Genomic DNA, 115,176 nt, shown 5'->3' on the forward strand with positions numbered 1-115,176 from the left:
TTGTGGGACCACAAATGCTTTTCTGAATAAATGTTCTGCTTGAATGGAGGACAGATGGCAAATCCCAAACGGAGTATTTTTCTCAGTCAAACTTAGAAGATTATGCCGAAGTCTTACAAACAAACATCGGTTTCATTGCATTTTTGCATTCTCACCAAATATGAAGGAACTGCTGTCCAGAAAGCAGTATCCTTCTCAAGTGAAACAAAGTTGAAGCACACAACTATGTAATAAGAAATAAAGCTTTATTAAACTATACAAAGACAATAATTGGTGTGGCTCTTTGCCCTGTGCAATATACCCTCCTTTCTTCTGGGTTCAGTTCTAGACAAAGAATCCATCAGGGCTAGCAGAAGATGTGCAAAACTTTGCGGAAGTAATTCCTAAATTCAGTGTTGAAGATTGTGTAGATGATAGGGTTGAGGGCACTGTTGACGTAACCCAGCCATGTGACAATGCTGATTACTTGGCCAGACCTGATACATGACTCACAGAGAGCTCTGGTTATGTGCACCACAAAGAAAGGAGTCCAACAGAAAAGGAAAGCACCTTTGAAAAAGAGAGAGGGGAAAAAATGAGCCAGTTCTTCTCTGCATATGTCTTATTTTGTCAAAAGCAAACATGTTAATTTTGAACAGAGGCATATACATTTTTTTTGAAAAATGAGGAAGGAAACAATCCTGGGCCTAAAAAGTTTAGAACTAAGACGCCTTAAACATGATCTAAGTATTGCCCACAAGATCATATGCTGCAACATCCTGCCTGTCGGCGATTACTTCAGCTTCAACCACAACAACACAAGAGGACACAACAGATTTAAACTTAATATTAACTGCTCCAAACTTGACTGTAAAAAATATGACTTCAGTAACCGAGTTGTCGAAGCGTGGAACACATTACCGGACTCCATAGTGACATCCCCAAACCCCCAACACTTTACCCTTAGTTTATTTACGGTTGACCTATCCAGATTCCTAAGAGGTCACTAAGGGGCGAGTACAAGTACACTAGAGTGCCTTCTGTCCCCTGTCCTATTGCTCTCCTATATCTCCTATACCTTTCTTCTATTCCTATATCTCTTCTTCTATTCTTTCATTGATATGTTCTATTACTATATCTTCTTTTCTATTATTTCTTAGATATATTTTACTATGAGTATCTCTCTATAACCTTCATCATGTATTTTACTATGTGTATATAGATATATATATACCCACTAAAAGTGTCATTGTGTATAGAAGCTCAAGGACCCTTGGAATGCATATTTTTTTATTTATTAATTTATTAAAAATGGATACTTGCATATCCATTAACATATTAACTGATGCACTAAGACCTTAGGGATCCTGGGGTCAGGAAGACAGAGCGCAGCTAGTGCGTGTTGTGGTTCAGCCTGGGACCCCTCCGGGAATGGCTGATTTGCTGTCGGTGTTCAGCTCAGAGGCTGAGGACCAGGAGGGGCAGACTGATGAAGAAGCTGAATCCCAGGCTGAAGATGAAGGACAGCCAGAGTTCCACCAGGGGGAGCTCTCCCCAGCAAGCAGCCTGGATTCCCTGGGGGAAGATGCTAGTGACTTCATAGATATGCGACAGAGGAGAGCTAACGAGAGAAGAACGCAATTGGCCAGATATTTCCAGCATTAGAGGTCACAGCTGGGTTTGGGTGTGGTGCTTGGGAAAGGATAAAAGGCGGCCCCACCCTTCCTGGCTTGTGGAGTTTTATCTTGGAGATTCGTGAGACCTGTCTGTGAACTTTGGTGGCTACAATCCTGGTTTGTGCCTTGGACTCTTGAAACCTTGGGGGGGGGGGGTGCCAGCAAGAAGCTTTTGGAATTGACTGGACATCAGAACCCTGTTGTAAAGTATTGTAACCTGTCTGCTGTGAAGACAGGTTTTCCTTTGTGCTTATTTTTTCCTGCTATAAATTACTTTTGGATTTTACCAGAGTGTCTGGCTGTTTTTTCAGTGGGTGTGGAGGTCTGGGAAAACCCAGACAGAACAGTGCGTAAGCGCTGTCTGTGCAGGCTCCAATAGCATTTGCATTTTACCTCGCTGGAATAATAGAAAAATTCTGCAAAAGCTGAAAGTAGGCACACAAGGGGGTTGGTTAGGTTATTTTTTCTGCAATGCAAAAACATTTTGCCAAATTGGGCTACTAGAAACTATTTCTGGGACCCCAAAATGCAGAATGTACATTCAGACCTATTCTAGAATATAGTTCACCTGTGTGGAATCCACACTGCACATCAGATATTAATACAATTGAAGGAGTCAAGAAATACTACACAAGAAAAGTCCTTCACTCCTCTTCACGTAACAAATTACCCTACTCCTCCAGACTTCAAATACTAAATCTAGACAATTTACAACTAGAGTAATACCTCATCTTACGAACCTAATTGGTTCCCAGGGGAGGTTCGTAAGGCGAAAAGTTCGTAAGACGAAACATTGTTTCCCATAGGAAACAATGTAAAATGAATTAATGTGTGCAACGCAAAAACCCCCGCAAAAACAAGCCGCCGATCGGCTGTCACCTTTTGAAACAGCCGGGCGCTTCTCAGCGTTCTCCCAAACCCGGAAGTTCGGGTTTGGCGTTCGGGTTCAGGAGGACGCTGAGAAGCCCCCCGGCTGTTTCAAAAGGTGACAGCCGATCAGCGGCGGGGCTTCTCAGCGGCCACCCGAACCCGAACTTTTGCTGTCGTCTTTTGAAACAGCAGGGGGGCTTCTCGGCGGCCTCCCGAATGCCGAACCTTTGCCGAAGTTCTCGGCGGGCTCCCAAACCTGAACTTTTTCCATCTTACGAACCTACCGCCGCCGAGAAGCCCCGCCGCCCGGCTGTCGTCTTTTGGAACAGCCAGGGGGCTTCTCGGCGGCCTCCCGAACGCCAAACCCGGAAGTTCGGGTTTGGCGTTCGGGTTCAGGAGGACGCCGAGAAGCCCCCCGGCTGTTTCAAAAAGCGACAGCCGGGCGGCGGGGGGGGGGGAGTTCGTAAGACGGAAAAAGTTCGTAAGGAGAGGCAAAAAATTTCCGAACCCCGGGTTCGTATCTCGGGTTGTTCATATGGCGAGGGGTTTGTATCATGAGGTACCACTGTACGTGGTCTCCGAACTGATTTAACTGTTGTTCATAAAATCATATATCATAATGTACTCCCTGTCAGTGATTACTTCTCCTTTAACAACAACAACACAAGAGTACGTAATAGATACAAACTGAATGTAAATCGCTCCAAATTTGACTGCAGAAAATACGATTTCAGCAAGAGTGGTCAACGCTTGGAACTCATTACCTGACTCTGCAGCACTTTGTAGGAAATAGCACAAATCATTTTGAAATCTGCAGTAGCAAGCACATCCCTCAATTTATACAGAGCTCAGCAGAGCACTTCTTAAAACTGCAGAAAATACGATTTCAGCAATAGAGTGGTCAACGCTTGGAACTCATTACCTGACTCTGTTGTTGCTTCCCCCAACCTCAAAATCTTCAACCTTACATTATCTACAATTGACCTCTCCCCTTTTCTAAGAGGTCTGTAAGGGGCGTACATAAGTGCACTTATATGCCTAATGTCCCCTGTCCTACTGTCTTATTATCCTTTCTATTACTACGTTCAACGTATGTTATGTTATATTAATATGTACTATAATACTATACTTGTTTGACAAATAAATAAATAAATAAAAATAAATAAAATACCAAGAGAGTACTCTTAGTTTCACTATATTTTTCTGATCTTGAAGTGGACTTCATGGGTTAAAACCAGAAAGGTTGTCATATTCTACCACATGAGCCAAGTTAAATACAATTATCATTAAATAAAAGCCAATGAGAAGCAGAGGTGGGAATAAAGTTACCTCTTCTCTGACGGATGACTGGCTAAAGCGAGTTAGGCAGGCTGGCAAGGGACTGGGTAGAAAATGTATTTATGGCTCTCTGGTATCTATGAGCCTCTTCCTGTAATGACATGTAATAAGGAGGTGGATTCCCAGGGGAGAGGAAGTGCATTTTGCTGGAGTAAGAGGCAACTTGGGTCTGGATGTTGTATGTGAGAGAAAGAGGGTCAAGACATCTCCTCCCTAATAATTTACAGACTGTATTGTAGGTGCAGGTAGTAGAGCTCTCAATCTGGCAAGATTCTGTCTATAGGCCTGAAAACAACCCCCAACATTTTACCCTGAACATTTTACCCTGAGACTATCCACGATTGACCTCTACAGATTACTAAGAGTTCAGTAAGGGGCGTGCATAAGTGCACTAGCGTGCCTTCCGTCCCCTGTCCTATTGTCTTTCCTATATCTCCTATATCTTTTCTTCTATTCCTATATCTTTTATTTTATTCTTTCATTGATATATTGTATTTTATACCTTATCTTCTATTCTTTCTTTGATATATTTTGCTACGAACATATCCTCTATAACCTTCATTGTGTATTGGACAAAATAAATAAATAAATAAATAAATAAACAAACTCAGTTTACAAGAATCATTATGTGTCAATTTTAGGCATCACCCTTCCACTCTCAATAACTCTTGCTTGCTCTTTATCATCTGTTGTTCCATCTTTGCTTCACTTTCGGAGCATGTTCCGTCTTCACTGGGCAGTTTTGGTGGAAGGGAAGCATTTTATCGCTAAAGCAAAGTACTGTCTTGCTAAAGCCTCCAGGGATACCCCAAAATCAGCAGATAACTTTCCTCTTATGCATGCAATTCCCAGCGGAAGTCCTTAGTCTGTGAGAGATCTCAGGGAAATCTCAGTTCTTGAGCGTTCAAGAAGTGCTACCTCGTTGTCTTCCTGTAGTTGCTACAGGGCATGACAAGAGGGTAAGAAAGGAAGAGCCCAGCAGCCCTGTTGGAAAATCGACTTTCTTCCCTGGAGGGACATTGCAAAGCAGCTGGGGGCCCTTGCGTTGGCAGCACTTTGTAGGAAATAGCACAAATCATTTTGAAATCTGCAATAGCAAGCACATCCTTCAATTTATACAGAGCTCAGCAGAGCACTTCTTAAAACTCATTTGTTTCATTCTTCAGTTACCTTGTTTAATTAGATGTGGGTCCTCTTTTCTTGCTGGATAAATGACCCAGCCATCCTTGGGTAGTTTGGGGAGGATTAAAAAAAAAAATCAGTGAAAACCTTTTTTAAAAAGAAATAAATGAGTGTGTGTATGTATGGAGGATTTGGCCTTAAATCGAATGTTAGCTTTCATGGTATTTCTCTTTTTAATCTGTCTCTGTAGCTGGATGGGTGGGGAATTATTGTGTTGCCGATTCAGGGAAGCTGTAGACCCAGATCTCAATGTGGAAAGTACAAATCTGAAATCATAATATCTTGCATTAATATTGAGCCAAGGGGGAAAAGCTTGCATGGATATGCAAGCTATCCAGATTCCTAAGAGGTCAGTAAGGGGCGAGTACAAGTGCACTAGAGTGACTTCCGTCCTCTGTCCTATTGCTCTCCTATATCTCCTATTCCTTTCTTCTATTCCTATATCTCTTCTTCTATTCTTTCATTGATATGTTCTATTACTATATCTTCTATTCTTTCATAGATATATTTTACTATGAGTATCTCCTCTATAACCTTCATCATGTATTTTACTATGTGTATATATATATATATATATGTAGATTGTTCTGAGTTCGGGTTTTGCCCTGTGTAATGTTTTGCATGTCTATGCGACGTTTCGGTAAAATCACATTTACCATCATCAGGCTGGAGTTCCAATCTCTGTGTTTTTGCAAATGAATATTGGCAACTGACATTCCTTCTTAGCATGTAGTGTGGGGGTGGAGATTTGCTTTGAATGTAGCAAATAGATTGGGTGACTATGCTTCCGTGATCTGATTGGTTGGTGTAATCATGGTTATAGAAGGAATGGTATGAAGATTATGAAGTGTTTTGTTTAAGTCTGATTTCCAAATATAAAATTCTAAAATCATAATAATTAAAGGATTGACATATTGATTATAATGAAGTTTTTATTTTGTTTAAGGCTGGTTTCCAAATCTCTGGCAGACGTGAGGTATCATCCCGTTTATTTAAACAAAAAGATCTTTTTTCAATTTCAATAGCTTCTAGAGAGATTCTTTTATATAAATTCTCTGTTTTGTGGAGTAATTTAGTTTTTTCAAAGTCAATTTCGTGCCCTGTTCTTTTAATGTGCTGGACAAGGGAGGAGGTCTTCTCCTGTTTCTTGACTGCATTCATATGTTCTGCCATGCGCTGGCTCACTCTTCGGTTAGTTTGTCCAATGTATGTGGCTGCACATGTTTTGCAAGGGATTTCATAGATACCTTGGTATTCTAATTGGATTTTATCTTTGGGGCTCCTTAGGATATTAGATATTTTTTGGTTAGTGCAAAATGAGGTTTTGATGTTATGTTTTTGTAGAATTTTACTAATTTTATCCGTGGTGCCTTTGATGTAAGGAAGGATGGTGGTGCCATTGTCCTGTTCTTGATCTTGTTTTTTGGGGGGTGTCTCTTTATTGATTAGGTTTGTTATTGTTTTCTCTTTGAATCCATTAGAAATTAGTACATCTTTGAGTTTGTTCAATTCAGTTTTTAAGTGCTCATGGTCAGCTAAGCGTTTGGTTCTGGTGATGAGAGTTTTGGCCACTGAGGTGATTTGTGCGGGGTGGTGGTGTGAGTGTGCATTTAGATAACGGTTGGTATGGGTTTTCTTTTGGTAGATAGTATGTCCTAGGCTGCCATTGGGTTTTTTATAGACCAGTACATCTAGAAAGGGAAGTTGATCATTGATTTCTGTTTCCATAGTAAACTGTATTTTGGGGTGTAGGCTGTTGAGATGAGTGAGGAAATTGTCTAGTTTTTCTTTACCATGTGGCCAAATTACAAAGGTATCATCAACATATCTCAGCCAAAGTTTGGGTTTGTATTTGGCTTGCTCTAAAGCATTATTTTCGAAATATTCCATATAGAGGTTGGCTATGACAGGTGATAGAGGTGATCCCATGGGGGCTCCCTCTATTTGTTTATATCTTTGTTCATTATAGATGAAGTATGTATTGGTCAGGCAGTGGTTGGTAAGGTCTAGGATATATTTGGGGGGTTTGTGTTTGTCTTGGATAGCTGTCAAGGCTTCTGTAATAGGTATTTGTGTGAACAGGGACACGACATCGAAACTTACAAGTAGGTCATCGGGTTGTAGGTTTTGTTTTTTAATTATTTGTATAAAGTGGGATGAATTTTGAACATATGAGGTAATAGTTTCTGTATATGTATATATATATATACCCACTAAAACTCTCATTGTGTATTGGACAAAATAAATAAATAAATCACTTGTTGCACTTCTTATTGGTTTTTGTTTAAATGAAAAACATCTTTTCCTGTGATCCCAGGGTTGCTTCTTTGCAGAATTACCAAAAATGCAACATATGTATATACACTGGCAATCTGAGTATGCATAGGTACATAGGCTACTGGGGGGCTAAGTCATATTGACATCTCTCTCTCTCTCTCTCTCTCTCTCTCTCACACACACACACACACACACACACACACACACACACACCACTCTTTCATACAACCTACGTCATAGTTTCTGCATTATAATGCATGCTCCACTTCTCTATCTTCAACACTTACATTCACCCATGTGTACTCTAAATATCTTTTGCGTCTGGATTTCTGCAAGCCCTAAACAGTATATCCAGGGAAGACAGCCGAGCATTCTTCAAATGGAATTCTTCCAAAGGAAGGCTCCAGCGTGGAAGTGGTTGTAAGGAGCTGGAGACCTTTAATGTTGCTAATATTCGGCTGTAAAGTGGTTAATACATCATCTAATTTTCATTAAGATGCAAAGACAGGCTGGATGTACTCCGATCCACAACCACAAAGAGCTCACCCAGGCTTTTGTTGCAATGGAAAGATTGTGCAGTGAGCGAGCCACTACAAAGGAAGCTCTATTCATGGACCCGAGTGCAAAACACTGAAGAAAAGAACCAAAGCGTCTCCTTCTCCTAACGCTTCTCATATAGGTCCTTCCTCCTCCAGCATCACATCTCCAGGTCTGCAAAACCTAGCACGCTTTCCGACTGAGGAAAGCAAATTCTTGTAAGAAGCTCCATTGCCAAAGTCACAAAATTAAAATGGCATTTTCACATGCAGCAGATGCCCCTTTCCACTCATAGCTCTGCCCTTTCGTTGAACTGAATGTGGCTGATGAAATCTTGGCTGCATAAATCCAGACTACTACTAGATGGCAGTAGAACCCCCCCCCCCCCCCTGGAAACTGGTTATTCACTCTCTGTTGGTTGTCCAAGAGACAGGCAATCCTCAACTTAGGACTTAGTGCCAAAGCCCACTGCAACAATATCACCAAAAAGGCTTCTAGAGTTGTTAACCTGATCCTACGCAGCTTCTGCTCTGGCAATCTCACACTACTCACCAGAGCCTACAAAACTTTTGCCAGACCCATCCTTGAATACAGCTCATCTGTCTGGAATCCATACCGCATCTCGGACATCAACACCCTTGAAAATGTCCAAAGATACTTCACCAGAAGAGCCCTTCACTCCTCCACTTGAAACAGAATACCCTACGAAAATAGACTAACAATACTGGGTCTAGAAAGCTTACAACTACAACGCCTAAAACACGATCTAAGTATTGCCCACAAGATCATATGCCGCAATGTCCTGCCTGTCAATGACTACTTCAGCTTCAACCGCAACGACACAAGAGCACGCAACAGATTCAAACTTAATATTAACCGGTTCAAACTTGACTGTAAAAAATATGACTTTAGCAATCGAGTTGTCGAAGCGTGGAACTCATTAGCGGACTCAGTAGTGTCAACCCCCTAACCCCCAACATTTTCCCCTTAGACTATCCACGACTGACCTCTCCAGGTTCCTAAGAGGTCAGTAAGGGGCGTACATAAGTGCACCAGTGTGCCTTTCATCCCCTGTCCAATTGTCTCTCCTTTATCTCATATATCTTTTCTTCCTTTTCATATATCTTCTCCTCTATTTTTATATCTTTTCTTCTATCCTTTTCTTTATACTGTATATATATTACTACATGTCTATTCTCTTCAATATGTATTGTGTATTAAACAAACAAATAAAGTAAACAATGGAGCCCTCGGGAGGCCTCCATGTGGTGTGTTTGGTTGGCAGAGTGCTGCTGGAGGCTGAAAATGTGTCACTGGGGAAACATGCACAGCCCCCCGTGCCCCATTTTGGCCAATAAAGTGCTGCAGGAGGTGTCCATCCCATCTCCTCCCCCCACCCAGGCCAGCCCATGGAGAATTACAATGCTGATCTGCCCTCAAAGAAATCCAGTTTGACACCTCTGTATTACAGCATAAAGTCAGCTACATAAATGCGAAAATTAATATGACTCATTGTTCTCTTCTTTCATTTTAAAAAAGAGAGAGAAGGATCTAAAATTCATATTGTTTTCCCCTCGTCCATTCTTAGCAAATTCTTTGCCTGAACCAGTAGGATTACCTCACAGATCCGATTCAGTTGTTGCCAGTCTGTGGGTGCCGCCATCTTTTTTTTTTTTAAATGGGGGGATTTCTTTTGGGAGGGGGATTTTTTTCCAGTTTTTTTTCTTCTGCACATGCACAAAAGCTGAGTTTCCAGTGCTCTGTATGTGGTTGCTGTCTTGTTTCAGCATTTTTTTGCTGGGGGATTTGTTATTTTTTTAGACTTTTTTGGGGAGGGGGGGAGTTCTGAGTTTTCTTCTACGCATGTGCAGAAGCTGAGTTTCTGGCACTGTACATGTGGTCGCCATCTTGTTTTTGGCTTTTAAAATTATTTTGCCATTCCCCACAAGGCGTGCCCACGCAGCATGGCAGGAAGCGAATTGGCAGCAGGGTAAGTTAGAACCCACCCTGATTCAATCCCTGATACTATAATTGTTTCAGGAATTATTTGACAGCCTGGTAGGATGAGGCTACCTATCCAGATTCCTAAGAGGGCAGTAAGGAGCGAGTACAAGTGCACTAGAGTGCCTTCCGTCCCCTGTCCTATTGCTCTCCTATATCTCCTATACCTTTCTTCTATTCCTCTATCTCTTCTTCTATTCTTTCATTGATATGTTCTATCCCTATACTGTATCTTCTTTTCTATTCTTTCATAGATATATTTTACTATGAGTATCTCGTCTATAACCTTCATCATGTATTTTACCATGTGTATATATATATAATTCTCTGCCTTACAAGGCAAAGGTTGCAGGTTCAAGTCCCAGTGGGTATGGCTAGCTGATGAGGCCAAAATAAGGCCGAAATAGATCTATCCTAGTCTCCCTTAATTTTCAAATTCAGCTTAAACATGTGACATATATATATATATATATATATATATATATATATATATATATATATATACCCACTAAAACTCTCATTGTGTATTGGACTGACTAACTAACTAACTAACTAACTAACTAACTAACTAACTAACTAACTAACTAAAATAAAATAAATATTGTAGTCAATAGACTCACCCTACCAAGCTGCTGAACAATTCTTCCTACTGCCATTTTGAAGAACATTTCCGCCTCATTCTAAAGGTCTCCTAAAAACCACCATTTTGTTGGACTTTTCCCTATTAAACGCAGAGAATCTTTTTACTCTTCAATCCCTCCAAATCATTATGAAGCTGTAGCAAATATACAATGAAAGTCTTAGTGTGGGAATGTGGGAGTGGAACAGGATTTAATTGTTTAGATTCTGCCTGCCGCATGTCTGTGAAAGGCACAGGGTCTTTTAGCAGGGAAGCTGGCACTCAGCAGCCCAACTGCACAGGGGTGAGGAATGTGTGCTTGTCTATACTGTACAAACACACACGTATACTACGAGGGGAGTTTCAGAGGACTCAAGTCTTCCGAGGATGATCAGATGTGCAACACTTACTTTGGTCCTTTTGGAATTATCTCTCTAGTCAGCCACTAAAGTGCAATTGAGACAAAACAAGGAACAACAACAACAAAAAGCCAGTTTCTGTGTCATGCTGCACCTATCAGAATGCCAAATTCTGTCTCTCTATGCATCACTGTATCCTTTAAAAGAAATATCCTGGTTTTACAGCTGTCTGGACCTGAAATTGAACTGTCTGATGGTTTACAACCTTGAAAACCATTCAATGTTTTATACTCACCAACCACAACTGGAAGCACCTTCATGGCCTTCCTTTCCCTGCTATTAATTTTGGCTGGCTTCCTGCTGAGTTCTCCATTTGGTGCATATTTGATGTGTGGATAGGACATAGTTTGAATGCCATTGCTCTTGTAATCCCCGGATAAAGTGCAATTGGAGGCATGGGGGTTGAGTTCCTCTGCCTTGATGTCCTCCTGGTTCTTCTCAACGACAGGTGGCGAATCGTATACCTGCCTACTGCTCAGATAAATGCTACTCTTCAGCTTGGCTTTCCGAGCCTCTTCCCAGCGCCTAAGTCCTTGGAATATGCCGCAGTAGAGGACCAGCATGATAGGGCAAGGAATGAAGAAGGAACAGACGGAGGAATATACAATATAATTATGATCCTCCAGACGACAGAAAGACGGGTCCCGGTTTGGAACATTGTTGAGGCCAAAGATAATTGGGGATGCCACAGCCAAAGCGAAGATCCAAGTGGTGGAGAGGAGGATCAGTTGACGCAGGTCAATCTGTCTTCGGTTGTAGTTCAGTGGGACAGAGACAGCAATGAACCTGGAGGACAAAAAACAGGGTGTAACTATGGGGTTCCTTGTGGAACCAGTTAACTTCATGATGGTAAAACAGAAGAAACTCTAAGATCAGAATGCAATGTAAGATGTTTTAGGTGTTACTGGATTGAAATTCTGATTTTGCCTCTCATACGTCCCATTCACAATGCAAACACAACAGGTTCCTTTACTCCTATTTCTCCATTCTGATATATCAACATTTTCCTGTGCAAGTTCTTTGTTCATCCAATTACCCTTGCCAATTACCAATTACGCTTGCCTGCTCTATGGAACATTTATTCCCCTCATAATGGCTCCATGATGCTGCTTCTCTCCTTCAATCAATCCATAATGTGGGTAAAGGACAGTTGCAACTACACTGACAAACACATTCTAAAAACTGGGCTTCTCCAGAAGAAAACGGGTTTCTAATTTAATAGGTCTCAACCTTATTTATTTAGCATATACATTTGCATCTCTAAAAGTCAGCAGGGAATGTCAATATTAAGTGATGGGTTCTGACAATCAAAATATTCCTGTATGGCCACCCATTCTTTACAAAGCAGAATTAGAAAAAATAAAGCAGGATTTATGTCATTTTTCTTGGAAGAAAGGGAAAAAAGGGCTTAACTATTGAATACTTTTACAGATTAAAGCTGCATGAGCTGAATCGCTTTGACATGGTATAATACTTATAAATTCTGAGCTAATAAAAAAGAAAATTTGACCAAATAAGATGAAAACTTGATTAGAAATAAGTAAATATAATAAGTATAATAAGATGACTTCTACTTTGAGAGGAGTGATTGTTGCTCCACTAAATGTTACATGTAATGTATGTTTTGTCTGTCTTTGCAATTTAATAAAAAATATTTTTTTAAAAAAAGAAATAAGTAAATATATGGTAATCCCTAAAGTTTGAGCAGGAAAACCCTTTCTGTCCATTAAATATGTCTATCTTATTTTCCTGCTTTGTATTTCAATTTCTATTCAGAGTCAGTAACCTTGCATTTTGGTTTATTTTTCAAATCAAATGCAGCAAGCATTGCTATCAGCTGAAGGGCCTTGATGTGTAGCCGGGTGAAGCTGTAAATAATAGTTATAGTCCCCAATATCAGGGTAAAGTCATTTCTTTCAAATGCACAGTAAACTTTCTGCTAGTCCCAGGCAGTGCTCCTATTTTTATTCTTCTTTTTTCTTAATGCAGAGTGAATATTATATATGCAAAATGATTTAAAAGCATTTGTGCGTGTCATCAGCCCTCTTTCACAGTTAACATTCAAGATGTGAAATTTGGGGACAATGGAGCAGATGGTGGTATAAAGTGCAGGAGCAATGCACAAGTTTTTACCCAGAGCAGGACATTTTTAGCATGGAGAGGAATAAATTCAGAAGAGGTTTTGATTGAATTGATTGTCATGGACCCAAGTATTTTTATTCCTGTACTACAAATGAGTATATGAATCACAAATGGGAAGGAATTCATATCTCTATGCAAAGACCTAAATGATAATTAGGTGTCAGCAAGATGAAAACACTTTCATTTCATCTATAGCAGGAGTCTCCAACCTTAGCAACTTTAAGACTTGTGGACTTCAATTCCCAGAGTTCCAGGAAAGCTGGCTGAGGAACTCTGGGAATTGAAGTCCACAGGTCTTAAAGTTGCTAAGGTTGGAGACCCTTGATCTAGAGCACAGTTTGCTATCATATGATGTATTGCAATATTTTTTCCCTTCACAGAGCTGGGGTGGGCATGGCCTGTGCATGACACATCCAGCCTGCAGGCCGCCAGTTTGACACCCCTGGTCGAGAGATTATCTGGATTTTTGAAACTCGGATAACCCAAAGTAAAGTTTTCTTTAAGTCCAGCTCAACTCTTGATAATATCAAGAAATATATCTCTATGTGGCTTTCTTGGCAACAAAATAGAAATGTTTCCCCTGCCCTTATTTCTTCCAAAGCATGGTTCCATCTTCCCAGGTCTACAGGGTGACTTTTAATTTGTAGTCTACCGAGATTTCCTGGAGTTCTCTCATTCAAATACTAACTAGGCTCAGTTCTGTCCTCCTTTCTGAGATCATTGAAATGGGCATGAGTTTTTGTGTTCCTCAGAAGGCTTCATCAGAGAAGTGGTTACAAAAAGTAAAGGAAGTGGAAGGAACAGCAAAATCCAAAAATTAAGCCAGATATTTCAGGTCTGCAGGTTAAAATCACTCTCATAGAAACATAGAAGACTGATGACAGAAAAAGACCTCATGGTCCATCTAGTCTGCCCTTATACTATTTCCTGTATTTTATCTTACAATGGATATATGTTTATCCCAGGCATGTTTAAATTCAGTTACTGTGGATTTACCAACCATGTCTGCTGGAAGTTTGTTCCATGGATCTACTACTCTTTCAGTAAAATAATATTTTCTCACGTTGCTTTTGATCTTTCCCCCAACTAACTTCAGATTGTGTCCCCTTGTTCTTGTGTTCACTTTCCTATTAAAAACAGTTCCCTCCTGAACCTTATTTAACCCTTTAACATATTTAAATGTTTCGATCACGTCCCCCCCTTTCCCTTCTGTCCTCCAGACTATACAGATTGAGTTCATGAAGTCTTTCCTGATACGTTTTATGCTTAAGACCTTCCACCATTCTTGTAGCCCATCTTTGGACCTGTTCAATTTTGTCAATATCTGTCAATATCTCTCAAGAGAGACTGTGCAGTATGAATGCTTTAGTGAATTAATAAGTGTTATACCAAGCATTTGGAGACAAAAAATAGTCCCCCCTACAGGTTTGAAAACACAAAGGCCATTAATCCTAGACTTCTCTTTTGCCTTGGGCAAAGCAAACCCTACACATGACATGCTCTAGCTCCAAGCACAGGTCTAACCGATAGGCAGATGCATGGGGAAGGCAATGTGAAATTCCCATTTGAACGGGATATCGTCACCATTTAAAATGTCAATACAAATCGCAGTTCCTTGGTCGGTAGCCACAGAAAAAGAATCATCATTGCAGCTTTCTTAGTTTTAATTCATTTTAATTCAAAAATTATTTGAAAACAACCAACGTTGACTGTAATGATTACAATGGTCTTTGGTTGGTATGGGTAAGTTTATGTTCTGTTCTTTCAGCTACCATCCATAGTTCAAAGAAAAAGAAAAAAACCCACTTTCCCCCTTCTTTTGCTCAATGTTGACAATAGGAAAACATTAGAAGTGATGTTCAGATTTTCTTGGATTGGAAGCAGCTTTGCCCGATTAGCTGGACAATGGGAAAAAGTGGATGGAGAGCCTAGCGACTAATAGAATAAAACAAAATAGTCATAAGCAACGCTATAGACAATAAACCACTAATGTTTTCTAGAGTCCATTTGGAGATGGGCGGCTTATAAATCAAATAAATTACATTAAATTAATTCTCAGTATCCTTCTTGCCTTTATTAGGTAGGCCCTGAGTACTTTCCAATAAGAAAATCCCAAATGCAATTATTGGAAGAATTAATTCTTCAGCTTCTTCTGTTAGGATGTTGATCATGTCTGAATTCGCCTTTCCTGAATAGAATATTGCTTTATGGACTGCCAGAAAGCTTGCCTTTATAAAGTAGTGGGTGTTTTAGGGGAGAGCATTGTTCTCTCTACACTTTCAGTCAATAGACCTAAATTATATATTATCGACAAAAATGAGTTACTAGAACAAAGACATTCTTCAATCTGCAAAGTTTGAATTTTACAATTCAATTTACACTATCCCACATACATCTGCTAGAGAAATGGATGTTCAGATATATAACTAGTAAAGAAAATTGGTAAAAAATATGTATGTTGATTAGAGAAATCAACTTTTGTACAGTCTTAAGCCAGAATGTTCAAAACAAATACATAGTAAATTTTCAGAGTGGATCTATCCACACCGACTATAGATGCTGAATGAGATACAAATGAGAAGCTTGCAATCTTTATGGACAGCAGCATTAAACCTACATTTCCTCTATTTTTTTTCCTAGGGTTGCTTCAGTAGCTAAGGCAGCTAAAAAGCCGATTAAATAAATATTTATTTTATTATTTATTAATTGGATTTGTATGCCGCCCCTCTCTGATGTATGTATGTATGTATGTATGTATGTATGTATGTATGTATGTATGTATGTATGTACGTATGTACGTAGGCATGTAATGAGCAGAGTTTCTTACCGATCCACGCTGATAGCACAGAGATTGAAAATGGAGGCAGTGCATAGCATAACATCCATGGTCATCAAGGCATCGCATAGGACTGGGCCCAAAGACCAAACGCCTCCCTGGAACTGAAGAAAAATCAGTGAATGCATTTGAAGGAAAAATACATTGTGTATAAAATAGTTTATGTTTTATTTTGCGAAGATCAATGTCTGTTGTTTAAATTCTGTTTTAACAAGATAAATGTTTCCTGTTTAAGTTTTGTGTCTGTTGTTTAAATTCTTTTTTAAGGAGATTAGGCGTTGATTGCTTACCTGAACGCCTCTTCTCGTACGGTGAGCGGGTACAGCAGTCACATGGGGTTGCTCATGTCCAATCCGGTGGAACTGAGCCTAGTGTTAAAAAAGCTTGCCGGATCCGCCCCTTCCCCAGAATTCGCGAATCCATAGACTAGGCTCAGCTGTGAAGCTCTGTAGTGTTCAACTCTTATAGTTAAAGGAAGAAAGGTTATAGGAAGGTAAAGAAGACACATACAAGGGCGGGAAGTGACTGCTGTACCCGCTCACCGTACGAGAAGAGGCGTTCAGGTAAGCAATCAACGCCTATTCTCCGTACTGAAGGAGCGGGTCCAGCAGTCACATGGGACATACCCAATAGATGGTCCCTAGGGTGGGATTAGATTGCTATCGTGTGAGATAACGGATTGGAGTACCCTTCTGCCGAAGGCAGCGTCCGCTGAAGCGTAAGAATCAATCTTGTAGTGCCTGATGAAGGAGTTTGGCGAGGCCCAAGTGGCTGCTTTGCAGACCTCCTCCAACGGGGCTTGAGTCGCCCAAGCGGCCGAGGTGGCTGCGCTCCTGGTGGAATGCGCTGTGATGTTCCTTGGAACTGAGAGGGAGGCCGCCTCATAGGCCTTAGATATAGTCCCTCTGATCCAACGGCCTATTACTGTTGAAGACACTTTGGCACCCATGACTCTGGGGTGATAGGCTATAAAAAGTGCTTCTGACCTCCGAAAGGGTCCTGTGCGTTGGATATAGATTCTCAGCGCTCTAATGAGATCCAGGGTGTGCCATCTAATTGCCAAAGGATGGTCTCGTTGGAGGGAGAAAGAAGGTAGAACAATATCCTGAGTTCTGTGGAACATGGAACTGACCTTGGGTAAGAAGGTGGGGTCCAGTCGCAAGACTACCTTGTCTTGATGGAATTGACAAAGGTCCTGCCTGATTGAGAGGGCAGCCAGCTCCGAAATGCGTCGGGCAGAGGTAATAGCCACCAGGAATGCTACTTTAAAGGATAGGTACCTGAGGGACGCCGATTTTAAGGGTTCGTATGGTGCCTGCGTGAGGGAATGGAGAACCCGTGGCAAATCCCAGGATGGATACCTGTGGACCTTGGAAGGTCTGAGGTTGGCTATGCCCTTGAGGAATTCCTGAACTGCTGGGAAGGATCGGAGAGGCTGTCTGCGGGGGCCCCCTAGGACAGATGAAATGGCTGCCAGATGACGCCGGAGGGTGCTGGTGGAAAGTCCTTTATGGAAACCTTGCATAAGGAAGGAAATGATTCTGTGTATGGGAATGCACAGGGGAGAGAGGCCTTCCTGTAGACACCACTGGTGAAACTTGGACCACGTGTGGTCGTAGATTCGATTGGTCGAGGCCCTCCTGGCCTTCAAAATGACCTCCACTGTATCGGGGTCGTGACCACGCAGTTCTAAGTCTCTCCTGATAACAGCCAGGCGGTGAGGTGGAACCACTCCGGGTCTGGATGGAATGAGGCCCCCTGCCGCAGCATATCCGCCGAAACGGGGAGTCGCCAAGGGTCCTGGACGGACAACTGTTGGAGATCCGCGAACCAGGGCCGGCGGGGCCAATGAGGGGCGATTAAGATTACCCGGGCCCTCTCGGTGAGGACCTTGTGAATCACGTCCGGGAGAATTGGAATTGGAGGGAATGCGTAAAGTAGGCCTGGAGGCCAGGGGCTCCGGAGGGCATTGATTGCTTCCGCTCCCGGGGATGGAAATCTGGAAAAGAAGCGAGGGAGTTGGGCGTTCGCGTTGGTCGCGAAGAGATCCAGGATTGGTAGACCGAATCTGAGGCTGATTTGATGGAACAGGTCTTGATGGAGGTTCCACTCTCCTGGGTCTAACGTTGCTCGAGATAGCCAATCCGCCTGGACGTTGAGGCTCCCCGAGATGTGGTCGGCTAGGAGCGACCGAAGATGTTTTTCCGCCCAAAGGCCTAACTTGAGGGCCTCCCTCATGAGAGCCTTGGATCTCGTGCCCCCCTGTCTGCAGATATGGCTTTTCGTGGCAATGTTGTCGGTGAGAATGAGAACGTGCCGGTTGGGAATGCGAGGAGAAAATTGCTTCAGAGCCAGAGAAACGGCTCTTAACTCTAGCCAATTGATTGGCTTGGAAGCTTCCTCCGGGGACCACGTGCCCTGGGCTATCATCCCCTGGGCGTGGGCTCCCCATCCCGATAGACTGGCATCTGTGGTGATGACAAATTGATCCGGGCACCTGAACGGGGATCCTTTGTCCATGGCCGGAGACTTCCACCACTTGAAGGATCTGCGAACCATTGGTGGGATGACAATGCGACGATTTGAGTTGCTGTGCCCCGATCTCTGAAAGGGTAATAGGAGCCACTGAAGTTCCCTAGCATGAAGGCGAGCCCAGGGAATGATGCCTATGCATGACACCATCTTCCCCAAAAGGGAAGACAAGGTTACTATGGATACTGAAGGTTTAGATAAAATGCCAGAAATTAACTCCCCTATACTGAATTTTCTCTCGGGAGAGAGAAAAACCTGGGAGGATTCTGAATTAATAATGGATCCCAGGTGTAAAATGGATGTGGAAGGTTGGAGATGACTTTTATCAAAGTTGATGGAAAATCCATGGTCCTGAAGGACTGACATGGTGATAGAAAGGTCTGTTTTCACTTTCTCTAGGGAGTTCCCATGAATCAAAATATCATCAAGATAACATAAAATGTGGATGGGAGACGCCCGGATATAGGCCGCCAGGGATCCCAAGAGCTTTGTAAAGACCCGAGGGGCCGAGGAAAGGCCAAATGGCATCGCCCTATACTGGAAATGCCTGCCTTGAAAGGAAAAACGTAAAAATTTTCTGTGGCATTTGGCTATAGGAATGTGAAGGTAGGCCTCAGTAAGGTCTAAAGAGGCCATGAAATCTCCCGTGTGGATGGCGGCCAAAATAGAAGATAAGGAGTGCATCTTAAACTTTCTATATTTGATGAATAGGTTCAGCTTCTTTAAATCCAAAATAGCTCTCCAACCTCCGGAGGACTTTGGAACCATAAATAGAATGGAATAAAAACCTAGGCCCTTCTGACCGGCAGGAACCGGTTGAATGGCTCTGATGGACAATAAGTGAGAAATGGCCTCCTCCATACGGTTACAATCTGAGGAGGACCTGGGAAAAGGGCAAGAAATAAAACGTTTTGGGGGGGGAGAAATAAACTCTAAAAGAAGGCCAGTTTGAACCGTGTCAATGACCCAAGGGTCCTTGGAAGTGAGACGCCAATTAGAGGCGAAATGGGCTAGGCGACCCCCTATGGGAATAGAAGAAAAATTACCATCTAGGTTTCTTTGAAGCCCTGTTAGAGGACGCTCCCCTTTGGAAGCGAAAACCTCTGCCCCTGGGGTTCCTACTTTGGGAACGAAAGCGGGGGGAATACTGACCTGGAGATCTCTGATAGGAAGCCGCTTGGTCTTGCTGGCGCCCTGGGCGACGAAAGGACTGCGTTTTGGTAGCCTTTTTGGTGGTTGGACCCAAAACTTTCTTCTTGTCCGTGGTTTCCGTGAGGAGTGGATCCAGAAGATCACCGAAAAGAAGGTCGCGCTTTAAGGGTCCCTGGGATAACTGCCACTTCTGGCGTACTCCCGCTTGCCAAGGGCGAATCCATAGGAGTCTTCTTGCCGTTGTAGAAGCTGCAATAGACTTAGCAGAAAATCTAGTAGATTGCAAGGTGGCATCGGCCACGTACTGGGCAGCTGCAAAGACCTTGTTGAAGTCTTGTTGACCTCTCAAGTCATCGGGAGGAATATGCTGTTGAAGTTGGCGAAGCCACAGAAGCATGGCTCTGGAGAAAAAGGAAGCCGCTGCAGAACTTTTAATGGCCCAGGAATCTGCGGTGAATCCTCTTTTGAGCATTTGTTCAATCCGCTTGTCCTCTGGGCGAAGGACTTCCTCTGCTTCGCCTGGCACAGCCGCCGCCGAGTGAAGGATCTTGACAGGTTCATCCGGTTTAGGAAAGGATAGGAGCTCCTCATAGGAAGAGGAAAGTTTGTACAATTTTCTATCCTTGGTAGAGGGATTAAGGCCAGAGGCTGGGAAATCCCACTGTTTAAGTAAAGCATCTTTAAACAATTTAGGCATAGGAATTACCTCATTATCCTCCTGTTCCTCTGTGAAGTAAGGTAAATTTTCCTCCGGGGGATCAGTGGATGTGGAGGCCTGTTTCTCCTGGGCCGCTAATCCCGTAGAAATTCTAGCTTTGAGGAGGAGAGATTTGAACAATTGAGAAGGAAAAATAGTAATTGGAGAAGGAACCTTTATTTGGGATTCCTCATCATCTGAGAGGCCTTGAAAGGGATCCTCATCCTCCTCCATATCCTCATATTCGTCCTGAGAGGAATCTGAATCATCCTGAATAGGAGCTCTAACCGCTGGGGAAGAACCCAAGGGGCGGGAGGGACGAGGAGGAGGAGGAGGTAGGGAAAGCTCATTGATGGTAGAGAGTTTGGCATCAATGGCCTTGGACAACACAGAAAAAATAGATTGGAATTCAGGAGGTAAACTAGAAATATCAGCAGGAATGGCAGAAGAATCCCTGAAGGCCTGGGAGGATCCTGGCTGGGGGGAATCTTCAATAATATCTGGTTCCTCTGGACCTATTCCCCATAGGTTAGGCTGGGGTCTGTCTAGGTTTGGCTCATCCAGAGATAACACAGGGACCCCAGAAGGAGGCAGACTAGAAGCCTCTGGGGGGTCTTGACTACTGAGTACTTGGGCCTGTACTTTCAAACGTTTTGCTGATTTGTCATGGATTCTTTGTAGGGCTAGGTCCCTTCTCTTCTCAGCCCTGGTGACCTTGGTCGAGGGGCGGGCCCCTGGAGAAGAGGAGGAGGAGGCCTGGGGAATACTAGTAATCTCATCGCCTGTAGGCCTGGCCTCTCTGGGACCTTTAGTTGTGCCTCTCTTGGGAAAAGTAGCCATAGTCTGACAATTAACAGAAGACAAGGCTGAGCCAATAACTGAATAATTAGGGAGAAGAATTTCAAGGACTTCCCAAGAGGAATGGATCCTGCTCCGAGGCCTCGGAGCTGCTGAGACTTGAGGTCAATCTGGGCAAACCCAGAGTTCGTGTCCCCAAATCCAGCGGGGCCAGCCTCCCTAAACTTTTAAATTAAAGTAAACCAAGGCACTCTGGTTGGAGGCTTAGCCGGTGGAGAATTAAGCCTGAGCGTCCCAAAGCCCACTCCGGGATCCACGCGGTGGACTGAGGCCTACGCGGCTGGCAGGAGGCCAACACGAGAGGCCTAAATTTAAAAAGGGCGCGAAGGCCTTCGCGCCGAAAAAAATCGCTCCGTAATAGAATTCTTAAAGGGGAAGCGATCGACTAAGTCCAGGAGACTAGAAAGCGTCTCACTCCGCAGGAGGTATTATTTTAAGCCCTTTAATAGTAATACAATAAGGAATCAATAAATCAATACTTGCACCAAAACCTCCAGGCCAAAGGATTAAAAGAATCCACAAGCGGCAGCAGGAATCGTAACCGGCAAAACCGCCGGGGGAAAACGAAACCGCAACTTCTCCAAGGAAAAAAGCCGAGCCACAAACGGCTGGCGCTATTAGTGCAAGTAAATAATAAAGATAAAACAATTCTTACTACTCTTGAAGGAAAAGATCGAAGGGAAGGTGTTAGAATGTTGAACGAGCTATCACAATACAACCGCAGGATATGCGAACTGAGCGAATTCTGGGGAAGGGGCGGATCCGGCAAGGTTTTTTAACACTAGGCTCAGTTCCACCGGATTGGACATGAGCAACCCCATGTGACTGCTGGACCCGCTCCTTCAGTACGGAGAAACGTGTTTGCTGATAAGCGTCTGCTGCTCTTGCGGAAGGGACAGTTACCCAATTCATATCTGTTTAGGGCATATGATAAACCATATAACGTACTATTCATCTTTAGGAGAAATACAATGTAGACAGCAGTGGGCTACGAGCCGGAGCGCTAAATTGTGCTTGCGGTCGTAAGTTCTTGCGGGACCAGCGCAATTTTGCTGCTGCACTTGTGGAGGTAGCAAAATTGCGCCTGCGTTTCGGCGATGTTTTACCTATGGCTCCATGTGCGATTTTGCTATCTCCACAGGTGCAGCAGCAAAATCGCGATGGCCCCGCAAGAACTTACAAGCTGGGCCGCGAGCACAACTTACCATTCCGTCTCGTAGCCCACTGCTGGATGTAGACCATATTTAGGCAGGAATTGTATGTCACTTTGTGATAGGCTGTAACCCATCACACTAGATTAGCTAGCATAGGTTTGGGAGGTCTTGTAATAAGATATATTAACCTGCTCTTTAGTGTCCATTCGGTGTCTCTTCTTGTGAAGAATACCACGCTTTGCAAATCGTTCTTGGTATACCCAAAGAGAGCAAACATTTCTGTTCTCTTGTCCAAACGTCTCGTGTGAACTTCTTTTATCAAATATCAGCGTGCACATTCAAAGTTGTTGTTATTATTATTATTATTATTATTATTATTATTATTATTATTATTTATTGGATTTGTATGCCGCCCCTCTCTGCAGACTCGGGGCGGCTAACAACAGTAGCAAAACAGTATAATCCAATACTAAAAAACAGTTAAAACCCATTATATTAAAACCAATCATACATACAGACATACCATGCATAAAATTTTAAAGGCCTAGGGGGAGAGTGTATCTCAGTTCCCCCATGCCTGGCGGCAGAGGTGGGTTTTAAGCAGCTTACGAAAGGCAAGGAGGGTGGGGGGAGTTGGTCCCAGAGGGCCGGGGCCGCCACAGAGAAGGCTCTTCCCCGGGGTCTCGCCAAACGACATTGGTTGATTGACGGGACCTGGAGAAGACCCACTCTGTGGGACCTAACTGGTCGCTGGGATTCGTGCAGCAGAAGGCGGTCCCTGAGGTAATCTGGTCCGGTGCCATGAAGTTCATACTTGAGTGTCTATATTCTTTAGCTCCAATTCCAGTTGGATTCTCAAAGGTTGTGGCTCTGCTCCTTTTCTTTGAGAAGATCCTCTTCAATGGCTGACACTATCCAGAGGGTTGCCAGGTTGCCATCAGGCATTCAGAGTTGTAGCTCTAAAACCAGCAATGAAGTGGTAGTGGTGGGTGAAATAGCTGCCTCTCCTCCCACACATGCCTGTCTCAGTGCAATCATTCAGCCTTCTTTGTTACTATACATCATACTAGGAGGCTTACATACTGAAACAAGGGACGGGAGGAAAGAGATAGATGGGAGAAGCAGGGGGGAAAGAAACCTCACTAAACTTGAAAATTAAATAGACAGGATGTGGTATAAAACAATTTTATTCCTGGACCATGAACCACTACAGGTATCAAGTGTCGTGACTCAGAAGGAGAAAGATTTCTCCAGAGGAGACACATAAAAAGCCAGTACAGAAATAGCTAAAAACATTTGTGTTTTTTTTCCATCAGTAGCAACTGCAGCACACCTCTATAATCAATAGTACATACCTAATCACTTCACGATAAAACCATTATATACACTGATGGCTCCTCTATCTGTTTGGAAAATATTGGATTATATTACGAAGAAAGTAAATCACAAAGCCTTGTGCTAATATCACTTAATCCTCACCCTGTGTTGGTACTATAAATATCACCTAGGAATGATGTCAAGAGAGGCGGCTTATTTACACCTTGTAAACTGGAGCTTCGTCATTCCTTAACTTTCAATCTGATTGAGGGGTCAGGCTAGCATAGGGCAAGTGCCTCAGTATAAGCATTCATTAAGGAGCTGAAGATTATCCAGCTGTGACCTGGGATTCTCCAGAAGGCCAGGAACAACTTATCTTTTTTTTAAAAAAAGGACTTAAATAAAGTGAGATAGCTGTCAAAATTTGCTCCTTACTTCATTTCTGACAGCTTAAGCAAGCCGCAATGAGCTGTAATGATAATAACAGTGTCAAGCAATTTAACAATATATTGCAAAGAGGTGAAATTGAAGATTGGTTAACATCTGGCAATAGCTCCCGGGGGGCAACTATAGGCTAAGTACTTGCTTACCGACAACTTTCAAATTGCTAATTGGTTGGTGGCTGATGCAGTCCAACAGCATCTAGTTGATAAATACCGGTAATCTCTTTTAACTGAGCAGAAGGGAAACTGCCTGAACAGCAGATGAACAAAATATCAACTCCTAACTGATTAGACCAGTGATGGCGAACCTATGGCACGGGTGCCCCACGTGGCACATGGAGCCATATCTGCTGGCACGCAAGCCGTTGCCCTAGCTCAGCTCTAACGTGCATGTGTGTGTCGGCCATTGGATTTTTGGCTTGCACAGAGGCTCTGGAAGGGCGTTTTTGGCTTCCAGAGAGCCTCCAGGGAATGGAGGAGGGCATTTTTACCCTCTCCTGGCTCCAGGGAAGCCTTTGGAACCTGGGGAGGGTGAAACACGAGCCTACTGGGCCCATCAGAAGTTGGGAAACAGGCCATTTCCAGCTTCCAGAGAGCCTTGTGGGAGGAGCTGTTTTTGCCCTCCCCAGGCATTGAATTATGGGTATGGGCAATTGTGCTTGCGCGATAACACACGCACACACTCTTTCAGCACCCAAGGGAAAAAAAGTTCGCCATCACTGGACTAGATCATTTTGGAAAACTGCAAGGGAAGGAAGACCAACCTAAATGTAGGTTGGATCGATTATGAAAAGACATTCAGTTCTCTGCTACATGATTAGACAATTAAGGTGTAACAGGAGTCAATAATTATGTTAAATAACAGGAGTCAGTAGTTATGGAGTTTCTCAGTCAACCAGGTCATGGTTATCGCAAAGATGTTTTTTCAAAAAGCAACTGGACTTTCTGGATTTTCTTTGAAGATGTTTCGCTTCTCATCCAAGAAGCTTCTTCAGCTCTTACTGGATGGTGGCCAATGGATGAGTTGAAGAAGCTTCTTGGATGAGAAGTAAAATGTCTTCACAGAAAAAACTAGTGGCCTCTTGAGAAAGCATCTTTGGGATAGGAGTCAGTAGAAACATCACAAGCTTTGTGCAAAGATTGACGGCATAGTTGCTGTTCAATGATGATAGATTAGTAGAGGTTAATATCAAGAGAAGAATCTTTCAAGGAGACTCCCTGTCACTATTGTTTGTCACTGCATTGATTCCTCTTTCCACAATACTGAAGAAATTAAGGTAAGGCTATTAAACATCCTTTACATGGATGGTCTAAAGAAAAATATCATCTGAAATAGAATTGCTACTGCTCAATCCTGTTTGTATATACAGTCAAGATATTGCAGTGTAGTTTGAACTGGACAAATGTCCCTGTCTTACCATCAATCGTTCTCCGAGTCCTTGGAAAGGGGAGGCATATAAATCAATCAGACAGACAAACAAACAAACAAACAAACAAACAAATAGTGAAAAATAGTGAAAACAGAAGGATTCAAGATGCCATATAGAAATAACATCAAGAGTTTGAATGAAGGCGATCAAATACCTGGAAATTCTTCAAACTGAGAACAACCAGCTGACTGAAGTTGTGAAAAAGCATCATAAGAACTAAAAAAGATTCATTGAGTCCAAACTCAGTGAAAGAAATGCCATCAAGGCAATCAAACCTGTACAATCTAAATCATTAGATACACAGCTAAAATAATGAACTGGACTCAAGCAGAACTAAAGGTTTTGGATAGTAAAACCAGAAAAATAGTGACAATCAATGATGCCCTTCATCCATGAAGCAATGTTGACAGATTTTACTTAGCAAGGAAAATAGGTGGGCATGGAATCTTTCAAATACACAAAAGAGGTGAAGAAGAAAAAATATCTCAAATTAGAGTACCATGAAGGCTTATGAACAGAGGAAAGATCAAATAGTTGGTTTACAAGTAAGAAAATGAAGAATAATATAGAAATATTAGAAATAATATTTAATATTGTAATAGTACAAGTGCACTAGAGTGCCTTCTGTCCCCTGTCCTATTGCTCTCCTATATCTCCTATAAACCTTTCTTCTATTCCTATATCTCTTCTTCTATTCTTTCATTGATATGTTCTATTCCTATATCTTCTTTTCTATTTTTTCATATATATATTTTACTATGAGTATCTCCTCTATAACCTTAATCATGTATTTTACTATGTGTATATATATATATGTGTCACATGTTTTTTTGCTGAATTTGAAAATTAAGGGAGACTAGGATAGATCTATTTCGGCCTTATTTTGGCCTCATCAGCTAGCCATACCCACTGGGACTTGAACCTGCAAACCTTTGCCTTGTAAGGCAGAGAATAGGCGTTGATTGCTTACCTGAACGCCTCTTCTCGTACGGTGAGCGGGTACAGCAGTCACATGGGGTTGCTCATGTCCAATCCGGTGGAACTGAGCCTAGTGTTAAAAAAGCTTGCTGGATCCGCCCCTTCCCCAGAATTCGCGAATCCGTAGACTAGGCTCAGATGTGAAGCTCTTTAGTGTTCAACTCTCATTGTTAGAGGAAAGAAAGGTTATAGAAGATATAGAAGACACATACAAGGGCGGGAAGTGACTGCTGTACCCGCTCACCGTACGAGAAGAGGCGTTCAGGTAAGCAATCAACGCCTATTCTCCGTACTGAAGGAGCGGGTCCAGCAGTCACATGGGACATACCCAATAGATTGGTCCCTAGGGTGGGATTAGATTGCTATCGTGAGAGATAACGGATTGGAGTACCCTTCTGCCGAAGGCAGCGTCCGCTGAGGCATAAGAATCAATCTTGTAGTGCCTGATGAAGGAATTTGGCGAGGCCCAAGTGGCTGCTTTGCAGACCTCCTCCAACGGAGCTTGAGTCGCCCAAGTGGCCGAAGTGGCTGCGCTCCTGGTGGAATGCGCTGTGATGTTCTTTGGAACTGAGAGGGAGGCCGACTCGTAGGCCTTAGAGATAGTCCCTCTGATCCAACGGCCTATCACTGTTGAAGACACTTTGGCACCCATGACTCTGGGGTGATAGGCTACAAAAAGTGCTTCCGACCTCCGAAAGGGTCCTGTGCGTTGGATATAGATCCTCAGCGCCCTAGTGAGGTCCAGCGTGTGCCATCTAATTGCCAGAGGATGGTCCCGTTGGAGGCAGAAGGAAGGTAAGACAATATCTTGGGTTCTGTGGAACATGGAACTGACCTTAGGTAAGAAGGTGGGGTCCAGTCGTAAGACCACCTTGTCCTGATGGAATTGGCAGAGGTCCTGCCTGATTGAGAGGGCTGCCAACTCCGAAATGCGTCGGGCAGAGGTAATTGCCACCAGGAATGCTACCTTAAAGGATAGGTACCTGAGGGACGCAGATTTTAGGGGTTCGTAGGGTGCCTGCGTGAGGGAATGGAGAACCCATGGCAAATCCCAGGAAGGATATCTGTGGACCTTAGAAGGTCTGAGGTTGGCTATACCTTTGAGGAATTCCTGAACTTCTGGGAAGGAACGGAGAGGCTGTCTGCGAGGCCCTGCTAGGACAGAGGAAATGGCCGCCAGATGACGACGGAGAGTACTGGTGGAAAGGCCTTGATGGAAACCTTGCATAAGGAAGGATATGATCCTGTGTATGGGAATGCACAGGGGAGAAAGACCTTCCTGTAGACACCACTGGTGAAACTTGGACCATGTATGGTCGTAGATTCGATTGGTCGAACCTCTTCTGGCCTTTAAGATGACCTCCACTGTGTCGGGGTCGTGTCCACGCAGTTCTAAGTCTCTCCTGATAACAGCCAGGCGGTGAGGTGGAACCACTCCGGGTCTGGATGGAATGAGGCCCCCTGCCGTAGCATATCCCCCGAAACGGGGAGTCGCCAGGGGTCCTGAACGGACAGCTGTTGGAGGTCCGCGAACCAGGGCCGGCGGGGCCAATGAGGGGCGATTAGGATTACTCGGGCCCTCTCGATGAGGACCTTGTGAATCACGTCCGGTAGAATTGGAATTGGAGGGAATGCGTACAGGAGTCCTGGAGGCCAGGGGCTCCTGAGGGCATTGGTTGCTTCTGCTCCCGGGGATGGAAACCTGGAGAAGAATCGAGGGAGTTGGGCATTCGCTTCGGTCGCAAAAAGATCCAGCACTGGTAGGCCGAATCTGAGGCTGATTTGATGGAACAGTTCTTGATGGAGATTCCACTCTCCTGGGTCTATCATTGCTCGAGAGAGCCAATCCGCCTGGACGTTGAGGCTCCCCGAGATGTGATCGGCTAGGAGCGACTGAAGATGTTTTTCCGCCCAAAGGCCTAACTTGAGGGCCTCCCTCATGAGAGCCTTGGATCTCGTGCCCCCCTGTCTGCAGATGTGGCTTTTTGTGGCTATGTTGTCGGTGAGAATGAGAACATGCCGGTTGGGGATGCGAGACTTGAACTGTTTTAGAGCCAGGGAAACGGCTCTTAATTCTAACCAATTGATTGGCCTGGAAGCTTCCTCCGGTGACCACGTGCCCTGGGCTATCATCCCCTGGGCATGGGCGCCCCATCCTGATAGGCTGGCATCTGTGGTGATGACGAATTGATCCGGGCACCTGAAAGGAGATCCTTTGTCTATGGCCGGAGACATCCACCACTTGAGAGATCTGCGAACCATCGATGGAATGGCAATGCGACGACTTGAGTTGCTGAGCCCCGATCTCTGAAAGGGTAATAGAAGCCACTGTAGTTCCCTGGCGTGGAGACGAGCCCAGGGAATGATGCCTATGCACGACACCATTTTACCCAAAAGGGAGGACAAGGTGACTATGGAAACTGATTGCAGGGGTAAAATGCGAGAAATCAACTCCCCTATATTATGTTTCCTCTCAGGGGAGAGGAAAACTAGGGAGGATTCTGAATTAATGATAGATCCCAGATGCAATATGGAAGTAGAAGGCTGGAGGTGGCTTTTGTCAAAATTAATGGAGAAGCCATGGGTCTGTAAAACTGACATGGTGACAGAAAGGTTGACCTTTACTTCCTCTAGGGAATTTCCATGAACTAAAATGTCATCTAAATAACATAAAATGTGGATGGGTTTGGCCCGGATATAGGCCGCCAAGGACCCCAAAAGCTTTGTGAAGACTCTAGGGGCCGAGGAAAGACCAAATGGCATAGCCCTATACTGGAAATGTCTGCCCTGGAAGGAGAAGCGTAAGAATTTTCTGTGGCATTTGGCAATGGGAATATGGAGGTAGGCCTCAGTGAGGTCTAAGGAAGCCATGAAGTCCCCCGGATGAATAGCAGCTAAAATAGATGACAAGGAATGCATCTTGAACTTTCTATATTTGATGAATACATTCAGCCTTTTGAGGTCCAAGATAGCTCTCCAACCTCCGGAGGTCTTAGGGACCATAAAGAGGATGGAGTAAAAACCCCGGCCTCTCTGACCGGAGGGGACCGGCTGTATGGCTCTGATGGATAATAAATGGGAGATGGCTTCCTCCATCCGGCTATGAGCAGAGGGGGTTCTGGGAGATGGACAGGAAATAAAACGTTTAGGGGGGGAAGAAATAAACTCTAAAAGGAGACCGTTTTGAACTGTATCAATGACCCAGGGGTCCTTGGAAGATTGGCGCCAGCTAGAAGAGGAGTAAGCCAGGCGCCCCCCTATGGGGACCGAAGGGGAATTACCATCTAGGCTTTTTTGAAGCCCTGTTAGAGGACGCTCCTCTCTGGTAGCGGCATCCTTTACCCCTGGAGTTCCTACCCTGGGAACGAAAACGAGGGGAATACTGACCTGGATTCCTCTGGTAAGTGGGTGCCTGATCTTGTTGGCGCCCCGGGCGACGAAAGGACTGCGTTTTGGTGGTCTTTTTGGTAGTCGGGCCCAATACTTTTTTCTTGTCCGTGGTTTCAGTTAGGAGTGGATCTAGGAGATCTCCAAATAGGAGATCGCGTTTTAGTGGACCTAAGGCTAACTGCCACTTCTGACGTACTCCTGCCTGCCAGGGGCGAAGCCATAGGAGTCTTCTGGCCGTTGTGGAGGCCGCAATGGACTTGGCTGCGAATCTGGTGGATTGCAGTGTGGCATCAGCCACGTATTGGGCGGCCGCAAATACCTTGTTGAAGTCCTGTTGACCTCTTAAGTCATCGGGAGGAATATGTTGTTGAAGTTGACGAAGCCATAGGAGCATGGCTCTAGAAAAAAAGGAAGCAGATGCGGAGCTTTTGATAGCCCAGGAATCTGCGGTGAACCCTCTCTTGAGCATCTGTTCAATCCGCTTGTCCTCTGGACGGAGAACCTCTTCTGCTTCGCCTGGAACTGCAGCCGCAGAGTGTAGGGTTTTGACCGGTTCATCAGGTTTAGGGCAGGATAAGAGGTCTTCATAAGAAGGGGATAATTTATACAATCTTTTGTCTTTGGTGGTGGGGTTAAGGCCCGATGCAGGAAACTCCCACTGTTTAAGCAAAGCATCTTTAAACAATTTTGGCATAGGGATTACCTCATTATCCTCCTGTTCCTTTGTGAAGTAGGGTAAGTTTTCCTCCGGAGGGTCAGTGGATGTAGTGGCCTGCTTCTCTTGTGCCGTTAGCCCTGTGGAAACTCTAGCCTTGAGAAGGAGAGATTTGAACAATTGAGAGGGAAAAATGGTAACTGGAGACGGGGCCTTGATTTGGGATTCCTCATCGTCCGAGAGGCCTTGACATGGATCCTCATCCTCTTCCATCTCCTGATCATATTCATCCTGAGAAGAATCTGATTCTTCCTGAATAGGAACTCTGACAGCTGGAGGAGAATTCAAGGGACGGGAGGGACGAGGAGGAGGAAGAGGTAAAGAAGGCACATTGATGGCAGAGAGCTTGGCATCAATGGCCTTGGACAACACAGAGAAAATAGATTGGAACTCTGGAGGGAGGCTAGAAATATCAGTAGGAGTGGCAGAAGAATCTCTGATGGCCTGAGAAGTTCCTGGCTGGGAAGAATCTTCAACAATATCTGGTTCCTCTGGACCTAAGCCCCATAAGTTAGGTTGGGGTCTGTCTAGGTTTGGCTCATCCAGAGATAACACAGTGACACCAGAAAGAGGCAGGATAGGAGCCTCTGGGGGGTCAAGACTGCTGAGCACTTGGGCCTGCACTTTCAAACGTTTTGCTGATTTATCATGTATTTTTTGTAGGGCTTGGTCCCTTCTCTTCTCAGCCTTGGTGGTTCTGGTCAAGGGGCGGGCTTTTGAAGAAGAGGGGGCCGAGGCCTGGGGGATACTGGTTATCTCATCACCTGTAGGCCTGGCCTCTCTGGGACCCTGAATGGTGCCTCTCTTGGGAAAGGAAGCCATAGTCTGACAAACTACAGAAGACAAGGCTTGAGCCAAAAGAAATCTGAATTAGGGGGGGGGAGAAGAATTCCAATCTTTCCCAAGAGGAATGGGATCCTGCTCCTAGGCCTCGGAGCTGCTGCGACTTGAGGGCAATCTGGGCAAACCCAGAGTTCGTGTCCCCAAATACAGCGTGGCCAGCCTCCCTAAACTTCAATTAAAGTAACCAAGGCACCCTGGTTGGAGGTCTGGCCGGTGGAGAATTAAGCCTGAGCGTCTCAAAGCCCACTCCAGGATCCAAGCGGCGGACTGAAGCACCAACGACCGGCAGGAGGCCAACACGAGGTACTAAATTACAGGGCGCGAAGGCCTTCGCGCCAAAAACAAAACCGTTCCGTAAAAGTTTTTTTAAAAAGAAACGGTCGACTAAGTCCAGGAGACTGAGAGGGAGCGTCTCACACCGCGGGAGGTAAAGCCCCTTAAAGGTAATAAATATAAATAGACTTGCCTAATGACCTCCAGGTCGAAGGATTGCTGAATAATCCAAAACGGCAGCAGGAATAGCCAGCGGCGAGAGAAGCCGCGGGAGGCTAAACCGCTACTTCTCCCCTGAGAGAAAAGCCGAGCCGCAAATGGCTGGCGCTAATTAGGCAAAGTCCCGAAATTCAATAGAAGGATTTCTTACTGTTTTTGGAAGGATAGAACGAAGGGAAGGTGTTATGATGAACGAGCTATTCACAAACGTTCCGCTGGATGCGAGAACTGAGCGAATTCTGGGGAAGGGGCGGATCCAGCAAGCTTTTTTAACACTAGGCTCAGTTCCACCGGATTGGACATGAGCAACCCCATGTGACTGCTGGACCCGCTCCTTCAGTACGGAGAATTATCCTCTAGGCTACAGTATCCAATCCCTTCAGTTCTGCACCAGGGAAGGGTTACATATTTTTGTATCGAATCACCCTGGTGTATATAGATATACAGTATACCCACTGAAACTCTCATTGTGTATTGGACAAAATAAATAAATAAAAATAAATAAAATATGGAAAGACAAAGTATTACATGGTCAGTACATAGAAAAACTAACAGGCAAAGCAGATAACAACAAGAGCTGGCAATGACAAAGAACAAGAAAGTTGAAGAAAGAGACAAAGGGGCTAATTCTGGCTGCATAAGATCAAACCTTAAGAAATGCATACAAAGCCAGAATCAAGAAGACAACAAATGAAAACAAATGCTGCCTCTGCAAAGAAGCTGAATAAACAGTGTGCATCTAATTAGCTGCTGCAAGATCTCATAGACTGACTAGAAACAATGGCAAGAGAAAGTGGCATCAATGGCACATTGGAATATCTGCAAAAAATACCACTTGTCTGCAAACAAGAACTGGTGGGACCACAAAGTAATAGAATATGAAGAAGCTAAATTATTCTGGGACTTTACAATTCAAGCAGACAAGCACTGTCACATCACACTTCAGACTTAATAACAACCAATAAGAAAGACAATAAAACCTGCAGAATAGACATGGCAATACAGAGGTATTGAGAATGAAAGAAAATGAATTGCAGAAAATCACAAAATACAAAGACCTGCAAATAGAGGTAAAACCACGGTGGCAAATGAAAGGAAAAATAGCATCAATAGTAATAGGTGCCTTAGGTGCAACCCCAAAATATCTGGAGCACCACTTGAACACCATTGGCATCAACAAAATGACTTGCATCCTGTTGTTGCAGGATGAATAACTTACATCCTGCAACAATATCTATAACATATGCAACAACATCTGCCTAGTCTAGTTCATATATAGGCCATCTCCCCTGGCCTATATAGTTTATGCATGGTATGTTTGTGTGTATGTCTTACTTTTAAATAAGTTTTTTAGTTTTTTAATTATTAGATTTGTTACTATTGCTGTGAGCAGTCCCGAGTCTACGAAGAGGGGCAGCATACACATCTAATAAATAATAATAATAATAATAATAATAATAATAATAATAATAACAACAACAGATGAAACAATCAATCACATACTCAGCTGCTGCAAAAAGATCGCACAGACTGACTACAAGCATAGACATGATGCTGTGGCACAGATGATCCACTGGAACTTGTGCCGGAACTACCATTTACCAGTGGCAAAGAACTGGTGCGATCATAAGCCCGAAAAGTGGTCGAAAATGAGCAAGCAAAACTACTGTGAGACTTCCGACTTCAGACTGACCGAATTCTGAAGCACAACACACCAGACCTCCTGATTGTGGAGAAAAAGAAAGTATGGATCATCGACATTGCAATCCCAGGGGACAGCAGAATTGAGGAGAAGCAGCTAGAGAAATTAGTGAAATATGAAGATCTAAAAATCGAGCTGCAACGACTCTGGCATAAGCCAGTGAAAGTGGTCCCAGTGGTACTTGGCATGCTGGGCGCAGTGCCAAAGGATCTCAGCGGACATTTGAAAACCATCGGAATTGACAAAATCTCCATCTGTCAATTGCAAAAGGCCGCTTTACTGGGATCAGCAAACATAATTCGCCGCTACATCACGCAGTCCTAGGTGCTTGGGAAGCGCCTGACTAGTGATGAAATACGAAATCCAGCATAGTGATCTCATTTGCTGAGTCGTATTGACATAATAATAATAATAATAATAATAATAATAATAATAATAATAATAATAAATGGTGTAGGATAGGTAGATAAAAATGCCAAATCCAGACTAAAACAGCCGGCTAACAATAATAAATTGAAATGCCACCAGACCCCAATGGCTCTGGGAAGTTAGTGGATTTATCATCATCCTTAGGCAGAATATAATGGGCAGCAAATGTTTTTCAGCCCTTTTGATTGTGCGCAGCATCTTCAGCATTGCCCCAAAGGACATTAATAATCTCAAGGCTTTTCCTTAAGTTTGGAAGTTTGATGCCAAGTCTTCTAAGGCCGGCGCCGTTTCCTCTTTTCTCCAAGAGGTATCCAACAGTGCAATTTTGGGATGCTGGTCTTTAGCACATGTAATGTAAAAGTGTAATGATTAAAAATATAATATTCATTTCTTATACAAGCCTAACTATGACTTTGACTCATGAAGAATCACAGAGATTCAGTCTTCTTTCAGGAAATACAAAGTTTGAGATTTCCCATTTTAAACAACACACAAGCATGTGATTAAGCACACACCTTTCTATCAAATGTGATGAAGCTAAAACTAAAGGGTGTGTGTATTTAATTATTCTTCCTTATCTCACAGTGGAAATGATTATTAAAATAATTAGAAGTCAAAGTGAGATAGTGATCATATTAGGACCAATCTTATAACATTTTGAGATTTTCATATTCTCTTCATCTGTTAAGGTTCTCCCTTCCCTCTTCACCTCTCAAACAGAAAAAAATAATGAAGGCAGGAAAAGAAAGTGAAAAAAAGCTAATCACACCACCAGGTGCTTAACAATCTCGGAGCAAATGATAAAAGAATCGTGTGGATTTTTATTTAAATACAGATAAGATACTGGCGTATGTTTTGGGAGAATTTGGTCAAATTGCATAATTTTTTTCCAAACTGAATCCATTTCAGGTTAGCATATCTTTTCTAACAAATTTCAGCTTCTTTCCAATCTCCTTAATTTGAAGAAAAGAAACAAATGTATTTTCTTCCATCTTTCTATCCCTGCTGGTGAACAGCTGTAGTGAAATAGTCCTACTACTTATGCCCCTTTCAAAGGCACAGGAACAAAGTTTTCAGAGAAAATAGCATCATAAGGAGAGCAGCGTTAGATCATTCATACATTTATCAAGCAACGGATTATTTTTTAAAGTTCAGTTAGTCTGAATCACATTAATCATTAGCCACATGGTTGTGATAGCATCCTTCCCTCTGCAAATTTGCAGGATGTGTCTTCTAAAACAATTCAGCCTGTGCTGTTCTAATGTAATTTTTCATAGGGATATTTAGGTGGTTGTATCTTACTCCTGCTGTGATGGTACCCAGCGGGAATTGTTTATTGCCTGTAAAAACTTCTGAGTTACCGCAGTGAAAATGAGGCAGTGGTTCATACACTGAATACCCTTGCTTTTCTTTTGAATTATGTTTTTATGTAATTTTCTGATTGAAATAAGTTAAATGCTATGATGATTATGATGATTTTATTAACATGCTAGAAACAGGGCAGGGGAAAATTGAGCAAAGGTGACATTGCAAATCTGTGCTAGAGCCAGGTGCCATAAATGTTGACTGTGCTAATATGAGCAATTGTACACATTCTTAACAGATCATCTGTTCTAATATCCATATGACCTGCAATGCCTTATCCTTTAATACAGTGTTTCCCAACCTTGGCAACTTGAAGAAATCTGGACTTCAACTCCCAGAATTCTCCAGCCAGCATTCGCTGGCTGGGGAATTCTGGGAGTTGAAGTCTAAATCTCTTCAAGTTGCCAAGGTTGGGAAACGCTGCTTTAATACAGCAAGATGTAGCAGTGTCTGTATAGATCAACCAAATTTTAAGTTCAGCTTGGAAATATATAATTATAGAACTCTTTTGCCTCACTTCACACATTTGCTGAGTTTCTTCCTGTAAGGGTTAACTGTTCCTTTTTGTAGTGATAATTAGTTGAATAAGCCTCCAATAGCTACATCATACTCAAATGTATGGTTTTTATTAGTTGGAATGATTCGGTTTGCACAAAGTCAAAATCAATGAAATCATATCACGATTATCATGTGTCCTAGCCTTTTTGTTTACGCTCAGGACTTAGAGCAGTGTTTCCCAATCTTGGCAACTTGAAGATATTCGGTCTTCAACTCCCAGAAATCTTCAAATTGCCAAGATTGGGAAACACTGACTTAGAGAAACAGAATCTCATTACCTAGGCAGAGAATTTGCTTGTTGCTGCTTTTAGGACACACAACATTTCCCTACTAGCTTGTCCAACCACAGCTGAGTTACAAAAAACTAATCCTCACATAACTGTCTGCAAGGGAATTTGCAAAAGTGGAGCTAACAAGCATGATCAGTCCCTTTTAACATACATGAACATGATGCACATATACAAAGGGGAAATATTTTGGTCATGCCAGCCATCTTGAATTGTTTGATCCCTCTCACACAGAAGCCCTTGTTTTACATGTGTTACTTAGCAGTGCTGTGTGAATTGACATGCTACCAATCGCTAATGGGAATGGCCCACTGAATTCATTTTGAATTAGCTTTTAAACCTGTACATCTCCTGATAAGAAAGTTTAATGAAAGGATTCTCATTGTTAAATATGCAAAGTCTGATACACACACACACACAGCATTTTGCTACCAAACAGAGCCTAAGGATACAGTGTCAATACACACCCCAACCTCTTGCAAGTGTATTTGCTGTCTGTATGTGCACGTGTGTGCTCGCAGCTGAACCCAGTGCTTTTGGGGTTGAAGGGAAGAGCCAGGCAATGAATGTTTGTTTACCATCATCATACGACAAAACTTTCACTGAAACCTAGTACAATGCCGACAAAATGCCCCCCCCTCCTCGCCTTTTGCAAGACCCTTAAGACCCATCTATATCGCCAGGCATGGGGTAGCTAGACCATGCCCCCTTCTTCTCTGACCGTTAAATGTTATGTGTGGATGTGATTGATAGACTGACTGTTTTTTAATATAATGGGATTTTTAGCTTACTGTTTTAACTATTAGATTTGTATACATATTGTTTTGTATTGCATGTAATAATAATAATAATAATAAAATATATACCGATCTGTTTTTCTGAGGAATTTGGAAAAAAAAGAAGAGGAGGAAAGGCTAAAAAAAAATCACTGTGTTTGACTGAACATCATTAATTTTGATCTTCCCCTTGTTTCTTTTTCCAAAGCAAGTAACAGATCAACTATCCTGCACAATACTCATAATGGCATATCTAAAAAGTCATCTGCATGGTTGCCGATTCATTTGTACTGAACGTTATTGAAAAAGTACTCAACAAGGATAGATTTTCCAGTCTCATGAAACACAAATAGGCCCTCACTTGACCCGTGCCTAATCATTTTAGTCCATCCCAATAGGCTTACGTCAGCTTCTATAATTTGTTCTAATAGAATTTTGTGACCAAATTGGCACCTCCAGTCTCCGTTTCTTGCTAAATTACATATTACTTTCTGTTTAAAATACTAGTAGGCCATTGGGTTCAGAATTATTGCCCCAAATCAAGCTGAGATTCATTATTTCTGGTTTCTAGTCTCCTGGGTGACAGGCACAGCCTTTTAAAGTCCCAGTGTTGTTCTCCATGGATGACAGCATAGAGAGAGAATAGAGAATGTTTCTTTATTGGCCAAGTGTGATTCGACACACAAGGAATTTGTCTTCGTGCATATGCTCTCAGTATACATGAAAGAAAATATAGTCATATAGTCATTTGTGGGAAGAAATGGGTGATGAGAACAATGAGAAGATTAATAGTAGTGCAGGCATAGTAAATAGTTTGACAGCGTTGAGGGAATTATTTGTTTAGCAGAGTGATGGCGTTTGGAAAAAACCTGTTCTTGTGTGTCTAGTTGTTCTGGTGTGCAGTGTTCTGTAGCGACATTTCGCGAGTGGGAGTTGAAGCAGTTTGTGTTCAGGATGTAAGGTGTCTGTAAATATTTTTTTGACTTGTGCAGTATACAGGTCTTCAATGGACAGCAGGTTGGTAGCAATTTTTTTCCCCCCAGTTCTGATTATCCTCTGAAGTCTGTCTGTCTTGTTGGGTTGCAAAACCAAACCAGACAGTTATAGAGGTGCAGATGGGAGACTCAATTTGGAACGAAAAGAAAGAGGATTGGTTAGAAGGATTTAAAAAGTGGGGGGGGGGACACTGAAGTAAAATCAATGTACATATACTGTAGATACTATGTATAATAATAGTTGTAGTGGTAATAGGGATTGAGCACAATAAGAAATATAAGGCAGATATGTCACACGCTGTGACATGCTTGTTTGTGTTTGTATGTTTTGTGTTAAAATAAAGAAATATTTTAAATAAAGAAAAAATAATTCCTCTGTAGATCTATATCAGCAGTTCCTTGGGCAGTTTGAGTTGGCATAAAAAGAACATTCTTTGTTGTGCTTTTTTGATGACGTTTTTGATGTTAGGTGTGCATTTTAGATCTTGCAATATGGTAGAACCTAGACATTTGAAGGTCTCTACTGTTGATATTGGGTTGTCTAGTATTGTAAGAGATGGAAGCATGGGAGGGTTTCTCCAAAAGTCTACCACCATTTCTATGGTTTTGAGTGTATTCAGTTCCAGATTGTTCCAGTTGCACCACAAGGTTAGTTGTTCAGCCTCCCGTCTGTATGCAAATTCATCATTGTCTCAAATGAGGCTGATCACTGTTGTGTCATCTGCGAACTCCAGATGGATAATTAGAGGTGCAGTCATTCATTTGGAGAGACAAGAGAAGTGGAGAGAGAGCACACAGCCTTGGAGGGCCCCTGTACTAATTGTACAGGTGTCTGCTGTGATTCTGCTTAGCTTCACCTGCTGCTGCTTCTTGTTTGTTATTAAATACTGAACTAAAGCCTACAAAGAAGATCCTTGCGTAGGTCTTTGGAGATTCAAGATGTTGTAGGATGTAGTGCAGAGCCATGCAAACAGCATCATCTGTTGATCTGTTTGCTCAGTATGCAAATTGTAGGGGATCTAAGAGTGGATCTGTGATGGTTTTCAAGTGGCAGTAGCCTTTCATAACTACAGAGCAACTGGTCTGGAGTCATTCAGGTCCTTGGTAGCGGGCTTCTTCAGCACTGGGATGATAGTAGAGCATTTGAAGCAAAAAGGAGCATAGCACACCTCGAGCAATTTATTGAAGATTCAGGTGAAGATGGGGGCCAATTGGTCAGCACACACTTTTAAGCAAGGAGTTATCTTATCTGGGCCTGGAGCTTTTCTTGGCTTTTGTCTGTGAAATAGGTCTTGCACTTCCTTTTCTGTGATCACTAGGGATTGTGAACCCAATGGTATGGGGTCAGTTTTAGGAGGTTGTGGACATAGATGCCTGTAGTTCTCTTTCAAACCTGCGGTAAAACACGTTCAGGTCTTCTGCCAGTTGTCGATTTCCTTAAACCTGGGAAGGTGGTTTGCCATAACCAGTGATATTTTAAAGAGTTCTCCACATGTTTGCTGGTTCATTTGTTGAGGTCTGATTCTGTAGCTTTTCAGAGTAGCTTCTTTTTGCTGCTCTGATCTCCCTTGTTCTGGCCTGATTGTACAGCATTTTATCACCTTTTCTATAGGCTTCCTCTTTGGAATGATGTAGCTGCTTAAGTTTAGCTGTGAACCAAAGTTTGTCGTTGCTGTATATTTGCAAGTTCCTAGTCTTGACAGAAGTTGACATATGATGTTACAGTACCTGTGAGTTCATCTAGGTCTGCAGAGATATCTTCAAAAATATTCCAATCAGTGCAGTCAAAACAAGCCTATAGCTTTAACTTTGCCTTCACAGTCCAAGTCTTCACTGGTTTAATTGTTGGTTTTGTGGTTTTAAGTCTTTGCCTGTAAGCAGGTACAAGGTGACTCTTTGGAATACACCATAATTGAACTTACTCCCAAATTTCTTTTGAAATGGTAAATGAGTTAAGCAACATTTGGATGGCCACATAATCAGTGGGATCACATGGACAGGCTCAGTTTCCAGAGGTCTCTGCAGGACCTGCTTTGTTTTTCTAATGTGATAGACTTATTTTGCACTATGCAACATAATTTTCACCTATTTCCCAACCAAACTGGGGGTGGCAGACAGATATGCTTTTAGCAATCATATTTAGAAGGGAGTCTGATTGCAGTAAAAAAAAAAACCCAATTAGGTAATTTTAAAAAAATTAAAAGGCAAACAATAACCTGCAGGTTGCCTATCCCGTAGGTAACCTGCATTACTTCAGACTGCATTTGCGGATCGCATGCCTAAATCTTCTTTCATGTATGCTATTACAAAGCCTGGTTATTCAGTAATCTGCAGTTTTATTAAATATAGTTATTGTCACTGCGTAAAATACAAAATCCTCCCTATTATTATAAAAATAGAGTGAACAGAAATTGCAATGGAGAGATGAGGCTTCAGCCACCAGGGTTTCTCCTTGTTTTCAAATCCTAGTTTCCCTGTGAAGTATCTTCCCTGCATCCTTGTTATCTAGGAAATATTTCTATACTGGAGAATATATTTCCTGTGGAAGCCATAAAATACAGTTGCTTCTCAGTAAGTATATGTCAACCAATACATGATTGCTCCCCCCCCCTTTCTCTTTTGGAAGGTGAGCAAGAAGCACACGACGACATTCAGAACCTGAAAATAGCTCTACAGTTGCAGATCACAGTTGCTGCCATGGGTAACCTTTTAAAACCTTACATTCTTGGTACAAATGTGCATAGATTCAAACCATCATTTCACCTCCTCATGTTTTAGATACCTAAAAAGCCTGCGTGTTTTCCTACCCACAAAATTGTTAGTCTTTTCCAATTTTTCTAGCGAAGAGCACAGCCCATTCCTTCCAGAGAAATCAATTTCATAATGTTTTAGTGTCACTGTGCAAAAAGAAAATTGTACCACACTTTCCTTTAGCAGCTTCTCAAAACTGCAGCTTTAAACCAGTTGAGAAAACCAGATTTTTCAGAGAAAGTCGGGGTAGGGAGGATGTATCAGATCATGCATAATGTGTTCCTCATTTGCATCCAACCCACACTGATGAGATTTAATGTCCATGGAAATCTGCCATTGCAAATAAATTCATTTTGTGTCAGTTTTGGTTTATCACACAGGAAAATGAGATGGCACAATAGATCATTGTGGTTAAATGGTTAACTGGTTTTAAATTTAGGAACTTTGCATGTGGCAATGGCTTGAATAGGGCCAGAAAATGGATAATGAAGGAAGAATCAAAAGGAAATTGGAAATCCAAGCTGCTGTGGCTCTGAAATCAAAATAAAAGGAAGCCAGATGTCAAATGGCCAAATGCTATTAATGTTGACTATGCTAGTACAGGACATTGTACAAACTGAGGCTGAAAATATGATTGCCACATGCCAATCAGGCTCTTCCTTTTAACACTTTTAAGGAAATAGCATAGCTGAATTGGACATTATCACTATGTCTGTCTTATTTATATGCTTCCTTGAAAAAGGTAGCCATGGACTCCTTTCCTAAAGAAGTTATCCCTCATTTAAGCAAAGTTGAACAACTTGAGTCCTTTTTTCAACTTGGGGTTTTTAGGAAGTTTGTTGGAAAAGTAGCAGGGACTCAATGATTCTGGGTAAAGCAAATTGGCACGTTTTAAACAGGGGTGAAATTCAGCACGTTCTGACAGGTTCTGGAGAACCGGTAGCAGAAATTTTGAGTAGTTTGGAGAACCAGCAAATACCACCTCTGGCTGGCCCCAGGAGTGGGATGGAAATGTGAATTTTGCAGTATCCTTCCCTTGCTATGCCAACCAAGTCATGCCCACAGAACCGGTAGGGAAAAATGTTGAATTCCACCCCTGGGTGTTGAATGAAAACTACATTGCTCATACTTGCAGGAGCCTACAGTAGGGCTTGGAGGGAGGGAGGGTGATCCTTCTGATATTGCTTGACCTCTTAGCAAAATTTGGGATAATCGGTGAGTGTTGAACATTTGAGGGCCTGTTTTATCCTTCTTCTGACTGAGCAGTCTAAATTAAATTCCAACAAGATGTTACTCCTGTTTGGAAATATTATGATTCCAGTTCTATCACTGGAAGGCATCACATTCCCCTGTGAGAAGCAAGTCTGCCATCTGGGGTTTACTTGCACTTGCAGCTCCTGGTTGAAGAGCAAATGGAAGTGATGCCTAGAACTTTTAGCTAGTTTCAGGCAGCATCCCAGAGGCAGCCTTTCACGGAGCAGGATGCTCCTGTCACTCACCCTTTTCCATTAGCGCAATCAGGCATTTTCAGGATAGACTGAACTCATTTCAACAGGTGCACAAGAATCCAAGAATTTTGACAATTGTCTTTACAGTAGAAAGCCAAAAGAATTCCAGAGACTGTTGTATATCGAAAGGGAGTTCTATTTACCAAAAACCAAAGTCCAGATTCCTGCAGCTCTTTCTTTTACCCACATAAAGCAAACAACCAGATGTATCTCTCTTTAATGGAATGGATAGTGACTGTGTTATCTGCCAGATTTTGGTACTCTGGCTATTTGCCTCTGATTGTATGAAAATGTGTGTTAAAAGGTGGCTACATTCCAAAGAGTTTACAACATGTCTTGTACTTTAACAATTGCACAAAAAAGACAATTGGCTTGTGCTTAGGTTCACAAGGAAAACCTCAGTTCCTGCTTTATACAGTTATCAAAGATGTAGGAGCCCATTTCTCTCAATCCCTTTTTCTGTGTGCAGGTTCAAAAGAGGATCAAGCTCTATTTAGGCATGTGCTTACACAATAAAAATAACCCAGATAAATATATGTAACAAAAGAAGTATAACTCTTTAAAGTGAAAAAAAATCATTTAAAAATAAATTGAAGTTTAAATACCTCAGCCACAGACTTTGGTGGCTCTCTATTAAAAAATTCAAAACATAATATAATTAAAAATTCAATATTCTAGATAAAAACCACAAACAAACAAAAATAATTCAGATAAAGAGAGGCAGGAGGCTGTGCATGTCAATACCATTTCTCACATCTCCGATTTATCTTGTTTGAAAACAGGAACTTTGCTACTGAGGACTAAATTATAGGAACACAGACAAGAAAACAAATGGATGGATTCTTGAAAAAATCAGCTGAGAGTTCTCACTCAAGGCAAACATGACCAGGTGGAAATTATCTTATTTCAGACACGTTATGGGAAGATACATTATGGAAAAGGCTCTAATCCTGGGAAAGATGGGAGGAAAGAGAAGAAGATGGCCAGCAGCAAGGTGAATGGATTAAATTACAGTGTTGATAAATGCAACTGTTGGAAGATCTGAAGGGACAAGTCAGGAATAGATCATTATGGGGGAAATCATTCTATGCAGTTGCTAGGAGTAAAAAAACAACAATGAAGGGCACCAATAAATTGATGGATTAAATGTCCATTGTTTGTTGAGACCTCCTGGGATTAGCCCCTGAAACCCATTGAGGTATGTGAGTTCTCCAATTTCTCAATGCTGCCATTGAAGTCCTGCTATTCCAAAATAGTCACTTTGCATTTGCTAGTGTGTTCTATAATGTAAATAATGTACATGAAACTATTTCTACTCATTCTCTTACAAATGAAAGTAGAAGTCCTTTGCAGACTTCTTCATTCAACACCAAAAGATCAGATGTATTGTGAGAATGGCAGCACATCTAGTTCCATCTTTTTTTCATTTGCATTGTTTTTATACTATGCACATATAACACTGTATAATAAATAAATAAATAAACAAACAAATAAATAAATATCTGTGCAAAAATAAATATTGTGTCAGATGGTAAGAAAAAACATGAAACTGGTTATTCCTTTAAAAATTACACACATATCTATTTTCATAAATCACCTACTGTTTGTTACAGATTGGATTTAACCTACAGGGATTGTGCAGATGGCCACAACAAATAGAGCCTAGTACTCCAACTCACACAACTGAAATTGCACAAGTATAAAATATTCAATACTCTGGTTCTACTCCTGACTTTTATTTACTGTTAAATTCAACTGCTCTATTAAATAAAAATTAAGAATCTCCTAAAAAAAATTGGGGATGAAAGGTGTCAGACGTGATAAGTCTATTCACAATGTTTTTTCCAGAATTAAAATGAAACTTCAGATTTCCAAATTTTCCCACCAAATAAGCCCTTAAATATCAGACTGTCTACCCAGTTTGCTGCAAAAATATTCTGATGTTAAGAAAAACTATTTAATAGTTATTTTTAGCTAATTAGTGAGGAAAGAACTAAATTGGAAAGCTGAATATAAGCCAGGAAAGAAAGCATGGATTCCCAGAAAATTATGGGAATACGATGTTTAAAATTTGTCCCTTTTGCATGATTGTTTTATAATTTACTTTGTAGTCTATAGATTTTACTCCCATGCAATTGGAAATCAAAGAAACTGAAGGTCTATCCCTTTGGAGACTTGAAAATTCTATGATGGGTATTTGGTACAGTTAACACAGTGTGTTTGTGTCTTATGTTAGCAATGGGAAATCTATTTATCCATTTGGCAAAGAACAGTCCAAATATAATGTAAGCCAGGAAGGTGGAATCAAGGAAGAGTCTAGTTCTAGCCCAAAAGATGGCTAGTGCTCAGTCAAGATAAAGATTCCTAAAAACAGAGAAGGGGAATGCTCTGTGTATATACTGTACGTGTTGGAAGATAAAACTTTCAGGACCCTGGACAGAGCCCAGAATTCAAGGTGGAATTCAGTTAAAACCAAGGTTTTACTTATTTATTTAGTTTGACAAACCTAGACAATATAAAAGATATAAGTATAAATATGGACATGAACACAGGACATGAATATGAATAAATGGGGACAGTAGGCACGCCCCCTTAGGAATGGGGTGAGGTCCAGGGTAGATAGTTTTAAGGTTAAGGCTATGGGAGTTTGAGGATGTAACAACAGTCTAGTAGTGCATTCCTGGCATTGACCACTCTGTTGTTGAAGTTGTATTTTCTGCAATCGAGTTTGGAACATTTTTTGTTTTATTTTAAATATTCCATAAAATTTACTATGTTTCTACACAGAGGCTGATCTCAGAAGCTAATCCGTAGTTTATAGTTGGTTGTAAAACTTCCTGGGATTCTCAAAGCTCTTGACTATACTGAAAAGTTGGGGGGGAAATTCAGGAGGCAACCAATAGTAAAATACATATGCATCATCATCAAGAAAATCAAAAGATAGTGACCTCTTTATTAGTAAGAACCTTATTTGGAAAGTAATGTGACTACAGTGATTTTGATTTACCAAAAATGGAGTTTTTAAAAAATCCATATAGGGGTAAATAAATAATAGGGTGTGAGATATGAGTGCATTTTATTTCATAAAACCAGTAAATCCCTGCTGAGTAGATCAAACTTTCCCTTTGAATGACAAATTAAATCAGGTCCATTGCTTATTAGCAAGCAAAGATTTAAAAACTTCAAGAAGGGAATTACTTAGCCAATCACTGATGATTCACTCTCCTTTTTTTCCTAATGAACTGTATTAAAAATAACTTCCTAAATAGTTAACCCAAACTTGCCTCAATAGGCAGCAGCAGCCTAGCACAGAAAAGACTGTATTAAATTGACCACCCGCTGGCTTTACCTTTTATCCAATTCTAATAGAACTCACAGCACAGTAATAAAAAATTGCTACTAGGATCTTAATAGAGAAAACCATACCATGTTGTTCTACTTACTCAAAATTACTTGCAGTAGAAATTGTCTACTCTGGCATGAAGAAATAAATGAGACTTTGGGGATACCAGAAGAACTGTCAAGATAGATGGATCTGTAATGCCAATAATATTTGGTATTTAAAGGCCTGGAGTGATATGTAAGAAAAGAGACCGTCTTCTGCCACACGAATCCCAGCGACCGGTGAAGTCCCACAGAGTAGGCCTCCTTAGGGTCCCGTCGACCAAACAATGTCGGTTGGTGGGACCTAGGGGAAGAGCCTTCTCTGTGGGAGCCCCAGCCCTCTGGAATCAACTCCCCCCAGAGATTCGCACTGCCCCCTCCCTCCTTGCCTTCCAAAAGAGCTTAAAAACTCATCTTTGCCGCCAGGCTTGGGACTCTTAGATCTTCCCCTGACCACTGAATGCCTTAAGTATGATTGCTGAATGTTTGGTTAATAAGTTAATTTTTTAGGTTAATCTTCTCTTTCTAATTGTTTTTAATATTGTAGTACTAATTGGATTATATTACTGTTCTTTTTTTATATATGCTGTGAGCCGCCCTGAGTCCTCGGAGAGGGGCGGCATACAAATCCAATTAAATAAATAAAATAAAAAAATAAAATAAATAAAAGCACACACATCTACAGACAAAGCAAGCTGAGGTACCCAGTGTAAAGTCTACATTTTAGTTCTCACAGATGAGAGGAAAACAATATACTTTTAAAAGAGTCTGAAATTGGAATATGCTGAATACCGACACTCTTAACCATGGTAACTGCATTAAAGGCAGTGGGATTTGCACAATGCACAAATGACTTCTCGGTGTGGGCCTTACAGTGTCACATATACACCAACATTATCTGGGGCAATCAATGAATGATATATATATATATATATATATATCTGTGAAATGTTCTGATTCTGTCCTCTCTCTCTCTCTCAAACACCATCTATTCCAAACTGGGAATATCTACATATAATAAGGTCTAAGCTTATTCTTTCAAGAAACTCAGACCAAGTCAATAAAAATTACTTATTGTATCAAGTAGGATTTATTTGGTGGGGAAGCTGCTCAATAAACCCAGTGCTGCAATGTGATGAGAAACTAACATTCTGGATCTACTAGCTTAGATAATCTGATTGGGGAATTCCACCTAGGATGATTAAACATCAGTATTGCTCTAGCTGAAATAAGTGCTACACAACAGAGCCGACCATAAGCATGTAATATTAGTTGACATGTTATTTTTGACCATAAAACTTGTAATAATATATTGTTTACTGATCTGGGAACAAAATCTAGTACACACTTACTCCCAGGTCAGTCTACTTATCCATTTATTTCCAAACATGGTTGCGTTGACGCTTATAATATTCACTGATGTCAGTGAAAGCTACAATTCCACATGAATAAAAATATAAACAGACTTCTTTTAAACCACCCAGTGTTCTATTCAAAGACAATAAATAACCCCTCTGTGCAAATGAGAGTGCCACATTCAAAATCTATATTTAAAAACAAAACCATATAAAATTAGAAGTGCACTCTGGATATGAAGGAGTCTGTAAAACTTTCAAAAAACCACTTTCTTCTTTAATCCATAATATTATACAACACTGCAGCAGGAAAAAAGGCACACCTTGATCATAGTGTATAATTATTCCTAAACAAAAAGAGAACATTCTCACACATAAAGGTTACAAAAGTAAATTCTCTAAAGGAGATCCATTGCATTCCAGAAAAGGGGCAGAGAAGAAAGTACTCTGGACCAGTTGCAGGAAAAATAGGTATAATTTATTTTACTTTCCCTGTAAAAAAGAATATTCAGTTCAAATTGCAGACACCCAAGGAAATTACACCTGCCATTAGCAAAAAAATCACAAGCCATCGGGAAGATGCATCCTGTATTCCACTCCCTCTGGAAATATTCACATTGGCCAAGGGAAACAAGCATCGTCCATCAGTTAAAGAAGGTGCTGCAGACAGAATTTCTTTCTTTACTTAATAAAGAAAAATGTTGAGTTCCGATACTGAAGAGACAGGAGACTGGTGAAGTGACTTCAGCTCTTTATTAGGTTACAGGGAGTAACTGTAACACCCCCATACTGTATTTCATGTTGTCTTTTTGCAAAAAGTTGGAGGTAAGGCTACGCCGGCCCTTGTGGCCCCCCACTCCTCACCCAACACAAAATAGTACGAAGTTCAGTGTCTCTTGTTCTTTCAATTGCAATGTCCACAACTGTGATTAGCCCTGTCTTCACAATGTTGATTAAAAGTATTGGGACACCTGGAGTGGGTTGTCCACAAAGTCTGGCAAGGGGCAGCATCTCAATGCATCGGCGTTATTCATGGCCCAGCCCAGGTGATAGTTCAGTGTATACAAGTAATCAGTAAGGAATAAAGATCATCTCAGCATTCTCGGAGGCAGAGTGTCTGGCGTTGGCTTGTTCCCTGCTAATATCCCTAATAAAGGCTGATGGGCAATGGTCAGCTCAATGACCAGCCCATAAAGATACTTGTGAAAACATTTTACTCTGGCAACAGCAGCAAGGCTTCCTGGTCAATTTGTCCATAATTTCTCTTGGCGCTCGAAAGAGTTTTGGAGAAATAAGAAATGGGGGCTTCGCGGCCATCTGGCAGTCTGTGGTTTAATATTTATTTATTCAATTTTTATGCCGCCCTTCTCCTTAGACTCAGGGCGGCTTACAACATGTTAGCAATAGCACTTTTTAAATAGAGCTAGGCTATTGCCCCCACAATCCGGGTCCTCATTTTACCCACCTTGGAAGGATGGAAGGCTGAGTCAACCTTGAGCCGGTGATGAGATATAGCCTCCACCCCAAATGCATCGCATACTAACATCACCAGCAGAATCTCACTAAATTGGATCAGGAAACTGTTATCTGAAAGGAGGTTTTTTTACAGCTCAGAATGCTCTATCTTGTGCAGAACCCCAAAACCTGGGAGAGTTTTTTGACTGCAACTTGTGTAGGGGCTCTGCAACATTAGTTTTATTTTTCGGGAACATGCTGTAAAAATTATGTAGCCCTAGAAACACTTGAAGCTCTGTCTTGTTGGTGGGTACTCAATAGTCTCTAATAGTCTTGAGCTTGTTCTTGGTGGGGTGCAAACCATCAATCCGGTACCCCAAGAATTCTATTTCTGAGACTCCTATCTGGCACTTGCTTGCCTTAGCTCATAGTCCTTGGAAACATGTCAGCACTTCTTGCAGCCTTTCCCTTAATTGGTTAATATCTTTGGCGGTGATGAGTACTACGCCAGGTACTTTGTTTAAAACTCGCTCCATTATTCCCTGAAAAATCTCTGGGACTACACTAACGCCAAATTGGAGCCTGTTACATTTAAATGCCCCACAATGGGTAATTATCGTTTGAGCCGCCACAGTCTTGTGATCAATAGGATGTTGCTGATATGCCTGTGTGAGATCAAGTTTTGCATAGAGGGTGCCCAGGCCTAATGTGTGTAATGCTCTCTACATGGGGCTACCTTTGAAGAGTGTTCAGAGACTACAGGTAATACAGAATGCAGCTTTGCAAGCAATCATGGGCCTTCTGAGATAGGCCCATGTCTCCACAGCACTCCGCATACTGTATTAGCTGCCGATTGGTCTCCGAATACAATTCAAAGTGTTGGTTATGACCTATAAAGCCCTGCATGGCATGGGACCAGATTATATATGGGACCGTCTTCTGCCTCATACATCTCAGTGGCTGGTCAGGGCCCACAAGGTCGGCTTTCTCCAGATCCTGTCGGCCAGAAGAGCCTTCTCTGTGGCTGCTCCAGCCCTTTGGAATGAGCTCCCCCCAGAGATTCATACTGCCCCCACTCTCCCTTCCTTCCGCAAAGCTTTGAAGACTCATCTCTGCCGGCAGGCTTGGGGCCACTGAAACTTGACATCTTGCCCCATGAATGAATGTCAGAGATATGATGTGTGGACTTGTTTGTGTAGTTTTAACTGTGTAGTTTTAACTGTGTAGTTTTAACTGCTGTTGAGTGAACCACAGATGGTTCAGATTTGCCAGCATAGACACAAATGCGATTTGCCAGCATAAACTAACAGCCACCAAGATGATTCAAACTTCTGTCTTTTAGAGACTCCAGTTTGCTGATGACTCTTTACTTCCAGGACAGACTAATCTCCTAAACCTTTAGCAAATCTTTCTGGCCCTCATGCTGGTTTCTAAATGTACAGAATTGCATTTGGCTTTGATTGAAAATTACAAAGCAGCACTTGAATTGGTTTTATGCTATCTTAGCAGTTGCAGCATTCACCATCTTGCAAATATCATTCACAAATAGGGCAATGGCTTCATTTGTTTCAGAGATGCACTCAATAAAGCTAGGTGGTATATTCTAACCCCAATAAGCAAAGTTCCTTATACTGGTTTTTCTTTAGCCTTGGAAACTGCAGAAAGCCATATATTTCACAGAATCAAATTCACCGAAACACAAGTGTAGCCCTTGTATCTTTTGGTTAACTTAAATGGAAACCATTCCACCATTACAGAATACCCACGTTCATTAAACACATGCCGGAATAATGTTTTAGCGCTCATCAAGCTCTTTTTCTTTTTTAAATGAGATGTACCCTTGGAAACATGAGTGCTTTTTTCCATCTAATAACAGCCTGTTAAGATAATGTATAATAATAGTGTGAGGTGAATGTCGCATCACTGTTTCTAATTCACATTCTAATACATATCCTTGACATTCAATCTACCCCACATTTAGCTCCTCTCACATGATTCCCATTAACTTCAAATGATTTGAATCAGATCTAAGAAGGATTGCCATTTCTATTTTGGACGTTATTTTTAGCAAAGCTGAAAACAGAGACCACCTATTGGCACATACTTTGAAGTGTGACAAAATTATCACTACTCTAAATATGAACATCAGAAAGGAAAGGTGCCCATATTTCCCCCAGTCACTAATTCTAGGTATTCACAAACTTTTATCTCTGACACTCCCTTACCTAGCTTATAAATGCTCAGCTTTGGAATCAGATGTCTTCCATAGCTAGAGGTTAACATATGACATGTTTTGTTTAATAAACATTAGAATCACCTATTACTGCAGATTTTTTAAAGAACATTCAATCTCCAACTACTGTAAATCTGTCATGTATCAACCAGCTGACAATGATATTTATCATTAAGAATCCTGTCATTTTTTTGAATTTCAAATTATCCAGGTGTTTTCCATTATATTCCATCGTCAGAAAATTTTAGAGCACATACTTTAGCATACTTCCTAGAGTGGCATTTATTTTTCAGTAAATATGTTTTGGACTAAATCATGCTTCTATTAAACAGCATTTTAATCTTGGTTAAAGACACATTAGCCTAGGTTTTCTATTATGTGATCCATTTCTTCAAATTACTTAATGTAAGCTTGTGCAGCAGGGTATGGAAAGATTACTGCAGTTTAGCTATTTAAGATTAGCTAGCATTTAGGCAATACACCACCTGGCCCAAAAATATCTAAACAGAAAGGGCACTTAAAAATACTTAGGGAAAACCTTAAGGCAAACCTTTAAGCCTCCAATTTCTCATATCTAAAAAGATAACCACAATACATCTGTCTAAAGAAAGTCTATTAAAATAACACAATTCTTCAGGTTAAGGTTCTGTGCATATAATCCCCAAGATTAGAATTGTTACACTATTTTTGTGGGCATTTTAATCATTGTTCTACTTGTATTTATTGAATTGCACTTATATCTTAACTTTCTTGCAAAGAGATCAGAACAATGCAGTTTCCCATGCACTCCTTCACATTATTTTCAAGGCATAAAAGGGTGAAGCCGGGATGACCAAATTTTCCCCCCACAGCTGCTTTATCAAGTGAAATTTTGAAAAGGATTTTTCCAACTTTGAACTGACACTCTTCAGACCATCACCCTAATTATTCTCCAGAAGACAGTATCTCTGTATGTATGTGTGTGTGTGTATATTCCTTATATACGGCTCAAAAAAAAAGGGAACATTCAAATAACACATCCTAGATCTGAATGAATGAAATAGTCTCATTGAATCTTTGTTCTGTACAAAGTTGAATGTGCTGACAACATGTGAAATTGATTGTCAATCAGTGTTGCTTTCTAAGTTGACAGTTTGATTTCACAGAAGTTTGATTTACTTGGAGTTATATTGTGATGTTTAAGTGCTCCCTTCAGTTCTGCAACCCAACAGAGGATAATTAGAACTGCAGAAAAAAACAATTACTACCAACCTGACTTCAATTGAGGACCTGTTTACTGCATGAGTCAAAAAGAGGGCCATGAAAATATTTACTGACCCTTCGCATCATGGACATAAATTGTTTCAAGTCTACCCTGAAAACGATGCTATAGAACACTGCACACCATGACAACTAGACAAAAGAACAGTTTCCCCCCAAACACCACCACTCTGCTGAACAAATAATTCCCTCAACAGTGTCAAACTCTTTTCTAAGTCTGCACTACTATTAATCTTCTCATTGTTCCCATCACCCATGTCATCCCACTAATGACTGTATGACTGTAACTTTGTTGCTTATGTAACTTTGTTACAATTTATACTGACTGATTCCTAATATGATTTGATTGTTTATGTATACCTGGACTATCACTATTTATTTATTTATTCAATTTTTATGCCGCCCTTCTCCTTAGACTCAGGGCAGCTTACAACATGTTAGCAATAGCACTTTTTAACAGAGCCAGCCTATTGCCCCCACAATCCGGGTCCTCATTTTACCCACCTCAAAAGGATGGAAGGCTGAGTCAACCTTGAGATTTGAACTGCTGACCAAAAGATCTACAGTCAGCTTCAGTGGCCTGCAGTACAGCACTCTACCTGCTGCGCCATCCCGGCTCAGGTACCTTATGATTATTGACAAACATAGTTTTTCTTTTATGTACACTGAGAGCATATACACCAATCACACTCGGCCAATAAAATTCTATTCTATTCTATTCTTTCTATTCTATTCTATTCTGTTCTATTCTATTCTTTGTTAAGAGTCCAGTAATGAATATAATCATGCTGACTGACTCTTCTTCCATCACCTTTATTTATTTTTATTTTTATTTATTTATCATTAGAGTTGAAAGAGACCTTGAAGGTCATCTAGTCCAACCCCCTGCCCAAGCAGGAGACCTTGTCTATTGGCAGATCACGATTTCAGTGAATGCTAGAAATACCCAATCTCTCTTCTCCCAGCGAACAAGCTCATATCCTTGCTTATCAGGAGCTTCTGGCACAGTGCAAATCTGAACCAAAAGGTCCTAATATATCATGTGCCTTCAAATTGTAGTCCTACAATTTGACTTAATTGCACTTAATATTTTTAAGGAAAATTTATTTTATAGAGGAAATGCCTTTATAAGGCAGAAATTAGATAGATAGACAGACAGACAGACAAGCAAATTAAAGACCCAACAGAATTGCAGCATTTCTTCTGCAGAACTAGACTAACCTACAAAACGAATTGCTATTTCATTTGGACTGTCAGAGATACATTCTGGATAATAGATCTAATATCCAGGATACAAAAGTCCGTATATATGGGCTGTTTAGGGCCTTTTGAGGCAATTTTATGGGCAACTCATCTATGCATGTATTGAATGGCCATATAAATTTAATAAAAAAATAATTTAATAATTTCACCTCTGACTTTTTAGCAGCCTTTTAATAGGAATAGATAAAAGAGAGGAGAAATAATGAGAAAACCTGAAAGGGTTCTAAAAGGAATATGAAGTGATGAAAACCCCTGTAAGATATCAGGAGGCAAGATCACTATGAGCTGCTTAGCTGCCTAACCAGCCTTACAAGGATATACAGTACTGTGGTTTTCACCCACGCTGCATTGAGGGCAATACTGAAGTCCCATTGTTTCCCCTTAAAGTTACAGGTGTCAGGGAGTGTATAGAGCATATACAGAGTTGCTGTACAGAGTGCAGCAGCCTATACATACAAAGACCATGGCTGCTCTGTCTGTAACCAACTAGTCCGTAGTGCACACTAAATGTAACCAAACAATAATATTTACATTCTGGACATCAAAACCACTCACCCTTTTTAAGGAACTTAACCCTTTTTTCAATTCTGGGTTGCCACCATGTATGCTATCCTAAGTCTACACTTTCCCCAAGTCCGAATAAATTCAATGGAATCTTCAACCAGGTGGGGAGTGCCATCTTACAACAGCGGAACACAATGAAATGTTCAGGATTTGGTTCTTTTTTCCCCCTCCTGTCTTCCCACACTTTTTTACAATTGCATCAGATTACCAGGGTCAAAAAGGAGCATCTTAAAACCACAAAGAACCGTAGAGGAAGCTTTTCCTCCCTCCCCACTAAGGGAAAAAACCCCCAATGGCATCATAAATCATCAGTAGAGTTGGAAGAAGTTAAAGTCCTCGGAGAGGGGGCGGCATATAAATCTGATTAGTAATTAAATAATTAAATAAATAAATAAAGAGTGCTGGGGGTCTTTACCTCGCAATAGACGTAAAGGGGCAGCACCAAGATGGCTAAAAGGAGGTCGGCCACGGCGAGGCTGACGATGAAGTAATTGGTGGTGGTCTTGAGCGCCTTCTCTGTGGAGACGCTGAGGCAGACCAGCAAGTTCCCGCTGATGATGAAGAGGATGAGGAAGATTCCCAAGATCAAGGCGGCGTAGTTGCGGGCTGGGTCCTGTTCTGCAGGAGGAGAGGTGCCGTTGGAAGAGAGGAGCCCTTCCGTGCCGTTGGCCCCCATGGCCCTCTTCCCGCCCTTCTCGCCTTCCTTTTTTCCGCTGTTGGGAGCAAAGCGCCCTGTGGAAGAGCAGCGGTCCCGCTCGCACTTGGCCGGCGATAGAGTCACCTTTCCCGGCAGCTGGGTTGGCGGGAGTCGGTACCCAGGCTGCCCCACTCCATGGCCAAAACAACCCAGCGGCTGTGCCCCGACCCAAGCCGGTCTACTCCCGCCGCCCGCTGCTGGGTGAGTGGGTGGTAATCGGGGGAGGAGGAAAGCTTCGCCCTACCCGTCCTTCCCGGCACTTGTCTTAAGTTAAACTGCCGCCCGTTTCACGCCCATTCCGCACCTTAGCCGAGCGCGATTCAAACTAACCCCCCACCACACTCGAGTTCCGCGGGGCACCACCCGCGACGGCCTTTACGCACGCCCGAAAGGGAAAAAAAGGGGGGGGGAATAGCTTGGCGCGGCCCTCAGGAATTCTTGCCTCCACCCCGCTTTTGCTCACGGGCGGGCCAGGTTTGCGCGGCGGCGCCACAAGTGGGTCGCCTCCAAAGAGGAAAGTAAGCTGATTAGGGCGCCGGGCGGGAGTGAGGAGAGAAAGAAGAGACTCTGCGGAGCTGGAAGGCCCGGCCGGTTCGTTTAAGCCAATTAGGGGCGGCCTGAGGTGCAGATGGGACGACCGGCGGACTGAGTCGCCTCAACGCCCGACGCCACTTCGCGCCCAAATTCGCCTCCTTCACACGCTGAGGGGCGCTTGGCGCTCTGGGGAGATTCTTTCCAGGACTGAGTTGCCGCGCCTTTTCCCCGTCAGAAGAGCGAGGAAGCCGTTCTTTTCCCACGTCCGGCATCCCCCCTAACAATGGTCCCGGGAGCCCGTGTGGCGACCGCTCTGGCCGCGTGGTAGCCGCCACCGAGCGCGAAGACTTGTGACTCGGCGCGGGGTGCGCTACAACGAGCGGGAAGGGGCATGATGAGCTGAAGGAGACGGAGAAATCCGAGAATTAAATATTGCTTTCCCCCGCTTCGAGTGGACGAAAGGGAGACGACATTCTTGCTTTGGAATTAAAGTCTTCCCCAAAAAACACTGAAGGGTGAGAGGAGCAGGTGGGCTACAGTTGCAGTTCTTAACTGCCTTTTTTTTTTTTTTTAATGACTCTCGACGTGGCTCATCCTTAAAAAGCAGTGCAACATTTGGCCCGGTCCTGCCAGAGGATACCGCGGCTTTTTAAAATAAAAATTTAGAGTTAAGCAACTTCCTTGGTCTGGATATAGCAATAGCATTTAGATTTATATACTGCTTCAGTGTGCTTTTACAGCTCTCTCTAAGCAGTTTACAGAATTAGCATATTGTGCCCAATATTCCTTTCACCCACCTCGGAAGGATGCAAGGCTGAGTCAACCTTGATAATATACTGCTCAAAAAAATAAAAGGAACATTCAAATAAAACATCCTAGATCTGAATGAATGAAATATTCTCATTGAACATTTTGTTTTTTGTTTTTTAGTATTGGATTGTTACATGCTGTTTTTATCATTGTTAGCCGCCCAGAGAGGGGCAGCATACAAATCCAATTAATAATAATAATAATAATAATAATAATAATAATAATAAGTTCTGTACAAAGGTGAATGTGCACAACAGCATGTGAAATTGATTGTCAATCAGTGTTGCTTCCTAAGTGGGCAGTTTGATTTCACAGAAGTTTGATTTACTTGGGGTTATATTATGTTGTTTAAGTGTTCCCTTTATTTTTTTGAGCAGTGTATATAAGAGCTGTGAAAAGATGTACCCCCCCTCCCAGATGCTGGGGAGCAATTGTTGGGCGCCCATGTGGCATTACTGTCAATTAACTTTGGACATGGTTCATTGAGTTAGTAGTTATTGGAGGAAGAGGATGGCACACATTTTGTAGATCCAGGGGCCTGGCACCATGCAAAAGATTTGTTCCACCTAGTCCCAAGATGATACAGAAGATAGAAAAAACTCCCATTTTCTAAAATTTGCTCAATTGCCCAGGCTTGTGGGGGTTCCATCGATGACCTTGATGTTAAGGAGCAAAGGGCAAAGGGCTCTTGATCTTTCCAGTTTTCCAGATGTGTGTGTGGGGGGGAGAAAGATTCCAAATGGAAAAATAAATGGAATTTGTTGTGAGTTTTGTTCCTGGGTAGAATGGTTATTTCTAAGCAAGTCAGAATACAGTACTGCTAATTAGGCCACCAATACTGTTAATTCGGCCACCATTGCTCATTGGTGCACTATTGGAATAATTCTGTAATCCCAAATCTTGTGGCTCCTTCAGAAAATACCCTTGAAGGTGAGGAAGCAATGGCGCTTATGCAGACGAACCCGCACATCATCACCAAAGACAAAATGCCCGGAATAATTGTATTATTCATATGTAGATTTAATTAATTATAACTCGTGATTACAATTATCTTTTAAGTGATTCATCAAGTGGCAGGCCTAAATCATATTTTAGTTTTTCATCATGCCTCTATTAAACTCCACTATTTTTTTTTTCACTGACTGATTTGTAGGTGATCTCAGAATCCTTTTTTTGATTGAAATATCTCTTAGGTGTTTAATTAATAACAGAGCCTTAAGGAGAAATAGAGATAAAGTATCATTCAAAAACTTTTTGTGACATCAGTACATTTGATGCATAAGGGAAGAGCAGAAGTGCCAGAAGAGAATTTGCTTTCCAGTATTACCAGAGAATTTATTTTATTTATTTATTTATTGGATTTGTATGCCGCCCAGTGCACTTGCCAAACTATGATTTACTTGATTTTGGCTTAGTCTATTAGACTCCCCTTTTATTCTGATTCGGGCTGTATCATGTTAATGTTAATATCAATTCAGTTAGTTGTGTTTTATTTAAACTGACTAAATGTAACCTGAACTGATTAGGGGTTGTTTTCTCCAAATAATTTTCCTTTAAAATAGGAGCACTTTAAATTTCTTATATCCATCATCATGGATGGCACATAAGTTTTTATTTTTATTTTCTGATATTCCAGTGTTGAGTAGTCCAAACTTGGTAACACTATTAATTATCCTTTACAACAAAATAAAATATTATGTTCTGAAGCCTTAAAACTAGCAGAAGAACAGAGTCATTTTAAATAATCATCTTGCGTTCATTAACAGAATTATTAAAAATTACATGCAAATCTAATTAATTTTATGTACATTTTTATTGAGTCAAAAATGTGTATCCTGCTGTTGTAAATTACATTTAATGAAGTTATCATTGCTTCCAATTTTTTTAGAAACACTGAATTCGCATTTGGACGGCTTTAATCATCAGTGCTGAAAAGTTATATGTTTCCCCCTATTTAAATCCTCCGGGAAAAGCTGAATGACACTCTACGAGAAATAAACTGCCTCTTTAAAACTGATTATCAAAGGGATATTGGAACCAAAATAGATTACTTGACAGCAAACAGAAAATATGCCTCTTAATAAGTAGCACTACCAGGATAATGATTTCTACCCCTATTCTGAATAAGGATGATAAATTATAATTTCTTCAAATGCATATGAGGATTTTTTAAAATCTATGTTTCAGGGCGAATTATTATTTTGAAGAACGGATTTAATTAATGCCTCTTTTGTTAGTAGTGCATTTCTTGCTGTTTAATAGCATTCCCATTGTATTCCAGAAAAAAGAGGGTAACTAATCAGTCTCCCTTCCCTGCCATTCCATAACCCTCTATATTTGTTGCATGTCACATTTGGTTCACTCAACCTATTAGTGGCACTGATCCAGTTTCTTGACAAATATAATGGCAATATCCAGCTAAGAGCCAAGTGTGATTGGACACACAATGAATTTGCTCTCAGTGTACATAAAAGAAAAAGATACATTTGTCAAGAATCATGTGGTACAACACTTAATGATTGTCATAGGGCTCAAATAAGCAATGAAGAAACAATATTAATAAAAATCTTAGGATACAAGCAACAAGTTACAGTCATACAGTCCTAAGTGGGAAGAAAAGGATGGTAGGAATGATGAGAAAAAACTAGTAGAAATAGAAGTGCAGACTTAGTAAAAGGTTGACAGTGTTGAGGGAATCATTTGTTTAGCAGAGATGGTGTTTGGGGAAAAACTTCTTGTGTCTAGTTGTCTTGGTGTGCAGTGCTCTACAGTGACGTTTTGAAGGTAGGAGTTGGGTTGGATCAGGGGTGTATGGGCATGGCAGGGGAAAGATACTGCAAAATCCCCATTCCCTCCTCACTCCTGGGGGAAGGATATTGCAAAATCCCCATTCCCTCCTCACTCCTGGGGGAAAGATATTGCAAAATCCCCATTCCCACCCCACTCTGGGGCCAGCCAGAGGTGGCATTTGCCGGTTCTCCGAACTACTCAAAAATTCTGTTCTTGGTTCTCCAAACTACTCAAAATGTTCACTACCAGTTCGCAAAAACCTGTCAGGACCTGTTTGATTTCACCCCTACACAAGACGATCTTTTGCTGTCAGTGTCAGGAGGTCCATTTAGGCTGATTTTGAGTCTATTGGAATTATCTCTTATATACACAATGCTCTACCAAATCATTTCCAAAAAGCATGGCATATGGACAGCTCTCCATCATATGTAGTAATTTATCCCCACCTTAATAGATGTGGTCAATTTTTTAAGCAGTTCTCCAGAAAGTGCTCTAGATCCTCACCTTGTATTTACACCCTTCCTTGGGAGCTGCTGGAATGATTGTCCCGAAGCTGCTTTTCCAAAAGGCAACCGGACTTTCTTGGTTTGTTTTTTAAAAACGTTTTCACTTCTCACCCAAGAAACTTTTTCAGTTCAGAAATGAAGAAGCATCTTGGGTGAGAAGCGAAAAATACCCTTGAGGCAAGCAGGAGCTGGATAATTGAAGATCTCTATAGACATTTACTGAATTGGTTCAGGAAGAGGTAATTCACTATTCAGTCTCCTAATTAAAGAGAATATTAAGGGAAAAAAGGGAAAGGAGGGAGGCTTGCCTATGTGTTCCAGCATCAATAGCAATTTTTCTCTTTTCTCCCAGTTTCTCTCTCTCTCTCCCCCCCTCTCCACTCTGGATTGCCACTTTACTCTCCACTTATTCAATTACAGTACCTCATTATGGAGTGAGCAGGGCTGAGACCGCAAGGTAGCTGATTGGAAGTCCCATCCATCCTTTTCTAGAAACCTTTTGGGTCTGCCCTCACTGACCCCGCATCCTGTTCAGAACAGCAATTTCTGCTGCCACCATCTGTCTTCCAAGGGGATGCATCTTTTGATGTCTTTCCCTTATCTCCAGAAGGTGGGGTGGGGGGAGGCTCCCACACCCTGTTGTACTTTTGGTGAATAAACAGAGATAAGCACACACAGAAGAATTGAACGTTTAATTTACCTTTTCAATTAAATTGCCATTCAATCTAAAGTTAACTCCCCCCCTTCCTACTCCCCCTCCCCCAGCCTCTTACAATATTTCAGCCATTCATAAAGTTGTTGGTGGGAATGATATATCCTGCTTGGACTCAGCAATGTCATTCCCTGGAATTCTACCTCTGATTTTAAAGTAACAAAGCTTTTTCCTATCCAGAAGAAGAAAAAAAAGGGGGGGGGTTGCCTTTGCTTTCAATGAAAAAAGTCATCCCTTCCCCAGTCTTGATTCTGCTTGGGATGAAAAAATGAGCTTCCTTCCTTCCTTCCTTCCTTCCTTCCTTCCTTCCTTCCTTCCTTCCTTCCTTCTCCCTTCCTTCCATCCCTGCCTCCCTCCTTCCTTCCTTCCTTCCTTTCTTCCTCCCTCCCTCCAAAATCCCTGTAACTGCAGACTGGTATTACAACAGAGCTTTTACTAGTTTATAAGAAGGATTACAGAATTCATACAAACTACCTTGAAAATGCAAAATGTATTAAAAGACGTCCTATGAAAAACGGCAAGAAATCAAACATGTCAGCCACAGATATGGTGGTATGGAATCACTATTTCACTCTATCTCTCCTTCAAAAGACTGCTGACATATCTTTAAAAGCCCAGATGTATATTTCCAAATGTTATTTCAAACCCAGAATCAAGCTGCAGTTGGCACATTTAAGCAAAATATCAATTTGGTATTGGTACTAGAAAACAAATTATTCAATTCCAAATTATAGATTTGGGGCATAGAGTAATTGCCTATGCAATGTATTGTTTAATTTTTCATCCATCTTTTATTAATTTTCTACTAACATTTTAAATGTGCAAAATTACAGACCTTTCCCCCCAAATTGTAATTATATGTTAATGTTCTTAATTCATTTTTTAAGGAATAAGAAGAATGTATTATATTGCATGTGCATATAATTCACAATCTCCTGAATATTTAGGCACAGAATGACATTCTTTCAGGGGTGGGTTCTAACTTACATCGCTGCCAGTTCACTTCCTCCCTCGCCATGTGGCCACACCTCGTGGGTGTGTTTTGTGTGCGTGTGCATGCGCAGTGGCAAAAAATCCATTAAAACCCCCCCACCAAAACAAGATGGTGACCACGTGCGTAGTGCCAGAAACTCAGCTTCTGCACATGTGCAAAAGGAAAAAACCCAGAAAAAAATCCAATCCCCCCCCAAAAAAAATCCAAAAAAAGAGATGTTGGCGCTAACGGACTGGCACCAACTGAACCGGTTCCATGACATCATTATGACGTCACCAGCGGATCGCTACCAATTTGGGCAAACCGGTCCAAACCAGCAGGAACCCACCTCTGCATTCTTTGTTATACTTAAACAATTTCAAGAAACAAAACTCACATCTAAATATGCAAGATAAAGAAAATTTCTCAGCAAACTTAGAAAAAGGATGTGTAATAAACCCTCAATAGGCGAAACAGATCAAACTTATATTCAGTGCTATAAGTAAAAAAATGCTTTCCTGAGCATGTACAAATAGATGTTATTTTTCTCATGCAAAGTAGCCATAGCTATTTCTTTTCTTTTTTTCTTTTTTTTAGTTTAGCTTTTCATTATTTTAGTTTAGCTTTTCATTTTTTTAGTTTAGCTTTTCATTATTTTAGTTTAGCTTTTCATTATTTTCTCTTCTTTAAAAAAAATATTGCACTTTTTTTCTTTACATATCTCTTATTACAAAATGAGCAGATCTGTGACATTATTCATACAACTAGAATCAATATTTGATACATTCTATTTCCAAATGTTCTACTCCTTTATGTACATTTCAATTTCTTATTTCTAATCTATCCATTCTTACCATTTTTCCCATGCCACATAATATTCCTAGTCACCCTTTCCCTTTAACTCTAATGTGAGTTTATCCATTTCTACGCAATCAAATGTTTTTTGAATTAATAATCCCTCTGGCAATATATTATCTTTCTTCCAATACTACGCAAAGGCAATCCTTGCTACCATTATTATATGTGACATCAAATACCTTATCTTTCTATTACATTTCCCCCTAATTATTCCCAGGAGAAACAATTCCGGTTTAAGTTCTATTTAACACTTAGCTGACTCTTGCAGCCATTTCTGTATATTCATCCAATATATTTTCACTTTGGGGCATGACCAACATTAGTGAAAGAAGTACCTTGTCCATGTTTACAGTTCCATCATTTTGGATTTAAATTTGGGTACATCTTGGCCAACTTTGTTGGCACCAAATGCCAATGATAAAGCATCTTATATTGGTTTTCCTTATAAGCCACAGAGTTAAAGTAGCTGTATCATTTTTATTCCAGATTTTTTCCCATTCTTCTAATTCTATATTATATCCAAAAATTTTGGCCCAAGCAATAGCCATAGCTATTTCTACTCATCTGTAATTTTTGATCAAAGTTATTGCCAGCCCAAACCCAGGTGCCTGACTTTTTAAATGAAACTTTGCTGTGTATAAATAGCCAAATTGAAGCAAAATATTATTTAATAGATATTTGGCAAGAAACTAAAAGAATTTGAATCATCCTTCACTGTATATTTAGGAAATATGGGCAGGTATTTTAAAAATACTAAATCAGAAAATATCAGTAAAAATGCTGTTATAAATAATTATTAAATTTTATTACTTTTCTAATTTATCCAAAAAGACCTCCAAACAATCCACAAATTAAATTAGTTTGGAAGTACTGAATAATTTTCAATGTTTTTCTCCCACTATGCATGGGGTTGAAAAATCAGGGGCTGCTTGCAACATTATAATTCTATTTCTAAAAGTTTCAGTGGTAATTGTAACTCATTCTACCCACATGTCTCCAAATTTGTCAAGCATGAGTTAATAATGCCATATTTGCAAACAAAATTGTTCGGAGCCCAAATCAAAAGTTCTAACATATTTATTTGCTTTTAGCATATTGTGCACATCTATTCACTGCCACTGTTATTTATAAATCATGAATTATGGGCCATAAATTGTGGCAGCAATTTTTAAATAATTAAACCTTTTGGTTTTCAGGCTGCTAGATTCTGTCACCAGAAACTCAGTTGGTTCTTTAATAAAATATTGGTTTGAGATTGGAAAAATGACTCAGAGATTGCCTGTAGAAGATCCAGAGTTACAAAATGAACAGGAAATTGAATAACATAACAATACGAGCTGATCTGGATACAGATTTTTTAAAAGCCCAGTTACAGGCATTTGCAATGATGAATTACAAATGTGTGAAAATGGCATTGTGCTTTATAATCCCCTAACTGGTTATCAGATTGGTTAGTGCTACAGCTTTAATGCTGAGAAAAAATTGTAGGAAGATAGATTATTTCCTGCTGAAGCATTTGCCTTGGCTAATCAAATTTGCCAATAACGGGCATCTGGCTTGTAATAGCTTAATCAGGACAGCATCTATTAGCCTCCCCACAATCAGCATCACCTTATCCCATAACCCATGACAGTAATTGAGATAAAGAATATGCTTAGCCCTGAATCCTGGCTATTCTGTTTCAGTTGCTGGGCAATGAGAATATGAATATTCTGATGGACATAGAGTAGTTAGGCACACATTTTCCAATTCTGTGAACTATCATAGATACTTTGAGAATGTGACCAACTACTGAGCCAAACTAAAGGTTGAATGGAGCGTATCTAATCTGTTAGGAAAATGGTTTTTTTTAAAAAAAGTTATAAGAAGAAGAAATCTACTGGGTGAAAACTAATGATATGGATCATTCAACCCCACCTCCTACAGCTAAATGAGGATTAAAGCAATCATTTGTTGGGAAGGAAGTGGGAAGCCTGAAATGTAGTATCCCGTGGAAGAGCTTGGCTGATTGCTAAAACTGTGATTGGATGTGTAAAAGCCATTCTGTTGTACTCTACAGATCGATGTAACACTTGGCTGCAGTGAGATACGCTTGGTTTCATTTTTGTTTGGATAGTGTACTATCTCTGGAGACAACTTGGAAATTGTAATTGTTCCAGGATGTAACAAGAAAAACACACACACTAAACACACAATAAACACACACACAGTACACAACAAAATTGAAGGGGGAAGGTGACCAATCTTCACAACCTTTAGGACCTAATTCCATGCAAAAATCACTAGGTAACCAGTCAAATAAGGTGGTAGGGAGTAAAGAGAAAGAAAAAACTCCGATGCAAAGTAGGAGATACAGGAAGAGTAGCCAGGACAGCCACAAAGAACTGAAATGTCTATTCACTGATACTCAACGTTTAGGCAACAAACAGTGTGAACTTGAAATACTAGTACATAGGAACATGTTATAGTTGCCACTACAGAAACTTGGTGGGATGAAACTCATGACTGGAATGTGCTGATAGAAGGATATAGACTATTCAAAAGAAACAGACCTAATATAAAACAAATACAATTAGAGATCCTTTCTAGAATAGAATAGAATACAATTCTTTATTGGCCAATAGAGATGCATACAACAAAAGATGAAAGCCTTCTAGAGTGCATATGGGTCAATATTAAAAAGGGGGAGGATGATATTGCCATAGGTGTATATTTCATGCCACCAAGAAACATGAACGTTTTGCTAATCAGTTAACCAACATATTAGGAAAGGCATATTAGGAAATGGGAGACTTTAACTACCCTGACATCAACTGGAAGACAAACACTGCAACAATGGAAGATCAAACATATTCCTGACCAACTTCACTGACTACTTCATTACCCAAAAAGTAGGCAACTAAGAGGGAAAGCTATACTGAATCTTGTTCTTACCAACTGAGAAGAAATGATATAAGCGATTGAAGTTGCAAGAACTTTAGGGGAGAGAGACCATGTCATATTAGAATTCAATATAAAAAAGACCCAAGCAACAGAACATAATCAAACCAGTGTCTTAGTCTTTAAAAAAAAAAATTTGGGGGAAGGATCCAATGGATGAAAATCTTAAAAGGGATAAACTCAAGAAGTTTGGGAAACTCTGAAAAATGTGATTATAAAAACTCAGTCCAGTTCAATATCACTAAAAAAGAAAAGAAACAATGAAACAAGAAACAGCCTGTTTGCACAAAGAACTCTCAAACCAATTGAGAGAAAAGGGATAAGTACAAAAAAAAGGAAAGAGGGACACAAGGCAGAATACCTATAAATAGCCTGTATCTGCAGAAAGAACCATCCTTGCTCCTATCACATTCATATATATGGACATGCTTCAAATGTGGCATCTTGTTCTTTAAGCTGCTTACCTCTTTTGAGATTTTACCAATTTTATCAGAGTGTGCGCAGTGTGACTATTTTGAGATAACCCAGGAGCAAAATACAGTAAACAGGGTTGTCTTTCAAATATTGCTTTATCTACAAGGAATATATACATACACATAGTAGGCAAAGTCAGGCAATCAATCATCAACTGTAGCACAGAAGCACACAGGGAGAGGGAGAACAGCCTCTTAAAGTGAAAATGTTAAATAACCCTGCTAACGTGTTCTCATTGCATCACAGCCTTAAAGCTTTACAACAACTGTTCAGCTATTAAATCATTACCTTAACAAATTTCATCCTGTTAGGATTTCCCCAATCTTCTCCTTCTCCCTCTTATTCATTTTTCTTTCATATACTGGTTTTATAATTAATTACTCCTTCTCCCTGTGTGACCAAACCAGAGGTAGGGGAAGTTGGCTCTTCTATGACTTGTGGACTTCAACTTCCAGAATTCCTGGGTCAATCATGCTAGCTCAGGAATTTTGGGAATTGAAGTCCACATGTCATAGAAGAACCAACTTTGCCTACCCCTGGACCAAACCACCTTAACACACTGCTTAGTATACCAGTTGCTATTGTATTTGGTGTATATCAGAGGTGGGTTCCTCCCGATTCAGATCGGTTCACCTGAACAGGTAACAAATTTATTTATTTATTCAATTTTTATGCCGCCCTTCTCCTTAGACTCAGGGCGGCTTACAACATGTTAGCAATAGCACTTTTTAACAGAGCCAGCATATTGCCCCCACAATCCGGGTCCTCATTTTACCCACCTCGGAAAGATGGAAGGCTGAGTCAACCTTGAGCCAGTGATGAGAATTGAACCGCTGACCTTCAGATCTACAGTCAGCTTCAGTGGCCTGCAGTACAGCACTCTACCTGCTGTGCCACCCCGACTTCTTCTCTGGTGATGTCACAATGATGTCATGGAACAGGTTCAGTCGGTGCTGGTCCATGAGCACCACCATCTTTTCTTTGATTTAAAAAAAAAAATAGAATCCCCCCCCAGTTTTTTTCTTTTGTGCATCCACAGAAGCCAAGTTTCCAGCACTGTGCATGCGTGGCCATCTTGTTTTCTGTGCTCTTTTATTTTTCAGACTATGCTTGTGGCACTGCGCACAAGATGAACTAACAGTGAGGAGAGTTAGAACCCACTCCTGATCCGTATTCATTAATCCCCTGGTCATTTTTAAACTTTTGATCTTTTTTTATTTTATCACACATCCTTCTTATGTTATCTACTGCATTCAATTTACTTTTATGTCTCTCCTGACATACCCAAGTCTTACTTTCATTTAAGAATATGAGAAGAATAAAACATCCCTATATATAGGAATCTTTTGATATATGTTCATTCCTCCCAATGAATCATGCACTACCTTTCACTTTCTTACCAACATTTGTACAGTGTGTCTTAAATTTTCTGACCAATTCTTTGCTAAATCTTTACTCAGCAAAGATACATAAATCCATCTACTTGCTCCATTTTTTTTTAACCATTTTATGTATAACTTCCATTTGCACTCTATCTTCTCCATATCAGATGGAACTATTTTGGACTTTGACATACTAATTTTGAAGTTCGCACCTCTTGCTGAATCCTATATTTCTCTTTAACATTCTATACAAATCAGTCAAGCATTTAGCCAGTGAGTCTGACTACAATATTTGCTTGAAAAAAAGTATATAACAACAACAACAACAACAACAATAATAATAATAATGTCATCTGGCGGGACCCAGGGGAAGAGCCTTTTCTGTGGTGGCCCCGACTCTCTGGAACCAACTTCCACCAGATATCAGAGTTGCCCCCACCCTCCTTGCCTTTCGCAAGCTCCTCAAAACCCACCTCTGGCGTCAGGCATGGGGGAATTGAAAATTTTCCCTTCCCCCTAGGCTTTTAGAATTTATACATGGTATGTTTATATGTATGATTGGTTCTTTAAATTGGGGTTTTTTAGATTATTTTTAATATTGGATTTGTTTACATTGTCTTTTTATTGTTGTTAGCCGCCCCAAGTCTGCGGAGAGGGGCAGCATACAAATCTAATAAATAAATTAATAATAATAATAATAATAATAATAATAATAATAATAATTTATTAAATTTGTATGCCACCCCTCTCCGAAGACTCCCTGACCAATAAATCATTACTATTGTTTCAGGTATTTTCCCCATAATTTTCTGTAAATTAAAAAAACCAGGATACATTATGCATTCTTGTTTGATTCTTGAGGAACTACTTACTAAGCATTTAGTTTCCTGATACGAAATATTTATTTTGTATTATTTCTTATTTTCTATGTATCTATTTCTGGAGGTGGAAAGAGTGAAGAATGCAAAACTGTAACTATCATGATCAATGAAAGCAACCTAAAGAAAACATCTTTTCCCCATGGTTAGTTCAAATAAACGAAGCCTTATTTCCTTCAGAAAGGAACCAAAGAGGAAAGAATTCTGCGAGGCCTATTCAAAATGTGAGAACTACCACTTATTGTGAAAACCAGCATAGAAGCGCAGATGGACCCATGGTATTGTAAAACTCAGATTCTTTTGTTTTTTAAAAAATAATTATTAGATTATTTACATTTAAAAAATAACAATAAAATACAATAAAAATCAGAAAAAGGAAAAAGAAAACACATAGAAAAAAGCAAAAGAAAAAAACATTAAATAATGCACTATGCTATTTCTTCCTTGTTATCAAGTTCATTCTGTGTTTAAGTACTTCTTTTTCTTCTCTAATTTCATCATCATTGGGTTCTTCTTGCATTCTACATTCCAATTCTCTATTTTACTTTGTATCTCTTGGAATTGTTTAGATCTATTTCTATTCCTCCTAATCATATAAGCAATAGCTAACCCCATAATGTATTTTTTTGGTGGTGTCCCAAATACTATTTTGAATTGAGGTGTCTTCATTCCAATTTTCTCTTAAGAAGAAGCTAATTCTTTCTCCATATACTGTCTATATTCCTTTCCTCCTATTATCTTCTGGTTCATTATCCATCTTTTTCTCTTTCTTTTTTCTCCTCTTATAGTAAACTCTATGAGGTTATGGTCCACCCAAGTGTTGGGTTAAATTTCCACCCTTTCTATTTTAGTACCTAGCAGATGATATCGAGTCTGGAGCATGATTTCTGTGGGTTAGAAAAATATGTAATTTGCTCATGCTGTCGGTGTCTCTCCCTCCATATGTCTTTTAATTTAAATTCATTGGCCATATCTGTTGTGAGTGGTCCACATCTGGCTGTGCTGGTCATGGATTTCAAGGATAACAATGCTGCTACCCTTCAAAAAGACCTTGACCACGTAGCAGAATGGTCTAAAAACTTCAAATCTCCACCACTAAATGCTCTGTCTTACACATTGGTAAAAAGAATCAGAATACTAAATATAAACTTGGAGGAATTGAACTTATTGATAACCCTCAATCTGTCAAAGACCTTGGATTACTCATATCCAATGACCTAAGCCCTAGAGCCCACTGCAACAACATTGCCAAAAAGGCTTTAAGAGTTGCTAACCTAATCCTTCGCAGCTTCTCTGGTAATTTTGAACTGCTAACAAGAGCTTACAAAACATTTGTCAGACCAATCCTAGAATACAGCTCGCCTGTATGGAACCCACATTGCATATCTGACATCAACACAATTGACAGAGTCCAGAAATATTTCACAAGAAGAGTCCTTCATTCCTCTTCTCACAACAAAATACCTTACTCCACCAGACTTGAAATTCTTGGTTTAGACAACTTACAACTCCGTCCTCTCTGTTCCGACTTAATTATAGTTCATAAAATCATATACCAAAATGTCCTACCTGTTAACGACTACTTCACCTTCAACTGCAACAACACACGAGCACGAAATCGATTTAAACTAAATGTCAACCGCTCCAAACTTGACTGCAAAAAATACGACTTCAGCAACAGTGTGTCAATTCTTGGCTGGACAAGACCCTGCAATTTTCACTTCAGAACTGGTTTGACATTTCCTTTTTTCTAGGGATGACTTTGTGTCTTTGATAGGACTAGAACTCTGACAATTGACTCTCACTGAGATAGGGTTATCTTTTTTTCTCCAGACATTTCATTACCTGACTAAGTAACAACATCAGCACTGACAGTGTTACCTAGTTGCGTAATGAAACATCTGCAAACAAGCTCAGAGAACATCCAGGATTTCACATTATTCATCTGGAAAATCCAAGATGTTGGCTTCAGAGCCTAGCATCTATTGACGTATATGTAAACTCTCTTTATGATTAAAAAGTTAATTTAAAAATATCAGGGATTCTTCACGCTGCCCCCGAAGCTCCGAATTCATTAATATCTATTTGCACAAACACATTGACCTATTTTTGTACAAATATTGTACAAATATTAATCCTATTTTAATATAGATTGATGTTAAATCTCATGGATGCTAATTCCACAAAATTCCACAAAATACAGCATGCTTTTGGGTAGAATTTCACAATTATGAGATTCATTTTGCTGAAAATTAAGGAGGGGGAAGAACTGAAACTATTTTCTAGACTTCAAAGAAAAAGAAATCCGAGCATTTGCTGATTTGGATCAGTTTTATAAAGTGGCAATGAAAAGCATATTAAGATTAATGTTTCGTTTCCCTAAAGTTCAATATTTTTTAGTTTGACATTGAGTGCATATTATATAATGCAATACATGCAGTGAATGACTGATTTAAAAGTAGGAACCAAAGATATTTTAGCTCTTCAAAATCAATGTTCTTTAGTACAGTTAATGATTGGTAACTTCTTTGCAGGAGTTCTGTGTCAGTTTAATATGTCTATAATTCCAGAGTGATGGTTAGGTTGAAGCACTAACTCGGTTCATTTCAAGTTAAGGTTAGACTGTTGTCCCTTAGCACTTCTATCAGCCTGTTGGTGATGTTACAATTAATAATAATAATAATAATAATAATAATAATAATAATAATTATTATTATTATTATTATTTATTAGATTTGTATGCCGCCCCTCTCCGAAGACTCGGAGTGGCTCACAACAATAATAAAAACAATATTATAGTAGAACAAATCTAATATTAAAAAACATATAAAACCCTATCATTATTTAAAAAACCAAACAACACATTCACACCAAACATAAAACAAAGTATAAAAGAATCTGGGGAAAAGGTGTTTCAACTCCCCCATGACTGGCGGTATAAGTGAGTCTTGAGTAGTTTACGAAAGACAGGGAGGGTGGGGGCAGTTCTAATCTCCGGGGGGAGTTGATTCCAGAGGGCCAGGGCCGCCACAGAGAAGGCTCTTCCCCTGGGGCCCGCCAAACAACATTGTTTAGTCGACGGGACCCGGAGAAGGCCAACTCTGTGGGACCTTATCGGTCGCTGGGATTCGTGCGGTAGCAGGCGGTTCCGTAGGTACTCTGGTCCAATGTCATGTAGGGCTTTAAAGGTCATAACCAACACTTTGAATTGTGACTGGAAACTGATCAGCAGCCAATGCAAGCCACGGAGTGTTGTGGAAACATGGGCGAATCTTGGAATCTTAAATTGTTTTCCATTTCTAAATATGAGCAAGCAGTGACACTCTTTCAATTTAATACTAAACATATTTGGGTTTATTTAACAACTATTTAACTAGATCATAAACAAGATCTGTACATTTTATAAATAACACTGAAAAAGACCCTACAGAGAAACCATAGTTAGATGCACAGGCTGTGATTGGAATAGTACTTAGAAGCTTGTTGCAGTTTGGGCTGTGAGGAAAGCAATCGTATTAGGAATAGCATTTAGACTTATATACCGCTTCATAGTGCTTTTACAGCTCTCTCTAAGCAGTCTACATAATCAATATATCGTCCCCAACAATCTGGGTCCTCATTTTACCCACCTCGGAAGGATGGGAGGCTGAGTCAACCTTGAGCTGGTGGTGAGATTTGAACTGCTGAACTACAGCTAGCAGTTAGCTGAAGTAGCCTGCAGTGCTGCACTCTAACCACTGTGCCACCCCACCTGTGCCACCCCGGTAGGGGTCTAGGTGCCATAGGCCATGCTAAGAACAGCACGACATGTACATGTGCTTTCCACGCTGTACAGTGTTATTTATACACATGCTGTATAATTTGCATTGATGTTTTGTATTTCCTGTAACCCGAGGTATAAAAGTAGAATGCCAGTCCTGCTCAGGGCTCCCTCCCAGTTCCCCCCCCTTTTTTATTTTGCTAACGGACAGCCCATTTGCTTCTGACTGGAAATAAAGCGACAAATTTTCACTTTCTTCAACCCTGTGTTATTGATTGGTTATTGTGCCATGTAAGCCAATGACAGATCAACTGTAGGCCAACATGCAGAGTGGGTTAGAAAACAAAGGAAAGCGTGGAAGGAAGATCTTCTGTTCTGGGAGATCTAAATTACCAGGGAATCTCAGTTGTTTTTCTTGACTGGCTGCTGTGGATAAATTTATACAAAGTGCTAAGCCAGTGTTGGCGAACCTATGGCACGGGTGCCACAGGTGGCATGCGGAGCCATATCTGCTGGCACGTGAGCCGTTACCCTAGCTCAGCTCCAATATACATGAGTGTGCCGGCCAGCTGATTTTCGGCTCACCTGGATGCTCTGGGAGGACATTTTCAGTTTTGGGAGAGTCTCTGGGGGGATGGGGGAGGGTGTTTTCGCCTCTGGAGCCTGGGGAGGGTGAAAAACGGGCCTGCCAGACCCAACAGAGGTTGGGAAATGTGCTGTTTTAGGCCTCCAGAGGGCCTCCAGCAGGAATGGGGAGGCCATTTTTACCATCCCCAGGCATTGAATTATGTATGTGGGCACTCACACTTGCATGATAGCACAAACACACACACTCATTCATTCATTCATTCATTCATTCATTCATTCATTCATTCATTCATTCATTCAGGGTGGGCCTCATCTAGCATTCATTCATTCATTCATTCATTCATTCATTCATTTATTTGATTTTTATGCCGCCCTTCTCCCTAGACTCAGGGTGGCTTTCAACATGTTAGAAATAGCACTTTTTAAAAAAAACAGAGCCAGCATATTGCCCCCACAATTCGGATCCTCATTTTACCCACCTCAGAAGGAAGGAAGGCTGAGTCAACCTTGAGCCGGTGATGAGTTTTGAACCGCTGACCTTCAGATCTACAGTCAGCTTCAGTGGCCTGCAGTACAGCACTCTACCTGCTGCGCCACCCCGGCTCACTAAATATACAGTAGTCCCTCGCTATACCGCGCTTCACCTACTGTGGCTTCACTTCATCGCGGGTTTCTGAGGAAGTCGATTGGCAGATTTAAACAGCCCGCCGAACTCGATCGGCAGGTTTTTTTTAAAAAAAAAAATCTAAAATTGTAAATACTGTATTTAAATACTGTATCTAAAATAAATACTGTGTGGGAAGGGTTTATAAACACTTAAAACAATGAAAACTTACCAAACAATTACAATATAAATACTTAAATAAGTACTATCAGTCGATAAATTCCCCATCGCGGATTTCACCTATCGCGGCCAGGTCTGGAACGTAACACCAGCGATAGGTGAGGGACTACTGTATTTACTAAATAAAAACATACAAATTTTAAAATCTTAAAAGGCAAAAGCTGAGTAGGACAGGAGCAAACTCAGCAAAGTATTGCAATAGAATGGTTCAAATCACAATGATATCTGAAAATCTGTTGGGAAAGGAAACCCCCCCCCCACAAAGGTCAAATGCTATAACCTGAGTTGACCAGAAGATGGTGCTGATTGCAAAGTCTTGTTCCTCCTGCTAGAACCTTCATTTTTTTAAAAATAAGAGAGATTGGAAAGGGTTCAAGAAATACAACAGATTATAAATGGGTAATGTTATTGCTCAAATTGTAGAATGTATAAAAACTTGAGTTTTAAAAACACAATTTTATCAGTAATACAGAAAAGTAAAGGCAGGAAATAACTCCGCAAAGGAAAACAAATTGTAATTGAGATTCCTGGCTAAGCTTGTTATCTATTACACTGCAACCTGGATTCTCTTAAAACAGATATTCCATCTGTCTCAATTCCCTGTAGATCTCCAAGGATCCTGGTATACCAGACTCTAATGAGAGGCTCTGGGACATGACTTTCTTTTTTTCCTGCCTCAGTCTGTACCTTTGGTTGATTTTAAAAGCATTCCGAATGTTGCTATTTCCAGAAAAAAAGGCAAGAGCTGTTCCTACATATCAGGTACCATCTTTCTAAAATGTAGATTCAGCTTAAAAGAATAGAATATGTTCTTTGTTTGGAAAAGGGCTGGCGGGTAGAATATCTGTTATGACTTACCCAGTGAGTGACAGTGCTTTTGTTTGTTTATTTATTTATTTTATTTATTTATTACATTTGTATGCTGCCCCTCTCCGAAGACTCGGGGAGGCTCACAACAGTAATAAAAACAATATAGCAGTGGAACAAATCTAATATTAAAAAACATATAAAACCCTATCATTCTTTTTTAAAAAACCAAACAGCACATTCATACCAAACATAAAACAAAGTACGGTATTAAAAAAAGCCTGGGGGAAAGGTGTCTCAACTCCCCCATGCCTGGCGGTATAAGTGAGTCTTGAATAGTTTATGAAAGACAGGGAGGGTGGGGGCAGTTCTAATCTCTGGGGAGAGTTGGTTCCAGAGGGCAGGGGGCCGCCACAGAGAAGGCTCTTCCCCTGGGGCCTGCCAAATGACATTGTTTGGTCAACGGGACCCGGAGAAGACCAACTCTGTGGGACCTTATCGGTCGCTGGGATTCGTGCAGTAGCAGGCGGTTCCAGAGGTACTCTGGTCCAATGCCATATAGGGCTTTAAAGGTCATGACCAACACTTTGAATTGTGACTGGAAACTGATCGGCAGCCAATGCAAGCTTTTGTTATTTCTCAATCTATATTGTGCACTTGTTATGGTAGCAAATACAGTGAAGAATGTTAGCACTCACCCCTCCTAGAAGAATGAAATATTTTGGAAATACAGTGATACCTTGTCTTATAAACTTAATTGGTTCTGGGACGAGGTTCTTAAGGTGAAAGGTTTGTAAGATGAAACAATGTTTCCCATAGGAATCAATGGAAAAGCGATTAATGCCTGCAAGCCCAAAATTCACCCCTTTTGCCAGCCGAAGCGCCTGTTTTTGCGCTGCTGGGATTCCCCTGCTGGGATTCCCCTGCAGCATCACAAAAACACGGAAGTCCAGAGGTGGGGTTTCCCATGGAGGGGAGCCTCAGGGGAATCCCAGCAGCGCAAAAACGGGTGCTTTGCTGGCAATGGAAGTCTGGAGGCGGGGCATCCCAGCGGTGGCGGTGGGTTTGTAAGATGCGCACATGAGTGCAAGCCACATGCACTAGCAAAGCACATGCGCTGAAGGCCTCGGGCATGCAGGAAGGTGTGTGCGCAACTGTAGTGAGCAGGCGCATTCTCTCACATTGTTGGTGCTCAGTGAACCGGTAGGGAAATTATGGGAATCCTACCTCTGGCTATAAAGCTTCAACAATTTGCTTACTGGGATTAACAGAATGTTGCATTTACCTTAATACTATGAAAAACGTTCCTTGCCATTCTTCTGATCCAACCATATAAAGAAATTCCATTCTCCTAATGTAGCATCAAAACACGCAGATTTACATGGACATTGGACCAGATTACCTCTGGAACCACCTGCTACCGCACGAATCCCAGCGACCGATAAGGTCCCACAGAGTGTGCCTTCTTCGGGTCCCGTCGACTAAACAATATCGTTTGGTGGGCCCCAGGGGAAGAGCCTTCTCTGTGATGGCCCCGGCCCTCTGGAACCAACTCCCCCCACCCTCCCTGTCTTTTGTAAACTACTCAAGACTCACTTATACCACCAGGCATGTGGGAGTTGAGATATTCCTTCCCCCTAGGCCATTACAAGTTATGCATGGTATGTTTGTGTGTATGTTTGGTTTTATAATAAGGGTTTTTAGTTGTTTTATTATTGGATTGTTACATGCTGTTTTTATCATTGTTGTTAGCCGCCCCGAGTCTACGGAGAGGGGCGGCATACAAATCCAATGAACAACCAACCAACCAAACAAACAAATGTTTTTGTTTCATGGGTTGGAAGCAAACCTGGATATAATTAAGATTTGAATGACTTTCTAACATGCCAGCTTAACAGTGATTGATTTCCATATCCTGTTCTTTAGAAGCAATATCTCTGTAAAACACTAAACAAATCAATACTACAATATTTTGTTTTATTGTCAATGCAGTACTCACTCCTTCTCTTTTTAATTCCTTGTTTTTTATTCAGTTTAGATGTTTTAAATCCAGTATCTCTAATATACAATTGTGCATCCAATTATGTTCACAAAGACTGTTCTAATAATAGTTTTATTTCATTACTTGCTTTATTTGTGTTTGGTAATTCTTTCATATTGCTATTTATTCAAGTAGCAAAATAAACTATTTATTATTATTTTATTTATTATATAAACTTATTTTCACATGTAAATTGCAAAATGTAATTTTACTTTGGACAATTTACATTCTGTGATAGTACCTTTAAACATAAACATCTCGTATCCCAGATATTTGGGAAGGATTCAAACGGTGGACAAAGACATCAAATCTAATCTAAACATTTGGCTGACTTTTTGACCAACCATAATAATGTAAAAGTATTTTCCCAGAGATAATAACATTGTGGTATTTTTTTGTAGCATAACATTGTGGTATTTCTTGGTTGAGACTATTCCATAATTGTGTTGTCACTACTAAACAGGTTTTCAAAATCTTCTTCTGTTTAGAACCCATATCACATCTCAGACATTAACACCCTTGAAAATGTCCAAAGATACTTCACCAGAAGAGCCCCTCACTCCTCCACTCAAAATAGAATACCCTACGAGACTAGACTTTCAATCCTGGGCCTAGAAAGTTTAGAACTAAGACCCCTTAAACAAAATCTAAGTATTGCCCTCAAGATCATATGCTGCAATGTCCTGCCTGTCGGCGACTACTTCAACTTCAACCACAACAACACAAGAGCACGCAACAGATTTAAACTTAATATTAACCGCTCCAAACTTGACTGTAAAAAAATATGACTTCAGTAACCGAGTTGTCGAAGCGTGGAACTCATTACCGGACTTTATAGTGTCATCCCCAAACCCCCAACACTTTACACTTAGATTATCTACGGTTGACCTATCCAGATTCCTAAGAGGTCAGTAAGGGGCAAGTACAAGTGTACTAGAGTGCCTTCTGTCCCCTGTCCTATTGCTCTCCTATATCTCCTATTCCTTTCTTCTATTCCTACATCTCTACTTCTATTCTTTCATTGATATGTTCTATTACTATATTTTCTTTTCTATTATTTCTTAGATATATTTTACTATGAGTATCTCCTCTATAACCTTCATCATGTATTTTACTATGTGTATATATATATATATATACCCACTAAAACCCTCATTGTGTATTGGACAAAATAAATAAATAAATAAAAAAAAAAGTCAGGCTAGAAAGGAATTGGGATCCAGGGCAGTGGCTCTTATCCCAGCTAATATCTTTGCAACTTGTTTAGGGTTAATTGCAAATCTTGAACTAGCTTCTAAACCAATGTTATTTCTGACAGCTTAATGCTCACTTACTGGTTAATTGCTGGGAAAAGAATCTAAAGCAAACCTGTTTGGGAGATTAAAACTCTGGTCAAAAGTGTCACTATATGCCAGTGATCTGGATAAATGATGCTTCCATTGATAACAATAACACTTAGATTTACCATATATACAGCTTAACAGCAGCGGTCATCAACTGGTAGTCCATGAGAAAATTTTGGTGGTCCATAGAAAAATTATTTGCATTTTTTATCTTGCAATAAATCAGGGGTCCTCAAACTATGGCCCCTGGGACGGATACATGCAATGAACACTTGTGTCGCTGCAGAGAGTCTCCTCCTTTGGGGTCTTTTTGTGTGGGGCAGAGGGGGGCAGAAATTCCAACCTGGGGTTTGCTTTAGCTTCCTGATGCAGGGCTTTGGGCGAAGGCTGGAGGGAAGCGCTGGTGGTGGCAAAGAGCCGGAGGGCCTTGTTCCAGTGGGACTGCATCATGGCTTGGAACTAGCTGGCCATCTCAGCTGGCTGAGCCTCCAGGCGCCAGTACCTGGCCTTGCGCTTCCTCAGTTCTTCCTTCTGCATGGAAAGCCTATGCTCCTAGTCCTCAGTAAGGTGCTTCTGCTGAGCCTCCTTCTTGGTCAGATCCAATTTGAAGTAAGCTGTTTTGTCAACTCTTTCTCATGGTGGCTGCTTAGTTCCAACAACTGCTTCCTTTTGGAGCACTAAGGAGTCTGGGCAGGCAGGTGAGAATGGACTGAGAGGGAAAGGTGAGTAGTGGCTGATGAGACACCCCTCAACTTGAGTGACATTGAGTTGACCATGCCCACCCAGTCACATGACCACCTAGCCACACCCACCCAGCCAGTCATTAGGCAGTTCATATTAGTGGCCCACGGGATTTAAAATGATGAATGAATGTATTGAGAGAATGTTGAGTGAATGGAATGATTGTTTTTTATGCTTTTGGGTTTTTTTTTTAGATTTTTAATTAATTAATTGGATCAAAGATATTGTATTTGTGTATTATATGTTGTGAGCTGCTCCAAGTCCTTGGAGAGGGGCAGCATAGAAATCCAATTATTATTATTATTATTATTATTATTATTATTATTATTATTAATAATAATAATTTTTTTTAGTGATACCTGAGGTTCAAAAAGTAGTTACCTCTGCTTTACAGCATTCTCTAAGTAGTTTGCAGTGTCAATATGTTGCCCCCAACAATCTGGGTCCTCATTTTATCAACCTCAGAAGGATGGAAGGCTGAGCCTGGTCAGATTCAAACCGCTGAAATGCTGACAGTCGGCAGTCAGCAGAAGTAACCTGAAGTACTGCATTCTAACCACTTGGTGCCACCATGGCTCTTTTGGAGCCATTATTTTGTCAACCTGTGGCTTAAGTTTACTGGTTCTGGGACACCATGACAGCTAAGTTGGTTGACTTTCTCTCAACTCCAGAAGGAGTACCTGGTTTGGTTCCACACTTCTCAGATTTGTATTCCCAAGTATCATCTTGCTCATTTTTGACCTGAATCTTGACTCTTGTGTGTCCTTGTCAATACAGGTTTTCCATTTGCTTTTAGGAAACATTTTAGACATTCCTGGTTAATGTTAATAAGCCTGATTAGCATTCATAATTAATGCTAATAATAATCAGCATCCATGCCTCTTGAATTTAGTTGACCCTTAAACCAAAACCAAGTTATATCTGAGTGTGATGTGTGATCCCACAAATTGAGCTATAAGATTGGAAATGCAAAGCTCTAAAGCTTGCATAGATAAATACACCAGATTGTATTTATTAGAAAACCAAAACCTGACCCTTATACCAGCACTTTCTCACTTGATAATTGTCTTTCTCAGTCTCAGCCTGCAGCATTGATTGGTCATGGAGTTTGCCTCGGAGCTATTCTGAATAATTTCAAAAGGTGCCAGGTGTGAAATAGGAGTGTGCATAAATAAGTCAATCTGCAGCTGTTGATGATTTTATATACTGTCCAAGGAAAAATCTCATTCCCCCTTGATAAAAAGATCCAGAAAAAAGAACATACTGCTGGTGATTCACTAGCTTGGAGGTATGCGTGATGTGCTGAAATGCAATGTTTAATATTTTAAAAAATATTTAAATGTTACCTCTAACAGTTGCCTTGGAGGTTTCAACCAGGAGAGCTAGATAACAGCAATCTCTTCATCATCTTTCTAATATATTGAGAAATGGAAAGATGCATTAATACTTAGCCTTTTGGTTTGGATGATGAATGTCCCATTTGAACTTTAAATTTGGATCTCCTGGAAGTCTGCAGGGTTGTTAACTTGAAAGTCTGTCCAGTGTTTCTTTCCCAGATGTGAATTCCATTTGCTCTGACTGTTCCTGCTTTTACCCATAAGGCAGCTACAGTACTGTCTTTCTGGAAGACGTTTCATCAAGTAAGACAGGGCTCCTACTGGTACGGACAGGCACATGGAACTGGTAGAAAAAATTTGAATGTTTTCCCTTCTGGGCTCTGGGTATATTTTTACTATTGCAGTAAATGAGTTGAATGTGTATAATTTTAGAAGAGCTGTGCGTGCGTGCATGTATGTACATACACATACAATTTATATAGTACAGTGATGGTGAACCTATGGCATGGGTGCCACAGGTGGCATGTGGAGTCATATCTGCTGGCACGCAAGCCATTGCCCTAGCTCAGCTCCAATGTGCATGTGTGTCCTGGCCAGGTGATTTTTGACTCACACAGAGGCTCTGGGAGGGCGTTTTTGGCTTCCAGAGAGCCTCCAGGGAATGGAGGAGGGCGTTTTTACCCTCCCCTGGCCTTTGGAACCTGGGGAGGGTGAAACACGAGCCTACTGGTCCCACCAGAATTTGGGAAGCCGGCCATTTCCAGCCTCCAGAGGACCTCCGTGGGGTGAGGGAAGCTGTTTTCTCCCTCCCAGGCATTGAATTTTGGGTGTGGGCACTCACACATGTGCAATAGCGTGCACCCACACTTTTTTGGCACCTGAGGAAAAAAAGGTTTGCCATCACCGATATAGTAGATAATGTATATTTTTGTGTGTTTGTGTGTAACATGTATGTACACATATAGCATATATACATAGAATTAAATAGTATATTTTGGATGTTCAGTAATTGTAAACAGATAGGGAAGTTGTAACTCTTTGAGGCAAGGAGAGGCCGGGCACCCTAACCCTAACCGAAACCCTCGACATGAGTGACGTCAAGTTGGCCACCTTTAAGCCAGTCACATGACCTTTAAGCCTTTAAGGTCACATGATCGTCAAGCCACTCCCATCTGGTCACATGGCCAGCAAGCCATACCCACAAAATAAACCACGGCCACAGTGTGGTAGTAAAATGTTTTTTGCAGCCCTTCACTGCAGTAAGATCTTCCAAAAAATGGAAGATTTTGTCTGGGTGAGGCTTCTTGTTAACCACTTGATGTATGACTGCATTTGAAAGTGTACCACTGCAGGTATTGGTATAGTGGATCATTAATTTCCCTAACTGGGTTCTTAAGTGAACTTTTTCATCATTAAATGGTACGCCACATTTACTTTGATGATTCTCCAGTTCACAAATTGTCAAATGTTTTATGAGTTCCTAATTCAGTGAGACTCTCCATTGAAGCTAACAGGGAACAACCATGGCTTAATTTGTTCCCCCACCCTCCCTTTTTAAAAAAAGGCGTTTTCAAAGAAGAGAGAACAGCAGGGTACTTGATTAGGCAGTTTAAATCAATCCTTAACTTCACGTCATTAAAACAATCTTCCAATGGGGATAGGAAGATTTTGGTATGCCCATGGCTTGACATTGTACACAGTATATGGCTAAATAATGTAATTTAATTTAATTAATTTGACTTCTATGCTACCCAATCCCAATGGGACTCAGGGTGGCTTACAACAGTAAATAGTACGAGGGTCACCCAGAAAGTAATGCACTACATTTTTTTTTCTCAGCCTACAGTAGTGGTACGAATGTGAAACTTTAGATGTACACTATTTGAATTGTCAGGAGTGCATGTGTAAATTTTGTATTTCTTCAGACAGATAGCGTAGCTGCAGTGTTTTGAAATGGCGTCTATAAGTGATGTATGTTACAAGCAGCGTGTCGTCATTGAATTTCTCACTGCGGAGAAAGAAACTGTTGGGAACATTCACAAATGTTTGTGTACAGTTTATGGAGAATCTGCAGTTGACAGAAGTACGGTTAGTCGCTGGGCACAGAGGGTGAGGCCATTGCAGAATGCAATGCAGTGCATATATGGAGTGCACAACACTCATGAGCTCATTGAAGCCTGGCACTCCATAAGTAATTCCATCAACAGACACATTGACTTACAACTAGCCTACAAACCCCTCAGAATCCAAGTCAACCGTACAGCCAACCAGAGACAGCACCGACTCTCAATCTCATTCTCAACCCACGCAACTCCCTTCCTACCAGCAATTCCCTTCCCAAGACCGTGACCTGATGTAATCTCCTTATCACAAGATCCATCACAAGATGACTCACTGATGACTCACAGCTGACCCATCAGAAGACCCTCACTTGACATGCTGACACCTGAAGCCCTTATAAACAGAACACTGACATCCCCTAAACTCTGCTGAAGATGTTACCTAACCTGGTAACAAAACATTTGGAAACCAATCCGTAAACTCAGAGAATGAATCTTTACCTGAGCTACAAAGAATGAACTCTATACCTGAGCTATAGATATTCGCCACTATTGCAAGATGTGTGTGCCTGGATAGAGAAGGCTATGATAGTATTATGGATTTACTGCACCTTGGACCCAGTTTGGAGAGGTTGTGGGTACACCAAATATTCCTGCCTGTATTTCCTGAAAGAAGATGCATCTAGCTTTGAGCTTGCATACAACTGCACAATTCCAGAAAAACATACATTTGAAGTCATGAAAGAACTTGCTGAAGGTGGCATCTCTTTACCTGAAAAGCATGTCCTCCTGGTTTTGCATAGCTATTATGCAAGCCCAGGAAAAGACACACCTTATTTAAGAAAGAATTAATACATGCCCGGTCATTTGGATCTGAAGCAATAGCAATAGCATTTAGACCAGGGGTCCCCAAATTTTTTACACAAGGGGACAGTTCACTATGAACAAATTCCTAGGCACACTACACATACCGGTACCTTGTTTTAAAGTGAAAAACAAAATGGGAATGTGCTATTTAGAGGGGGGAGAAGGTCTGAAATTCATATATGAAATTCATAGTGGTTCATAAGTTAGAAATATAATTGGTGTTGCACTTTTTGAAGGAACATTAAGGAGGAAATTTAATTTTTTTAAAAATGAATGTAACTGGATGACAAAATTAGGAAAAAAAACTTTTGCAACTTTTTTGATGATTGATATTAGTTACTAACAAAAAACTGCATTTTATTCATGGAAAATTAGATGGTACACTGTGTTTGAATGTATGTTGAGAGAAATTTTTAAAAAAATTACCACCACCCCCAAAACAGTCCTTCCTTCCTCTGTCCCTCCATTCATTTCATTCTTCCTTTCCTTGTTCCCTCCATTTCTCCTTCCTTCCTTCCCTCCTTCATTCCTCTCCACTTCTCCTTACCTCCCACTCTTTCCCTTTTCTTTCTTTCTCTCTCTCTTTTCCCTGTGCTCTTATCACTCACCAGCGGGCTGGATAAATGGCCTCAGTGGGCCGCATGTGGCCCGCGGGCCGTAGTTTGGGGACCGCTGATTTAGACTCATATACCATTTCACAGTGCTTTACAGCCCTCCCTAAGTGCATTACAGAGAGTGAAGCATATTGCCACCAACAATCTGGGTCCTCATTTTACCGACCTTGGAAGGATGGAAGGCTGAGCCTACTGAGATTTGATCTGCCAAACTGCTGGCAGTGATCAACAGAAGTAGCTTACAGTACTGCACTCTACCCACTGCCCACCGAGCGTTGTGCATTCCTATTATGCATGTAAAACCATCCAGGATGTGGATGTCACAAATACGTCAAAATGCTACCTGTGATCACGCATTCAAAGCCTTTTCTATTTCCCCATGTGACGTTTAAGCTTGACAAGTATAAAAATTGTGGGCTTTGATTGCACTGTTGCATCTTGACTTTTTGACACACACCATGGCAGGCATCTTTGCGAGTAGGTAATTGGGGTGTGCACTGCAAAATATATTCATACTATCTCCCCCCCCCATTTGCTTTCTAATGGGGATTTGCACCCTTCCAAAGTCCTGTTTATATATTCCACCTGCTTCCCTTTAAGAGCCGAAGGCTTCTTGATTTGTTCTCTTTATGCAGTGATTGATTTGGCACTTTCCTTGGAGAGGGAGAAGATGATGGAAAACATTAGCTGTCATTCGGAACATGCCAAGGCTCATAGTGACAGTAAGCAAAGTCTCTGAGGAGTAAGACAAACCCAAGCTCTGTGGAGTAAGGGTAATGAGTTTTCCATCATATCACTTTCAGTTCTCTTAAAACGATAGTCTCCAGATGGTATTCTACTAGTTTTAATGATTCAGAAATATGATTATAGAGCGGAGCGGTTGTGCAATAAAATGCCTATCCACTGTTAAACTACATTAAAACAAAAGGATTAATTTGGGCTGCGGTGCCCTATCAAGACAAATTATCATTTCATCTAGTTTAATACTAATCCAACCTTTCCCAAACGGGTACTCTTCAGGTAACTCCCCTAGTCCTGTATAATAACATTGCTATTTTCAGCTGCGATGACACCAGTAGTTGATCTGCAGAGTCCCTGAACCTGAAAATGCTATTCATGAATGCCAGGTTGCTCACAGACTTAGTTACGTCAGCATTGCCATGAAGTCATGAGCGCTTGCGGGCCCAGTCACACGAGGGTCGCCGTGACTATTGCAGGCACTCACGGCTCCAGTTGTGTGAGCTTTGCATGTGCCCATGGCCCCACTCGGACGAGCATCATAGGAGCTTGCTGCTCCACTCACTCAAACGCTCGCTGTCCCACTGGCACAAGCAATGGGTGAATGGGTGTTCACACGAGCACATGGATGTGCACATGCCTGCCCATCCCACAAAGCAATCCTCTCTTCCCTTTAGATTAGATTAGATTAGATTTATTGGATTTATATGCCGCCCCTCTCCGCAAACTCGGGGCGGCTCACAACAAAGTAAAAACAATACATAATAGCAAATCCAATACCCACCAATCCAATTACAATTTTAAGCTAAAAAATTCATAAAAAAACAACCCCAGAATATAAAAAAAAAAACTAAGCACACAATCAATCTAACACCAAAACAACATGGGCAAGGGGGAGATGTTTCAGTTCCCCCATGCCTGATGGCAGAGGTGGGTTTTAAGGAGTTTGCGAAAGGCAAGGAGGGTGGGGGCAATCCTAATCTCAGGGGGGAGCTGGTTCCAGAGGGTCGGAGCCGCCACAGAGAAGGCTCTTCCCCTGGGTCCCGCCAGATGACATTGTTTAGTCGACAGGACCCGGAGAAGGCCAGCTCTGTGGGACCGAACCGGTTGCTGGGATTCGTGCGGCAGAATCTTATCCCACTCTGGGCTGCCAATCTGGAAACTTTGGGGAACCCAGTTCTCGTCCAACCCCCTGCTCCCCGTGATTGTGAACCTGTGCGGCACGCGGAGCCATATCAGAGGGAATGCGAGACTTTGCCATGTTTCAGCTCCAGTGTGCATGTGCATGCTGGCCAGCTGATTTTTGGCCCTGGGAAAGGCTGTTTCATCCTCTGGATGCTTCGGGGAAGCTTCCCTGAAGCTCTGGAGGAAAAAAAATCCCCAACAGACAAACCAGAAGTTCAGAAAAATGCACTTCCAATTTGACGTTGTGCTGGTTTTTGTACTCTGGGGGATTCAGGGAAACTTCCTGAAGCCCAGGAGTGAAAAAAACCCACAATGGGCAAACCGGAAGTGTGTTTTCCGAACTTCCAGTTTGCCTGCTGTGCTGTTTCTTTGCACTCCGGAGCTTCAGGAAGCTTCCCTGACCGCACAACAACAAACCGGAGGTGCGTTTTCCTGAACTTCCGGTTTGCCCATTTGGGCATTTTTTTCACCTACCAGGTCTGTGTGCATGAGTGGGGCCAGCGTGGGGAGGGGCGCGTATGCGTGGGGGGGGGGAGGAAAGGGGGGGCACATACAGACATGGTAGAATACCCACATAACCCTTTTTGGCATCTGAACCAAAAAAGGTTTGCCATCACTACCCTATACCACTTTAGATAAATGGTTGTCCGATCTCTTCTTAAAAACCTCCAGTGTTGGAGCATTTACAACTTCTAGAAATAAGTTGTCCCACTGATTAATTGTTCTAACTGTCAGGAAATTTCTCCTTCATTCTAGATGGCTTCTCTCCTTGATTAGTTTCCATCCTGCTTTCAGGTGCTTTGGAAAATAGGTTGACTCCTTCTTCGTGGCAGCCTTTTAGATATTGGAAGATTGCTGAAAAAAATAATTTAAAAATCAAGATCTGTTTACATCTAGATGCAAATAAAGTTATAACTAGTAGCCAGCAGGGGTTTGTTAAAAACCTATCACGCCAAACCAATCTTATTCTTATGAGCCGGGGTGGCGCAGCAGGTAGAGTGCTGTACTGCAGGCCACTGAAGCTGACTGTAGATCTGAAGGTCAGCGGTTCAAATCTCATCACTGGCTCAAGGTTGACTCAGCCTTCCATCCTTCCGAGGTGGCTAAAATGAGGACCCGGATTGTGGGGGCAATAGGCTGGCTCTGTTAAAAAGTGCTATTGCTAACATATTGTAAGCTACCCTGAGTCTAAGGAGAAGGGCGGCATAAAAATTGAATGAATGAATGAATGAATAAATAAATAAATAAATAACCCCAGGCCTGGTGACAAAGATGTGTTTTTAGGCTCTTTCGGAAGGCAGGAGGGTGGGGGCAGAGCGAATCTCTGGGGGGAGCTGATTCCAGAGAGCTGGACCCCCCACAGAGAAGGCTCTTCCCCTAGGCCCTGCCAGCCGACATTGTTTGGTCGACAGGACCCTAAGGAGACCAGCTCTGTAAGACCTCACCGATTGCTGGGATTATCTCTTGTGTTACAATATATACACCTATATCAGATTCCTAAGAGATCAGTAAGGGGCGAGTACAAGTGCACTAGAGTGCCTTCCGTCCCCTGTCCTATTGCTCTCCTATATCTCCTATACCTTTCTTCTATTCCTATATCTCTTCTTCTATTCTTTCATTGATATGTTCTATTACTATATCTTCTTTTCTATTATTTCTTAGATATATTTTACTATGAGTATCTCCTCTATAACCTTCATCATGTATTTTATTATGTGTATATAGATATATACCCACTAAAACCCTCATTGTGTATTGGACAAAATAAATAAATAAATAAAAATAAATAAATAAAATAAATAGAAGGGGAACTCATCAAATTTGCAGATTTGCAAATCTGAGTTTAGCAAGAATAGCCAGCACCTCAGAAGACAAGCTCAAGTTCCAAAAAGATCTTAACAGACTTAAACAATGGGCCCTAGAATGAAGAATGAAGAGTCTTCATATCTCTGTGAACCTGGAACCTTGAATATTTTCTGATAGGGCCCTATTCCCACTATCACTATCACTCTGCCTGGCTTGCCCAAAAGTGGGTGCCCATATTTCCCTCTCAATTCTTTGTTGGAGTATCAGTATCCAGAGGAATTTCTTATAGAAAAATTAAGCCAAGTTGGTAAATTTCACTCATTGGTGCTTTTCTTTCTGTCTTTGCATTTTTATCTACTATATTCTCTGGCTGACAGGTGTCTTGAAAGAAAAAAAAAAGAGATACAGAAGTGATTGATTTATTATGAATCTGTATAGAGAAATAGGGCATTTAGGAGTGGAAATGAGACTATTAATTTAGCCACATCAAAATAAGGAATAGATCAAATAACTGTTTGCTACACTCTGCAGTAGCCAAGATCCAAAATAAATGTTTTGGATCTCTTGACTTGTTTATCCTTTTCCATGTAAAGAATAACAGGTATTAAATCTTTTTTCCCCCTGTACTGATTTTCTGGAAAATTCACATTCTCAAAACTACCATTAGATCTGCCATGGGAAAAAAGATAATCCCACCTTATATTTGAAGAATTGTTCTGAGAGTCAAAACTCTGCCATCATTAGTCCATCAATCATCAAAATAAGTAATCTGTCATTTCTTTGCACCATCCACAGGAGTATGCAAAAAGGTTACTGTAAAGTTCAGCAACATTGTGCAAAATATTTTATAGGCTGTAGTTTTATGAAAAGGCATCTCAGCCACTACAAAAGACTCCACAAAGTGCCATTTGATGAGATCACAGATAGTCTTCAAAAATGAAAGCAACAATGATATTTGTGAAATTGGTTTTTACTAAAGCCCATGCATATTGGAGCCTGCCTTTATTATGAAATCTACAGTAGCTAAAAGAAAATCATCTAGCAATGTGTTTTAAGTATTTCGAAAGAGTTGGCATATAAATGTTGGGCTGTTCCTTTTGTTCGACAATCTATCTTTGCAAATGCAATTTATTTAGTCCTGTATTTCTTAAAAGTTATACTTTGTGCTTCACTAAATATTCAGAAAGTGCTAGGGATCCCCCCCAGTAACATAAAAAGCCCTTCTGAATGTTTTTTGTCTTCAGCAACTTGAAAGTTAAACAAGAATTAGGACTGCAGATACGGTATATATATATTTCAATCCCTTTATTTTAAATAGGGTCTTAAATTGCATTTTTATCAAATGAATGTATTCACAATTAAGTATTTACTATTTAAATTATTTTATGTACCGTGATGGGCGGTTTCTAAAATTAATAAATAAATAAAAATATTTGTGCTGTAATGACAACAGATCTTAGCAGAAATTTTGCCATTCAAGAATATTGTTTAATGTGACAGTCTTTAACAATAAGGGCGAAGGAAGAAGTAGATCTTCAGGCCAATGAAATTCTGTTTTTTGATATTCCTTCTAGTCTCACCGATTCATATTTTTTTCCTGGAGTTACTTCTGTGTGATTCCAGTTCCACTTACCATAACTCCATATATCATCTTATTTTCAGTCAGTAACTATGCTTCATTCTTGTTCTTTGTTGTCACAACAAATTAAAAACCATGCATCACAAATCAGTTGTTTTTTTTGGAGGGGTGGAACTGAGGTGGAAATGGCAATGGGCCTTTCTCCTATTCCTCCCCTCCAAAAAACTCTGAGAAAAGGTTGCCTTTACAACCTGTTACTGATGTTATTGTTTTAGAAGCCTCTGAGACCCTTTAGATATCACTAGCAGAGTTAATATGTTTATTTATTTATTTCTTTTTCTTTTATTGTTTTGTCAAGTACATATTGGTGGTATACAAAGATATAACAGTGTTTATATACATTAGGACAGGGGATAGAAGGCAGGGTGGTGCACTCATGCACGCTCCTTACTGACCTCTTAGGAATCGGGAGAGGTCAACAGTGGATAGTTTAAGGGTAAAGTTTTGGGGTTAGGTGATGATAATAATAATAATAATAATAATAATAATAATAATAATAATTTATTAGACTTGTATGTCGCCCCTGTCCAGAGACTCGGAGCGGCTCACAAGAACAATAAAACAATATAGGTAAGTACAAATCTAATAATTAAAACTATGGCTAAAACCCATCATCTTAATAAACAAGCAATAGTACACAATCAACAATCAATATTACAATCATAACCACACATATCTTTTAATGGTCAGAAGGAGGGGGGCATGTACTAGTTGCCCCATGTCTGGCAACATAGATAGGTCTTAAGGCTCTTGCAAAAGGCGGGGAGGGTGGGGGCAGTCCGAATCTCCAGAGGGAGCTGGTATACTACAGAGTCAGGTAGTGAGTTCCATGCATCAACTACTCGGTTACTAAAGTCGTATTTCCTGCAGTCGAGTTTAGAGTGGTTTACTTTAAGTTTGCATCTCTTGTGTGCTTGTGTGTTGTTATGGTTGAAGCTGAAGTAGTCATTGACAGGAAGGACGTTGTAGCAGAGGGTTTTATGGGTTATGCTTAGGTCGTGTTTAAAGTGACGTAGTTCTAAGCTTTCTAAACCTAGGATTGTAAGTTGGGTAGGGTATTCTGTTGCAAGTGGAGGAGTGGAAGAAAAACTACACAGCCACACAGGTGGTCCTCATTCAGCAATCACAACTGGGGGCAGCATCAAGGTCATGATGTGAAGCAGTCATAATGCGAAACAGTGACTATGTTTATGGTCTTACTTCAGTTGCCCTTTGCTTTACAGTCCTGAAAAAGTCACATCAGACTAGGAGTGATAAAGAAATGGAGCAACCCAGATGACAAAATTAGAATGTAAGGAGGTAGCATTAATTTTAAAGTGTATACCTATAATTAAAGGATAATGGTTATAAATATGTTACAAAAATACTGAAAAAGGGGAAGAGCCACCAAAGGATTATATATATTTAGTAATATACTGTATTCTCAGTCTGCTGAATATTAGAGCTATTATAATTAAAATGACTCAAAGGAAGGTTTAGAGGGAGAAAGAGGAAGTAGTTAGAGAGGTTGAAAGCATAACAAATATGTAAATTAAGTAAATAACCGAAACTATTTTCTTTTTTTATGTTACCGTTCGTATTAGCCGTTGAATTAACTAATTATCCGTTGTGTTTAATGGATATGTACAAATTGATTAATTAAGTTATGAATTTTTTTCTTATCCTTTTTCTTTTTTCTTTCTTTGTTCTTTTTTCTTTTTTTGTATGCTCTATTGTATGTTTTAAATGTTCTTTATGTTTTGTTTTTAATATAAATATTTCAATAAAAACTATTTTTTTTAAAAGGAAGTAGTTAGAGAGAGGAGGAGGGGTGGAGACAGGAAGAAAGGAGGAAGGTTGATGGAAGAGATGGAGAGAGTAGGAGGGGAGTGATAAAATAAAACAGAAATACAGACTGCTAAGTAATCAGCATGATATTTTTTATTTATTTATTTATTTGTTTGTTTGTTTGTTTGTTTATTTATTTATTTATTTATTTTGTCCAATACACAATGAGGGTTTTAGTGGGTATATATCTATATACACATAGTAAAATACATGATGAAGGTTATAGTGGAGATACTCTTAGTAAAATATATCTAAGAAATAATCGAAAAAAAGGTATAGTAATAGAACATATCAATGAAAGATAGAAGAAGAGATATAGGAATAGAAGAAAGGTATAGGAGATATAGGAGAGCAATAGGACAGGGGATGGAAGGCACTCTAGTGCACTTGTACTTGCCCCTTACTGACCTCTTAGGAATCTGATATAGGTATATATATTGTAACACAAGAGATAATCCCAGCAATCGGTGAGGTCTCACAGAGCTGGTCTCCTTAGGGTCCTGTCGACCAAACAATGTCGGCTGGCAGGGTCTAGGGGAAGAGCCTTCTCTGTGGGGGGCCCAGCCCTCTGGAATCAGCTTCCCCCAGAGATTCTCTCTGCCCCCACCCTCCTGCCTTCCGAAAGAGCCTAAAAACACATCTTTGTCACCAGGCCTGGGGTTACTAGGTCTTCCCCCAGACCAACAAATGTTTTTAGTATGATTGTTGAATGAATGGTAAAGGAAGTTTTAAAGTAGATTTTTATGTATTGCCTTTATGTATTAATTGGATTGATTTTACTATTGTCTCTTTATATATGTTTTGAGCTGCCCCGAGTCCTCGGAGAGGGGCGGCATACAAATCCAATAAAATAAAATAAAATAAATAAATAAATTAGATAGAATTATGTAATTATATAGGCTATTGATATTTTGTCTTTCATGGTACGTGTATTGATATATGTATGGATGTGGAGATAAAAAAAATAAAAATATATATTCAAAGAAAATAGTCACAAATGTGAGGACTGACCAGAAACTTATTTTTTCATCAGTAACATAACTGTGAACAGTTGCTGTCTGAAGCAGTTGCTAAGTGAGGACTGCCTGTACATGCTTTTCTAAGGCTTTCCTGATGGGCATGTCTTCAGCAAAACCAAGGGTCTCTGCTGGTTTTATCACATCACAAATTCATGCAATTTCCAGTTTCACTTGAATGAGCGAATAACCTTTTCAAAAGGTAGCGGAAAAAGATGCTATCTAATAATTGAGACTTCTTTCAGATGAGGAAACACTAGAGGGCAGCTTTATCCATCATGAAATCATCTAACGTTGCTATTGAATTAAATAAATCCCATGTTTACTTAGAAGCATGCTAACTAAAAAAAATTGTCCAGTTTTTTTGGAGGATAATAATGCTCCCTGCTTTCATTGGGGAACCTTGTTATGCTTTGTCTACTCTTTGACTAACAAAATTGACAGACAGAAGAGGACAAAGAAAAGAACAGCAATAAAAACAAAGTAATGGGGATTTAAAAAACCTAATCTCCTAGTATGTCTTTTTATATTTAAAAAAAATCCAGTAATATTATATATTCAGATTGTATGAACAATGATAAAAAGAGTGGGTTTGATCCAGGGGCGGGCCACCTTCCCAGCCCTACCAAGAATGGTGCACAGAAGCGAAAACCCCCCGGAAATAGGCAAAAATAAAGTAAGTGGCCATTCACCACTGCCCACCGCCATTTGCCCCACTTGCCGCCATTTGTCCCCGACATGCCTCTCATGCTGGCACCTCCCACTACCCACTCTGCCACACCAACACCCAACACGCTATGAGCAGCCCACCCGGCCCTTACCTTGCTCCGTTGCATGACCTCCTGCAGTGGCGCCGAGAGTATGACGTGGGAAGCAGGCCGGGTGGTCCGAAGCTCTGGCCCTGTGGCCTGCTCTGTGCTGCAGGTATCTGTCTCCTACGGTGTGAGAGAGCAGGCGCGTGGCCAGAGCTCAGGAAGGTTGATTTTGCCAGCTGCCGCTCTAGGCGCCACAGAGAGATTCTGGCTGCTGCGCAGGTGCAGCAGCCAAAATCTTGCACGTGGACGTCCTTCCAGCAGCAACAATTGCTGGGTTTTTTGTTTCCGCGCATGCGCAGCAGCAAAACATCTGGTAATTTTTGCTGCCGGAATTGCTCCGGTTGTGCATGCATGGCGTGTGCACACCCAGCAGCAACGGAGCGAGGCTATGTGTTCCATTGCCGCCGCCAGAATGGTGTTCCCCCCATTCTGAGTCCTGCTCATCCCTGGTTTGATCTAGTGCAGAGGTGTCAAACTTGATTTCTTCAAGGGGTGGATTTCTCCCCTGTGGGTCAGCCAGGGGAGGGGTGAAAAAGGATGGAGGCCTTCGGCAGCACTTTGCCAGCCAAAATGGGATGCAGGGCCCCTGTATGTGGCCTCTGTTTGGCCTGCAGGGCCTCCAACAACACTTTGCAGGCCAAAAACACCTCCACACACCCTGTGTTGCAGGAGGCAGCCCTCCCATACCCCATATTGTCTGCCAGAGGCAGTGTGGGCTGGTCCTTTGCTGTTTCCAGTTTGGTCCCATGGGCCAGATTTAAGCACCTCGCAGACTGGATCCAGCAAGCAGGCCTTAAGCTTGACATCCTTAGTCTAGTGGTTAAGATACCAGGCTAGAAACCAGGAGACTGTGTAGCTGCTCTGCCCCCTGCCTTGCCTCACTTCATCCCTCAGGGCAAAACTCCAGGCCCCGCCGCATCCACCAGAGATTCCCTGGATTCCCTCCCCAAACCCACCTGGTCCCCACAGGCACCACCCACGCCAGGAACATCAAAGTGGCCATGTCCGGAGGACAACTACAAAGCTGATCTGGCCCTCAATGAAATCGAGCTTGACTCCCCTGGATTAGATGATACGCCAGTTGGTCAATTCCCTTTGTAAACAATGGATCAACATTTCACTGATCTGAGAAAAGCAGATCCTACACTTGCGGGAAAGCACTAGAGGAAAAAAAATACATATGGATAATGATACAGAAATATAATTGTGCAAGCTATGTCTATCTCTATGTGGTTTCCCTCTGCCTCAGCAAGAGCCTGGTGCTAGAACTTACTGACCCACTTACAACATGAGATGATCTATGACCAAATGTTTTTTGAATGCAAGCAGAAACTTCAGTCTTCAGTAGAAAGCCAGCTAATTTTTCCCTGTCCTATTAACATTTAGATTGGCAAAGTATACACTGGATTTTGCGCATCCTGAAGATTTCCTATTTCAGAAAACATACTTTATTTTGGGAAAATATGTGATTCAAAGGAAGGATGTTTAGATACTACAATAAAAATGCTTGTTCACTTTTTAAGGTTACAGAACAATACACAATAAGCTAAAATAGACTTACAGAAAATATATTGAAACAAGTATCAAACCGAAAAAGTATAAGTCATTTTATTTATGTTTGTTTGTTTGTCAAACATGTACAAGATAGCAGGTACAGTATAGGTATAAACAGCGGTGAGCTACGAGCCAGAATGCTAAATTGTGCTTGCCGCGGCGGCTCATAAGTTCTTGTGGGACCAGTGCGATTTTGCTGCTGCACCTGTGGAGGAAGAAAAATTGCACACGGAACTGAAGGTGTGCCCGTTTTTCAGCATGCGTGGAAGCAAAAAAAAAACCTTGCCAAAACACAGGCGCACCTGCGGTTCCGTGCACAATTTTGTTTCCTCCAGGTGCATCAGCAAAATAGCACTGGTCCTGCAAGAACTTACAAGCCGCGGCGGCGAGCGCAATTTAGCATTGGGTATAAACATATATGTAAGCAAAGTAAGTACAGATAAATGAGGACAATTTTCAAATTTGACCCCCATATTTTTAACATTATCTCTCTCTGATCTTCCCTGTCTGCCTCCCCTTGTATATTTATAATATTAACCAACTTTTCCATAAATGAATACAAAGATCTCCATGAAGAGAGATCAGATCACCTTCAATCTCTTCCTGCCTAAAAGCATGCAAACAAACACGATCCCTTTTCCCCCTTTAGTTCCCTGACCAATGTTTCTTGTTGGTACCAAGCTGTCTTAATGTGTCAAGATGGAGGACAGAAGGAAAAGGGGGGGAAATGATCGAAACATTTAAATATGTTAAAGGGTTAAATAAGGTTCAGAGGGGAAGTGTTTTTAATAGGAAAGTGAACACAAGAACAAGGGGACACAATCTGAAGTTAGTTGGGGGAAAGATCAAAAGCAACATGAGAAAATATTATTTTACTGAAAGAGAAGTAGATCCTTGGAACAAACTGCCAGCAGATGTGGTTGGTAAATCCACAGTAACTGAATTTAAACATGCCTGGGATAAACATATATCCATTGTAAGATAAAATACAGAAAATAGTATAAGGGCAGACTAGATGGATCATGAGGTCTTTTTCTGCCATCAATCTTCTCTGTTTCTATATTTCTAAGATAAAATATTTTTCACAAGAAATCAGCAGCAACAAATCACACCTATCAAAGGTATGACAATGTACCAGGTAGAGCAGAGGTCAAGCTCAATTTAAAGGAGATAGCATCATTGATAGAAATAGTGTCCAAATAGTCCTAGATTACTTTTCCAATGGATTTTAATTGAAATTGATGAGTAAACAGATGGGAAAAATTAGCATTGGGGCTTGCTTGTTGTCAGGGAATACACTTCTTTGCTAGTTGCAACTGAACAAACAGTGCAACGTTAATATCATATTAAGGTGCTGGTTTAATACATAGCACTGATTCTTGGCAACTGACTATTCCCAGGACAAAATATGTAACGGCCTAAAGGGATTAGGAAGTAATTTTATATTTAATATTTATTAAATATATTTTCCCAGCATCGTGCTATCCAGGTTTCTATTTATTGAAATGATGATAAAAGAAGCTAAGCCAAGTTGGGCTTGAATGGACCAGGAGGACATCCCAAGAGCTATATGCTGGAGTAGAAAGGTGGGTAAGATATGTAAAAATCATGTAGGAAGGCAAAACCAAGAGGTCTAGTGGATTGAAACCAGAAGATCATGATTTCAAGACTTTCTTACTCACAGAAGCAATCTGCGTATCTTTGGACTAGCTATTCTCTATCATCCCTAAGTTAATGGCAAGCCAGCTCTGAAAATGTTATCAGGAAAAATAAAAGGACTTGTCTTTAGAATTACCAAGAGTGAGGATTGACCAAAAGGATCATAACAAGAAGAAAGCAGCAACAAATCACACCTATCAAAGGTGTGACAATGTACCAAGTAGAGCAGAGGTCAAGCTCAATTTAAAGGAGATAGCATTATTGATAGAAATATTGTCCAAATAGTTTCCAGGAAAACCACATACGATAGAAAAATAAGGTTTAAATAAATCATAAAATGGGTCTTTCCAGTGAAATCAATACTTGTAGTATATTAGACTCCTGCTCCCCTATCCAGTCTGTCATTAGAAATGTACCCAAAAGCCCTCTTGCACAATTTTGTACAAAGTGTTCTTCAGCGCTTACACTTTGGGGTATTTGAATCTGGATGCGGACATTGAACTTGCTTCAAACCCCTCCTGTGTCGGATTCAAGCATAACCAATAAATATGTGTTTAACTGGACTCAGCCAAGAGCTTTAACCTGAGACAGCTTTTCTTCCTTTTTAAAAAAAAAATATTTTCATTAATTTTTAACAGGTTTAATATACACACAACATAAAACAGTGCATAGTGAAATGTGCCCACCCCCCCGACACACACACATACCCCACCACCAAATCGGGGGTGTTTCTTATATAATCCACTTTGACCCAAGAGCAATATATCTATTTACATATTATGGAGTGATTCCAATTTATTTCTTGTAGCTTGGTCTCGGATTCTACTCATCATATATCGTCTTACCTTGTCCCACCGTCCCATGAGTTGTCTCAATTCAGTTTCATTATCCAAATTTATCCTTTTATCCATAATTTCAAATTTAATATGGTCCACCATGTACCTATTCCAATTTTGCATTGTCCATTTTGTCCCATCCTTCCAACCCAAAACTATTGGGCGCTTTCTATTCAGTTTCAGTTTCAGTTTAATCAGATTTGTATGCCGCCCCTCTCCGCAGACTCGGGGCGGCTCACAGCAACAGCAATACAAGACAAATCCAATATTAAATTAATTTTAAGAACACCACAAGTTAAAAACCAGTCATACACACTAGCATACCATACATAAATTTTATAAGCCTAGGGGGAAGGAACATGTCAATTCCCCCATGCCTGATGACAGAGGTGGGTTTTAAGGAGCTTACGAAAGGCTAGGAGGGTGGGGGCAACTCTGATATCTGGGGGGAGTTGATTCCAAAGGGTCGGGGCCGCCACAGAGAAGGCTCTTCCCCTGGGTCCCGCCAAACGACATTGTTTAGTTGACGGGACCCGGAGAAGGCCAACTCTGTGGGACCTAACTGGTCGCTGGGATTCGTGCGGCAGAAGGCGGTCCCGGAGATATTCTGGTCCGGTGCCATGAAGGGCTTTATAGGTCATAACCAACACTTTGAATTGTGACCGGAAACTGATCGGCAACCAATGCAGACTGCGGAGTGTTGGTGTGACATGGGCAAATTTAGGAAAGCCCATGATAGCTCTCGCAGCTGCATTCTGCACGATCTGAAGTTTCCGAACACTTTTCAAAGGTAGCCCCATGTAGAGAGCGTTACAGTAGTCGAGCCTCGAGGTGATGAGGGCATGAGTGACTGTGAGCAGTGACTCCCGGTCCAAATAGGGCCGCAACTGGTGCACCAGGCGAACCTGGGCAAACGCCCCCCTCGCCACAGCTGAAAGATGTTTCTCTAATGTGAGCTGTGGATCGAGGAGGACGCCCAAGTTGCGGACCCTCTCTGAGGGGGTTAGTGACTCCCCCCCCAGGGTGATGGATGGACAGATGGAATTGTCCTTGGGAGGCAAAACCCACAGCCACTCCGTCTTATCCGGGTTGAGTTTGAGTCTGTTGACACCCATCCAGACCCCAACAGCCTCCAAGCACCGGCACATCACTTCCACTGCTTCGCCGACTGGACAAGGGGTGGAGATGTAAAGCTGGGTATCATCTGCATACTGATGATACCTCACCCCATGCCCTTGGATGATCTCACCCAGCGGTTTCATGTAGATATTAAATAGTAGGGGGGAGAGGACCGACCCCTGAGGCACCCCACAAGGGAGTAACCTAGAGGTCGACCTCTGACCCCCCACTAACACCGACTGCGACCGGCCAGAGAGGTAGGAAGAGAACCACTGAAGGACAGTGCCTCCCACTCCCAGCCCCTCCAGCCGGTGCAGAAGGATACCATGGTCGATGGTATCGAAAGCCGCTGAGAGGTCAAGAAGCACCAGGACAGAGGATAAACCCCTGTCCCGGGCCCGCCAGAGATCATCCATCAGCGCGACCAAAGCAGTTTCCGTGCTGTAGCCGGGCCTGAATCCTGACTGCTGAGGACCTAGATAATCGGCTTCTTCCAAGGACCGCTGGAGCTGGAGCGCCACCACCTTCTCAACAACCTTCCCCATAAAGGGAAGGTTGGAGACTGGTCGATAGTTGTTGAGAATGGCTGGGTCCAGGGAAGGCTTCTTGAGGAGGGGGCGCACAAGTGCCTCCTTGTAGGGATCCGGGAAGGACCCCCTCCCCAAAGAAGCGTTGACAATCTCCTGGACCCAGCTCCGTGTCACCTCCCTGCTGGCCGAAACCAGCCAGGAGGGACACGGATCCAGTAAACAGGTGGCGGAACTCACAACTCCAATGGCCTTGTCCACTTCATCAGGTGTCACCAGATCAAACTCTTCCCAGACAGGTGGACAAGTACGTGCCCCAGTCACCTCAATTGACTTGTTGTCAGTCGACTCTGTATTCCAATTGGAGTCGAGGTCCGCTCGGATCCGAGCGATTTTATCAGCGAAAAACGTGTTAAAATCCTCGGCACTACTCTGCAAGGGCTCCCCAACTCCCCCCTGATTAAGAAGGGAGCGGGTCACCCTAAACAGAGCGGCTGGGCGGGATTCCGCTGATGCAATCAAGGCGGAATGATACGCGCATCTTGCCGCCTTGAGCGCCACTTTGTAAGTCTTAACATGTGCTCTTACAAGTGTTCGATCGGATTCGGACTTACTCTTCCTCCATCGCTTCTCTAGACGTCTCTTCTGGCGTTTCAACTCCCGGAGCTCCTCGTTGAACCATGGAGCTCTACGGGGTCTAGTGCCGCGGAGAGGTCGCAACGGCGCAATTCGGTCAAGAGCCTCCGCTGCAGCCTTGTTCCAGGCCTCAGCCAGAGACTCCGCCGAACTGTGTACGAGTGTATCTGGAATAACCCCAAGCGCCTTCTGAAAGCCCTCTGGATCCATCAGGCGTCTGGGGCGGAACAGCTTAATCGGTTCCGCCTCCCTGCGGGGAAGGATTGGAGCCAGGAAGTCAAGCCGCAGTAGAAAATGCTGCTTGTTTTATTTCTCTAAATTCTCCCATCACATTACTTTTAACTAGTACTGCCATTTCCTTAGTGATTGTCCATTGTATGTTTAGCATTCTATTAATGTCCTCTTGCACTTTTCGCCAAAATTCCTACACTATTGGGCATTCCCAAAACATATGCATAAACACTCCTTTATATTTACACCCGTGCCAACAAATACCCCTGACATTCTGCTGAGTGCGAGTTGAATGGGAGTATAATACCACTTATTATTATTATTATTATTATTATTATTTTATTATTATTATTTATTAGATTTGTTGTGAGCCGCCCTCTCCGTAGACTCGGGGCGGCTCACAACAATAACAAGAACAATGTAAAAACAAATCTAATAATTTAAAAAACACTAAAAACCCCATTATTAAAAGCAAACACGCACACAAACATTCCATGTATAAACTGTATAAGCCCGGGGGAGATGAGTCAGTTCCCCCATGCCTTCCATGTAATATTTTCCTTCTCATTTCCCTAATTCTTGTATTTTTAATTTTCCTTATATTTTCTATTGTATTTTCCATCTCTTATACCTCTACTTGAGAGACAGCTTTTCTTTCCATGCAATTAATCTGAGCACTTTATGCTTATGATCAAACCAGGATTGTCTGACTGTTATGAACAATGTGGAAAAGGATGAGTAATCCAATGTTACCATCATAGCTTCTGTGATACACCCATCATTTACAATGAATCAAGAACATTCCAAACCCATAACTATTTCTCCTGGTAAATAAAATCTAAGCAAACATATATATTGGGTTCCTGTCAAACAGAGTAATATGAAGATGGAAGGAATGATAGATAGCACCGTGATTCCCCCAAATCAATCACTTTCATTATACTTGCTATCATTCTGAGGATGTTTGCCAGATAAATTAGGAAATTAAAAACTCATTCTAGCTTATTTGCCAGCAAGCATTATCTTTATTACAATCTTTACCCAATTAAGGCTTGCTAATAAGAGTGGAGTATTTATATGAGAACAAAGCTGTGTTTACAGGAACTGAGGAGCGGACATTTTGCTTGGCCCAAAGCAGCATCTTCGAGCAGTGTAAGTATTGCGTGAACTTTATGAAGATATTAGTCAGGTTGGATGCTTAGGGACTTCAGCACTAAATTCAACCTAGACAATTGCATGGAAAAATAGCTAATTTATTTTTGGTTTAATTTGCTTTGAAGACATTCTGCAAAGGCTACACATCTCAAATGTGCTTTTATTTTCCAAAAGGCAGCTGAACTGAAGGAGCTTCTTGGAGGAGAACCATGCAATATATGACTCCCATATATATATATATATCCCATAGAATATAAAAAAGTTAGGAATTCCATAGGAAATCTTAGAAAAAGGTGGTTGGGCATCTTTTAAAATGCTTGAGTTAAAAGCTCCCTGGAAATAGAAGATATTAAATAATACATTCTTCTCTATTCTGTGAAAGTTCTCTATTTTCAAGCCATGCCCCATTTGCTATCTGAACTGATGCTTTCTGAATAGTTTAATATCTCATTCCCCTATAACTATAAATCAAGCCTCATGGAGCACTGGATTATTCCAAGGGAAAACCAGCATGGTGCAAATCTTCAAATTACATTGGCATCTGAAAGAGGCATTAGCAAACATTCATTGAATGCAGGGATGTAATCACAAGTCTAATGAATTTCTGTTTCTGCATTCTTTTTTGCCTCCCACCTCCGCATGTCTTATTTTATTTATTAATCGCCTTATGTTCTATAATCTCTCTTTTTCTCCACGGGAGGGAGCTGTACTAGAGGTTCTTGCAAATTAAATGAAAAATATTTTTAGGATTGGTGCTTAGTTTTATTCATGATGTTTCCAAGATAATTTGAGCATTGTTTGGTTTGTCTTTTCAGTTATATTATTATTATTATTATTATTATTATTATTATTATTATTATTATTATGTCAGTACAACACAGCAAACGAGATCACTATGCTGGATTTCGTATTTCATCACCAGTCGGGCACTTCCCAAGCACCTATGACTGTGTGATGTAGCGGCGAATTATGTTTGCCGATCCCAGTAAAGCAGCCTTTTGCAATTGACAGATGGAGATTTTGTCAATTCCAATGGTTTTCAAATGTCCGCTGAGATCCTTTGGTACTGCGCCCAGCGTGCCAAGTACCACTGGGACCACTTTCACAGGCTTATGCCAGAGTCGTTGCAGCTCGATTTTTAGATCTTTGTACCCCACTAATGGGTACTCCTTGTTGCGGTAGTGGGGCTTGTGTGCTTCAATGAAGCTGAGAGCTGTGCTGGTGGTAGTGTAAATTACTAGGAGGTCTAACCTTGCCGGAGTGGTCAAAGCAGAAGAGCCAGACTAAACGTACCTAACCCATTTAAACTAATGGAGAGACAAAACAAAAAGAAGTCTATATTGGCTTGGTCGTTGCCCAGGATAAAAAGGACCGCGGTGGCTGCTGTGGAACCTGGGCAGCCATCGACAAATGAGCTACAGGAACAAAACAAGCAAAGCTTAAAAATCAAAAAGCGGCAGAAATTCTCAATGTCAGAGAATCGCACAATCATGATATGTTGTTGTTGTTGTTGTTGTTGTTGTTATTATTATTATTATTATTATTATTATTATTATTATTATTATTATTATATAGGTGCCTTGGTGTTAGCAGTAGGGCTTTCATCCTCCTTCAATCACATTAGTATTGCACCTTAGAATCTATGTCACATACAAGTTTTAACAAATGATATAAAACAGCACACATATAGTCACACTGTTTAAAAACAACGATGCAAAATAAAAGGTTTCATCAAAATTCTAATGGTGGGGAAAATGGTAAAGTCAGACGGTAGACCATAAACCTCAATGGGGAAAGGATTTCAAACCTGGGTCATCAGAAGTCTGTGGGATCTTCAGGAGTCATTATTTTTAAAGGTGGTTTGCAAAATAACTCAAACTAATTATTATACAATCCATTGCTGTCTCTGCCTATCTCATCCAAGGAGAGCCATACACACTGGACAGGCATACAATAGATGAATTTACAGTATGCTCAAGTTCCTTACATATGTATCAGACTCCAATTCCCAGTATTCTGACTGAGATTCATGGGAAGACAGACTAATATATCTGGAAGCAGGGCACATTTTCTCCCAAGGGCCCTTTGCTTATATATGCAGATTAATGGATATTGGTTGGTGGGTTGTTTGGTTGGGAACTGCATTGACACGACATGCAATTTCCAGAACTCAAAAGACAATCATTGTTGATTCCTCATAAATGTTGGTTTGGATTTTTATGAAGCATCATGACATCAGCGGTGACTGGACTTTGGCAGCTAGCTGTGGCAGTGATGATCTTGATTCATATGTCCGCATCGCTTCCTTCATTGGAAAGGTAAAAAGTCATTTCCATGAATCCCTTCTATTGCTCCAGATTTTTGATTTTTTGCTTAACTATTCAAAGATGATCTGATTTTAGCCAGAAAGTGATAGTTAACCTTTTCACAAATACTCGGGCGGCTGCCTTAATTCCACAGATGAGCATCAAACAATGTTGGCATTCAGGGAGATACTTTCCATTGTTCATGATGCACTTGGACAGTCTGATAAATGCTTGATTGATCACCCATATCATCTATGTAAATTTGCAAAAAGAGGGCAGAAGGAGAGGAAAGACAAGATAAGAGACATATTGAAATCTGATTAATTTTGAATACTCAGCATCTGTTCACCATCTGAAAACAATTGAATATTCAGATTGTATATTGGGCCAGATGTGTTAGTCACTAATTCTAACTTTCTCCTGTGCTTCACATCCAAATCAGTTGCTGATTAACAGAATGTAATTTTATTTTCTACATAGCTAAAAGTCCAGGAAGACAATTGCTATATTTGAAGCACTATAGTATACATTGCAGTTCAATTAATTAAAAATATAGGTTGTTGAAGAAATGCCATACTTTATCAAGGAATTAAAAATGAGTTGAGATATTTTGTAATTCTAAAGTTTTTCAGAGTTAAAACCCCTGCAGAAAGGAAAGTGTTATGATAAACATATGAGAAGCAATCTGTCTTCCAAATTGACAGGTTATTCTCCCTCTCTCAAAGGAAAAAGACACAAATATTTTCCTTCTACAGACATGCTTTTAATCCAAGTGTGTCAAGCCGTTAATTTGTCATCAACTTCTGCACCGGCTTGACAATTGCACATGTTCAGTTACTAAACTCTAGAGAACTTGGTTTAAGAAACAAGAATAAGAACTGAAAGAGGGGTAATATATTATATGAGTCTTATAACTCCCATTCTTCAGCTGCATGGAGTCAGTATTAAACTCCCTCTCCCCTCTTTTTAAAAAATCTGGGGAGTAACAAAAGTCTAAACATTGGTAGATTAGTTTTTATATAACAGAGAAATGAAATATAATGTCTGTTATCACAGAGATAGTTGAACATTGCAAGTACAAAGTATACAGTAACTCAGAATTATTCTTTACCAATCCCAGACACCAGCGGCAAATTGAACTCAAATTGATGCACGATGCAGGAATGAGAAGAGAATATGAAAAAGCTGCCAAATTACTTGAAACACTGATGAATTACAAGCGCAGGTTTGCTGAACTATTTTTAATCATAGGGAGGCAATGTCTATTCACTTGACAAATGTGTGAAGGATCTCAAATGTAACATTCCCAAATTTTGAGATCATTATTATGATTCTTGCAGAAGATGATAAATGGATCTCCCTCCTTCCCTCCCTGTCTCAATCCTTGAGTAAGAACCGTGCAAACAATAGCAGATGAATGAATTAATATAGGGAATACCAGGAAGCTAGAGAAATGTGCTTCAGCAAATCAGAAGTACTGTATTCTTAGCTTTGAAGATTGAGAAAACTGCACATTTGGTTAAATACTTTTCTATGAATTATTTCTATGACATATACCCATCAGTGTTCTCTGGGCGGCACAGAAATAATAAATAAATAAATAAATAAATAAATAAATAAATAAATAAATAAATAAATAAATAAATAAATAAATAAATACTGTGTGTCTATAACAGTGAGCTCATAATAGGGCAACTCTATCAATATCAAAATGCCACTTAAATAGTTGAGCTAGTTTCAAACTAGATTTTGATTTTCTTTCTCTCTTCCTTACTCCCATTCTTTTTCTTTCTCTTTTCCTTCCTCTCTTTTTTCTATCTGTTTCTCTCTCTTCCTCTCTCTCTCCTTCCCTCTCACTCTTTCCCTCTCGGCTTCTGGGCAGGTTTGGAAAACTCTGAGTTGATGATGATTTTTAAGTGAGCGATTGCTCACTGCTCAGCTTAGAGGGAACTATGATACCCATAGGCATTTAACTTACAATTTACACCTGCTTTTGGGTGGATGGGGTGAGAGATTTTACAGAAGAGGGAGGAATTGCAACATATAGATAGTCCTCGGCTTACAATAGTTTGTTTAGTGACCGTTCAAAGTTACAACAGATTGGAAAATGTGACCGAGGACTGTATTTTTATACAGTTACAATCTGTGCAGCCTAATCACAGGATAGTGGGATAGTGTGCTATAAACCTCTCAGAGACCTATTAGATCACACAGGGTTGGCCTTCTCCAGGTCCCATCAACTGGGCAATGCAGGTTGGTGGGCCTGTGGGGAAGGGCCTTTTCTGTGGCTGCCCCAGCCTTATGGAAGCAACTGCCCCCAATGTCTGTACTGCTCCCACCCTACTGGCATTCTGAAAGGCCATGAAGACCTGGCTTTGCTGGCAGTCCTGGGTTCCATGAGTGTTACATCTAGTCATGGCCGAACTGTGAGTGATTGCTATTTATGTGTGAGTGATTGGACAGTTTATCAATGGGTTAATTGTTAGCATAATTGGTTTTTTAATGTTTGTACTATTTATATTTGACTTTTTAAATACTGTATTATTTATCGCTGTAAACTGCCCCGAGTCCCATGGGATTGGGTGGCATAGAAATCTAATAAATAAGTAAGTAAATAAACAAACAAACAAACAAATATTCAAACTTTTGGCAACTGGTTCACATGTATAACCGTTGCTGTGTCCCCAAGTATTGGGAATCACCCTTTGTAATCTTCTCACAAGCAAAGCCAATGGGGAAGCCAGGTTCATTTAACAAATGGGTTGCTAACTGATCAACTCCTATATCTCCTATACCTTTCTTCTATTCCTATATCTCTTCTTCTATTCTTTCATTGATATGTTTTATTCCTATATCTTCTCTTCTATTCTTTCTTAGATATATTTTACCATGAGTTTATCCTCTATAACCTTCATTATGTATTTTACTATGTGTATACCCACAAACCCTCATTGTGTATTTGACAAAATCAATCAATCAATAAATTGTGGTGATTCACTTAACAATTGGCAGGAAACTGTGCAAAATAGGGCAAAACTCCCTTAACAAATATCTCACCTAAGCAACATAGATTTTGGGCTCAATTTAGTGGTGTTTTCTTAGCTTTAACAACACACCTCTGGCTCTTCCCTTGTATGTACACAAGCGTTCCGGGTACATCTGGAGCAGAGGATGACTCTGACTTCTTTCATCAAGATGCCAGGGATTCATGGAGTTCAGAAGGCAAGCTGAAGACCTGTTTCCAATATGTACAGAATCTTGATGCAAGGTAAGAGCAATGGAAGGCTTTCATCAACTGCCGATCGTGAAAATTGAACATATTGAGAACTAGGAAGGAAATTAACCAAAATCATGAGACTGAATGCTTTTGTAACATCAGGAAGGTCAGATTTGAGGAGACGGTACATGACAGCTTTTATCTAGAAACCAGCCACTAAACCAGGGGTCCTGAAACTTGGCAACTTTAAGACTTGTGGTCTTCAACTCCCAGAATTCTCCAGCCAGCTGAGTTGAAGTCCACAAGTCTTAAAGTTGCCAAGTTTCAGGACCCCTGGTTTAGTGGCTGGTTTCTGGGAGTTAAGGTCCACAAGTCTTAAAGTTGCCCATGTTTGAAGGCCTCTGCACTAAACTAATATCAAATTGCAATTGTGACAGTGATGAAAATAAGTAAATAACTTTGCAACCAATCCTTGCATTTTGGGCCTTCATTGGTCTGCAAAGCAAAGGACAGCTACTGCCCAGACGGGGGGATTGTATGCAGTGGGGTAGCAAAAATGGAGCTCGATCCCAGAGCACCCAATTTGCACTGAAAGATGTTGAAAGAAAATACATAAGCCATGCCTACAGTGATACATATATATATATGTAGATTGTTCTGAGTTTAGGTTTTGCCCCGTGTAATATTTTGAGTGTCTATGCAAAACCCGAACTCAGAACAATCTACATACATATACCCGTGAAAATCTACGAAAACAAATATATATATATATATATATATATATATATATATATATATATATATATATATATATATATACACCCACTAAAACTCTCATTGTGTATTGGACTAAATAAATAAATAAATAAATAAATAAATAAATAAATAAATAAATAAATAAATAAATAGTTGTGGTTTCACTTAGCAATGGTTTCACTTAACAGCAGAGTTGCTGGTCCCAACTCTGGTCATTCAACAAAGACTACCAGTATTTGCTCTTTGGCTGATGCATTTTCTGAGTTAAAGTATAAGAACAGGGTTTCAGGAAGATGGAGGGACTTGAGGCTACAGAGCAGGAAATGATTTTTAAAAATGTATGAGGAGTAGTGGAATATGGCATCTCCTGCTTCTGGATGTCACGGTGAAGTCAGGGATGGCTTAGAAAGGCCAGCAGAAGCAGTGATGTTGGGAAAGTAACCAATATCACTTCTCCCCAGCCATCAATCTTTAGTTATGCCAACATGCAATTGTCCTCCCTATCAGGCTGCATCTTCCGATGAGTCAGTCAGCACCTTCTCCCCCAGTCAAAGCCCAGCCCCCTGCACCTTGCTCTGTGATCTCACTGAATTTCCTTGTGGCCCTGAGAAAACAACTTTCAACAACCCATGGTACAGGGGTGTGGCAGAACTGCCTCGTATAGCAACTGTGGATCATACATGTTGTGGTTGGCTCTGGCCCAGCTCCTGCCCCAAGGAATGTGGAGGTGGATGCAGGGGAAACATCAACATGTCATAGGCCTGTTTTATTGCCGACAGAGGTAGGTAGTGCAGTTTCCTCGGACGAAGAAGAAGGTGGGGGAGACTTGGAAGAGGGGGGCTTGGCACACAGCCCAGGAAGCCAATTTCCATTATCTTCAGGCGATTCGGATGCGGAAGTCTTGGACTCATGCAGGCGCAGAGTTATGCGTACAAGAGACCAATTGAGGACATATTACAGGAGATAAGAGAGGCCACCTGTGTTTGGGTGGGGCTCTAGTAATTAGAACTGCTGATACAAATAGCAGCATGTTGGTTTAGCCGTTGTGGAAGATTATCTGATCGCAGTTCTTCAGGACCGTGCCTTCCTGTTTTTCGGACTTTGTTGATTTTTCACACCTTTGAAACCAAAGCAGAGCAAAGTGTGTGTGTCTCACTTCGTTGGAAGAAGGAGGGCTGTGATGTTTCTTCACAGCTACTAGCTAAGTACTTAAGAACTGATTAAGGGGATTGTACAGCCTACAAGGTTATTTTAGGGAAGAGTGCTCTTTGCAATACAAAAAGGGTGCTTTGTTTCTTTTGAATTTTGTGATAAAGGACATTGTTTTGAATTTTCAAACGTGTGTGTGTCTGAAATTTGTACCCTTGAATTTTCGGGAGGCTCATACCAGAGAGCCCGGCAGAACAATATAGAGGTGACATTTGAGTGTCCTAAGTCCTGAGGAGGCAGAACGAGCTAGGGATTTCTACCATGTGGATGCCTGTCCCACGACAGGCAGAAACATTACAGATCTATCTTTGCAGTATAAAGAGCTGTGGTGGCTCAGTGGTTAGAATGCAGTACTGCAGGCTACTTCTGCTGCCTGCCTGCAATTTGGCAGGTCACCAAGCTAGAGGTGGACTCAGCCTTCCATCTTTCCGGGGTCTGTAAAATGAGGACGCAGTTGTTTTGGGCAATATGTTGATTCTGTAAAACCGCTTAGAGTGGGCTGTAAAGCACTGTGAAACGGTGTATAAGTCTAAGTGCTATTGCTATTTGTTCTGGAGAAGAGCTTGAGTCAACAAATCAGAGTTTCGTAAGGCCTACCACACTGTGGGAATCCTGGCTTATCTATCTATCTATCTATCTGTCTATCTGTCTATCTGTCTATCTATCTATCTATCTATCTATCTATCTATCTACCTATCTATCTATCTTTCTTTCTTTCTATCTTTCTATCTATCTATCTATCTATCTATCTATCAATCATCTATCTTTCTTTCTATCTTTCTATCTATCTATCATCTATCTATCTATCTATCTTTCTTTCTTTCTTTCTATCTATCTTTCTATCTATCTATCTATCTATCTATCTATCTATCTATCTTTCTTTCTTTCTTTCTTTCTATCTATCTACCTACCTACCTATCTATCTATCTTTCTATCTATCTATCATCTATCTACCTATCTACCTATCTTTCTATCTATCTATCTATCTATCTATCTATCTATCTATCTATCTATTATTTATTTAAGTCCTTAGGGATTGAGTTCTTTGGAATTGGGCGGCATAGAAGTCAAATTAATTAAATAATTAATACATTTATTTCTATTTCTGTGCCTCCCAACTCCCTAGGGACTCAAGATGGTTCACAACAAAAATAAACATGGATCGATATAAAAACATTTCAAGTAAAATGATTGCAGCCATCCATACATTTGTGGGCTGACCTTATTAGTAACCCCCCTGAGGTCAATGGCCTCAGGCCTGCTGGAAAAGCCAGGTCTTAATGGCTTTCCAGAAGGCCAATAAGGTGGGGGTGGTGCAGATCTCAGGAGGTAGCTGATTCCAAAGATTCAGGGCAACCACAAAGAAGGCTCTCCCCCGCGAACCCGCCAGCCAACATTATTTAGCTGACGGGACCCGAAGAAGACCTGTGGGATCTAACCGGTCACTGGGAGGTATGTGGTAGGAGGCAGTCTCGAAGATACTTTGGCCTTGGGGTAATAACCAACACCTTGAATTGTGACCGGAGACCAATAGGAAGCCAGTGCAGATCCCAAAGAATTGGTGAAGTGTGGCTATATCCGGACACACACACCACAGCTCGCGCAGCTGCATTCTGGACCAACTGTAGTCTCCGAATACTCTATGGCTATCCCTGTTTGGTTTGCCATGAGTTAAGATTGTGAGGAAAAGTTCAGTAAACAAACAGGGAGATGGAGGAAAAACGTTCCAGTAGAGGAGCTTGTAAGTTTAGTAACGATGGGAAGGCAGAGGCCAGGATGGCAGGAATTGTCGCGGTTTGTAAGTGATTAAAGTCCGTTAGAACCTTAATCACCGCGGAGGCGATGGATGGAAGGCTTTAGTCATTTGTTCAAAACAAGATTTCTTTTATTATAAAAGTAGAAAATAAAACATGTCTCGATGGACAACATAACAAATACGTCTTACATGATGGTGGATAGAAAAGGAGAATGGAGTTTTAGGATGAAGAAGAAGGAAGTAATGTTAGATGTGGCAGGATATTACATCATAATAGGAGGATCTTAGTAAAGCACACACAGTTAACTCTTCAATTACTAAATGTCTCTGGGGCTGGCAATATTTAGAGTGACAGGAATGTCAACCAATCCCAATTGCATTCTGTTTTATCTGATGACAGCTTTTCAGAGAGAACAGCCAATGGTGCAGTTCAGATCTTGATACACTCCATTTGCCAACTGATTGCAAAAATGAAAGAAGAAGCCTTTGGAGCCGCAGTCCATGGAATTCAAGAGTGAAGTATCCAGTACTGGGAGAATTCTCATGCAAGGAAATTGCCACTTCTGTTTCTTCTGTGTAAAAGAAGATGGTTTCAGAAGAAACAAATTACAAAACATATGAAATTGTTTTAGATAATGTCTGTAAATTAAGGAGAATTGAACATGGAAAGAAATAGATTTAGATTTTAGAAGAAATCAAAAACGTCAATCATTCTTTCATCTCCTTTCAGCTTCTCCAAAATCTAATAAAATAATGATAGAAAGAAACAAAAAAGAATCTGTTATTATTTTGTTTGTGATGCTCAGTTACCAAACCTAGCAAAATAAAGTTTATTTGTAAAGTAGGCACATTCTTATTAAGATCAGTATTAAAAATATACGGTATCTTGAAGTAAATAACAAAGGGGGGGGCAGACATTCCTGTGTAGCCTCTGGCTTACAGTTTGCTTGTAGATATAGTCTGGTCTTTAAAAAAAAGAAAATAAAACCCTGGCAAAATGAATAAGCTAAACAATTCTAATCTATCTTGAGAAAGCATCAAAATATTTTTATATTATGCTGACTTGCATGCTGCATAGCAATATTAGCCTGAGTTTCAGTTCACTTCCAAGAAGCAACAATTCTGCTAAATTATTTTTATGTCATAGCACAAATCCAAAACCTTTGCCTAATCCACAAACACTTGCCTCGGTGGGTATTTCTTCGACATCCATCAACATCCCCATCACTTTCATTTACCATCTCTGAAAGACTGTGATAATCTGTGATGGCCTTGAACACCCAACACTCTGATATGAACATCAGGATCCAAAAACTCCGCTGGTTACACAAAACTCATAGTAACTAAAATAATTTCACAGCCCATGTGTTCCAACTCCAAGCAAAAAGATAATAATTGGTTGTTTGCATTCCCCCATATATATCTTTTTATCAACCTGGACCAGCAGTGGGTTGCTCCCAGTTCGGACCGGTTCTTAGAACCAGTACCACTGGCGGTGGGAGGCTCCGCCTACCTGTTTGGGACTCTTCTGCACATGCACAGAAGCAGCGCACAAGCCTGGATATATTCATTTGATTATGTACAAGAAATGTCAGTGGTTCCTATGAGCTGGATCTGCAAAACTATCAAAATATCTTTCCTCACAAAAGATCAATTATCAATTATCAATTTATTAGATTTGTATGCTGCTTCTCTCCGAAGACTCGGGGCGGCTCACAACAATAATAAAAACAATGTTACAGTGGAACAAATCTAATATTAAAAGAGAAAAAATATAAAACCCCATCATTTAAAACCAAAACACATACATACCAAACATAAAATATAAAAGCCTGGGGGAGGTGTCTCAATTCCCCCATGCCTGGCGATATAGGTGGGTCTTCAATAATTTACGAAAGACAAGGAGGGTGGGGGCAGTTCTGATCTCCGGAGGGAGTTGATTCCAGAGGGCCGGGGCCGCCACAGAGAAGGCTCTTCCCCTGGGGCCCGCCAAACAACATTGTTTAGTCGACGGGACCCGGAGAAGGCCAACTCTGTGGGACCTTATCGGTCGCTGGGATTGGTGCAGTAGCAGGCGGTTCCGGAGGTACTCTGGTCCAATGCCATGTAGGACTTTAAAGGTCATAACCAACACTTTGAATTGTGACCGGAAACTGATCGGCAGCCAATGCAGGCCACGGAGAGTTGTAAAAATGTGGGTGAATCTGGGAAGCCCCACGATGGCTCTCGCGGCCGCATTCTGCACGATCTGAAGTTTCGGAACACTTTTCAAAGGTAGCCCCATGTAGAGAGCATTGCAGTAATCGAACCTTGAGGTGATGAGGGCATGAGTGACTGTGAGCAATGACTCCCTGTCCAAATAGGGCCACTCAGCGCAAAGATGCGCAGCTCAGGAGGCAAAATATGGCAAAATAAGAGCTTTTGCAAATGGGGAACAGAGCTAGGTTATAAAATTTCTGTAATTATTATTTTTAAAGTTTTTCATTGGTGCAGATGTTAACATGTTACAAAATGTGTGTAATTATTACTTGGCAAAACTTGTAATGGAAAGGAAGAGGGATAATAAGACGTATATTAGTAAACTTAATTACATCACTATTATTCATTGTGTATAACCAGAGGTGGGCTACTGCCTGGATGGGAGGGGGAGAGGGAACACAATGGGGTAGCGAAAATGGAGCTCCACCCCAGAGCACCCAATTTGCACTGAAAGATGTTGAAAGAAAATGCAGGGTGTCCTGCATAAGCCACGCCCACAGTGTGGTAGTAAAATTTTTGGTAGCCCTTCACTGTGTCTAACTAATCATGGTATAAGGTTTACATATATTGAAATATAATGATACAGTGATCCCTCGATTATCGCGAGGGTTCCGTTCCAAGACCCCTCGCGATAATCGATTTTTCGCGATGTAGGGTTGCGGAAGTAAAAACACCATCTGCGCATGCGCGCCCTTTTTCCATGGCCGCGCATGCGCAGATGGTGGAGTTTGTGTGGGCGGCGGGGAAACCCGGATCTTCATCTGCTCGCGAGGAGCCGAATCGGGCTTTCCCCTTTGCGTAGGCGGCGGGGAAACCCGGATCTTCGTCTGCTCGCTGCTGCTGCGGCCGCCCAGCAGCTGATCTGCTCGGCGGCAGCAGCGAGGAGCCGAATCGGGCTTTCCCCTTTGCGTGGGCGGCGGGGAAACCCCGATCTTCGTCTGCTCGCTGCTGCTGCAGCAGCAGCGAGCAGACGAAGATCGGGGGGTTTCCCTGCCGCCCACGCAAAGGGGAAACCCCGGCTCCTCGCTGATGCCCCCGCTCGCCCGCCCGCCCTCCCGCTGCCCGCCGCCCGCCAGCAAGAGGGGGAGAGATAGAGAAAGAGAGAGAAGGAAAGAAAGAGATGAGAGAGGGAGGAAGAGAGTGTGAGAGAGGAAGAAGCAAGATAGAGAAAGAGAGAGAGAAAGAAAGATGAGAAAGGAAGGAAGAGAGTGACGTCATCGGGTGGGAAAAATCGCGATATAGCGTTTCGCGAAAATCGAGGGATCACTGTATTATAAAAATGAAACTTAAATTTAGAAAGGAGGAAGGGAAATAAAGTACATTATAGTAGATGAAAGGTTTTCAAATAAGGTATAAAATTTATCAATTTGATTTAGAGAAGGGAATTTTGATAATTAGTGGCTTTTTGTATATTTGAAAGTTGGTAATGTTATCAACCAATGGGTTCAGAAAAAAATTGCCTCTTCTTACGAACTTTTTTCGTGTTACGAACGCCAAACCCGAACTTCCGGGTTTGGCGTTCGGGAGGCTGCTGGGAAGCCCCCCGGCTGTTTAAAAAGGTGACAGCTGGGCTGGGGGGCTTCCCAGCAGCCTCCGAACGCCGAACCCGGAAGTTCGGGTTTGGCGTTCGGCATTCGGGAGGCTGCTGGGAAGCCGCCCGGCTGTTTTAAAAGGTGACAGCTGGGCTGGGGGGCTTCCCAGCAGCCTCCCGAACCCTGAACTTTTGCCGAACTTCCGGGTTCGGGGTTCGGGAGGCTGCTGGGAAGCCCCCCGGCTGTTTTAAAAGGTCACAGCCGGGCGGCAGCGGTTTTTTGCGGGTTTTTTTTTTTTGGTTGCACGGATTAATTGACTTTACATTGTTTCCTATGGGAAACAATGTTGCATCTTACGAACCTTTCGTCTTACGAACCTCCCCCTGGAACCAATTAGGTTCGTAAGACGAGGTACGACTGTATATGACCTAAGATTAAAAATACAAAAAGGGTGGAGTGGAAGTATGAAACGAGATATAAGTGAAAATGAATATGCAACTTTTCCACGCCTGTGTGTGTTCCTAGGCGACCAAGAGTTCAATCGGAAAAGAAAATATAAGTTCATCTCCCTCCCTCCTCCCAAGCGATCCCTCAATCAGAAAAGTTGATTGTGACACACACTTCCACTCTCCTCAAGAATCCTGCTAATAGATCACTTGCAAGTGGGGAGTTTTCCATAGACTATCAATCTTATAGATGTTTCCACTGTTCAAAAGGCTTGTGTCTAGAAAGTTTGCTTTTTGATGGGAAATAAGCAAGAAGGTTTCTGTCCATCCCCCCCCCCCGCCCCGCCCAACCTGTTTGAGGTTTCCAAGTTGCAGTTCAATGGGATGAGAAGGAAGAAGAAATCATGGACTTGTCAGTATGAGACTTGTCAACTGGTCAGTATGAGAAAAATGGGAGGGGGGAGTTGCAGAACTTTGTCTTCACCAGGCAGGTGTGAGAGATTGTGAAGAGCCTAAGAAAGAAATTGGATATCAACAACCAACAGCTGGGAGAACTTTAGTAGTTTATCTCATAAATAGCAGCTCAGCCTGGGATGCAAAAAAATTCAGGAAGAGCTTCAAAACATTCAAAGAATCTTTTGCCTTAAATGAATTTACTAATAAAAGTGTTTCTGAGATTCTGTCCCTCGCTCCTAATTCTCACATTAAACCTCCTTATTGAAGTCTGTGTGATTCTTCTTTCTTTGATTCCACCCTGTAGGACGGGCATCGCAGTGGAAGACGCAGCTGTAGCCCAGCTTCTTTTGCTAGTAATCTCTTCCCTGTCTTCCTTCTAACAAAAGTGATCTTTCCCCCTCTGTTTACTGAACGTGAACACTTCACAAGAATGTGTTTTACTGAGCTGTTTTCTGTGGTCTGGTATTAAATCTCCTCCTTCCCCCCCACATTTTAAGCTACAATTCTGTACTTACTTTAGGGCTGGAAAGAAACATTTGGAGCAAGTTAGAGCAATGAGAAAAAAAACCCTGCAAAGACTTAAGGCTTGGAAAACATTCTTCACAGACAGTAACAATGTAAGAGCCTGCAAGATAACAGCTGAGAAGATTATTAGCACCTAGTTAGGGCTTGGAAAAAATGGCTTAGAAAAAAAGCTGCATTCAGAGTATAAGACACACCTGAATTTTAAGCCTCTTTTAGGGAGAGAAAAAGGTGTATCTTTGACCTTGGCTTTCTTTGACCTGAGAATATTGGTCCATGAGGTCTCACAGTATTTGCAGTGTAGGTGGAGTAAGCACACGGACACAGAAGTGGGATTTATGGGTCACATTTATTAATTTTTAGGACCTGCAGAGGTAAAAGTCAAAAGGGGGCGGACATGCGTGGGGCATGCTGGAATTGGGGAGGGGGCCTACGTCATCAGTAGGCGCCCCTTGCTTCACCACCCCTCCCCAACCCCGATGATGCTGCCGGGCTCCGTTGTGCTCCCACCACCACCGCAAACGCCGCCGGCCTGAAGGCACCCAACGGTCCCTTCTTGAAATTTCTTGACATTGGCTCTCCTGAAATCAAGTGGCATGACAATTAGCCCAATTTCTCTATCTGCAGTAACTCAAACTACAAAGGGAATATGGTCACGCCATCCCAAAAGCTTCAACTAGCCGTTACTTAGTGAGGTACATTTTTTTTCAATTCAATAGCAGCAATTTTAGATAAGACAGGAAAACAGTAGTGTTTTTGAGATTGTATCTTCCAGAGATAAGTTGCGCTTTCTTATTTTTAAATTGAGCTACAGGTATCACGTCTAGGCTATAAAACTCCAGACAACCACATGATATGGTAACAAAGAGTGCTTACTGTATCACTTTGCTGCTCATTTACTGGTTGTATAGATTTGTGTAACTCAAAACTAGCAGTTCTAAACTAAATAGTTTGCACATGCTAAGATTAAAGTCAACCTTTGCTATTACTTCATAAGTTCCTGGACTGACCTTGAGTATAACCTTCCCCTCCACCTTTTGGTTTGCTTATGGTTGCAAACATCTGAGCAATTGCAAGAGGCCAGCAAGGTGTTAAGATGTCTGTACTTTGGCTGCCATTTTGCTGTCAAGACGGTGCAGATGTTGCCATACTATTTATTTTATTTATTAATTTTTATTTATTATTAGAGTTGAAATGGACCTTGCAGGTGATCAAGTCCAACCCTCTGCCTAAGCAGGAAATCCTACAGCACTCTAGCCAAATGACAGTCCAATCTCCTCTTGAAAATGTCCAGAGTTGGGGAGTTCGCAACCTCCGCTGGCAGGCCGTTCCACTGGTTGATTGTTCTGACCGTCAGGAAGTTCTTCCTTATTTCTAGGTTGAATCTCTCCTTGGTCAGCTTCCAACCGTTGTTCCTCGTCTGGCCGTCTGGTGCCCTAGAAAACAGCGTGACCCCCTCCTCTCTGTGGCAAACCCTCAAGTACCTGTAGACTGCTATCATGTCCCCCCTGGCCCTTCTTCTCTCTAGGTGTTGTTCATGTTCTTATTTTTTTGTTTACAGATTCTTGCTGTTTGTTGAAATTCTGCCTTAGTTATGTTATATCTTTGCATTTTCTGTATTTGGCTTTTTTTTCCTGTGAGGTCTTTGTTTAGCCA

General features: G+C 41.2%; 1 protein-coding gene across 1 annotated transcript; it reads right to left on the bottom strand.

Moving 5' to 3' along the window:
• Positions 1 to 230: 230 nt before the first annotated feature.
• On the bottom strand, positions 231 to 55,223 carry DRD4 (dopamine receptor D4). Its single transcript, XM_070735740.1, has 4 exons — positions 54,178 to 55,223; positions 15,868 to 15,980; positions 11,134 to 11,684; positions 231 to 549 (listed from the first exon to the last, which is right to left on the bottom strand). Exons 1-4 carry the CDS (start codon positions 54,436 to 54,438, stop codon positions 347 to 349), a joined length of 1,128 nt encoding a protein of 375 aa, XP_070591841.1. The 5' UTR covers positions 54,439 to 55,223; the 3' UTR covers positions 231 to 346.
• Positions 55,224 to 115,176: the final 59,953 nt, after the last annotated feature.

The sequence above is a fragment of the Erythrolamprus reginae genome, chromosome 1 (assembly GCF_031021105.1).
Source record: "Erythrolamprus reginae isolate rEryReg1 chromosome 1, rEryReg1.hap1, whole genome shotgun sequence".
In the NCBI taxonomy this organism is placed as follows: domain Eukaryota; kingdom Metazoa; phylum Chordata; class Lepidosauria; order Squamata; family Dipsadidae; genus Erythrolamprus; species Erythrolamprus reginae.

Bases quoted from the DNA above. Each gene is read 5' to 3' on its own strand.
- DRD4 (XM_070735740.1), bottom strand. From the start codon at position 54,438: ATGGGGGCCAACGGCACGGAAGGGCTCCTCTCTTCCAACGGCACCTCT. The intron at 15,981-54,177 runs GTAAAGACCCCC...ATTTTTCTTCAG, and splicing joins CCCTTTACGTCTATTGCGAG to TTCCAGGGAGGCGTTTGGTC. The intron at 550-11,133 runs GTGAGTATAAAA...TCTTTTTCAAAG, and splicing joins GGTGCTTCCAGTTGTGGTTG to GTGCTTTCCTTTTCTGTTGG.